Source organism: Ochotona curzoniae, unplaced genomic scaffold (assembly GCF_017591425.1).
Source record: "Ochotona curzoniae isolate NIBS_2020 unplaced genomic scaffold, NIBS_Ocur_1.0 contig_1014, whole genome shotgun sequence".
In the NCBI taxonomy this organism is placed as follows: domain Eukaryota; kingdom Metazoa; phylum Chordata; class Mammalia; order Lagomorpha; family Ochotonidae; genus Ochotona; species Ochotona curzoniae.
The window spans coordinates 1,380,658-1,505,054 of record NW_024464920.1 but is presented as its reverse complement, the minus strand read 5'-3'; the positions used below and the strand labels follow the sequence as shown (position 1 = coordinate 1,505,054).

General features: G+C 51.6%; 4 protein-coding genes across 4 annotated transcripts; 1 reads left to right on the top strand and 3 right to left on the bottom strand.

Annotated features, from left to right (window-relative positions):
- The first annotated feature begins 27,385 nt into the window (after positions 1 to 27,385).
- Positions 27,386 to 71,217, top strand: RACGAP1 (Rac GTPase activating protein 1). The gene is made up of 18 exons (XM_040978905.1): positions 27,386 to 27,460; positions 35,473 to 35,561; positions 48,825 to 49,027; positions 50,968 to 51,104; positions 52,055 to 52,124; positions 53,727 to 53,780; positions 54,404 to 54,481; positions 55,980 to 56,097; positions 57,513 to 57,643; positions 58,216 to 58,380; positions 61,887 to 61,982; positions 62,071 to 62,269; positions 64,595 to 64,700; positions 64,826 to 64,958; positions 65,049 to 65,184; positions 66,847 to 66,955; positions 67,782 to 68,066; positions 71,187 to 71,217. The coding sequence occupies exons 2-17, from the start codon at positions 35,477 to 35,479 to the stop codon at positions 67,855 to 67,857; spliced, it is 1,896 nt and encodes a 631-aa protein (XP_040834839.1). The 5' UTR covers positions 27,386 to 27,460; positions 35,473 to 35,476; the 3' UTR covers positions 67,858 to 68,066; positions 71,187 to 71,217.
- A 5,588-nt stretch (positions 71,218 to 76,805) lies between these two features.
- Positions 76,806 to 83,114, bottom strand: AQP6 (aquaporin 6). Its single transcript, XM_040977709.1, has 5 exons — positions 82,722 to 83,114; positions 82,084 to 82,242; positions 81,848 to 81,928; positions 81,250 to 81,376; positions 76,806 to 76,978 (listed from the first exon to the last, which is right to left on the bottom strand). The coding sequence occupies exons 1-5, from the start codon at positions 83,112 to 83,114 to the stop codon at positions 76,806 to 76,808; spliced, it is 933 nt and encodes a 310-aa protein (XP_040833643.1).
- A 4,746-nt stretch (positions 83,115 to 87,860) lies between these two features.
- On the bottom strand, positions 87,861 to 90,587 carry AQP5 (aquaporin 5). Its single transcript, XM_040988633.1, has 4 exons — positions 90,191 to 90,587; positions 89,047 to 89,211; positions 88,630 to 88,713; positions 87,861 to 88,408 (listed from the first exon to the last, which is right to left on the bottom strand). Exons 1-4 carry the CDS (start codon positions 90,551 to 90,553, stop codon positions 88,232 to 88,234), a joined length of 789 nt encoding a protein of 262 aa, XP_040844567.1. The 5' UTR covers positions 90,554 to 90,587; the 3' UTR covers positions 87,861 to 88,231.
- A 5,364-nt stretch (positions 90,588 to 95,951) lies between these two features.
- Positions 95,952 to 99,649, bottom strand: AQP2 (aquaporin 2). The gene is made up of 4 exons (XM_040988617.1): positions 99,289 to 99,649; positions 96,945 to 97,109; positions 96,627 to 96,707; positions 95,952 to 96,162 (listed from the first exon to the last, which is right to left on the bottom strand). Exons 1-4 carry the CDS (start codon positions 99,646 to 99,648, stop codon positions 95,953 to 95,955), a joined length of 816 nt encoding a protein of 271 aa, XP_040844551.1. The 5' UTR covers position 99,649; the 3' UTR covers position 95,952.
- Between the last annotated feature and the right edge of the window lie 24,748 nt (positions 99,650 to 124,397).

The following is a 124,397-nucleotide window of genomic DNA, read 5'->3' as shown; positions in this document are numbered from 1 at the left end:
GCAGCATCTTCTGGGTCTCCCACATGGGTGCAGGGTCCCAAGGCTTTGGGCCGTCCTCGACTGCTTTCCCAGGCCCCAAGTAGGGAGCTGGATGGGAAGTGGAGTAGCCGGGACACGATCCAGCACCCATATGGAGTCCCAGCTCATGCAAGCCGAGGACTTTAGCCACTAGCTCTCATGTTGGGCCCTCAAATGACTTTTTGAGGATTATACAGGCTAATGCATGACAATGCTCAGTACATTGGCTTGTATTTAGTAAAGTCCCTGTGAGTAAATAACTTAGTATTAACTTTGGTGTTTGTATGCAGCAGCACGACCGCTCAGGGCAGGTTCTGAGACAGGGATCTTCACACTGGTTTGAAACACCTGCAGAGGTTTTCAAAATACTGAGGCTAGGGTTGAGTGCTTGAGTCCTCTATCCACATGGGACAAGCAGATGAAGCTTTTAACTTTCAGAAGCTACAGATCTGACTCAAGGGTACCACAGACCCACCTTAAGAAGCTGGTTTTTTTTTCCCCCAAGCTTTTTAAAAAATTATTTTGGGGGGGGGGGCCTAGCATGGTAGGCTAGTGGGTAAAGTCCTCGCCTTGCACGTACCAGGCTACCATATGGGCACCAGTTCGTATTCTGGTGGCCCTGCTTCCCATCCAGCTCCCTGCTTGCGACCTGGGAAAGCAGTAAAGAATGGCCCAAAGCCTTGGGACCCTGCACCCACGTGGGAAACCTGGAAGAAGCTCCTGGCTCCTGGCTTCAGATTGGCTCAGCTCCAGCTGTTGTGGCTACTTGGGGAGTGAAACCACAGACGGAAGATCTTCCTGTCTGTCTGTGTTCTCTGTATGTCTAACTTTCCAATAAAAATAAATACATCTCTTTTTTTTAAGATGTGTTTATTTTTATTACAAAGTCAGACATACAGAGAGAAGAAGAGACAGAGAGAAAGATCTTTCATCCGATGATTCACTCCCCAAGTGAGCGCATCGGCCGGTACTGCACTGGTCCAAAGCCGGGAACCAGGAACTTCTGGGTATCCCACATGGGTGCAGGGTCCCAAAGCCTTGGGCCATTCTTTACTGCTTTCCCAGGTCGCAAGCAGGGAGCTGGATGGGAAGTGGGGCTGCCGGGATTAGAACCAGTGCCCATATGGGATCCTGGGCTTTCAAGGCGAGGACCTTAACCACTAGGCCACGCTGCCGGGCCCAAAATAAATAAATCTTTTAAAAATGTTTTCTATTTTATTGAAAGGCAGAAAGACACACACACGCAGAGAGAATAATCTTCCATCTGTTGGTTCTCTCTCCAAATGGCCGCTTCGGGATGGGCCAGGCAGCATCCCACATCCGGTTCCATCCAGACCTCTTACCTGGGAGGCTGGGACCGTCTGCCTTCGAGGCTGCGCAGTAATGGGGCCCTAGAACCGGAAGCAGAGCCAGGACTACAATCCAGGCATTGGGTTGACTTGAAGTCAAACCCCAGCTCTTGTACTGATGCTGTGTGTTGCTTGGACGGTTAACACAGCCTGCCCGAGGAACTCCCTCTTTTTCCACAAGCCGTAAAATCCATCCAAGGCCCACGCAGGGAGGGGGACGCCTGCTAATAAAACAGTAGGTGTCCTGGCAAGAACGGTCAGGAATGGGGGGGAGCAGGTCCCCCATGCTTGCTTCCCTGGCAGATGGCCCCATCTGCTCTAGGTGCAGAAGCTCTCTCCAGCTTCTTAAACAGCAGGGGTGGGGAGGGCGGGCAGAGGGAGGACAAAGCCCCCCGGGACTCCTCGCAGCTCCTCTTCGCTCCCCATGCGTGAAATCGCAGGCGCCCCAATCTGTCGGCATCCACTCTGTCTGCCGGCTCAGCAAATACAGAGACAATTAAGGAGTTAATTAGCAGGCAGCTGGGGAGGGGCTCCCACGTCTTCCCTGTACTCCCCACCCACTCTCCTCCTATCCTCTTGCTATTCTCTCTTTCTTGGCCTGGGTGCCCCTCTCCAGCCACCACCACTCCACACCTTCACCTGCCACCCCTGTCCCTGGTCCTTCTACCTAGCTGTCCCCTCCCTTCTTTCCCATTCCTCCCAGCAATTTCCTCTCTCATCTACTCAGATTCTTGCCCCTTCCCCACCCAGTTCACATCTTCTGCCGGGCTGCCCTTCAGGAACTCCTTCCTCTCACAGCCACCCCACACTCCCTTCTCTACCCCTTTCCGTTCACTCCTCCTTATCCTTCCATCTCCAGCTTGAATGTGGCTCTCAGGAGATGCACCTTGTGGGGTGCCTTATCTGCCACAGGAGCTGGGTTCAAGGCTGCCTGCCAGCTCTTGGCCGGCCAGCCTCTGTGGTCCTGAAGATGCCTTGGGACCTGTCCCATTGCTGTTCACGGTTAGGGCTTCTCTGACTCTCTCTGGGTCTCAGCAGTTTGTCTCTGCATCCAGGACCATGCTGGATCCTTCTCCTCCCTCTGCCTCTCTGGGGGCGGAGGGCTGGCAGATGGCCACCTGCCTTCCAGCACATATCCTGATTTGTGTGTCAACATGTCGCTTTCCAGCATCACAGCTTCAGGGATCACTAGAGACTGTGTGTGTGTGTGTGTGTGTGTGAGAGAGAGAGAGAGAGAGAGAGAGAGAGAGAGATCAGGTCCAAAACAGAGATTATAAGGGTAGGTGGATGTGTGATTCAGAAAGGGAGGGATGGAGTGTGGAGGGCTGAGATTTAGACGAGAGGAAGGGGCATAGGTGAGGAGTGAAGGCAAACAGGGACACGGAGAAAGGGCAGGCAGTGCTAAGGTCCTTTCTGGCTGCACAGCCTCAGGCCTCTGAGAGGGTAGATATCAATGTTTCCTCCACACAAAACACCTGTCAGTCCCTCATGGCTTTCCCTCTTAACATTTCCCAGGTTAAGTCTGCTCCCACACTACCTGCCCTGGGAACTGGTCTGTCCTGTGTCTTCCTCCTGTATCTTTCAGGGTCCCTCCTTGTACCTTCCCCCCCCCGGACTGCTGCTCACTCCCACAGGAGGGCAGGGAGGACCATGCGGGAGGCAGGCAGGGAGGAGGGCAGTGTTCAGACCCAGACATTCAGCAGGTGCATGCTGTTGAGGGCATCCCAGTCAGGGTCTAGGTCTCTGGCGTGGGAATGCCAGGGCTTGGCCTCAGACAGGTAGACACAGTCCAAGGAGCTGTATAATCAGGGGGCATCCCTGGGGGCTCTGGCTGAATGTGGAGGTTCCCCATGCCTGGCACACCTTTCTCCCAGGACATCAGTTGGGCCTGCATGGCATTTGTGCCTCTGAGCTGTCCCTCAGCTAAACATGTTCCTCCTCTGTTTCCCGCCTATCCGCCCCCCTCCCCATCTGAGACTGCTGCCTTCCTCCATGGACCCCTCCCACCCTATCCCAGTCCCTTCTGGAAGGTGCAATCTCAGCGCCCAGGGCGGCCGACAAGCCATGGAGGCAGTGCCGGTGAATAATTCATGGGACTGGGAGGCCCTTATCTCCCTGGCCGGCCCCACCCGGGGCCCCTGCACCGGCCGCCGGCCCTCGGCTCCCAGCTTTATCTCGACGCCCAGCTTGTAACACAGCCCGCCATATCACAAGCAGAAGGGGAGATTAATTTTCTGGTTTTGCATGGGCGGGGAGGAGGAGGGGGCGTGGGGAGGCGCTGGGGAGCAGAAGCTGGGATCTTTCCGATTTCAGACTCCAGCGGCTTAATCCTCTCCCAGGCCCGCAGGAAGGCGAGGAAGAGGGTGTTGCAAGCCAAATTTCATCATCGGCGGCAGCCCCAACAGAGGGAGGAGGCGGCGAGGGGGCAAACAGGCGGGAGAAGCAGCAGCGCTGGCGCAGAAAGGGGATCTGTCGGGAGACAGGGCGGGAGACAGGCCCTTCACCTGGCCCGTGGCCGGCTAGGCTCGCCAGCAAGCTGGAGCTGGGGTGTGGGCATACCCCGGCAGGAGTCCCTGGGCATGGGACATGCCCTCTGGTTGCTGAATCCAGCTTGGCATCTGCTGCACCTGGCACAGCTCCTAGAGTGGAACGGTCTCCAGAGAATGCTGTGTGAGCGAGGGGCCGAGTGTCTGGAGGAATGATGAGAGCTGCCCCACCTGCTCCTGAGCGCTGGCTCTGAGGGCTTCTTGCCATCTGTCCCCGGGTGGTCCCGGCACATGCACGCTGCGGGCTTCCTTAATTTCCTAAGCTCCCCATGATCTACAGAGGTCAGAGGGGGTGGCCCAAGGAGGCTGCAGATCCCCACAACTTCTGCTGGGATGACCCACTTACCCAGAGGCAGAGGAGCATACCACCTGTGAGCTGCGCACCAGTTTCGTGTGCCGCAGATGTGCAGTAGGGCAGCCCTGGGGCCCCAGGATCCGTCAGAAATGAGTCCTGCCTTTAAGGAAGTACACATGGGGTGACCGGGCAAGGGCCTTGATAACAGGCTCAGAAGAGGGACACGGCACCCACCGGGAATGCGTCTGGATGGAAGCAGCATTTGAGATGGTCTTTGAAATTTGGATAAGGGAGCTAGGTGCAGTAGCCTAGTGGCTGAAATCTTCACCTTGCACACGTTGGGATCCCATATGGGCGCTAGTTCGTATCCCTGCAGCCCTGTTTCCCGTCCAGCTCCCTGCTTGTGGCCTGGGAAAGCAGTAGAGGATGACCCAAGGCCTTGGGACCCTGCACCTGTGTGGGAGACCTAGAAGAGGCTCCTGGCTCCTGGCTTTGGATCGGTGCAGCTCCAGACGTTGTGGGCACTTAGGGAGTGGATCAATGGACGGAAGCTCTTCCTCTCTGTCTCTCCTCCTCTCTGTATATCTGAGTTTCCAATAAAAGTAAAATAAGTCTTAAAAATAAAAAAAAGAAATTTTGGAAAGGATTTGAATGGGCTGCAATGGGAAGGGTACAAGGCTTCTTAGGAGCAGGAAGAAGCTGAAAAACATGATAAAATAGTGGGCAAACCTGGGTGAAACCAAAAGGTAGCAGTTTCCTCTCCAGCTGATGCGAGGGAGTGGGGAGCATCAAGGTTGGGACACAGGTGGAGCCGGGGCATCCAAGGAAGAGTGAACCTGTTCTGGGGTCCCTGGGGAGCACGAGAGAGTTTTGAGTAGGAAAAGTCGGTATGAGCAGAACAGTATGGGGGAAATTCAGGATAATAAAATTTCCTTTTTTCCTCTTAAGGTTTTTTTACTTGAAAGGCAGTCACACGGTGGGGTGGGCAAAGGCGGAGACGGATTGATCTTTTACCTGTTGGCTCACTTCTCAAAAGACAGTAGTACCAGCCAGGAGCCAGGGGCTTCTTCCAGGTCTCCCTTGTGGGTACAGGGGTCCAAGCCCTTGAGCCATCTTCCGCTGCTTTCCCACGCTAGTAGCAAGGCATGGGATCTGAAGTGGAGCAGCTGAGACACGAACCAGCACTTGGATGAAATGCTTAACTTGCCATGGACCATAACGCTGCCCCTCCCCCCCCGGATGATAAATTACTTAATGTCTCAGGCACTTTTGGGTGTTGAGAAGAATATGCGTTCTTTTTTATGCTTTTGATGTCCAATTTATTCATCTTTATTCAATTATTAATGCTTCCTTAAATATTCTATTACTTACGCAACCAATAAATCAAAAACTTATGAATCTAGCAAATTACATTCCTCCAAATATTTAAACATTCATAGCAAATGGACTAAAACTTCGTAAATCTATTAGCATTTTAAAAAGCTCTAATACCTTTAAAAGCAGTCTCACTCTTTTTCTCTGTGATTCTATACATTCCTCTCTCCCTCAATAAAATGAAATAAATAAATAGATTAGAAAAATTTGGTTGGGCCTGCCTCACTAGCCTAGTGGCTAAAGTCTTCGCCTTGCCTGCACCAGGATCCCATACGGGCGCCAGTTCGCACCCTGGCTGCTGCACTTTCCTTCCAGCTCTCTGGTTGTGTCCTGGGATGTGTAGGGGATGGTCCAAAGACTTGCTTGGGACCCTGCAACTGTGTGGAAGACCCAGAAGAAGCTCCAGGCTACTGGCTTTGGATTGGCTCAGCTCTGGCCATTGTGGCCACTTGGGGAGTGAACCAGCAGATGGAAAATCTTTCTCTCTGTCTCTCCTTTTCTCTGTAAATCTTTTTTTTTTAAAAGATTTATTTTTATTATTTTTTTTATTGGAAAGGCGGATATACAGAGAAGAGAGACAGAGAGGAAGATCTCCCGTCAGATGATTCACTCCCCAAGTGAGTGCAACGGGCCGATGCTAAGCCGGTCAGAAGCCAGGAGCCTCTTCCGGGTCTCCCACGCGGGTGCAGGGTCCCAAAGCCTTGGGCCATCTTCGACTGCTTTCCCGGACCACAGGCAGGGAGCTAGAAGGGAAGTGGGGCTGCCGGGATAGAACCGGCACCCATATGGGATCCCGGGTGTGCAAGGCGAGGACCTAACCACTTGCGCCACTGCGCCGGGCCCCTCTGTAAATCTTTGTAGTAAAGTACGTATGTCTTAAAGAATTTTTTTGTTTTCTTTTTAATATTCGTTCACGTAATTGAGAGAGATGCATGCCCATGTTGGTCTCTGATTAAGGTATAGAGGGTCAGGTATAGAGGAAGGTGGGTGGGACGATTGTTTAATTATTTTTCTTCTCCTGTGTCCACAGGGGAGGAAGCCGAAGAGGCTGCTCCTTGCTGCCAAACTACATCAGCACTGGGGATAGGGAATGGTCATTTGATGACACCTTAGAGACCCCGATGTGGCAAAGAATGTTCCAAGGATGTTACTTGAGTCATCTTAATAGTATTGAGAAGTTATTGGTTTGGTTGCTACAGCGTTGAGGAAATCTTTCCAAGGTCTATTGGTTGACAAAGTCCACCTTTAGTGCATCCACAGATCCAGACACTTACTGCGAAGCTTGGCCAGGAGGGTTGTCCAACCTGCTCTGCTTTCCATCCTCTAGCGAGGCAGTCGATGTCCCCTACTGGCCTAGATGAGCTGGCTGCCATGTCCCCTGTGTGCATCTGGGCATGCTGTCCACTGCACAGGCTTCAGCAACTGAGGAGGCCCAGTCCTGATAACAAGCACTCCAAGGTTGGACAGCATCCTGTGATTCTCCCTGTAGGTGGGGTCTGAGTCTGGTGGTCCAGGTTGGGGGGTTCCCCAAGAAATCTTGTCTAGACTGACCTTAGGCTTTTCTTTTTAAAAGGAACTATTTAATATTATTGGAAAGACAAATTTAGACAGAGAGCATGACCTTCCCTCCACTGGTTCACACCCTAAATGGCCTCAGCAGTCAGAGCTGAGTCAATCCGAAGTCAGGAGCTTCTTCCAGGTACCCCATACGGATGCAGGGTCCCAACTTTTGGGCCATCCTCTGCTGCTTTCCCAGGCTACAAACAGGGAACTGGATGCTGGTGCTTGCAGACAGAGGATCAAACAGTTGAGCTACTGCGCTGGCCCACACTTGACTCTCGTGTGCACCAGCCAGGGCAGGGTCTGGATCTGTCCATCACCTGAACTGGCCAACACACATGTCAGTAGATGTAGCTGCCTGGTCAGTTCTGCTCCAGCCCCATATCTCACATGTGCTGAAAGGTACTACAGTCTAGCCCAGCCATCCCACCACTGACCTGGTCCTTACACATAACAGCATGTGTCTAGTTGAGACAACCCCAACAACTCCCACCATCCTTTCCCCAGCCACAGTTTTTGCATGTGCCAGCCTCTGCTGTGGCCTAGTCCAGCCCGGCCCACATCCTATCCAGCTGTTCTTGCAGATAGCTTGCCCTGTCTCCAGATCCAGCCCTCAGGTAAAACTGACAGGTGTCTTCGCCTTTTCCAGCTTGGTCTGCCCCCAGCCCTGGTTCTTAAGTTTCACCAACAATAGGTACAGAGCAGCAGGGGATTGCCCACAGTTTCCCTGACAGGCATGCTTCCAGCCTCAGAATTTACGCCTGCCAGAAGGTACTGTGGTTGTTTTATGTGACTCGCACCCTGTCCTGGTGCCTTCCAGTGGGTGTTTGTAGCCCAGCCCAGCCTGGCCTACCCTCAGTCCCAGTTCTCATGTACCAATGGAAGCAGCAGCCCAGCATCAAAGTGCCAGAGGTGCCCTACCAGCCCTGCTCACAGCCCTGCGTATTGTGTGTGCCAGCGGGTACTGTGGCCCAGGCGCAGATGATCCACCCCTAGTCTCAGCAGATGCTACAGCTTGATTCAGCTGCCCCCAGTCCCAGGTCTCACCAGCAGGTGCATCAGCCCAGCTCAGCCCAGTCCAGTCCAGTCCCAGCATCAGCACTCATGTGAACTGGCAGGTTTTGCCATCATAGTCAGCCTGGCTTGCATGCCATCCTAGCTCCTACTCACATTAGTATGTGCCGTGGACTGGTCCAGCCAGCCCAACCCACCACTTGACCCAACCCACACATTTGCCAGTGGGTGTTTCTGTCCAGACTGACATGGCTGGTCCTCGGTCCTGGCTCTCACACTCACCAGTGGGAGCTGCAGCCCAGCAAGAGAGTGCTCAGAGTTCTTCTACCAGGTCCATTTCCAGGCTGGGTCTTACGCGGGCTGGCAGATGCTTTGATCCAGCCTGGCATGGTCCCCTTGCAGTCTTAGCTCTCCTTGGTGGTTGTTGCAGTCTAGCTCAGCAAGGTGCAGCACACACCCTGTCCTGGCTCTCACGCATGCCAGTGGGTGGTAAGGCCTGGTCCAGTCCGACCTGGCCCCAGACACAGCCCTCACTAGTGTGAGGAGTGCTGTAGACTTGCCTGGCCTGGCCCACCCTCATTCCCAACTCAGGGTCCTCAATGGGAACTGTGGTTATCAGGAGAGTTCCCTACATTCTCCTACTAGCCCTGCTCCTAGCCGTGGATCCCATATATGCCAGTGAGTGCAGTGGCCCTGGTTGGCATGGTCTGCCCTCAATCTTGGCCCAGCCCCAGCTCCTGCTACTGTCAGATGGGTTCCTGTCAGGTGAGTTCTGTGGTCCAGCTGACTCACCCCATCACCACCCCCAGCTCTGCTCATACGTTAGCAGGTGCTGCAGTCTCGCAGAGGTGGGTCCATAAGCCTCCTACAGAATCTGCCCCAGACCTGGTTCTCTCATGTTCTGGTGGATGCTGTGACCCAGCCTGATGTGACCCACCCTCTGCTTTGATGCTTATGGGGGAGCACTGTGGCCTAGTCCCATCAGACGTGTCTGCCAGTTCCAGCTTCTGCATGCAAGAACAGGTGGTGTGGGCAATACTACTTAGCCCAGACCAGGTCACCTATGTGAGTGGGTGCCTTGGCCTGAGCCAGACATGCTCTCTGGCTTCCCCCCTCAAAACCACCCATCTCAGGCCTGGTGCGGTGGCCTAGTGGCTAAAGTCCTCACCTTGAACACGCCAGGATCCCATATCAGTGCCAGTTCATGTTCCTGCAGTCCCGTTTCCCATCTAACTCCCTGCCTGTGGCCTAGGAAGGCAGTAGAAGACAGCCCAAGGCCTTGGGACCCTGCGCCCGCATGGGAGACCTGGAAGATGCTGCTGGCTCCTGGCTTCAGATCGGCTCAGCCTGATTGTTGCAGTCACCTGGGGAGTGAATCATTGGATAGAACATCTTCTATCTGACTTTGTACTAAAAATAAATAAATCTTAAAAAATAAAACAAAACAAAAAACACCCATCTTAACTGCCTCGCCTACCTGTGAGTGCAGTGGTCTGGCCTGTGGAAGAGCCCAGAAATGATTTCTCCCCTGTCAAACATGCCCTCAGCTGCTCCCACTCCAACACATCCCTAGACCCTTTCCCCGACAACCTATAGCCCCACCTGGGGACCAGAACAGCATGTCCCAGACTGGTGTTCCCCATCTTCTCCACATACCTTAAAAGAAAAAAGGAAAGAAAGAAGAAAGGAAGGAAGGAAGGAAGGAAGGAAGGAAGGAAGGAAGGAAGGAAGGAAGGAAGGAAGGAAGAAAAAGGGAAAAAAGAGAGAGAAAGGAAGAAAGAAAGAGAAAAAGAAGTAACTACGCTGTTGTTTCGGTGTAGTTAACACCAAGTTGGCACTAACCAAATTAGAACACCTGCCAGCTACTGGCTGCTTTTCTCCCAGCAGTGTAACACTTGCCTAAATACAAGGCAGCCTAAGCAGTTGCTTACAGCTGGGGGTAAAAATAAATAGATTTTTTAAATTAATTTTTTAATACAATTTAATTGGCACTGGGCTCTACCTTCCACCTCCCCCAATTTCCCTCCCCTCCCCTCGGTTTTTCCCTCCAGGTTCACAATGTATGTCTTTCGTGACTTTTCCCAAGTCCATCATGCTGCCACCGGAGTGTCTCCCAACCGCATAGGAGACTGTCAATCATTTCATTGTGGGTTCATTCTTGTATCCCAGATCCCTAATGAAGGTACAATGAGGATTGGATCTTCATTATTTATAGGCAGTACCAACAACAGTGATAAAGGGGCCATTGACCATCTCGGGTGGTTGTAAACAATCAGCCTCTTATGGATGGTTGATTAATGAATTACATCACAAGATCTTGTTACAGAAGGTACAGATAAGTATGAAGTGACATAGAGTAAGATTCACATATAGTATCTCTAGAGTTGACATTATATTATCTTATATTAGAGCAAACATATAATATCTGACCTTTTCGGATTGGCTAATTTCCCTTAGCATAATGGTCTCTAATTTGGCCCATTTGGCCACAAAGTAATGTATTTCACTTTTTTTAATAGCCGAGTAGTATTCCATAGTGTAGATGAACCAAGTTTCCTTACCCAGTCCTCTGTTGATGGGCATTTAGGTTGCTTCCATGTTCTTGCGATTGCTGATTGTGCTGCAGTGAACATTGGGGTGCATGTTGCTTTGTTGTGTAATACGTCTTTTGGATATATTCCTAGAAGTCGCATTGCTGGGTCATATGGTAGGTGGTTTTGTAATTGCCTAAGTGTTCTCCATACTGACTTCCACAGTGGCTACCCTAGCCTGCATTCCCACCAGCAGTGGAGTAGGATTCCCTTTTCTCCCCAACCTAGCTAGCAGGTGTTGTTGGCAGTTTTCTGACTATGGGCAATTCTTTCTGGTGTTAAGTGGAACCTCAGTGTTGTTTTTATTTGAATTTCCCTTATTGCCAGAGAGCTTGAGCATTTTTTCATGTGTCTATTAGCCATTTGAATTTGTTCCTTTGTAACGTGTCTGCCCATTTCCCGTGCCCATTTCTTGACTGGTTTGTTTGTTTTGATGTAATTGTAGTTCTGGCGTTCTTTGTATACTCTGGAAATTAGCCCTTTTTCCCCCGTGTAGTATGCAACAATCTTCTCCCATTCTGTCGGTTGCTTTACTTTGTTGATTGTTTCCTTTGCTGTGCAGAAACTGCTTAGCCTAATGTAGTCATACTTGCTTATTTTGGTCTTCTTTTACTTTTGGTGTTTTGTCTTTTCTTTTTTCTAGGAAGTTTTTGCCCATGCCTATATCTTGCAGAGTATTTCCAACTTTTTCTTCCAAAAGTTTGATGGTTTCTGGGTGTAGGTTTAGATCCTATATCCATTTAGATTCAGTCTTTGCGTATGGTGAAAGGTGTGGGTCTGGTTTCTTATTTCTACATGCTATTAGCCAGTTGTCCCAAGCATCTGTTGAAGAGACCTTCCTTTTGCCCCGGATTGTTTTCTGTTTGCTTGCCAAAGATTAGATAGTTGTACATGTGTGGGTTCCCTTCTGGATTTTGTATTCTACTGCACTGATCTACCTCCCTGTTTCTGTACCAGTACCAGGCTGTTTTGATCACCACTGCCCTATAATATGTCTGGATCTCTGGGATTGCGATCCCTTCTGCTGGGTTCTCATTCTTCAGCATAGCATCGGCTATTCGTGTTTTTTTTGGTGTGTGTGTTTCCAGGTATACTTTTGCATCATTTTTTCTATCTCTGTGAAGTATGTTCCTGGTGTTTTAATTGGAATCACGTTGAATGTATATATTGCTTTTGGTAGAATGGTCATTTTGATGATGTTTACTCTTGCCCATCCAGGAACAAGGTGTTTTTCTCCACTTTCTGAAGTTTTCTATTTCTTGTCTTAATGTTTTGTAGTTTTCCTCATATAGGTCTTCCACATCCTTTGTTAGACTTATTCCTAGGTATTTTATAGTCTGCTCTATTATAATACATAGATTTTTTAAAGGACTGGTGTGGTATGTTAAACATCCATGCTAGCGCATGGGTTTGAGTCCCAGGTGCTCCACTTCCTATCCAGCTCTCTATTAATGCACATGGGAAGGCAACAGAAGACAGCCCAAATAATTGGATCCCTGCCACCTATGGTGGGACACCCAGATAGAATTCCTGGCTCCTGGCTTGGCCTGGCCCAGCCCCACACATTGCAGGCATCTGGGGAGTAAAGCATGGAAGGTGGCTTTGTGTGCCTTCCTGTCCCTCTGACTTTCAAATTAAACGAAACATAAAGCAGACGAAGCACACAGTATTACACTAATGGCACAAAAGAAAACTCTACCCCCAGAAAAACAGCATCAGAAATTTAAGCTCGGGTCTCGCATGATGGCTCAGTGGCTAAATCCTCACCTTGCGCACATCGGGGGCCTATATGCGAGCCGGTTCATGTCCCAGCTACCCCACTTCCCATCCAGCTCCCTGCTTGTGGCCTGAGAAAGCAGTCGAGGATGGCCCAAAGCCTTGGGACCCTGCACCCGTGTGGGAGATCTAGGAGAACCTCCTGCCTGGCTCTTGGCTCCAGATCGGCTCAGCTCCAACCGTTTTAAACCAGCACATGGACGATTTTTCTGCCTCTCCTTCTCTCTATAAAAATCTGCCTTTCAAATAAAAATAGATAAATTTTTTTTAAAACTTTCCCCCACATCTTTAAAACAACAACAACAACAAAAGAAATTTAAGCTCTTTGCTCAGTATTTCCGATATTGCTTTCTACTCTTCTTGTTGCGTCTGGCATGGAGTTTGTTCTGCTACCTGTAGGCTCTCCGTCCCCTGCAGGCGGTGCCAGCCAAGCAGGGTGGCCCTCCAGGGAGACTCTCCAGAGCTTGTTCCGCAGCCCTTCGCCTGCTAAATAGGGAATGGTCCTCTCCTCACTCTGACTAATCTTGGTTCTGGTTTTGTGTGTGTGACCTAATCTCCTCCTTGAATGATTCTAGGGCTGAGTGCCTTATCTTTTCAGGACAGCCCACCTTGTAACCAGTGTTTTGAGTGGGGGGGCCTGGAGTGGGCAAGTGGCAAGTCCTTGGTTATTGGTTAACTGGAACTATATCCTTTCCTGCCCAGCATCTGCTAAAACCCACACTATTGTCAGCCAGGGCTCTGGGGCAAGCTTCTGAGACAAGGTATTAAGGGCTTGAATTAAGGCAGTGGCATTGAAAAAAAAAAAAAGAAGGAAGGAAGGAAGAAAAACAGAAAGACAGTTTTCAGAAACTCCATGGATCAAAATTGACTTCTCTCACATAATAGTGAATAATAGTAGTTACCTCCTGGAATCAAATGAAGACCTTTCTATCTGATAACACCATTCAGTCTTGGTTGTTTTGGCTTTTGTTGTTAGGTTTCAATTAAGAGTTGACTAAGGACAAGACCTCCAAGGCTCACCTAAATTTAGGTGGCGGGTGGAGTACAGGGCAGGCAGAGGAACGGAGGAGAGCAAGGAGGTGGGAGGTCAGAGAACATCGGAACGCTGCAGAGAAAAGTGTAGAAGGTCTGAGCTGGGGGGACACCACCATGTGTCAAGAGACAGCAAGAAACAAGAGGAGTGAGTAAGATTTTAGTGGGAACTGGTAGATGGTGAGCAACCAGATGCACTGATGAGGGGCTGGGCAGCCTGGGGATTCCAAGGTCAAGCATGAGGGTGGGAATGGGGGACTGAGCAGACCAGAAAATGGAGGGAACCTGGGTTTCTCCCATACCCTGACCAACATCTCCCTACTGCCCTTATCTCTCTCCAGTTGGTGACTATTTGGCCATGACTCGCCTAATGGACAGCAGTAGCCAAGGGTGGGAATGAAGGGCAGAGGGAGTGAGGGGTAGGGAAGATTTCAGGGAAGTGGATGTGGACTTGGGCCCATCAGGGACTGCAGTGCGGTGGAGGAAAGAGATGGGTCCTATATTTCTGGCCCGAGCCAACTGGATACTGGCAGAGGTGAGGTGATGTCACTTTGAGAACGGGCTACACAAAGACCGTGGCTTCCTTCTTGGGTCTTCTCCCGCTGGACTGGGGAAAGCCAGTGGACATACTGTCAGCTATCCCCTGCAGAAGCCCACATAGCAAGCAATTGAGAGGGCCTCGGGCCAACAACCAAGCAAGGTCCAAGAGTATGAAATGAACTGAATCCCGCCAACCATCCTGTGAGTGAGTGAGCAGGAAACATCATCCCTCATCGAGATGACAGATGGAAATGAAACTCCTGCCGGCACTGTGTGAGCAGTCTGATGAGCCAGAGGGGCCTCGCTAGCCGTATGCAGGGTCCTGACCCACCAGAACCAGGAGTACTGAAAGCATGTTGCTGTGAGCTGTGAGCCACTCAGTCTGGAGGGTGGCAATTTGGTACACAGTGTTAGATGATTCATATTGTGACCATTACCACGACCATTTGCAAACTCACACGCATGCTTTCCATCTTCCTTTTTTAAAAAGATTCATTTATTTCTGTTTGAAAGGCAGATTTTACAGAGAGAGAAGAGACAAAAGAGAGAGAGGTCTTCCATCTGCTGGCTCACTCCCCAAATGGCCAGAGCTAAGCTAATCCAAAACTGGGAGCCAGGGGCTTCTTCCTGGCTTCCCATGTGGTGCATGGGCCCACAGCCTTAGGCCAGTCTCCTCTGCTTTCTCAGGCTATAGTAGAGAGTTGGATCAAAGGTGGAGCAGCCTGAACCAAGTGTGGTGGCCTAGCCGCTAAAGTCCTCGCCTTGAATACACCAGGATCCCATATTGGTACCAGTTCATGTCCTGGAGGTCCTGCTTCCCATCCAGCTCCCTGCTTGTGGCCTGGGAAAGCAGTCTAGGATGGCCCAAAGCCTTGGGACCATGCACCCATGTGGGAGACCTGGAAGAGCTCCTGGCTCCTGGCTTCGGATTGGCTCAGCTCCAGTCATTGTGGCCACTTGAGGAGCAAATCATCGGATGGAAGATCTTCCTCTTAGTCTCTCCTCCTCTCTGCATATCTGCCTTTTCAATAAAAATAAAAAATAATAATAATAAAACAAAGTCTGACAGGGGGCTTGGCCCATGGCAGCCTGCAGGCATATGTGAATTTTGTCCTTTGGCCTCTTTCCAACACAATGTCTGGTCAGATGCTCTCACCCTGTATCCAGGCAGGCCCACCCCTCCACACACAGCTACAGGGAACACCCTTCCCAGTGGACTTGGGGTTAGGAAGAGTTAGGAAGGAGACACTATTCCAGGGCAGGCATTTGGCATGGGGAGCCTGCGTTCACACCCTGATTCTTGCTCCCTGCTAATGTGCAGCCTGGGAGGCAGTAAGCAGCAGTAAGGACCTGGCTCTTTGCTACCCACAGGGGAGACCTAGGTGGAGTTGTGGGCTCCCAGCTTTGGGCCCCGGGTGTGAAGGGCATATGAGGAAGTGAACCAGGGGAAGGATGGGAGATCTCCCTGGCTGATGAAATGAAAATGAAGAAATAAAAATGTTTTTAAAATCAGGCCAATACAGTTTTTTAAAGAAAAAAATTATAAAAACAAATACATGAGCAAGTCCTGCCCTTCCAGAATGTCCTTCAAGATTGGTTCAGAGGGCCCGGCGTGATGATGCAGTGGTTAAGGTCCTTGCCTTGCACACCCGGGATCCCATATGGGCGCCGGTTCTAATCCTGGCAGCCCCGCTTCCCATCCAGCTCCCTGCTTGTGGCCCGGGAGAGCAGTCGAGGACGGCCCAAAGCTTTGGGACCCTGCACCCACGTGGGAGACCTGGAAGAGGCTCCTGGCTTCGGATCGGCATAGTATCGGCCGTTGTGCTCACTTGGGGAGTAAATCATCTGACGGAAGATCTTCCTCTTTGTCTCTCTTCTCTATATATCTGCCTTTCCAATAAAAATTTAAAAAGAAAAAAAAAAAAGATTGGTTCAGAGATGTCATGGTTACTCCTCTGACTGCAGTGTGTTTGATCATGAACTTGCCCGGTCAACGCTCAGGCCCTCTGAAGCCCAGGCCCAGCAGTCAGCAGGGGGCAGACAATGAACTCCCAGGTCTTGGAGGCAGTGCCCTCATCATTGTTGGCAACTTGATCCTCTTCTGCTCTGTTGGCACGCACCACCACCCTGGCACACAGCTCTTGTGCTCTGTTCCATCCCATTTTACAGAGCTCCAAAAGGGTGAGCAGTGTTGCCCGCAGCCACCGAGGCAGTGAGCATCCACGCGCTGCGTGCCCTTCCACCTACCCCGCCCGTGCCTCAGGGAGGCCCCGTGTGACTTGTTTGGGGTCAGAGCACAGGCCTCCTTTGCAGCCTCCTCTGGAATAGTGTTCTTTCTGCCCCATCACCCTGCACCAGGTAGAGAAACTGCTCGTGGAAACCAGGCTGGCGGTGAGGGGGGGCTGAGGCTGCGTGCGTGAGTGTGCAGGACAGGGCAGGGTCGATAAGGAGGTAGGAGGGCTGGGACACCAGGGTCCCTCGCTGCTGGACTGGCTTTATTAGGCCTGGGGCTGTAGGCTGCCAGGGCTCCTCCATCAAGACCCCTGGAGAGCTGGAAATCAAACCTCCCTCCTCCCCTGCTCAGGCAGCCTTATTGCCATTGACAGCAAATGTATTGCTCAAATCTTTTCTCACTCTGCAGGGATGGGCTCCGTGGTGACCTCCCTCCTCCCAGCCTGGAGGCAAGAGCGACCAAGGTGGAGTAAGGAGCCGGAACAGGAGGAGCAAGGTGGGAGGGAGGTGTAGGGCTGTAAATGGGACATGGCTGGTATGGCCTCATCTTCAGAGGCTGGAAGACACTCAGGATTGGGAGGTCCCCGGAGAGGGAGGAAGCAGGTCCTAAGGCACACAGGCCACGTGTGTGTGCACGGCTGAAATTCCAAGCTTGGGCGACAGTGCGATGATGCAGCTGTTGACAGTCAACAGGGACCATCTCTGGAGCCTGTGGCTCCAACCTCCTCATAGCAGCTGACCTGAACTCGTGTTGCGCCATCCTCTGCTGCATGAGGAATCCTTGCCCACTCGAGTGCCTCTCACTTTCTGGGCCCTTCTGCTTAGGGTCACTGCTTTGGCTGACTCCAGACAGGCTCTGGAAGTGGCTAGGGCGTGGTGGGAGGAACAGCCTTGGGAGGGGCACGTGCTGCGGCACAATTGTGGGCAGAAAATCACAGCTCAGAGCTTGGAAGGGAGCACTGAGCAGGTGCTGCCAGGGAGGGGAGGGGCAGGGGCAGGAGCAGGGTGAGGCCAGCAGTGTCAGACCTCTGGCCTGATAACCAGGGGGATTGGAAGCCATTGGCCCCTTCTCTTATTCCATCTGTCTGTCTGTCCATCCCATGGTAAGATGAAGTTCCATCATTGTGAGCACAGGCCCGCCCAGAGAGTTTTCTGGATGCCAAGTCTCTGGGCAGGAGAGGACCTTGGGCTGTGTGAGTGTGTATGTGTGTGAGTGTGTGTGTGTGGGGGGGTGGACTTCTCTTTTAGGGGTTCTGGCCTTCCCCCAGGGAGAAGCCCCTGTTTGCAGTGGCCCAAGCTGGGTTCCAGCTAAGAGCTCTGCCCAGGGTTCTGTGGGGGCGGGGAGGTACCACAGGGGGCACGCTGGTATCTCCTGTGCTTCACCCCCTGGCCATCAGCAATTGCCTCTTCTTACAGTGGGGAGTCGGGGTGGTCACCCAGGAGTTAGCTAAGGTCTTGAGGCAGCCCTCCCACCACCTCCCAACGCCGCCTGCCCCCCACTCTGGGAGCTTCAGATAAGCTCCCATGTCTCCACTCTGGAGACAGCCACCCCTGCCTTGCCAGATCCTTTCTTTCCCGTGGGGCCTTCTTGTGTAAGGACAGAAAGAAGACGTTAGTGAGGCCACAGGTAGGAAGTCTGAGCCACCTACCCCAGGCTCTTGCAGCGTGCCAGGCACTAGGGGGCGCTTGCCAGGCACTGCGCAGACTCAGCCTCGTCCTCCCCCATTGCAGTCACAAGCCTTGAAGATGGACGCGAGAGGGCTGCAAAAGGCGAAGATTTCCTCAAACAGGCTGTAGTGGTGGAAACCACCCCTGGACCAGGACCGCGGCACTTCAGAGCCCATGCTTCTAACCACTGCGCCTGCCCACCCTCTCCAAAGAAAAGTCTTCGGACGCTCGCTAGAACCCCAGGAATTATGTTCAAGTTATTTGGCCTGGTATACGCAGTCCCTCATACTGTCTTCCCAGCAGTCCTTTCAGTTTGAGTGGGCTTGTAGCCTAGTGGTTTAAAAACATGGCTGTGGGTTCCCCTGTTGCATAATGGATATCTGTTATGTCTGGCTGGGATTCCTGCTTCCGACACCAGCCTCCTGCTAATGTTTAAGTGACTGGGACCCTGCCCCCCACAGGAGAGACCTGCATTGAGTTCCTGGCTCCATTGAGGTGTGACCAGCAGATGCAAGCAAGCGCTCTCTCTCTTAAGTAAAGATTTAAAATAATTTTTCTTTCCTTTCAAGCTATCCCCCCCACCCCCGCCCCCACGCCTCAGCCAAGATCCTTGGCTCTAGTTACAACAGGTTGACACCCCCATTTCTTGACACAACAGATCAACACCCCCATTTCTTGACACTTACTGCTTCTTTCGGTTCCCAAGCTGGTCTCCTTTTCCTCTCCTGAGGTGGGGGGCCCCACCCATTTTTCAAAGTTTGCTCAAACATCTCTGTTTGCAGTGTGGTCTCTGCACTTTGGGTTGTTCAAGTCTGGTCTCCCCCCATAGACAGGGCAGCAGTGGGGAAGAAACTAGAGGCAGAAATTCCACAGAGCACAGGAGAAAGGCAGGTGCAGGGTGGCAGCCGGGGCGCCAGGACAGAGTTCTGGTTCCAAGGTGATGGTTAGCGGTTCCCATGCAGCACAGGTGCGGGGAGCCGCCAGAGGGGAGCATCCGCGAGGAAGTCAGAATTCCTGGGACAGCCTCGACCTTCCTGGCACTCCCATTAGACTGAACACCCAGCCCCAGCGCCCCCCTTGGCAAGTGACAGCCCGAGTAGTGAACTCAGGCTCCCTGGCACCAGATCTCATGCTTTTGGAGGCTCAAATACCACTCCACGCCAAGTCAGATCTGGGGGGAAGGTGTTTGCTGTGCTCAGCGATGGAGTTGGTACGTGGAGCCAATAATAACACGCGTGGACTACCAACTGATGGTCAATAGCTGAAATTCATTAATGGGATCAGGCTTTTACAGAGGATACGGGAGGAGGTGTTGAGGAGCTTGCATAGTTCCCTAAGGCTGTCTATGGAATCTGTCAGTTTCCACACCCTTGTATGAAAGTATCTCTTTTTGTTTTGTATAGCTAATCAAGTCTCCTCATTCAAATGATATCCAATCAATTGTCCTCCTACAGGAAGGGAGTTGACAGTTTCCTTAAACACACACATGCAGCACACACACAAGAACACCACACCACTCCATACCCATAAACTATAGCATATCACACAACATAACACATTACATCCTATCAAAGCACACACACTAGGCAATATATTACATATATACCATACCAGCCAACACATCACACGTTATTTTTTATTTTTATGTATTTTTAAAATATATTTTTATTTTGAGTTTTGAATTACATGGTACAATTTTGTATAGGCTGGGATTCCCCCCCACCCCATACTCCCACCCCATGACAGATTTTCCCCATTATACTATGCAGGCTTGTGGCCTGGGAAGGCAGTAGAGGACGACCCAAAGCCTTGGGGTCCTGCACTTGCATGGAAAACACGGAAGAGCCTCCCGGCTTCAGATCAGCTCAGCTCTGGTCATTGCAGTCACTTGGGGAGTGAACCAGTGGATCGAAAATCTTTCTTTTTGTCACTCCTTCACTCTGTAAATCTGCCTTTCCAATAAATAAAGAAATCTTTAATATATGCACACACACACACACGTCCCACTAAATAGCTGTTATTATTACTATTATTGCCCTTTACAACAAGCCAACCAAGGCACACTGACCTTCGGAAGGCACACAACAGTATCAGGAAAGGCTGAGAAGACAAGGCAAGTGAGGTGACTGGTGGCATGGGGGTGAGCAGCAGACTGGAAGAGGTTCTGGCGAGGAGACGGAGACAGAGTTTGTACTCAGAGAGGCCCTGAGTATGGCAGTGGAGGTCAGGCAGGGGTGAGGAAGGGTGTTTGGGCAGGTGCGGCTGCTGGCACACTTGGGGATCAGCAGGCACCTGAGGGGCAGGAGCAAGGAAGGGGGCCCGAGAGCCTGCTGAGGACCCTGCTCTTACTATGGAGGCAAGTTGAAGTCATCCATGGCTTTTAAGCAAGCAAGAGGCATGTTAAGAGTGATGTTTAAATTTTTCTTTCAAGATCTGTTTATTTTTTATTTGAAAGGCAGCAAGGGAGAAAGAGAGAGAGGAGTTCTTTCATCTGCTGGTTTATTCCCTAAATGTCTGCAATTGCCAGAGCTGAGCCAATGCAAAGCCAGCAGCTGAGTTTCTTGCAGGTCTGCCATGTGGGTGCAGGGTGCCAAGGCTCTGGGCTGGCATCTGCTGCATTCAACAGGGAGCTGGATCACAAAGTGGAGCAGTCAGGACTCCAGCCAGTGCCTGCATGAGATGGCAGAACTAGCAAGCGAAGGACTATTCTGTACCAGCCCCATATTTTTTACCCACCCTCCCACCCATCAGGGTCCTTGATGTGGGGCATGCTCCGAGGGCACTGCTCAAGTGGTTTTGATAGTTCAACTGTTCTGAATTGCTGCTAATCTCGTCATTCCAGGAACCATGAAATCTCTTCAGAATCCACTGGCTGACATAGTTCACCTTAGGGTCTCCACTTGCCTAGATTTTCACTGGTTGGGCTAGTTGATCAACTTGTTCTGTCCTCCATCCTCTATTATGGTACCAGATGTCCTCTGCAGGCTCCAATGTACTGCCATATCCTCCACGTGCACCTGGATATGCTGTCCACTGCTCCGTCTGAGCCACTGAGGCGGCCCAGCTCTGACACATGCACTTCATGGTCAGACCTTGGAACCTGCAATTCTCTTCATGGTTGGGATTATGAGTCCAACAGTTTGATTTGGGGATCCCCAAAGAAACTTCACCTGAAGTGATCCCAGATCTGATTCTTGTGTGTGCTTGCTAGTACAGGATCCGGCATGGACCGTCGCCCCATTCTATGCATATGCTGGTGGTTGCAATCGCCTCCAGCCCAACTTCTACAGAAACCAATGGGTGTTGGCGTCCAACCCGATCAAGCCCAGCACATAGTTGGCATTCACGCAAACCAGTGAGAGCTGCAGCCTAGTTGGAGCAACCTGCAATCACCCCCATGAGTCCTACCCCCTTCCCTGGTTCCTGTGCTTGACAGTATTCACGGCAGACTGGTCCCATCTGTCCCACATCCCATTCAGCTCTCATACATGTCAATGCAGCACCACATTTTAAAAAAAATTTATTTATTTTTATTGGAAAATCAGATATACAGAGAGGAGGACAGAGAAGAAGATCTTCTGTCCAATGATCCACTCCCCAAATGGCCACAATGGCTGGAACTGAGCTAACCCAAAGTCAGGATCCAGGAGCTTCTTCTGGGTCTCTCAAGCAGGAGCAAGGTTCCAAGGCCTTAGGCTGCCTTTATAAAAACAAAACAAAACAAAACAAAAAAAACACACTTCTTTTTATTAGTAGCACTTTATGATACAGTTCCACAGATCATGGGATTTCCCTTATCCCCTCCCCATTTCCCTAACCCATCACTGAGTTCCCCTATATCATTTCTTTAGTATAGTTCTTCATACACAGTCATATGTCCGTCCATCGTTGAGGGCACGGATAATGGCAGAGAGTCCAGCATCCTATTGTCAAGACATGGTAAACAGTTTCATGGAGTCCATCTTTGTCTGGAAGTAGAGATGCATACTGCATTGCATCCTCACATCTGGATAGGATAGTCTCCATTACACAGTTACTATACATCCCCTTACATGAAAAGCCACAAAACAAAATCAACAACAGGAAGAAAAAAAAAAAGAAATGAACAACACCATGAAGTTAAATAACATGCTACTGAATGACTGTGTCGCTGAAGAAATGAAAATCAAGAACCTTCTTGAAGAAAGCGATGATGCTGTATGACCTATGAGTCATTGAAGAATTTAATCAGAAGAAAGTGTTTTGAAGAGAAGAGTAAAAATAGCAACAACAACAAAGTCAGAACCCATGAGATACAGTTTCCGCTCATCTTTGTTGGTGAAATGTGTCTCCTGTAGGCAACAAATAGATGGGTTTTGTTTTTTAATTCAATCTACTAATCTATAACATTTGATTGATGAGTTTAAGCCATTTACATTCAAGGTTGATGCAAATAGGTGGTAATTTAGTCCTGTCATTTCAGCAATGGGTTGTTCATTGATTTAGTCTTCTGTTGTTATTTTACTGGGATGTTCTTCGCATTTGCCTTTGGTTTTGGTGGGCACTATTTCTTTTCTCTGTCAAGGGAACTTGTTTAAGTATCCTTTGTAGGACAGGTATGGAAGAGGCATATTCTTTTAAGTTTTCTTTACGGCCATACCACCCTGAACGCACCCGATCTCATTCTTACTGTGGAAGAATTTTATTTCATTGTCAAAGACAAAGGAAAGTTTTGCTGGGCATGTTAATCTGGGCTGACAATTTTTTTGTTTTTGTAACCTGGAATATGTTGCTCCATTCTCTTCTGGTTAGGCCGTCTTTGACTGCTTTCCCTGGCCACAGGCAGGAAGCTAGATGGGAAGCAGGGCTACCAGGATTAGAACCGACGCTCAAATGGAATCTTGGGCCATGTAAGGCGAGAACTTTAGCCACTAATCTACAGCACCGGGCCCACCAGCCCCACATTTAACACTTTTCTGTATTAAAGATTATTTATTGGAGAGGAGAAAGACAGAGAAAGAAATAAGAGAGAGAAGAAAGAGAATTCCCACTTACTGGTTCAGTATCCTTCAATGGTAGGACTGGGACCAGGAACTCAACCAGGTCTCTCACGTGGCTGGCAAGAACCCAAGTACTTGCCCCTCGGGCGGGAGTGACCACTGGCAGGAAGCTGGAACTGAGACTGAGCTGGGAATGAAACCCAGACACCCCAAATTCATGTATCTAACTGGTGGGTCAAATGACCACTCCCAGGATCTAGAATTGGACTTTCTTTTTAAATATTTATTTATTTTTATTTGAAAGACAAATTTATAGAGAGAAAGGGAGACTCAGACAGATTTTCCATCTGATGGTTCACTCTCCAAATGGTTGCAATGGCCGGAGCTGTGTCTGTCCAAAGCTATGAGCCAGGAGCTTCTTTCAGGTCTCGCATGTGGGTTCAGTGACCCAAGAACTTGAGCCATCCTCTACTGCTTTCTCAGACCATAAGCAGAGAGCTGGATGGGAAGTAGAATAGCCAGGACACGAACCAGCGCCCGTGTAGGATGCTGGTGCATTCAAGATGAGTACTGAGCCAATTGAGCCAACTGAATTTTTAAGAGTCCCCTGAAAGGGTCGACAGTATCTCCAGTTACCAGACTACTGAATTTGGACTAGGGTGCGGAAGGCAGGGAGAGCGAAAGCCACATTCTTGGGAATTGCACTCCGGGATTGGAAGGGGAAAGCTGTGGCTGTGTGTTCTCTTTTCTCCCTCATCCTGGAGGTCCAATCACGTCACACATCTATTTCACTCATTGAATACTATCTGTTCTGCTCATTGTAGATCTTCCCCACTTGTCCTGTCTGTGTCATTCCTGCTATCAACTGAGAGTCTCCCTGTTTCAGGCTTTCCCCTCATCAGTGCACCCTCAGGCCATCTTAACATATTCTATCCAAAATATAAGTTAATGAAATCAGCTGCAAACGTTGTCGTTTCTGGGCAAGGTCTAATCCTAACTTACTTTGTCTGTTTCTCTTTTTCCTTCCTGAAGCTGCGCAAGGTGCCTCAACCCGTTGAAATATCTCTTGAAAATCGAGGGTAGGGCCCGGTGAGATGGTGCAGTGGTTAAGGTCCTCGCCTTGCACGCCTGGGATCCCATATGGACGCCGGTTCTAATCCCAGCAGCCCTGCTTCCCATCCAGCTACCTGCTTGGAGCCTGGGAAAGCAGTTGAGGAGGATGGCCCAAGGCTTTGGGACCCTGCACCTGCATGGGAGACCAGGAAGAGGCTCCTGGCTTCCAGCTGTTCCGGCCACCTGGGGAGTGAATCATTGGAGGGAAGATCTTCCTCTCTGTCTCTCTCCTCTCTGTATATCTGCCTTTCAATAAAAATAAAAATAGATCTTAAAAAATAAATAAATAAAAAAGAAAGAAAATCGAGGGTAGTGTTCCCGCACAACCCCAACCCTTCATGATCTTCCCCTGGTCGGGAATCTGCCACCTTCCCTTTCTGGTAAATTCCTATCCACACTTCAGATATCAAGTTTCTTAAGCCTTTCCCACACTCCCACTCACCAGATTGGATTAATTGCTTTCTCGTCTGTGGTCTTTCGGGCGAATAAGGAGCTGGAACTAACGCAGTCAGTGAGTGAGTGCTCCTAACCGTGCAAGGCTGTTGGGGGATTAAATATGATAATACATGTACACTTAATATTTCTTTTTTTTTAAATCCCTTTCCTAATAATATTGATAGCATCCTATACAACTGCTGCAAGTACAAACTTTGACCATGTACCACATACCATCTCAGATTTAAGAATAAGCAGATGAGATTGAGACGGTCGTATTTTTGTCTCACAGTGGGAAGAGGTAGGAGAGGTGGAATGTGATAATATTGCAGGGCATGCATTGTCTGCCGCCCGGACGCGCTGCACTGCTGCCTGTATCAGTCCATCCGGTTTTCCATCTATAAAGTCTGGTTGATTGACTGCTATTTTTAAAAGATTGATTGCTTGCTTGATTGATTTAGAGCTACAGAGAAAGGAGGGACAGAGAGCGATTGCCTATCTCTCCATTCACTCTGCAATGACCAGGGCTGGGCTGGGCCAAGCTAGTAGTCAAGCGTTTGATTTGGGTCTTCTATAGCGGTGCAGGGACCCAAAAAAGTGGACTGTCTTCCACTGCTTTTCCTAGGCCATTAGCAAGGAGCTGGATCTGAAGTGGAGTAGCAAGGACACAAATCAGCATCCGTATGGGATGCACGTATCACAGGCTGAGTTCTAAAATTTGCTTATTAATGAAATTACAGGGCCCAGTACGGTAGCCTAGTGGTTGAAGTCCTCGCCTTGAATATATTGGGATCCCATATGGGCTCCGGTACTAATCCCTGAGGCCCCGCTCCCTGCTTGTGGCTTGGGAAAGCAGTCAAGGACTGCTCAGAGCCTTGGGATCCTGCACCTGCTTTGGAGACCCATAAGAGGCTCTTGCCTTCTGAATTCAGATCAACACAGCTCTGGCTGTTGCAGCTGCTTGGAGAATGAATCAACGGACAGAAGACCTTCCTGTCTCTCCTCCTCTATGCATGTCTGACTTTCTAATAAAAATAAAATAAATGTTTACATTGAATTACAGCACTTTATTTTGTATCTATTTTTATTTCCTTAAGTTTCTCCTCCATTTGTGACTATGGCAAAGTAGAGGTCATTGGGGCCCGATGCAATAGCATAGTGGTTAAAGTCCTTGCCTTGCACGCTGAGATCCCATATGGGCGTCGGTTCTAATCCCGGCAGCCCTGTTTCCCATCCATCTCCTTGCTTGTGGCCTCGGAAAGCAGTCGAGGACGGCCCAAAGTCTTGGGACCCTGCTCCCATGTGGGAGATCCAGAAGAGCTTCTGGCTCCTAGCTTCAGATTGGCTCAGCTCTGACTGTTGCAGCCACTTGGGGAGTAAACCAGCGGATGGAAGATCTTCTCTGTCTCTCCTCCTCTTTGTATATCTGCCTTTCCAATAAAAATAAATAAATCTTTTTTTTTTTTTTAAGTAGAGGCCATGATCACCTTACATTTTCTGATCCTTAGCAGAGGATTGTTATATGATGTTGGTGCACTCATTGTGTGTCAGATGGAAGCCTGAATGAACACGTCACTGAGTGAAGGAATGAGGCAGTGAATATTATTTGCTTAATCAATGCATGTATGCCAGGATGGGGTGCCTCACAAGATTTCTTTTTTTTTTCATTTTTAAATTATATTTTTGACAATATTTACATAGTTAATAAGGTAAAAAGGTTCAAGGGCTACAGGAAAGTGGCTGAGACTATTATTACCATATTGTTTCCTTCATGTATCTGAGGTAAAGGGGGATATTGAGGGAGAAGCCCCACCCAGCCTCCCACCCATCCCAGGTCCCCGATGTGGGGCATGCTCCAAGGGTCTTGCTCAAGTGGTTTTGATAGTTCACCAGTTATGAATTGCTGCCAATCTCGCCATTCCAAGCACGATGAGGTCGTTGAAGAAAAACACTGATTGACACGGTCCATCTTAGAGTCTCCATTTGCCCAATGTCTCACTGCCAACATATAGCTGAGGTGGTTGATTGACTTATTCTGTCTTCTGTCTTTTCATGGATAGGGTTCTGAGTCCAGCATTTGGATTGGGGAGATCCCAAAGAAACTTTGTCTGAGGTGTTCCCAGACCAGATTCTTGTGTGTGTTAGCAAGTACAGGGCCCGGCACAGTCCATCGCCCAGGCAATCAGCTGGTGGTTGCAGTTGCTGAGTTGGTTCTGTTTTCAGGCCTGACTTCCACTGGAACCAATGGGTGTTGCAGTTCAGCCTGGCTCTGCCCAGCACATACTCGGCCTTCACATAAACCAGTGGGAGAGCCTCACAATACTTCAACACATGCATACAGCCAGGGTGTCAGTCTTTCCACTTCCCCATCCAGTGTTTAGAAACTCCTGCCCCTCTATTTCTTAGTATAAAGGGTACGATTGCTCTATGCCATCTGTGTTTTGGTACTGGTTGTCAAACATCTTCTGTCACCCTTCCCCACCCCTCCACAGTGGAAAATGACTGTTCTACCAGCTTCTGGAATTGTTCCTATTGTAGGCCCGGCATTGTTCAATTACTAGTATCCAGCAGCCCTATTTCCCTGCCTGGTCAAAGACATGAAGGCCAAGATTAATATACATTCAAAAGATACACTTGCCCTTAGTCAACATGGCAACCTGAATGACTTCAGGAAAGGGCGCCGGCAGAAAAAAACCGTTGACCTTACTAAAGATGGCGACCACGGGCGTCTGTATAGAAAACGCCTGCGCATTCCTATTCCCGCCCTCTCTGCGTAGCCCCGACGCACGCGACGGAACGCCGAGGGGCGGCGTGGGAGGAATAAATGTCTCTGTGATTGGCCGATGCTGGAATTCAAACTGAGCCGGCGGCGCGGCGCGGTTGGGTGAGGCGCGGGGGCCGGAGCGAGGCGTCCCCGAGGCCCGGAGTGCGCGGCCAGGTGAGCCCCGGGAGCTTGCGGCGTGTGGGGTGTGGTGGGCGTTAGAGCCGGGCCGGCCCCGCGTCGGAGTGGGAGGCGGGCCTCACGGGGGGCCGTCTGTGGGAGGGGAGAGCCGGTGCGTGCCTGTGGGGGCGTCGTGGGTCCCTGTGGCTGTGGGGGCGTCGTGGGCCCCGGCTCCCCGACCCCGGCTCCCCGACCCCGGCGTCCCGGCCTCGCCTCCCCGACCCCGGCTCCCCAACCCCGGCTCCCCAACCGCGGCGTCTCGGCCCCGGCTCCCCGGCCCCGGCGTCCCGGCCTCGCCTTCCCGACCCCGGCTCCCCGGCTCCCCAGCCTCGCCCTCAGCCTCTGCCGGGAACGGGCGAGACGCGTTCGTGGGACGCTCCTCTCCGCGGCAGGAGACCCTTGGGCAAGGGGAGAAAAGTTTTTTTTTTTTTAAGTCTTTCTCTAGAGCTTGAAAATCAAGTTTAAGTTAGTGAAGGTGTCAGACAACACACCTTTCCTGTAATCCAACAGGTGTGTTTTCTAAGTGCAAGGTGTCAAGTAGGAGAGGAATTTACTTTGGCCTTTAGGAAGCCTGCGGTTTATTGGGGGCTGATGGATAGGGGGTGGGGCTGGTAGGGCTGTGCACCTGTTGGGAGTACCGTATGGTAGCACACCAATTTTGGAAAATGTCCTGGTAATTGTAAAGATCCGTCCGCGATTTTAACACGCCGATGCAGTAATCCCAGCTTGGAAATCTATTCTAAGGCACACAGGCCCTTGAAAGAAGAAGAAGAAAAAAATACGGCCCAAAGGGATGTTCCTTGCAATGTCAGTCATTTTGCCAAGTGTCAGGCCATGGTGTCGGGTGCCAGGGGCTCCGCAGGGAGCCGGGTAGAACTTCAGCTGTGGAGACAGTAAGCTAATGAGGTATCTGTTAGTGCGCTAAAGCAACCGAAAGCCGGAGTGTGTGCAGTGTGAGGGTGCTGGGACAAGGCCCCTCTGTGTGACATTGAGGAAACGCTGGGAGAACAGGGAGTGACCTCATGCGAGATTCAGGGCTGAACTATGTGGGAGTTACCTACAGGCCGGGAGAAGAGAAATGCTGAAGCCAAGAGCTGTTTTTTTTTTTTTTTTAATTTGAGGATTCAATTAACTTTATTTATTTTTTATTAATTGTATTGCATTATGTAATGCAGTGTTATGGGCACTGGGATTCCCCCCACTCCTCCCCGAACCCTCTCCCCATGGTGGATTTCTCCACCTTGCTGCATTACCACGGTTCAAATTCAGTTGAGGTTCTTTCGTTGGAAGTATTTACCAGGCACAAAGTCCAGCATCTTATTGTCCTAGTGAGTTCAACGATTCCAAGAGCTGTTCTTTGGGCCGTGATGGTACAACGCAAAGTTGTGTGTAACCTATGGCTGCAGCTCTGTGAAATGTGAAAGTGTAGTGGGCGAGGATCGGAGAGGGAGGCTCCTGTAGTTGTTGAGGACAGTGAGGTTTTTGTTTCACTATTTAGAGAGAGAGAGAAAAAAAAAAAATATATATATATATATATAGTTTGGACATAGAAAATCAGTATGAGATTTTTTTTTTTAGGATGCTTGCAATCTTTTTTTTTTTATATTTATTTTTATTGGAAAGTCAGATATACCGAGAGGTGGAGAGACAGAGAGGAAGCTTTTCAGTTGGATGAGTCACTCCCCAAGTGGCCGCAACGGCCAGAGCTGAGCTGATCTAAAGCCAGGAGCCAGGATCCTTTTCCGGGTCTTGCACGCAGGTGCAGAGTTCCAAGGCTTTGGGCTGCCCTCAACTGCTTTCCCAGGCCACAAGCAGGGAGCTGGATGGGAAACGGAGCAGCCAGGATTAGAACTGGCACCCATATGGGATCTCGGCGTGTACCAGGCAAGGACTTGAGCCACTTCGGGCCCGTCTTTATTGTTTTAGATTTTAGTATATGTGCTGCTGAAGCGAGCACTACTGTTTTAGATTTTAATATTGATCTTGTAGTTGAGAGGGATGCATATCCTTAGGGTGCAGAGGAGGCATGGAGGAAGGTAGATGAGCTAAATGTTTCCATTCTTTTTTTTTTTTTTTTTCCCTTTTTGTGCAGCAGGAGGGAGGGAATTGCTCTTGTCAAACTACATCTGCACCCAGGAATGGAGGACATTTGATGACTTACAGACCCGGATGTGGGGAAGAGTGTTCCAAGGGCGTTTCTTGAATGGTTTTGATAATTCTGAGACATTGTTGCACCAGGGTTGAGAGAAGAATCTTCCCTGGATCTCTTGGTGGGTCAGGAGAGTTCCCGTTCTGTTTAAGGGACTGCTTTTCTGTCTGCCGAATTCATGTTGCAGATTAAGAAACCATTTTGTACTTTAGGGTTAGGAAAAGCTTCAGTGAGTTGGTGTATGATTTGTGCTACGCGTTAAAGAATGGAAGATTCAGAAAAGGAAGACTGCTCTCTCCCCAGGAGTGGGAGAGTGTGGGGGTGGGGGAAGGTGGAGAGAAGAGCTTGGTGATAATTTTCTGGAAAAAAAAAATCATAATTCACCTCTTATGTTGTTGTTCGTGATTTGAGGACGTTCTGTTCCCGCTTCCTGCAGTTGATTGCTCGTAAGCGCATTTGGTTGCAGTGTAGTATTCCTCTGGCTGGCGGTGTTGTGGGCCTGGAGGTGGTGACGCAGAAGCCAGACGTCGTGAAGGGCTCTCACGGGGAAGAGTCCAGGTCGTCTTCGGGAATGGCTTTCGGTGGCAGCAGCGAACCTGTGGTGTTGATTTCTTGGGAATCTCCGTAGTTAGCAATGTTTGTGAGAATGTTTCTCATTGAAACTCTTCTTATAAAACACAAAGCAACCTCCACTGCTCTGTTTTATAATACTTAACACCCTTGATGCAGCTGTAAGCCCCAATGTTAGATAATTGTTTAGATCATGTTGGTTTTCTTTGGGAGGGGAAGATGGGGAGGAAGAGACGAGGATAAACTTCCCAGGATGCCCTGCAGTCAAGTCTGTGGTAGTCTGTTATTCTGAAGGATGGTGTCTGTCTCTTGGCTGGGTGATTGAAATTAAATTGGGGACTCAGAGCAATCACATCCAGCTGAGACTCTTTCATGGCGGTGCCAAATTGCTCCCTCAGGGATGCCGGCAGACTGGGGCTCCAAACGGGGTGACTTCCCCACCTCGGGGGCTCCATCAATAACAGCTGAGCTGCTCCAGCACCTTTCCGCTTAAAGTGCTCTGCAGGATGATTTCCTTGCTCCACGCAGGGATCATTTCAGATTCCCAAAAGGCAGTAACCTCCGTTGTGGAAAAATGACAGCTGTTTTACAGCTGCTGCAATACGACTGTTTTTGTTGCCTTTCCCATTAGCGTTGTCTCCTAGCTGTGGACTAAATAATACAGGGGGAGAAGGGAGCAAGTATCCACAAGGGGAGAATGTGACCCAGCAGGAAGATGAAGACCCGTATCCAGGGAGAGCGAATGGCTGAGGAAGTTTCAGCTTTTTGAGTTACAGTTTGGCAGAGAGGAGTTAGTATTACTGCAGATTGGTATTTTCGTTGTCTGTAAATAATTCCCGAGTCATTTCTGTAGCATGGTAATAAAAAATGCACGGCCCTCCAGCATGTATTTGCTAGCACTGTTTGCGGATTACCTTAAGTAAACCTATGTGAGAAGAAGAAAACTGAGAAGCAACAAGCCTCACTAGAACAGCTTGCCGAACGGCCTCCTAGGTCCCTCCTCGGTCCCTCCTCGGTCCCTCCTGGGTCCCTCCTGAGTCCCTCCTGGGTCCCTCCTGCATCCCTCCTGGGTCCCTCCTGCGTCCCTTCTGGGTCCCTCCTGGTTCCCTCCTGGGTCTCTCCTCGGTCTCTCCTGGTCTCTCCTCGGTCCCTCCTGGATCCCTCCTCCAGAATCCCTCCTGGATCCCTCCTTGGTTCTTCCTGCGTCCCTCCTGGCCTGGGTGCTAGCTGGGAACTGTGTTTTACTATAGGGTGCTCTTTGTCTGGCATGCCAAGCTTCTACAGGGGTGCCTGTGAGTGTCTCCAGCTGGCACTGTCTAACTTATGTTTTTAAAATATTTTCTCAGTGTGTTATGGAAAAGATGTGGACTTTGGATTCAGATCTGGGTTTTAATGTGAGCTCTGCATTTATTAGTCATTTAAGGTCTCTGAGTCTTAATTGTCCATTTTCTGGAACATGTAGATAATTATGTTAGTCAAATTCATTTAAAGATAGAGTGTGTCTGATGTTTAATATAGTACCTGAATCACTTCAGAGGCACCCAGTGAATACCGGATTCCTTTCTTTTAACTATTTGGTACTATTTTTAAAATGGTCTCATGTTCTGAATTTAGTGATAACCATATGTGGAGATAGCTTAGACAATTTATGGAAAAATTGGATTTGGAAATCACTGTGCTAGGATGCAAATAACAGCTATCAGGACAAACAACATACCTTATATTTTGATAGGTTCCATTTCTTAATTTATTATTAAGTTTTTACCTATGTTAATTTTTTTAAAGGTTTGTTTATTTTTATTTTAAAGTCAGATTTACAAAGAGAAACTGAGACAGACAGAAAGATCTTCCATCCACTGGTTCACTCCCCAAGTGGCCGCAACAGCCAGAGCTGAGCTGCTCCCTAGCCAGGAGCCAGGAGGCTCTTCTGGGTCTCCTACATGGATGCAGGGTCCCAAGGCTTTGGCCCTTCCTTGATCGCCTTCCCAGGCCACAAGCAGGGAGCTGGATGAGAAGCGGGGCATTTGCGATATGAACACATGCAACGCGAGGACTGTAGCCACTAGACTACTGCACCGGACCTATCCTACGTTAAATTGTAAAATTTCTTGAGGTAAATAGGGCAGAGGTTGTTCCTGTTGTGCAGGAGGGTCTCAGGGCTGAAGGGACTTGGGAAGTGTTCTATTACTTGCAGTCAGGAGCAGAAACCTGATGTCGGACTTGTGCCGCTAGCCCCTTAGTGGTTCCTTCTGTTTGAGTCTGACTTATGCATCCATGATGAAGGAGAATGGACATTTATTTTGACAGCATCATAGGTATATGCATATGTGCATGCTCATGTTTTCTGATTTCTAAATATCAAATGTTTTATGTGTAAGCATCATATTAAATGCTGCGTGTGTGTAACACAGCAGTCCCGGATGTAAAGTTCCTCTCCATAAATGTGCAGTCCCCTTGGCCACAGGGCATACAAGTAGGGCAGAGTTAAAGTGTGCCTGAGAGGAAAGACTGGGGGCAGTCGCTTGACGTGAGCAGTGACAGCCTGCAGGCGACAGGGAGGAGGGTGTCCTATGGGCATGGAAGAAGTGTCCACGCTTTGGTTATTATGGGTAAGGGAGTTACTGAGGGTCGGGACAGGGGCCACGGTAGCTCATTAGGTAGGGTAGACGTTTAGGAAGGAGAAAGGGAGGACAGCATCTTAAAATTCAGTTCAAAATGTAGGATATTCGAAGCAGGTTGAAAGCTGTTGGACTGAAGTTAGCAGAGAAGCTCAGTCTGAAAGGACAGTGGTAGGTACTTTGAGGTCAGAAGTTTGAACTTGAGGGAATGTTTGTTGAGAGGAAAGAATAAAGAAAATCAATAATCAGACTGTATATAAACTGAATGTGGAGGCTGTGAGGGTCCGCTCTTCGTTGCTGTGTAATAGAGCATTGGTTTAGTTGGACAGCTGTCTCCTTAGGTATTGGGCATCATTGAAGGAGTACCACGTGGATTGCACAAGTTGCACTGTACCGGTGATTGTGGCAGGGTGGTCCCCCCCCACTACCCTGGACCCTCTGTTCCTTTGTTGTTCCAATACTGAAGTTGTGATTTCAGAAGAGTGGCTCCAACCTTCACTGGAGGGAGTGGTAGATAAAGAACCCAGGGGAAGGGCCTGGCATGGTAGTCTAGTGGCTAAAGTTCTTGCTTTGCATGTACCAGGATCCCATATGGGTGCCGGTTCTTGCCTCGGTGGCTCCACTTCCTGTTCAGTTCCCTGCTTGTGGCCTGGGAAAGCGGTTGAGTATGGCCCAAATCTAGGCTATCTCCACATGGTCCCCAGTTTAAAAAAATTATTATTTTTAAAAAGATTTATTTTTATTGGAAAGTCAGATACACAGAAAGGAGTAAAGACAGAGAGGAAGATGTTCTGTCTGATGGTTCCCTCCCCAAGTGGCCACAACGGCCAGAGCTAAGCTGATCTGAAGCCAGGAGCCCAGAGTCCCCTCCAAGTCTCCCATGCAGGTGCAGGATCCCAAGGCTTTGGGCCATCCTCGATTGCTTTCCCAGGCCACAAGTAGGGAGCTGGGTGGGTAGTGGGGCAGCCAGGATTAGAACAGGCGCCTGTATGGGATTCCGACACATGCAAGGCAAGGACTTTAGCTGCTAGGCTACCGTGCCGGGCCCAACTAATAGTTTTCTTATGATTCCAAGCTCACTGTCTCAGAATCTGCAAATGAAATGTGGAAGTGATAGAATCAATACCGCTTACTGGAACTACTCATTAGTGTCTTCGGTTTTACTGGGAGCCAAAGGAAATGATGCTTTGACTCGACTACGGAGTGTCCTGCCTTTGCTTGTCCTGATGCGCTTGGGGGTGCTGACCTGTTTTGTTAGACCCAGGGCATCTCCATGACTTCCAGATCTTTCTGCCAGTTTTAATGCTATTCTTTTAGCTTTGTTCTTAGTTTATAGAATGATCTTTGTAATACATTTGTTGGTCTGGTTGCTTAGCAGCTTGCTGTGATTGTGTAGCTTGGCAGAGAAAATCTTGGTTTCCAGCCCTGATTCAGGTATGTTACATCCAAATCTGGAATTAGAAGCTTTTTTGGGCTATTAAAACAATCATCACACGTGTACAAATGAATTACTCTGTAGTATTTAGTAAGTAGTAGTATTTTATTGAAATACTCTGGTGTCTTCTGTGGTTTTCCGTTTTCCGTTTCTCTCATAGCTCGTGGTACAACCTTATAAACATTCCAAAATCACAGAGCCTTCACAAAAGAATTCTTAAAATTCTATTTAGATGCATGAATAAGGGTCTGCATTATGTTGGAAGAGCGGCCAGTAGGAAGATGTAAAAGGAATCCTTTCATAGCGTTTCAGAGGACATTCATTTTTCAAGTGAAATTTGACTTTTTATTTCTTGATAATTTTGAGACCACTCGGGTAATGTCTTTCTTGACAATTAAATGAAGTGTTTTTCTCCAAATGTTTCTTGGGAGGGTGTATTCACGACAGAATGGGAGGACGCTGTTTTTCACGCAGCTCCGTAGGCCCCGGGCAGAGGGGTGCGGGAAGCCTGGAACTGCTGTAGAACTCGGTGGTTTTCCTTTGCCCTTGCTGTGAAGGTGCTGTATTGTCTATGAGGCCACAATGTGGAACAACATAATCCTTTGCTTCTACTTAGCACAAATTTATTAGATGTGGTCCCTCGTGCCGTCCGCAGAGAAGCCTGCATTACGGAACTAATGCTTGTGCTGCTGAGCTGGCAGTTTCCCCACTTAATCACTCCCGTGACATCATCGGTGCTGTTGGTAGGAAATGTGCTGACCAAGTCCTGCCTTTCAAAGGCATTGTGACAGGGGCATTAGCTCAAAATGAAATTTAAAAAAAAATCTTTTCAGTTACATTGTTAAGTCTTCAAAGTCCAGATTAAAATGGCAGAAGTGTTCCATTAATCAGTGGGCTTGACTGAAAGAACCACAGTTTGTAGCTGGTCGCACAGTAATCAACCTGCTTATCCCCGCTTGCTTCTTTCCCAGTCTGGGAAGGATTGCACAGCAGGCAGAGGCTGAAGCAGTTGACTAATTATTATTATTATTGTTGTTGTTATTATTATTATAGTTTTTGATTTACTAATTTTTAAAGGAGTCTTCGCTTTGACATGCGGCATCAGTTACTGGTTTCAGATCTTGTAATGGCAGCGACTAACCACAGTCCAGATGTTTGCCACTGATGGCTGACCTGGATTGTATGTGAGAAGGGGAGCGAGAGCAGGACCCCTAATGTATGTTTGATTTCTTGGCAGGAACATGGATACTATGATGCTGAATCTGCGGAATCTCTTTGAGCAGCTTGTGCGCCGGGTGGAGATTCTCAGTGAAGGAAATGAACTCCGTAAGTCATTCTCACTTGGCCTGAGCAAAAAGAAACAAAACAAAACAGATTTCAGATTTGCGTTCCCTGTACAACTGAAGGGTACTCTGTCTTAAAGTTGTTTTTCAGTCGAGTTACCTGTAAAGTATGACCACTTACTGTGGTCAAAGCTGACTAGATACTCAGTCTAAGTGGTCATTACAGTTTCTTCTGCAGTGATTGGTGCTGTGGCGTAATGGGTTATGCTGTATCCTGCAGTGCTGGCATCTTTTATGGGCCCCAGTTTAAGTCTCAGCTGTTCCACTTCTAGACCGACTCCCCACTAGTATGCCTGGAAAAGCAGCAAAAGATAGGCCAAGTGCTTGAGTCCCTGTAACCACATGGGAGACCCAGACAAAGCCCCTGACTTCGTGTGGCCCAGCTCCGGCCATTGCGGCCATTTGGGGAACAAATCAGCTGTTGGAAGATCTCATTTTGTCCTTTTCTTCCTCCTTGCTCTAATGTTGCCTTTCAAGTAAATAAATGTTTACAAAAAAAATTTTCTGTAGTTTGTATTTTTTTCTTAAGATTTATTTATTTTTATTGGAAAATCAGACATACAGAAAGGAGAAACTGAGACAGAGAGGAAGATCTCTCATCCGCTGATTCACTCCCCAAGTGGCCACAACAGCCAGAGCTGAGCCAATCCGAAGCCAGGAACCAGGAGCTTCTTCCGGGGCTCCCACGCGGGTGCAGGGTCCCAAGGCTTTGGGCTGTGCTCGACTGCTTTCCCAGGCCTCAAGCAGGGAGCTGGATGGGAAGCAGGGCACCCAGGATACGAATCCATGTCCTTATGGGATCCAAGTGCATGCAAGGCGAGAACTTCAACCACTGAGCTACTGCACCAGGCCCCTGCACTTGTCTTTTCACCTATATTTTCTCCTCAAGGTTCTCTTTTCATTGAAGAGTTGACATTACTTAGCAGTTTCGTTTTTGTACCATAAACCAGGAAAAATTTGGATTTCCAAGAATGTTGATTTTTCCTTTATGAGTAGTAGCTTATATATATTTTTTCATTATATAAATTGTATTTTTGATAAATTTTGGTTAAGGTGCAAAGAGTTAAGAACTAGAGGAAAGTGGGTGAGACCATTGTTTTCATATTCTCTTTTATCTTTCCTGTGTCTGGAGGGAGGGGAGAGGTAAGGGGAGGAGCCACACGCAGCCTCCCAAGGATGCCAGGGTCTTTGATGTGGGTCATGCTCTGTGAGTCCTGCACATGTGTTTTGTTTTTTTGAGATTTATTTGTTTTTATTACAAAGTCAAATATATAGAGAGGGGAGGAACGACAGAGAGGAAAACCTTCCATCTGATGATTCGCTCCACAAGTGACTGCAATGGCCAGAGCTGTGCCGATCAGGAGCCAGGAGCCAGGAGCTCTTCCGGGTCTCCCATGTGGGTGCAGGGTCCCAAGGCTTTGGGCAGTCCTTCGACTGCTTTCCCAGGCCACAAGCAGGGAGCTGGATGGGAGATGGGGCTGCTGGGGTTAGAACTGGTGCCCATATGGGATCCCGGGCATTCAGGGTGAGGGCTTTAGCCACTAGGCCACAGTGCTGGGCCCCTGCTCAAGTGGTTTTGATAGTTCAGCAGTTCTGTATTGCTGCCGATCTTGCCACTGCAGTCATGATGTAATCTCTTCAGACTCCACTGGCTGACAGTCCACCTTAGAGTCTTCATTTGCCCAGGTATTCACTGCCAACTCTTGGCTGGGGTAGTTGATCCATTTGTTCTGTGCTCTGTTGTGGTATCAGGTGTCCTCTGCAGGTTCCAATGTACTGCCATCTTCTTCATGTGCATCTGAATATGCTGTCCACTGCTCCGTCTGAGCCACTGAGGCGGCCCAGCTCTGAAACATGCATTCTGCAGTCAGACCATGGAACCTACGATTTTTAATTTATTTATTGAACTTGCAATTTTCTCCATGGTTGGAATTCTGAGTCCAGTGGTTCAGTTGGGGAGATTCCCAAAGAAGCTTCATCTCAGGTGATCCCAGACCTGATTCTTATGTGTGCTTGCTGATACAGGGTTGGGCACAGCACATCACCCCAATCAGTTTATACGCATATGCTGGTGGTTGCAATTGCTGAGGCAGTTCTGTCTCCAACCCAGTCTTCTACACAAACTAATGGGTGTTTCAGCCCAGGCAAATCCTGCCCACTGCACACCTGACCCCCATGCAAACCTGTGGGAATTGTAGCCTACTCAGAGTGACTCGCAATAATGCCCACCAGGTCCACCCACTGCCCTGTTGCCAGTATGTATGGCAGACTGGTCCAGTCTATCACACATCCCATTCAGCTCTCATACATGTCATTTGGCATTGAGGTCTAGTTCACCCTAACCAGTCCCCCTGTCTAGCCCCTGGATGTGCTGGTGGATGCGACTCTCTATCTAGCCATGACCGCCCCAGTCCTGGTTCTCATGCTCGTCAGTCAGAATGGCAACCCAAGATGGAGGTGCCCACTGTTTCCCTGCTGGGCTCACTCCCACTCCTGGATCTTGCACTCTCCAGGGGGTACTGCAGTTGAGCTTGACAGAGTTTTCCCCCATGCCAGCATTTGCTAGCTGATGCTGTGGCAAAGCCAATCAATCCCTCACCCCCTCTGGCTTATGCATGTGCCAGTAGGAACAGTCTGCCCAGCCTGGCTTGTCCCCGATCCAGCTTACATGGCGGACCAACACGTGTTATACCCCTACTGGCCTGGTCTGTCCCTAAACCCAGCTCTCATGCTGACCAGTGGGAATAGTGGTCCAGCAGGGATGCTCCCTGCAGCCCTCACACTGGGTTCGCCCACTCTCCTCCGAGTGTTATATGCTGGTTGGGCACTGTCTGGCATGTCTGGCATGGCTTGCCTCACCTCATCATTTGCCAGTGGCTGCTGTAGCCTGGCCTGGACTGGCCCGCCCCCGTTCCAGCTCACACTGGTAGGGACTACATCCCAGGCAGCTTCCAGTCCCAGCCCTAATGTGAATTAGTTGGTACTGTGGCCCAACCTGGCAAGACCCACACACCATTTTGGCTCTCGGATTTGCCACTGTGTGATAATGAACTGGCCCCGACAGACTCGCCCCAGACCTGAGCCAAAGGTAAGCTTCTGGGTACCATAACTTGGCCTGGTCTGGGCTGCTCCCTTTCTTGGTTCTTGTGCTCACCTGCAACAACTGTGTCCCGACAGAGGAGTTCCCCAAGCTCCTCCATCAGAGCCTCTCTAAATGCCAGATCTCCCGCCCTTTGGTGGGTCCATTGGCCAGCCCTACATAGTCCACCTCCTGTCCTAGCAGTGACCTTTCTTGACTGGCTGTCACCCATTCCAGTTCTTGCTGTTGGGTACTATAGCCCAGCCAAGCCTGGTCTACATCCTGACACAGCCTACACATAGCTCAACAGGGACAGACATCTAGCCTAGCCAGTCCTGTACCCACCCTGGTTCTCACGATCACCAGTGGGTGCTGGAGTCAAGCCCAGTCTGGAGCACCTTAGACCCAGTTCACACACATGTGTAGGAGACTGCTGCAAGCCCGGACTAGACAGCAGCCCCCACTCCAGCCCCAGTATTCTCCAGTGGGAACCACAACCCAGCCAAAGCATCCCCTTAGCTCTCCAACCAGGCCTGATCTCAGCCACAGATTTCGCGCATGCCAGTGATTGCTGACCTAGCTTGGCATAGTCCCTCCCCTGTCTTGGCCTTTGACTTTAGATGCTGTAGCCTGGCCTTCCCCAGCCGGTCCCCAGTCCTAACTCTTGCTGGCAGGTGCTGCAACCTGGCCTGCTCAGTCTGCTCTCATCCTTGAATCATGCAAACCGTAGATATGGCAGCCTAACCTGGCATGACCTGCACTCCGTCCTGGTTTCTGTACTTGCCAGTGGGCTGTGGTTTGTTCTGCCCTGCCTGGTCCAGACACCAGACACCGATGCCACTGCTCAGACTTACCTGAACTCCTCCCACCAACATGGTAGTGGTGGGCGGAGCCATGGTCCTGTGCATGGCGAGAGCCCTCCTAGATCCATCCACAGTGTGGTCGCTGTGGACGTAGAAAATTCTCAGACCTCGGGCTTGAATAAGTCCAGGACTTTCCCCTCGCTCAGCAGCAGTGGATGGGTAGCCAGGATCCCTAGCAGGAAGACTGGCCTGGTTCCCCCAAACACAGCTACGTGGCTGGGGGATCCAGACACCCGTGCTGCTGCTCAGACTTACCTGAACTCCACCCCAGTTTGTATTTTTTTATCTTGTATTTACTAGGCAAATATAGACAGCCAGAGTGAAGGGGTGCGTGCTTCTATCTGCTGGTTCTCAGAGGAGACAGGATTGGACCAGTCTGAAGCTAGGAGTCTTGAACTCCGTCCAGGTCTTCCACATGGGTGCCGGCGATGAGCTGGGTCAGATGTGGAACAGTCAGGAATGGAACCCGTTCCCTTTATAGATGATGGCATTGCAAGTGGTGGCTTTCTTTGTGTTCTATAAAGCGTTTTTAGTTGAAGGAGGGAAAACAGTAATATCTTTTTGAAGGAGGGAGTAGGCATCTGCTTTCACCTTTTTCATTTGCTGCTTAATAATAGATGATTGGGGAGTGAGCTGGGGGGAATAAGATGCTGATGGAACAATCTGGAAAGTGAGCAAAAAGGAAGTAGAGTTGATAACACTGATGCGGGTGTTCTAAGGGAATTGTTCTATGCCAGCTTCTCTTTGTATAACTAGTTCTTGTGCTTCAGATTTTCACTACTACCCTAATTTAGTAGGTGTTGCTGTCAAGCTAGGCTCACTGCTGTAAATGTAATGCGAGAGCTATATCTTGAACTTTTCTTAAATCCCCCCAGAACTGAGTATAGCATCTTGCTTATGCCATTCAATATTTTCTTTAAATTGATTGATGTTTTTAATAGCTCTTATCCACTTACAAGCCTTTGAAAACAATATTCTATTTTCTGTCTCTAAGAGCTGCTACATGACCCTGTCTTCTGGTACCAGCTCAGTGACCACAATGGCATACTAATTAGGCTTCTCTTGAGGTCACTTCATCTCGGAAGATGGATTGCTTTGGAGTCGTGAGTTCGGGACAGGGGGAATAATATGAAAAAAGAGCTCTTTCTTTGTGTGTCAAAGAAATTTTTTAACTTAAAAAATTTAAATTTTGAACCTGTGCACTAATTGTGAAGGTTGTGTATCTATGTGGAACTCTGTTTAGGGTGGGGAGAGTCAAGGTAGGGAGAGAGATGGGTGGATAAATATTTCAGTTCCTTATTCTGTGTCTGCTGCAGGGGGACGGGAGAGGACCGCTCCTCGTTGTCAAACCTGCTCTTTGTTGTCAACACCTGGGGAAGAAGGACAGAGACCCCGATGTGGGGAAGAAGGGTGTCACTTGAGTGATCTTGATAGTTCTGAGACATTGTTGGCTTTGTTGCACCAAGGTGACAAAATCTGTTCAAGGTCTGTTGGCTGACCAGGTCCGGTCCACCTTAGTGCATCCACAGACCCAGACCCTTACTGCAAAGCTTGGCCAGGAGAGTTGTTCAGTCTGTTCTGCTTTTCATCCTCGAAGGAGGCATTCAGTATCTTCTGTTGGTCTAGATGAACTGGCTGTCATGTCCCCCGTGTGCATCTGGGCATGCCTGTCCACTGCACAGGCATCAGCAACTGAGGCCTCCCTGCCAGTCCTGATAGGAGCACTCCAAGGTTGGACAGCATGTCCTGTGCTTTTCCCTGTGGCTTGGGCCTAAATCCAGTGGTGCAGTTAGGAGGGTTCCCAAGACGTTTCCTGTGGTTCAGTTTGTCACTTGCTGTAGCCAGTGTACATACCTGTGGATACAGCACTGACCTGTGGTCAGTTCTACTCCCAGCCCCATCTGTCATGTAAACTGATGGATGCTGTGGCCTAGCCTAGTCTGTCACAGGCCCAGCCCTCACACACTCTAGTAGGTGCTGTGGTCTAGTCAAGGGAACCGCCCCCCGCCCCGAGTAACCTCCACCAGGCCTACCCCCAGCCCTGGATTTTACACATTCTGACATGTGCTGAAGCGTAGCCTGGCCCTTCCCACATCCCATCTGGCTCTTGTGCATACCTGTGTGCTGACGGGTACTGCTGTGTTGTCCGGCATGACCTATCCCTAGCCTTGGCTCTTGTATTCACCAGTGATTGGTATGGCTTAGCAGGGCAGTGCCCACAGTTTCTCTGCCAAGCATTTCCCTAGCCCTGGATCTTTCACCTGCTAGGCATACTTCGGTCCAACCTGACATAATTCACACTAAATCCTGACACTTGCCAGCAAATGCTGCAGCCTGGTTCAGCACAGCCTGCCCCAGTCCTCCCTCTCACTGGCAGGTGCTATAGCCTGCCCTGTCCCCAGCCCCGTTCATCATGTGAACCAGCAGATATTTCAGCCTAACCTGACCTTGCCTGGTTCCAGCCCTGACTTTTGTGCTTACCAGCTGGAGCTGTGGCCTAGTAGGGGAGTTCCCCAGATTTCCCTGCCAGGCTTGCTCCCAGCCACTGATCTCATGTGTGTTTGTGCGTGCTGCCTCCCAGCCTGACATAACCTGTCCCCATTCCAGCACTCACCAGCACTGCAGCCTAGCCTGAGTGGTTCACACCCATTCTGGCTCTCACCAGTGGTTATCACACCTTAGCACAACATTGCCCACCCCCAGGCCTTACTGTCATGTGAATCAGCTGATGCTACAGCCTGGTCCTACTTTATTTATATATATATTTTTTGTTTGTTTGTTTGCTTATTTTGTTTTGAATTATGTGGTATACAGTTTCATATAGACTGAGATTTCCCCCAAACTCTCACCCCCCAACAGATTTTCCCCATTTTACCACAGTGGTGTAGTCCTTCATAAGGAATTATAATTCCATCAATCTCTTATTTTAGTGTACCCCGATGTTGGTACAGACAATGTCAAGACAGTCCAGTATCCCATGTCCGGCAGTTTCATTGGGAATCATCTTTCGTCTGGAAGGCAGGGATACATGTTACATTATACCCCCACATCTGGATATGGTGGGCCCCAGTACTCCATCATTATACATTTCCATAATTGAGAAGCCATGAAACAAGGTCAACATAAGTTGGTATAAGTTAGAACAACAGCCACAACCACATCAACAACAAATCACAGCACCATGAAAAAATGCACCACTGAGTAACCAACACTTGGGTGACTAAAAGGAAACACACAAGTCTCTTAGGGAAGATGTTGCCACTGTGTAATCCACAAAGCCTGGCCCTACCTGTCCACCCATTCTGATTCTCATGAGCACCAGCAGATGCTAGGGCCTAACCCAGTCCAATCCGCCCCAGACCCAGCCTATGTGCATGCCTAAGAATGTTGCAGCCTTCCCCAGCCTGACCCACCCCCATCCCTGGCTCTTGCAATCACCAGTGGGGGATTCAGAAGAAGCTCCTGGCTTCGCATTACCTCATCTCTGGCTGTTGCGGCTATTCAGGGAGTGAGCCAGTGGATGGAAGATCTTCTGTCTCTCCTTCACTCTGTAAATCTCACTTTTCAAAAAAAATAAGCAGCATTGTTTTTGGAAGGAATTTTGATCCCTCCTCCCTTAAAAAAAAAAGAGAGAAACACATGCAGGAAATTTTTTTTTAAGATTATTTTTATTAGAAAGGCAGATGTACAGAGAGGAGGAGAGACAGAGAGGAAGATCTTCCGTCCAATGGTTCACTCCCCAAGTGACCGCAATGGCTGGAGCTGAGCCAATCCGAAGCCTGGAGAGCCTCCTCTGGGTCTCCCACACAGGTATAGGGTCCCAAGGCCTTGGGCCATCCTTGACTGCTTTCCCAGGCCACAAGCAGGGAGCTGGAAGGGAAGTAGAGCTGCCAGGATTAGAATCTGCAACTATATGGAATCCCGGCACATTCAAGGCAAGGACTTTAGCTGCTATGCTATCATTCTGGGCCCCCAGAAAATTTATTTCTAGATATCCTTCTTTTATAAGTAGATTTCTATCTTCCTGTTGGTTTTTATTATAAAATAGAAGAACACTTTACTACTTTCTTTATACCTGTAACTTGGGATATTGGCCTTTGAGAAAGTCAAGTAGCTTAATCTTCAGACTATAATTTATCTTTTGTGCAGCCACTTCAGTACCTGTCCTCTTAGGTCGCAGGATCCTTCCACACTCCAAATCCTCTAACTCCTTAGACTGTTCATTGTAATTTTATTCTCTTCTCCTCCTCCTTCTGTTTATTAATATTAATATTAGTTAACAAAAGATCATAAAACAAGTTGACTAAAAATCAGGATACATTGCTTTGATACAAATATTTTGCTTTTCTTAGGGAAGATCAGAACAAGGGACTGTTGTATCACAGGTTAAGCTGCAGCCTGTAGTGCCAGTAGCTCATATGAACACCAGTTTGAGTCCTAGCTGCTTTGCTTGCAATGCAACTCCTGCTGATGTACTCTGAGAAAGCAGGGAGGATGGCCCTCGTGCTTGGGGGTCTCACTGCCCATATGGATGACCTAGATGAAGTTTTTGGTTCTTGGTTTTGACCTGGCCTAGCCCTGACTGTGGATCATTTGAGGGAGTGAACCAGTGGATGGAAGATCTCTCTGTGTGTCTTTTTCTCTCCTCCTGTAACTCTGCCTTTTCAAATAAACAACTTTTTAAAGACTTATTTTATTTTTATTAGAAAGTTAGATATACAGAGAAGAGGACAGAGAAGAAATCTTCCATCTGCTGATTCACACCCCAGGCGGCTGCAACAGCTAGAGCTCAGCCAATCTGAAGCTAGGAGCCAGGATCCTCTTCCAGGTCTTCCACACGGGTGCAGGGTCCCAAGGCTTTGGGCCGTCCTCCACTGCTTTCCCAGGCCCCAAGCAGGGAGCTGGATGGGAAGCGGGGCCTCCGACAGTAGAATCGGTGCCCATAGGGGATCCTAGCGCATGCAAGGCTTTCACTGCTAGGTTACCGTGCCAGGGCCATAAATATTTTTTAAAAGATTTACTTATTTTTATTAGGAAGGCAGATCAGATATACGAAGAAAAGGAAAGACAGAGAGAAAGGTCGTCTGTCTGCAATGGCCAGAGCTGAGCCGATCCAAAGCCAGGAGCCACGAGCTTCTTCTGGGTTTCTCATGAGGGTGCAGGGTCCCAAGGTGTTGGGCCGTCCTAGAATGCTTTCCCAGGCCACAAACGGAGCTGGAAGGGACATGGAGCAGCGGGGACACGAACTGATACCCACTGGAGCCATCATGCCAGGCCCACATAATTTTTAAAAGAAAGAAGAGATGAAAGTTAATTGCAAATAAAGTTATTTTGATAATTTGGACATTTTGTTTTCCCATTGTGTTTTTTTAATCTTGTACTTAAGCTGCAACATTAATGTAATGATTTGTACTGTTAAACTAAAAGTTTCTTCCTTGAAATGAATTGATGTTCAGTTTGAGTTCTGTGTCAACCAATTCAGTTAGACTTGTGAAACATATGCAGTTAGCAATCAGTAGAATAAAGACTCAAATTTAATCAGGCTTATCAAGAAGGAATATCCTGAAGAAAAAACAGTTCAACAAAATTAGGTCAAATGGAAATCTTTTTGTTCTTTCAATTCAGAAAATGTTTGAGTACATGTAGCACTCTGTTTACAGTATTCTCAATTGACCACGATGTAAAGCTACAAGGTTTTTGAGACCATGGTTTTTTTTTTTTCTTTTTAAAAATTTATTTATTTTTATTAAGGCAGATTTACAGAGAGAAGGAGGTACAGAGACAGAGAAAGATCTTCCATGCATTGCTTCTATCTCCAAATGGCTGCTGTGACTGGAGCTGAGCTGATCTGAAGTCAGGAGCCTGGAGCTTATCCCGGGTCTCCCATGCAGTTAATGGGGTCCAAGGACCTGGGCCACCCTCTGCTGCTTTTGTAGGCCCTGAAGAGGGAGTTGGATTGAAAGTAGAGCAGCGAGGAGACGGATTTGTGTCCTTGTGGGATGCCAGTACTAGCAGGCAGAGGATTAGCCTGTTGAGCCACATAACGCTGGCCAGAAGACTGTAGTTTCTAATGTCACAAATATGTGTGAGGGTGGGTGTTTAGTGCAGGCTTTGTTAAAGCCCCTGCTTGGTACACCATATCACAGCACTTACAGCTCTGGCTCCACTTCTGATTGAGGCTTCCTGCTAATGCACATGGGTTGCTCACGTAACGTTCAAGCAGTTGGATCCCTGTCGCCTACGTGTGAGGTCCAGATGAAGTTCCTGGCCGCAGCTGTTGAGGACATTTGACAGCGAGCTGTGGATAGAACAGCTCTCTGCTTCTGTGTATCTCTTTCAAATGTAAATAAACTGACACACTCACAACACAAGTTGGGAGTGTTTAGTTTAAGTGGTTAAGCTGCGTATCTCATGTTAGAATTCCTGTGTTCAGTTTCCAGCTCTGGCTCTCGCCTCTAGCTTCCTACCAGTGCACACTGTGGGAGTCTGTGGTGATGACTCAGGCAGCGGGACTCCTGCACCCAAATGGGCCACTTCAAGTGAGATCCCAGCTCCTTGCTCGGAGTGTGGCCCATCTGTGCTCATTGCAGGCATGTGAGGCCTGATCCAGAAGATAGCAGCTCTGTTACTGGCTCTCTGCTTTTATAAATTGTTAGAGTGAACCCAATCAAACAATCAGCTTTTGTTTGTAATTGTTGTTGTTGTTGTGAGTCTGTAAAGTTGAAAAAGTTACGTTTACTGAAGCAGTTACATTTGCAGAACCTTATAGGCTAATCTTCCACCTGCAGCGCTAGGATCCCATATGGGCACCAGTCTTAGTACCTGCTGCTCCACTTCCCATCCAGCTCCCTCTTATAGCCTGGAAAAGCAGCAGAGGACAGCGCAAAGCCTTGGGATGCTGCACCTGCATGGGAGACCTGAAAGAGGTTCTTGGATTCTGGCTTCAGATGATCTGTTCCACTCCAGCTGTTATAGCCAGTTGGAGTGAACCAGTGGATGGAGGATTGTTTCGTCGCTCCTCTATAACTCTGACTTTTGAGTTAAAAGTTAATAAATCTCTCTTTTTAAAAAATAATTAAGTTTACAAATGAATATAGACAGGTACTTAAAATATTGTTCCTGGAAAATGAAATTGAAATAATGCATATTTTCTATGACAATTTTATAGTTTCAATTTTCTTAGACAATCGCATGAATTTAAACATATATGTGTGTGTATATATTTTATGTAAATATCTTCCATTTGGTTCATTCCCCAAATGACTGCAATAGACAGGGCCTTGCCAGACTGGAGGCAGGAGCCAGGAGCTCCCTTTTGGTGTCATGTGGGTACAGGAACTGAGCCGTGTTCCACCACCTTTCTAGCTACATTAGCAGCCGGGGCTGCATTGGAAGTGGAGCTGTCAGGATTAGAACTGGCACCCATAGGGCATGCCTGCATTATAGATGGTGGCCTAGCCTCAGTACTTTTTTTTTTTGATTCTTAGTATTTGCGTTGTCTCTATCTTGTTTTACTGAAATTTGTTGTCTACTTAAAACTGAATTTTTAACTTTGTTTCCCTAGAATGAGTTAGCTATCCTAATTTATAAGTTTGAAACTTAGTCAAATTATGAAAGTCGCTGAAAAAAAAAGTTGCTTGAAAAGGATACTGCATTATTCTATACTGCGAGGTTAAAATCAAATAGAAAAAGTGCCCTTCATACTTAAGAATCTGCTAGCCTAGTATGAGTTCGGCCTAGTTTCATTTATAAACTGGGTTAGTTTGACCAGCAGCAGATGCACACCTTGGAACTTTTCTTTCCTGATGGTGACAGAGAGTGATGCTCAGAGATAGATTGAGGTTAACTAGAAAATGGTAAGATTACTTTGTGCAAATACACTGTAGAGGAATAGTCTTTGCCAATAACAGGTGATAAGAATGGATGCCACCAGGGTTATCTTGCTCTGAGGCGCTGCCTTGGATCGGTCGATGCTCTCTTTGCAATCCTCTGGAGAGTCCACATTCTGCTATCGGTGACTTTCCAAAAGCTAGTTTGGTCTTCTCTTCTTGTGCTTTTTATTTTTCTTTAGGAGACTTATTTATTTTTATTGGAAAGGCAGATTTACAGAGAGAAACAGATACAGAGAGAAAGATCTTTCATCTGTTGGTTCATTCCCCAAGTGCCTGGAATGGCCAGAGTTGAGCTAATCTGAAGCCAGAAACCAGGAGATTTTTCCCGAGTCTCCTGTGTGGGTGCAGCATTCAAGGGCTTTGGGGCGTTCTCCACTTCTTTCCCAGACCACAAGCAGGGAGCTGGTTGGAAATGGATTAACTGGGTTATGAACCAGTACCCAGATGGGATCCCAGTGATTCCAAGGCAAGGGTTTAGCCACTGAACCATCACACCAGGTCCTCTTTTTGAGCTTTTTGAAGTGGGATGTTTACATACCCTTCAGGGCAGTGTTAAACAGCAAAAGCAAATTGGCTCTTTTCTTTTAAGATTTATTTATTTTTATTGCAAAGTCATATATATTCAGAGAGGAGGAGAGAAAGAGAGAAATATCTTGTCTGCAAGTGACCGCAGCAGCCGGTGCTGTGCCAATCCAAAGCCTGGAGCCCACGTCCTCTTCCAGGTCTCCTACACAGATGCAGGGTCCCAAGGCCTTGGGCCATCCTCGACTGCTTTCTCAGGCCACAAGCAGGGAGCTGGATTTGAAGTGGGGCTGCTGGGATTCGAACCAGTGCCCATATGGGATCCCAACATGTTCAAAGTGAGGACTTTAGCCACTAGGCCGCCGTGCCAGGCCGGGCTCTTTACTTTTAAATCAATATTCATATAATTATATTGTTGAATGGAAATGCATGCCTAGGCATGCACAAGATTAATCTATGTCTCCTAGAGTGTACTATGGCAGTTACATTTGAGTTGGCTGTGTGCTATCTCTCAGGCACAGCAATGTGTAATTGTAAAGGAGGCTGTTTTTGCTTTGTAGCTGTAAATGTCCTAATGTGTGACAGCTGCCCCAGAGGTGCCCCCTTTGATTGCCTTCTGTTCAGAAGTTTTCAGTGTTGGTGTTTCATCTGGAGCCAGGTGACTAATGAGTCACATGTTCCGTGGCAGATGCCACAGGCTAAGTCAAAGAGTAAGTAGACTGTTGAAATGGGAGCTGCTGGCTTCTGGAGTTCAGCTAGATTTGGCCATAGTTCAGTTGGTGCCTTAGTAATGTATTTGAGCAAAGCTAATGGTAGGACTTATTAGAGCAATTATACCCTCTTTGGTGCTTGAATTATTAATATTTTTCAGAATTATTAATATTTTTCAGAATTCATTCAGCTGGCAAAGGACTTTGAGGATTTTCGTAAAAAGTGGCAGAGAACAGACCATGAGCTGGGCAAATACAAGGATCTTTTGATGAAAGCGGAGACTGAACGAAGCGCCCTGGATGTTAAACTGAAGCATGCACGCAATCAGGTGGATGTGGAGATCCGACGGAGACAGCGAGCCGAGGCTGACTGCGAAAAGCTGGTGTGTGCACCATTCTCTGTGCTAGAACAGGAGTGACCAGAGTGGGGAGCCTGGTCTGACCATGTTTCCACTTGTTACGTGTCCCCAGTTTCTTCTGCATGGAGAACTAGAAGTGACCTAGTGTTTGACATCTTGCCTATGGGTTGAAGCTGAAATTGCAGCCTAGGAATCCTGTTGTTTTTTTGTTTTAAAGATTGATTTACTTTTATTGGAAAGGTAGATTTATAGAGAGAAGAAGAGACAGAAAGATCCTCTATCTGCTGGTTTATTCCTCAAGTGACCTCAATGGCTGGAGCTGAGCCGATCCAGAGCCGGAGCCAGCAGCTTCTCTGAGCGTTTGGGCCATCCTCTCTTGCTTTCCCAGGCCACAAACAGGGAGGTGGATGGGAAGCAGAGCAACTGAGACATGAAATGGCACTCATATAGGATCCCAGTGCATACAAGGCAAGGATTTAGCCAGTTGGCATTTTACCAGGTCCATTTTATTTATTTATTTAATTATTTTTTTAAATAGTAATTTATTTTTACTGCAAATACAGATATACAGAGAGAAGGCAAGAGAGAAAGACCATTCACTGGTTTACTCCCCAAATGGCCGCAGCAGCTGGAGCTGAGGTGATCCGAAACCAGGAGCTCCTTCAGGATCTCCCACATGAGTGCCAGGTCCCAAGGCTTTGGGCTGTCCTCTATTGCTTTCCCAGGCTACAAGCAGGGAGCTGGATGGGAAGTGTTGCAGTCCAGACAGGAACTAGCACCCCTATTGGATGCTAGCATTTGCATACAGAGGATTAGCCAGTTGAGCCATTGCACCAGCCCCAGAACAATTACTTTAAAGGACAGATTTAAAATGAGAATTTAAGACATTTAAATTGGGGATTGAGTGCTTGGTGCAGTGGCTTAGGTTTCTGCTTGCAAAAGCCACTCCCATGTAGGAGTGCCTGGTTTGAGCCCTGGCTCGTTTGCTTCCGATCCAGCTTCTATCCAGCACATGGTGGCTGTAGTTCTTGGGTGTGACACCCATATGAGAGATTAGGATGGAGTTCTAGGATCCTGGCTTTAAGCTGCTGTCTGTTGTGGCCATTTGGGAAATGAACCAGCAGATGAAGGATGTCTGTGTTTCTCCCTTTCAAATAAAATGAAAATCAATAAACATTTACAAAACAGTAAGATATTAGAATTAGGGTTAAAGGCAGGGAAGTCCCAGTATACTTGATGTGTCACAAGTTATTGATCACCCCTCACTGTTTATTATAGCACTATGGAGGATATCTTCATCCCTATACAAATTGCTGGTACTTTGTCATTGAGACAGGCAAAGCAGCTATAACTCTTCATCACTACTTTCCTTCAGGTCAAGAGCTAGATGTATTCAGCCAGTTGAGCAATGTGGCTGACAAACTGCTATCATTTCCATGTGCCAGGGTGGGTCATGGTGGAGAGGAAAACCTTTATGATGAGAGACTAATCCACCTGGGTATAGAGTTCGATGCCTCAGTAAGCTCAAATTATCTGGTTCCAGTGTGTTACGGCTTTGTATCCATTTTAATGCATTTGCTCCACCAGTTAGAAAGGTGGGTGGCTGCTCTGATGTGTAGAAGCCAACAATTGCCCTGACAGAATGACACAGGAGTGTTTTTTGTGATGTGAGATCTATTTTGGGATTCTGATTTTGCATTGCTCTCCTCTTAGATTAGCTGTTTGATCCAAAAGTATTAGAAGAGAAACCACGCTATTCTAGGTAGAGTTTTTTTTTAACTGGACAGAAATCAGAGGCTCCATCTGGGCTTGACAGGAATTAATATGCTGCTGGTGTAGCAGCCTTCCTGAGGACCTATTTGCATAATGCCATATTTTAGTGTCTTGTGGTCTGCCTGTCCCATCAATCTCAGGTGGATTTTCTCCCCTGCCTGGAACGATGTTTCACTTTGCTTGGTTTGTAGGAACGACAGATCCAGCTGATTCGTGAGATGCTCATGTGTGACACGTCTGGCAGCATTCAACTAAGTGAGGAGCAAAAATCCGCTCTGGCTTTCCTCAACAGAGGCCAGCCATCCGGTGGCAATGCTGGGAACAAAAGGTGGGGGACTGGGGACTGCATCTGCTCTTAGCGGATCATGAGCAGCACAGCTGTCAGAAGTTCTTGTTATCTGAACTCTCCAAGTAGACTGTGCAGTGTGTGCTGAATAAAGCAGACTTGAGGGTTGGCACATAAAGGCACAGATTCCATATCATTCCTTAGGATATTGTTTCACCAGGGATAAAAAGTTGATGTTGGTGCTAAATCGCACATCAATAGCTAATCCTGCACACTGCTAAGAAACCTAAGGGTGTCAGTGGCGGCTCAGCAGTGCTGTCCGTGTTCACTCATCTCCTGAGAGCTCTTCTAGCTCTTCGGGCTTAGAAAGGTTTCTGCGAGCCAAGACCAGACAATAATCTTGGTTCCATTACATCACCATTTAAAATATTCTCAACCAAGCTTTGAATTTAACACCCCCTGTGCAATAAGTAGGGAAAGGTCGACATTCTTAGAGCCATTTAATATTGTTGCTTGGTCGTTTTATGGAGAATCTTTATAATGAAGATGTATAGGCTTAATTTCTTTAAAAAAAAAAAAACTATTTCAAGATAACATTCTACTATAGAAAGCAGCCACAATTGGGATCAAATTACGCTTCAACCATCAGTCTTCCTTGTCAGTTTTTAGCAGCGAGTATATACAAGCTCATCTGGGAATACCACCCGTAGCCTTGACGTCACCTTAGACAGCTGTTGTAAGGCTTTTTGTTGTGAGACTTCTGCTGAAACAGCACCTGGGGTTTACCTGTGCTCTGATGCTGCGCGTGCTCTCCTATGACCACCGTCAGAAGCAGCCGTCCTCTGTGAGGGCGAGGGTTTGTAGTTGTCTCCATTAGAGACAGTATTGCACTGAACTTGCTGATGTGACTGGCCAGGGTGCTTTTTCTGAGTGTTGATAGGTTTTACTTCCTGCACTCTTGTGTGTCTAACGGCATTGTTTCACTTATCCAGGCTGTCAACCATTGATGAATCTGGTTCCATTTTGTCAGATATCAGCTATGACAAGACTGATGAATCACTGGTAATAACATTTGATCCCTGAGCTTATCTACCTTTCTTATCCCTATTCCCTCAGGCGTTTTTCCTGTCTTCTCTTCTGCACAGTCTTGATTACCCTTTTATTAGTTGACGTGTTATAGATTCTGAGCTAGCAATTTAAAGTATAAATCAACACAGACTCTAAGTGACTGGCTTGTGTATTTGTTTAGTTTCTATAAGTGAGAATATAAAAGGATTTGCTGTAAAGTTGAGTTTATTTAATGGATCTCTGTGAGCAGCATGTCCTAATTGATTATATCTTGACTTATTTATTTAAGCTGTAGCTGGCAATAAAAATTTTAGCACAATTGTTTCTGGGTAGGGCTTATTTTTTGCTCCTAGGGTAAATGGATCTGTGACTTATTTCTGAATTCGTCTGGTTTTGGAGGACAGTTTAGCCAGTGCTGTGGCCCTTGAGCCTGAGGGCTGAGCCGAGCACTGGTCAGGAGCGGGCTGCTTGTCTGTGCTCTGTCACGCGGCAGCAGCCTTCTGTTAATGGATGGAAACATTTCTGCATGAAAGGTCGTCTTCTGGTTTTGTCTTGAGATACTTGCTCAGGAGACTGATAATTCATTGGTTTGTGTATCTTTCCTGTTGCTCACTGAAAGCAGGCAAGCAACGTAATGAAACGCAAGAAATTACTGGTTTTTTTTTGTTTGTTTGTTTTGTTTTGTTACAGCGAAACAAGTGAGCTGCTTTTGCATGACTAGGAGATTTCCACCCAAATGTAATGTTTGACAGGGAGGGAAATGGCATTTTGCAGGTGGAAATATTAGGTATCACCTGCTGGAAAAAAAGGGTAACAAGGGTAGGAATGGAATGTATAATAGAACCAGAGCACATTAGCATTTGATTTTGGTAGATAAATGTTGTAACCAAAGCTGAATCATACAACCCCGTAGTTAAATTACTTGACCATGAATTAGAAAAGTTAAATTTACTTAGCTGTAGTGCCATTTGCTCTATGTAACTGTGTCTAAATACTTGTTTTCAGGGCACACCAAGAGTAAGGAAATGAAAGCCAGATACCTACTCAAAATGAATGTAAATAATTAATTGAAACTAGACCATTGCAAAAGACAATTCTTTAGTGGTGACAATCTCTTTAAGATCCAAGGAAGAGAGATGACTGAGATATAAAACTTGGAACTGGAACATTTTAAGTTGGCAGTGTTCTACCAAACATCTGATTAGATAGTAACAATCCTTTGAGGGCAAGAATCACATCTGACATGGTCAGAATAGTGCCCAACATTCTGTAAGTTCTAGAACAAATTAGAAAATAATCAGAAATAAAGGGAAAGAAGGGAAGTAATCAGGCAGAAGTTGATTCTTTAACCTTTTCTTGCCTCTTTGGTATTGATTCCTGATTCTTCTATAATAGCTTCAATTTTTAAAAGAAAGTAAGTATATTAACTTCCTGTAACTCTACAGCTGCAATACTGAGACCTGTGCCTGCTCTCCCCAGATCATAAGTTAGGTGGTGTGACTTGAAGTCTTTAAAGTTCATTGTAAATGTATTTGAACTGGGTATAGGTGAGGCCCAACCAAAGGAAGAAATTAATGCAGTGTGTTTTGTCAACAGGATTGGGATTCTTCTATGGTGAAGACTTTCAAACTGAAAAAAAGAGAAAAGAGGGTATGCATGGTTTGTTTAATTTTTTCCCTAAAGAAATAAGAAAAGGATTTCCTTTGACAGTTTTGCCATGGAATTTCGTTATGACACATATTGTGGGTGTGAATTCCTTCTGTGGTGGGGGTGGGATTGATAGTGTTTGAGGCAGTTAGGGTAGGATGCTGCTACTTGACTGGTCTGGGCTGTGCCTCACTGCCGTCAGAGAGGAGCAGTATGTGCTCCAGTTGTTTAAAGTTGTCATGTGAATTTTTATGCAGTACTTTTGTGCTCTAATGTAAACTTGAGAGGAGAAGTATGCATAATGGGATACAGAGGCCTATCTGTGTGTGTGTGTTTAGGGCATGCAGTGTGTTTCCAAAGACTTGATATCCTTAGATGGGATTACAGCTGTCCTTTTCTGGTACTGTCATTTGAATTTCTCCAAAAGCTTGCTAATTTTTTCCTAGGGCATTGAGGGTACTGTTTGGTACAACTTATTCTGTGTGTGGAAATGGGTGTGAGAGAGATCACGTTGTTCATCTGGTCCTCAGGACTTGCTGGCCTGTTGTCTGATAGAATGATTTTATCTTATGTACTTGGATATCTTCTTGGCTCTAAAGTTACTGGTCTCTTTGCTCTCTCTCCAGCGCTCTAGTCGACAATTTGTTGATGGTCCCCCTGGACCTGTAAAGAAAACTCGTTCCATTGGGTCCACAGTAGACCAGGTAAGGATTTTAAGGCCCAGAGACCTATGGCCTTGAATACATTGGCATTTAGTGGTCCTAAGCATTAAGAACTCCTTGAAGTCAACGTGATAACATTATCTTAAGATGTTTAGTGGTAATCTTTAGCATTCATATAAATGGAGATAGTCTTACTAAGTAACCAACTCTCTCAGTTCTGATTCTTAGCTGCTTGTTCATATACTCCTGTGATCTATAGTTACATTATGAAGTATAACATTTCAACTTAAGCATGTATTGGGCTGTAGCCTCAAGCCTTTTTAAACATTTTAAGTTTATTTAAAAGACGAAGCGATGACAAGTACTCGTGGACCATGTTTGCGGGTAGAGTGAGTTGGGAGAGAGGGACCTGTGTCTGTGGGAAGAGATTGCCCTTTCTCATTGCCAAGCTTCATATCATCTGGTAAAGGGGAGTGGTTTGATGACACCACCCCAGTTCTCTGGTGACAAGTACATCCTGGAGGAGGGGATTATTGATTGATAAAAACTTGTGAGGGATTTACAAAGACCAGGAGGAGTGTGGCTTCCAGCTTATGGCCCTAAGCTAGCTACCTACCTGTCCTATTTCATTCCCTCCTCAGAAATTTCCAGCTCAGTCTAAGGGTTGCTGAAGAGTACAGATTCAGCAGATTTTCTGTAGTTTTGTGTGCTGCTGATTAGGGGCTTAGAGCTTGTCTGTCCCAGAGAACTCCCATTCAGTGCCTATGGTATCCCCCACGTCCTCATCATCACTCTGAGATGCTGTGGGCTTCTGTGCACAGGAATCAACAGTGTAGGTTGTCTTATCAGGCCTGTGTCCATGTGTCCAGGGTCACTCCACGCATGCATGGATTCTGATTCCTGAGACCAGAGAACCTAATGTGTCTGGGGCCAGCATAAGATGAAACGACAGGCTGCCTGCCAAAGCCAAAAGCCATACAGCCTGGTCCAGTGAACCATGGCATACCGGCTGTAGACCCATGGCCTGGGTCATTCCCAGCTCTGGTTCTTTCCTGAGCTGGCAGGTGAGGCTCTCTAGGCCCCTGCGTGGCCTACCTCCAGCCCTGGCTCATATGTGCCAGTGGACAGCAGCCTTGCCTGGGGATGCCCCGGGCACTGGATTTGTAGGTTCCTCTGCCTGTCCAACCACTAATCTAGTCCTTTGCATGCATCAGTGGGTGCAGCGGCCTGGCTCAGAGAAGCTTGTGGCAGCAGCTCTGCGCATGTCAAAAACCTTCAATGGCCTCTACCCTGGCACAAGGACATTGGCCTTTGCCCTTCCCTCTTGAAGTTTTTACATGGAAGAATAGACAACTGTATTGGCACACTGTTATAATTAACACAGAGTTGACATAAACCATTCCAGACTGCCAGCCAGTCTAGGCAGTTACCTGCAGGTGGGAATCAGATCTTTACCAAGAGCTATTCCAAACTATCCTGTAGTGAAAGGAATGTTAGATGGTTTATGTTCATCCTTTACTTACTGCTACTGTTGTTGCAGGGAAACGAATCCCTTGTTGCAAAGACCACAGTGACTGTTCCTAATGATGGTGGGCCCATCGAAGCTGTGTCCACTATTGAAACTGTGCCTTATTGGACAAGGAGCCGAAGGAAAATAGGTCTGTGGATTCTGTCATTAAATTGTCTGTGTAAAACAAGAGGAACAGTTTACTTTATTTGAATGGCAGAATAATCAGAGATTTTTCATCTGCTGGTTTTCTTCCCAAATGACCACAATAATCAGAGCTGGGTCAGGCTAAAGCCAGCAGCTTCTTCTTTTTTTTTTTTAAAGATTTATTTTTATTATTTTTTTATTGGAAAGGCAGATATACAGAGAGGAGAGACAGAGAGGAAAATCTTTCGTCCGATGATTCACTCCCCAGGTGAGCGCAACGGCCAATACTATGCCTGTCAGAAGCCAGGAGCCTCTTCCGGGTCTCCCACATGGGTGCAGGGTCCCAAAGCTTTGGGCCGTCCTCGACTGCTTTCCCGGGCCACAGGCAGGGAGCTGGAAGGGAAGCGGGGCTGCCGGGATAGAACCAGCGCCCATATGGGATCCTGGGCGTGCAAGGCGAGGACCTTAACCACTGCGCCACCGCGCCGGGCCCAGCCAGCAGCTTCTATCCAGGTCTCCCACAAGGATGCATAGGCCCAAACACTTAGGCCATCCATTGCCACTTTGCTAAGCACATTAGCATGGGGCTGGATCAGAAGTAGAACTACTGGAATTGGTGCCCATATGGTATGTGAGTCTTGCAAATGGTAGGCTTGCCTGTCACACCATGACACCAACCCCGGTGTTTGCTTCTGGTTATGATGGCAGCTTGCTGTTTATCCACCAGTTATATTAATATTATGGATAATACAGAATGATCAAATTTTTAAGCCATCAAGTTTGGGTTTATCATTGTGGTAGAATAAGTTAAGCCTCTTCCTGTGACCCCATATGGGCGCCACTTTGAGTCCCACTGCTCTGCTTTCAATCAGTCTCCCTGCTGCTGTACCTAGGAAGGCAGTGAAAGATGACCCAAGCATCTGGGTCCCTACCACCCATGTAGGAGACCTGGACGGAGCTCCTGGCTCCTGGCTTTAGCTTGTCCTAGCCATTGTATCCTTCTGGAGAGTGAACCAGCTGATGGAAATTTGTTTCTCCCTCTCTCTAACTCTCTCTGCCTGCCTTTCTTTCTTCCTTTCTTTTCTTTCTTTTTAATTTTTTTTTTTTAAATTCAGAGCTTTAGAGACAAAGGCTTTTCAAATGCTTAGATAACTGCACCCGCCACGTTGGGCTAGGCTGAAACCAGGAGCTTCATCTGGACCTCCCGTGTGAGTGATAGAGGCCCTAACATAACACTTGACGCATTGTTAGCAGAGCACCTGGGACGTGAGCTGTCACCCGTGTGGGTTACTGGCATCTCAGAAAGCTGATTATCCTGTTAACACCATGTGCTTGCCCCTGAAACTCTGCCATTTAAATAAACAAATCTTTAACATAATTTTCAAAAAGACACAAAGCTTAGATTTGCTTGTTTTCTAGGTACTTTACAACCTTGGAACAGTGACTCTACCCTGAACAGCAGACAACTGGAAGCAAGAACTGAGACAGACAATTCAGGCACACCACAGAATAATGGAGGGATGCGCCTGCACGACTTTGTCTCTAAGACGGTAAATCTGTGGTTGCTCCTTTTAATTGTGAAGCTAACATATGCTGGGAAGAAGTTGCAATGAAACTTCTCTGTCTAGTCCGACTCTCAAGGCCTGCCTACTAGTTATAGGGGGATTCTGTGAATAGTGAAAAATTGAAGCAGCTTTTCAGAAGCAGTTGTTTGTACCATTTAGCGGTACATGTTTATAAATATTGTGCCTGAATATAGTGCCTCAGAATGTCAACACATTGTAACAGCATACCATGTGATCCCACTAACTGGGTCTCAGGGAGTAATTGGCTTATTTGTGCTGGATAATAGTAGGAGGCAGGTTTAGCATCTGGGCCTTCTGACCTTTCCTCAGCCATATCCTTTCCACTGTTGACTTGTAGCTGAATGACCTTACTCAAGTTACTCAAGCTCTTTTTGAATGAAATGAGAAACTAAAGCATTACAGGGTTTTGTGAGAGTCACACAATATGGATAGTCTGGGGAAGTTGTTTGGAGCGTATCAAGTGTTCATTGAATGTTGGTTGATCATTATTTCTAAATTGTGCCACTCTGCCTCCTCCTCCCATGTTTTATCCCTAGGTTATTAAGCCTGAATCCTGCGTTCCATGTGGGAAGCGGATAAAATTTGGCAAACTGTCTCTGAAGTGTCGCGACTGCCGCGTGGTTTCTCACCCAGAATGCCGGGAGCGTTGTCCTCTGCCTTGCATTCCTACCCTCATGGGCACACCTGTCAAGATAGGAGAGGTACAACTGATGGGCCTGTCTGCTAGCTTCAACCTTCTAATTTCCCTCCCCATCCTATGTGTACAGTTACATGTGTGGAGAGGTTAGTGTAACCAACTTCTGGCTCTAAAACTTGTGCAGTTACTGCTCATGTCACTTCTTGATTGACCAGAACCCTCATCTCTCGGTGAGGCGTTTCTTGGCTGCTGGCTGTTTGTTTCATTTGGAAGGCGGTTACAAAGAGATGAATCTTTCGTTATTTTAACTCCCTCAGTGGTTGCCATGGCCAGAGCTGGGCTGATCTGAAGCCAGGAATCGGGAGCTTCTGTGAGATCTCCTGTGTGGGTATAGGATACCAGCCACTTGGGCCATCCTCCAATGCTTTCCCAGGCGCACTATTAGGGAGCTGGATTGGAAGTGGAACCACCAGGACTCTAAATGGTGCCTATATGGTATGTGAGCACCATGGGTGGCGGCTTTATCTACAATGCCACTGCCCTGCCTGCCCCACAATGAATTATTTTGTGGCTGACTACAGTCATGTAATTTCTTTGTTTTTCCATTTTTTAAATTTTTTATTTTAACATTTCTTAGGAGAGAGGGGTTGAAGGCTTCTGTGGGCCTCTGATTAGGATGGAGAGGGTTGGGTGGGGAGAGAAGGTGCGTGAGGTGTTTCAGTGTGGGAAGGGGAGAGAGCGCTGCTCCCTGCTCCCCTGCTACACCACTGCCTGGGAGTGGAGATGGTCATTTGATATCACCTTCGCAGCCCTGATGGAGGCAAGAATGTCCCAGAGTGTAATTTGAGTGGTCTTGATTGTTCTGAGAAGTTGTCAGCTTTGTTACACTCCAGTTGAATATTCTTTCTAAGACCTTTTCAGCTGTCCTTGTGTACCTCAGTGTGCCTGCAGACCTAGGAACTTGTTGTAGATTCTGGCCTAGAGTGTAGTTCAGCCTGTCTTGCTTTCTGTCTTTTAATGAGGTGCTTGAAAGTCTTCTGTTGGCTTAGATGAGCTGACCGTCTTGTCTTTTCACGATCATCTGAGTATGCTCTCCATTTTTATACAAGAATTAGCAACTGAGGTGGCTCAGTCCTGCAACATATGCTCCAGGATCAGACCAGTGTATATGTGATTTTCCCTGAGGTCAGGGATCCAACACAGTGGTCTATTTAGGGATCCCCTTGTCCTAGGGGGCCCAGTGTCGTGGCCTAGTGGCTTAAGTCCTCACTTTGAACGGGCTGGGATCCCATATTGGTGCAGGTTCTAATCCCAGCGGCCTGCTTCCCATCTAGCTCCCTGCTTGTGGGCTGGGAAAGCACTCGAGGACGGCCCAAAGCCTTGGGATCCTATACCCTCTTGGGAGACACGGAAGAAGCTCCAGGCTCCTGGCTTCAGATTGGTTCAGCTCCGGCTATTGCTACTACTTGGGGAGTGAATCGTTGGATGCAAGATCTTCCTCTCTGTCTCTCCTCCTCTCTGTATATCTGACTTTGCACTAAAAAAACATAAATCTTAAAAAAAAAATCTGGCCTGGGGGTTCCTCAGCCTTTACTCTTGTGTGTACCAGCTGGTGCCAGAGCCAGACTCAGCCCAGCTCCCTGCAGCAGCCAGTGCATGTACCAGTGGGTGCAGTTGCCTGGTCATTGCCCCAGCCCTGGTTCTCATGTGAACTGGTGGGTGCTACAGCCTGGGTGCCCAGCCTGTCCCTTGGCACAGCTCTCGCATGCACTGGCCAGTGCTGTAGCCTAGTGAAGGGCAACCCTCAAGAACCCCTATTTGGCCTACCCCCAACCTATGTTTTTGTCCCTGCTGGCAGATACTGCAGGCTAGTCAGAACAACCGCTCTGAACCTCCTACTGTGTGTGCTCCAAGCTCCGGGTCTTACATATGCTGACGGATGCTGCAGCCTAGCCCAGCTCTTGCTGGCAGATGCTATGGCCTAACCCAGCCCAACCTGCCCCAAGCCCTTTGTCTTGTGTGCTCTGGCTGCAGCCTAGTTGAGATGTCCCCACCCCAAACACAGCTCTAGCAAGCACCAGCTATTGCTGTAACCCAGCCTTAATCTGCTCCATCCCCAGCTCTACCTCTTGTGCATATGGGCTGGTGCTTTGGCCTGACCCAGGGAGGCACTCCAAATCCCCCCTTCTTTACCATTTCCCAAATCAGTTACCTGAGGGCCCGGGGCCCCGATCTATGGAAACCCTCAGAAATAATTTTCTGTGTGTCAAACAAGCTCTCAGTGGCCCTCGTTTCAATCCATTTCCAGTACTCTAGCCCTTCACAATGCATGGTCCCGCCATGCACTCACTCATGGTGGCAGTGACGATGGTGGGGTGGCTCTAGCTGGCGTGCATCTGTGGTGTTGTGTTGGGCACTTCATTCCTTATCCCCTCAATCTTTAGAAGAAAGAAAGAAAATAGGCGGCTATTCTGGCACCCTGGTACAGTAAACACAGAATTGGCATTAACCAGGCTAAGAACGTCAGCCAGCTACTGGCTGCTTTTCTCCCAGCAGTGTAACAATTCTCTAGGTACAAGATAGCTTAGGCAGTCCTACAGCTGGGGACCATTGTGTACGTTCTTCTGGGAGTGTCTTTCTCTCAGAGATATTACATACCAGGCTGTCAAGACTAGGTTACTCACTGCTAACAGTTTATTTATTTACAATAAATGTCTAAGAAACTTATTATATAAGCAGGATTAGCAAGGATCAAAGCAAAATGACTGTGCTGCTACCACCCCTTCACAAATCAAACGTTACACTTTTCCACATTTTCTGTGATATAAAACTGATAGAGGAGCATGAAGTTTTCCCCTGCAGGCAGGTTGCATCTTGATCAACTGTTAGGTATGTTAAAGCACAAGAATGGGTTTCCTTCCTTTCTTTCTCTGTTTCATTCTCTCTCCTCTCTATTTTCTTTCTTTTTGATTTCTTTCTTTCTGGTTTCTTTATTTGAAAGGCACAGAGAGGAAGAGAGAGCGGGATATTTTCCATCTGCTGGTTCACTCCCCAAATGGCTGTATCCTTGGGGGCTAAGCCAGGCCAAAGCCAGGAGCCTGGCACTCCATCTGGGTTTCTCCCGTGGGTGGCAGGATCCCAGAGTAGACTTTTTCTTTCCCAGGCTCACAGAACTGGATTAGAAGTGGAGCAACCAGAGTCACACCAGCACCGATGTGGATGCTGTCAGCGCATGCGATGACTTAACATACTGTACCATGTGGCCAAACCCATGGGTTTTCTTTTTAGCAATTTGGTTAATGTTAAAACCATATCTTTGATTCTATTGTGGTACCTCTGAGTAGAAAAGGAGGAGGTAATAGTTGCGGCTGATGGTCCTGTTTGCATGAGTGTGGTTTTACGATCATGAGTCATTCTTGGTTTGGAGATAGGAGGCATAATTGAGGATCTCCGTTTGGTATGTGCTTTGGCAATAGGGATTTAAGAGTGGGCACGTGGCCCCAACTCGCGAGTCTGGGGGAGCTGTTCACATGCATGTTTCTCTGTGGTAACTGGATGCTCCTTTTGCAGGGTATGCTGGCTGATTTCGTGTCCCAGACGTCTCCGATGATCCCCTCCATCATTGTCCACTGCGTAAATGAGATTGAGCAGAGAGGGCTGACTGAGGTAAGAGTCATCCCAGGCAGAAAACGGGTGTGCTATTTGTGCCAAGTCATGAGTCAGTTCTTGAGCGAAAGTGTCTTCTTGACCCCAGACAGGCCTGTACCGGGTCTCGGGCTGTGACCGCACAGTCAAAGAGCTGAAGGAGAAGTTCCTCAGAGTGAAGACGGTGCCCCTCCTCAGCAAAGTGGACGACATCCACGCCATCTGCAGCCTGTTGAAAGACTTCCTCCGAAACCTCAAGGAGCCCCTTCTCACCTTCCGGCTGAACAGAGCCTTCATGGAGGCCGCAGGTCCGCGCAGCTCTTCAATTCCAGCAGGCCGACATTTCCGTTCTTAAAAGGGTGCTCCCACGTGTGATAGGTGTATGGCTGCACAGATGTGCCCCCATGCCTGTCCACTTCCTTTCTACACCGTGTAGGATCACAGCTTGTGTTTTGGTCAAGGTTCAGATTCGTTCTCTTGATGTAGATTCTGTCCCTTTGTTCCTTTTCTGCATATTCCACATGTAACCTGTTGTCGCGTCTTGTCTGCTTGGGAGGCTCAAGTATTTGGGTTCCTGCTGTCTTCAGGGGAGACTGGGTTTGCATCCCAGGTTTTCAGCTGTGCCTCTGGTTTGTCCCCAGACTTTGTGGGCGTTTGGGGAGTAATTCAGCAGGTGAAAGCTCTCGCTCGCTCTTTTGTATTTCTCTCTCTTGTTTTGTCTCTGTCTTAAATAGTTTTTAAAAAATTGTCAACAGTGTTCATAAAAATCTGTGTGAAATTTGACGTTTGTCCAGCGTGGTGTAGCAGCACTCCTCGCGCTCCTGCCATGCTCTCCCTGCAGTGCTGTAGGAACGGCTCGCTGGACCATGTGTCATCAGCACGCAGGAAGGTCCTTCTTAGATTTATTACTCCTCATCACTCTCAGAATAAAGTCCACAGTCTTTTTTTTTTTCCCCCCCTTAGTGTTGGAAACTTCCTAGATCTTTAGTTCAGGGTTTATTTATTTATTTGAAAGGTAAAATGACGAGAGAGGGAGAGACATAGATGAAGATACTCTGTGCATTTTTCACTCAAGGACTGACGTGGAGGGCTGGCATGTGGTGCAGCAGCCATGTTAAGAGCCCTGCTCCCAATGTGGCTCCCTGCTGGTGCACCTGGCAGGGCAGTGGAGCATGGCCCAAGAACTTGGGTCTCGGGTCTCTGCCATCCATGTAGGAGACATGGATGGAGCTCTGGATTCCTGGCTTTGGCCTGGACCAGCCATTGTGGCCATTTTAGGGCTAAATCGGGGGATGAAAGATCTGTGTGTCTGTCTGTCTCAAATATGCATATATTTGTATATTTGTCTGTCTTTCAAATAAATAAATATATGTATTAAAGATTTTATTTATTTTTTTTGGAAAGGCAGATATACAAAGAGAAGGAGAGATAGAAACATCTTGTGACCGCTGGTTTCCCTTCCCAAGTGGCCTCAATGGCAGGATCCAGGGCTTCTACTGGTTCTCCCATGCTGGTGCAGGATCCTAAGGCTTTGGGCTGTCCTCCACTGCTTTCCCAGGCCACAGGCAGGGAGCTGGAAGGGAAGTGGAGCAGCTGGGACAAAAATCAGCACCTGTTTGGGATCCCAGTACATATAGGATCCAGAAATTTTTTTAAAAACCGTATATGATTTGGCTTCTGGTGTGTCTTCAGGCATCATTTTGTTCCTCGTAACCTTTGCTTCTTTCCTTCTTCTGTGGTGGGAATCTTGCATTTCTGAGAACATAATCCTCCTGTCCACCTGGAGGCCTTCACATTTGTTGTTTTCCAGCCTGGATGTCTGCATGAAAATCCCTTCATTTATTTGAGGTTTCTCTTAAGATATCCTGACCTCAGAAACATCCTGACTGAGCTGTTACTTTTTAGCTTTCGCCTGCTCCATTTTCTTTTATGATATGCATCACCACTTGATATATATTTGCTTTTTGAATATTTATTTTATTTGAAAGGCAGAGAGAGAACACTGCAGTGCCTACAGTGTGTGACAGTGGGCCAGGCTCACTGAAAGCCAGGATTGGGGCCTGGGAGCTGGGGACACAATCCAGCTCTCCCCTGTGGATGCCCAGGACAGACAACTCCGGGGAGTTCACTGTCAACAAGTTGAAATCTGAGCAGAACTGGGACTCAAGCCTAGGCACTTTGAGAGGGAATTCAGGCATTCCAAGTGGCTGCTTCACCTATTGTTCTGCTTTCCACCAAGGCCTTTAATAGGATGAACATTCTTTGAGGCAAGGCCTTCATCTACTTTATTACGAACCCCTTGAAAAGTGCCTGGCCCACAGTAGACCCTTACATGTTTCATGAAGGAACACTTCTTGATAATTGTAGCTCTGATGTGTGTCCCCCAAGCACATGGGTTGCCAGCTGCTTTCCCTAACTGCAAGGGCCTATTTTTTAAAAAGTTCTGACTCCTCCTATTGAGCTGTTGGCCAGTATCCTGCTTGTTAATGAAAGTCGAGTGTGATGCAGTCATGAACCTCATCAGAAGTTTCAGAGGCGTAGTGGATCGAGGGGAGGTTGTGGTCAATAACCTTGGAAGCCTGCTGTCAAGGGAAAGAGGTCTAGGCCTCTTGGTGCTTTCTGTTCATTTACAGAAATCACGGACGAGGACAACAGCATTGCCGCCATGTACCAAGCTGTTGGTGAGCTGCCCCAGGCCAACAGGGACACATTAGCTTTCCTCATGATCCACTTGCAGAGGTGAGCACAGCAGAAACTTGTTCCAGGAGGCAGGGAGTTTTCCAAGGGGAAGATAGTGTGAGTTGGGTCTTTGGTCTGCATTTAAATATAAGAGAAAGTCTTCTAATTTAAACTCTTTTGCTTAGAGTGGCTCAGAGTCCAAACACTAAAATGGATGTTGCCAATCTGGCTAAAGTCTTTGGCCCTACAATTGTTGCCCATGCTGTGCCCAATCCGGACCCAGTAACAATGTTACAAGACATCAAGCGGCAGCCCAAGGTAAGAGTTCCTACATGCCCATGCATGAGAAAATGATGAGAAGTAAGCTCTGAACTTTAGAAGTTGGCTGATCTGTGTGGTGGCTTCTAGGTAGTAGAGCGCCTGCTTTCCCTGCCCGTGGAGTATTGGAGTCAGTTCATGATGGTGGAACAGGAGAATATTGACCCCCTTCACATCATCGAAAACTCCAATGCCTTTTCAACACCACAGACGCCAGATGTGAAAGGTGAGGGCCAAGCTGTGCTTCTCCGAACACCTGACTCCCTCTGAGTGGTCATGTGCCTCTTTCCTGCCACTGTCAGAGCTGTTTCAAATTTATATTCTTCAACAAGAATTAGATTTACTTTGAAAATTTTAGCAGTAAAGGTAAAATTTGTACAATTTTGCCATTCTAACATATGTATATATACATATATATCTTTTCACTTTTCCATGTATTCTTCTGTGTATGAAGGTATGTATGTCTATACTCATGGACATACTAGTTTATATGTAATTTGTTCTAATTTAATATATTGAAAATTTTTGTTTTCTCTGTAATCTTATTTTATGGTTGTAACCTTTGTTTAAGTATTCAATTAGGTATTAACATTTTTTGTGAAGAATCCTGTATGATATTGTGTGTACATGAGAATATGTAAATAGTTGTCCTTCGGGATCTACTGGGGGTTTGTTCTCAGCCCCCGCTGCCACCACAGCAGACACCCATCTCCGAGGATGCTCATATTCCTGGAAAGTGCAAAATGGCATGGCCTTTGCATATAACTTGCCCATATCCTCGCATGTACTTTAAGTTATCCATTGCTCATGATGCTTAGTGCAGTGTAAATGCTATGTAAGTGTTTGCTACACTATATTATCTAGGAAAAATAGTACACATGGTAAGACCCAGAAGAAGCTCCTGGTTACTGGCTTTGGATCAGTTCAGCTTTGGCCACTGCAGCAAGATGGGGTGTGAGACCAGCGGATGGAAGATCTTTGTCTCTCTGTAAATCTGCCTTTCCAATAAAAGTAAATTTAAAAAATGATTTATTTATTTGAATGCCAGCATGACAAGGAGAGACAGAGATCTTCCATCTACTTACTGACTGGTTCACTTTCCAGGGGCTGCAACAGCCAGGGCTGGGCCATGCCAAAGCCAGGATCCTGCGAGCGCCACACTGGAGTGGCAGGCGTCCCAGCACACGGGCCATCCTCTGCTGACCTCCAGGTGCGTCAGCATGGAGCTGCCAGAACTTGGACTGGCATTGCAGGCAGTGGCTAAACTCACTGCATCCCAGGACTGGCACCCCTGAATAGTGATTTTATAATATAGATGAACTTTCTAAAGCTTCCACATATGCATAGAGTTCAGGTTTTTTTATGCACCAAGATCAACTTGCAGTTCTACTTTTCATGAGATTTTTGAAGTGTCCTAATAATAAATTCTCAAAAGCACAAAACACTAACCTAAAGGACCTAAATATTTTATTGTTTCTCAATCTTTCGCCAGTTTGATTTTTTAAAGGCTTCTGTTAATTTATATCGCCACCAATAATCTTGTATGAATAGGGTGGTTTTATTCTGACCTTACTAACATTGGATACCTGTTCTTTCATCATTGCAAATTCTTTTTTAAGTGAGCATTTTGTTTCTTCTGTTATAGGTAATTGAATGTTCAGATGGCTAGGTTTATGAAGTTTGGAGTTTGAAAATGGCCTAAATCAGCAAGTGAATGTCATATTGAGTGGTTGCCTGCGTAGTTTAAAAGCCGTACTAGCAAGTTAGAAAGTAATAACAGAAATGATCTCTGGAGTTTTGCACTTGAGTGCTTCAAAGGATCATCACTGGCCGTTCGGGACCGCTGTGCTGCAGTGGTTGTTTGCTCATGTCTGCCCTCTGGTTTTAGTGAGTCTGCTGGGCCCTATGACCACTCCTGAACACCAGCTTCTCAAGACCCCCTCGTCCAGCTCCCTGTCACAGAGGGTGCGCTCCACCATCTCCAGGAACACCCCAAGGTAGGCCTGCTCAGGGCACAAGCAGTGACTGCTTCCTGTCAGACTGAGGCGTCTTGAAACAAACATTGACTTTGATCTCAGCTGGCAGCTAGGCTGTAAAAGGAAACGTGAAGTTGTAAGAAATCCTTCTTCTTGAAAACTGTTAGGCAAGAGATGGAGAGAGTCCCAAGCAGAGACAACTCCCACCCACGCCTGCAGGGACCTGAGCTGGAGCTGGGGACTCAGGGCAGGTCTTCCGGGTGGGTGTAACGAACCCACTTCTCTGAACTGTCGCTGCTGCTTCCAGAGCTCAGAGCGTATCAGGAAGTAGAGTCAGGAGCCAGGGCTGGGAGTTGAACCCTGCTCCTCTGAGCTGTATGCCTGCTCTATGCTGCTTGCTTTAGAAAGGCTGTCAAGGCCTCTACTCTCTACTCTTACTGGCAGCAGGCATACCTCACAAAAGAGCTGTCTAGGCTTTCACTTTTGTTTTTATTGAAAAGAGATTTACAGAGAGGAGAGGCAGAAAGATTTTTAATCCACTGGTTCAATCCCCAGATGACTGCAGCAGCTGGAGCCGAGATAATCCAAAGCCAGGGGCTGGAGCTTTCTCCAGGTCTCCCGCACAGGTGCAGGGTCCCAAGGCTTTGGGCCGCCCTTGACTGCTTTCCCAGGCCACAAGCAGGGAGCTGGATGGGAAGCAAGCCGCCGGCTACAAACCAGCACCCATGTGGATGCCAGTGCATGCAGATGGAGGATTAGCCAGTTAGAGTGCTGCACCCACCCCCAATATGACTGTTTAATCACTGTATTTTATATAAATATTTTCTTTCTTTCTTTTTGTTTTTAGATTTGGTAGCAAAAGCAAATCTGCCACCAACCTAGGACAACAGGGGAACTTTTTTGCTTCACCAATGCTCAAGTGAAGTCAGGTCGGCTGCCACTTACCAGCATCTACTGACTGCGAGAGAAGGCACACCTGTACTCTCCGTGCTGCAGCCTCTTGTACTCATTACTACTTTTAGCATTCTCCAGGCTTTTAATCAAGTTTAATTGTGCATAAGGGTTTTATTGAAACTATATATATCTCTCTCCTCCTCAAGTAACGTAATATCAGCACCTTGTGCTAGCTGGGGTAGTGTGGAATTCACTGTCATTCTTTTTGGGATGGAAGACATCCTTTTGGCTCAGAGTCAAATGTTGCTCGTGGAATGACCTTTCTCTTCTGTCACGTAGGACTTACTTCCCTGAGTCAGTGACAAACCCCTTCATCTTTGATAGAGCTAACTCGTCTCGGGTGGGGAAAAAGTCCAGGATTTAGCATGGCTGCTCTGTGTTATGAATTGAACTAGACAGTGGAACTTTCCTAAAAGGGGGATAGGTTGAGGAAGGAACTTGAGTTGGGAGGAAGCTTAGCTTTAAATTGGATTAGGTTCTAATAAGCATGAAGTGGCACAGCCTTTTAAATGTTATATTACAGCCTGTATTTATCTCTCATGATAGGGTCCTCTTCTGGCCTTGGGTTCAGCTGGGGTCAGAGGCAGTTCTAAGGTTAAACCCATTCTGATGTTGGCCCGCCCCCCCTTCTCTTCCCACCCTGCCCTTCCCCCTGCTCTTCCCCGCCCTGCCCTGCAGTGTGAAGGCACCTTCTTCTGTTGAACCCTAGTTCTAACATTTGGTATATTGTCTGTTTGGCATCCTAGCTAACAATTAAGGGTAGGCTGTGGGGGGAAATTGTCAATAATTCACGTGGCAAGAAGAGCCACAGTTTTTTTGTGTTTGCACTTTAGATACTAAAACTTTCCCATAAAACTTAGCCCCGGCTAGATAAATGTGAGCTTTTTCTTCTATTAGAGTAATTTCTCAATGTCTGTAAAAATGGGTTTCTTCTATAGAATGAATCTGGATCATATTCTGCCTTGTCTGTAAAACGTGTATTTGGAAAAAAAGTAAATAGCTTTTTCAAAGTGAACATGAGTCTGGTTGTAGTCTTTTAGAAAATATTTTCCCTTAAAGCATCTTGTCTGTTCTCATCTCCGTTTCCCTCTGTGGACACAGTCCAGCACTCCCATCCCTGGTTGGTTTCTTCCTTATTTCAGTCTCTTTCTTTGTCCAGAGCAGAGTCCTAGATTTGTCCTGTGACTATTTTCCCCTTGTTTGAAGAAAATACTTTAAACAAAAAGCAAAACTTTAAAGCAAGTCTTTAGGGACCAGAGTGGTGCAGATTAAAAAGAAAAACTGCCCCTGGCTGGCTGCCTGCCTGGAACATCCCTCACTGCTGGAAGTGACTCTGGAGTGAGCTGGGATGATTAACTCAGGGTACCTGCACTCGCAGCTCTGAAGCTGGTGAACAGAATGTATCTGAGATTGAAGGTAAACAGTTGCAGGCTTAATATGGAACTGTGGAGAGAGGAGGCAACCTACTGGCTTTTTTCCCAGGAGGGGACAGCTCTCACAGCGGGGCCATTGGCCTCAGCCAATTGACAGGGGGTGGGTTCCGTTTCCTGTGTCCCCCCACCCCCGTGCCTGCTAGGCTGCTGCTTTTTCTTATGTTTTTGCAAGCCTGGTGTTGGCCCAGCTCCATACTTGCTGTTCCGTAGTATCCCCCTAAGGTCCATTTGAAGTCACTAATGTAGAAGAAGTAAATGGATTGTGTAGCGTTCGTGAAGGCGAGGCAACGCTGTGTGGGAACTGATGGCCCATTAGCGCAAAAGGAGATGTTCCTGTGTGTCAAATGTTGGCAGCTAGTTGCTCAGTTCTGGGGCTAGGTCAAGAGACGTTGACTGTGAAAATAGTTCTGATATTATCAAAGGAAAACATGTACCCACCTTCAACTAAGAGTCCTTCACATGGAACAGCCCAACTTTTAAAAATAATAAATTCATTTTATTTTTGATGATTTTTATGTAGTTGAGAGGGATGCATGCCCATGTGAAATACTGGTTTGGGTGGGGAAGATCAAGAAATTGGGGGAAGTAGATGAAATAACCTACTCCAGTCTAGGGAGAGAAGAGGAGAGAACTGCTCCCAGCAGGCCAGCCACATCAGTACCCAGGAATGGGGTTCAGCCACCCAGTGTCATCCAGGGTCCCTGATGTGGAGCACGTTCTGAAGATACAGCTCTAAGTGATTTTGATAGTTCTGAGATGCTGTGGATTTCATTGCTCCAAGGTTGAGGAAATCCTTCCAAGGTCCACTGGGTGACATAGTCCATCTTAGAGTCTCCATTTGCCCAGATACTCGCTGTCAAAGCTTGACCAGGAGAACTGTCCAATTTGTTCCATTGTATTAGACGTCCTCTGCAGGTCTCAATGAACTGGCCTTCATGAGCAGCTGGGCATACCATCCGCTGCACAGGTCTCAGTAACTGAGGAGACCCAATTATGACACACTCCACAATCCTGTGATTTTCACAGTGGTTGGGGTTCTGAGTCCAACGATCCAGTTGAGGGGTCCCCAAAGAAACCTTGCCAGAGGTGACCCCAACCTGACTCCTGAGCCAATTTGGGTTCTGTCTCAGTCCTTCATCCATGTCAGCCCACACACACACTGGTGGTTGCAGTTGTTGGGTTAGTTCTGTCCCCAGCCCCATCTTGTACGCAAGCCAATGGATGCTGTGGCCCAGCCTAACCACACACTTGGCCCTCACGCACATCAGTGGGAACTGCAGCCTAATTGGGGGTCCATCAGGCCTGCCCCAGCCCTGGTTACTGCGCATTCCACCATGTGCAGCAGCTGGTCCCATTCAGCTCGTACACATCACTGTGTGCTATAGCCTAGCTTAGCCCAACCAACCCCATTATCTAGCCCACACTCGTACCGGTGGGTGTCACCACCTGTCTAGCCAGACCTGTCCCTAGTCCTGGTTCTCATGCTCACTAGTGAAAGCTGTAGTCCATCAGAGATATGCCTGCAATTTTTCTGCTAGGCCTACATTTAGCCCTGGATCTTACTTTCCAAGTGGTTCTATGGTCTAGCCTGATAGGACTTACCCCCTAGTCCCAGCACCTGCTAGCTGATGCTGTGTGTGGCACAGACCAAGCATCCCACATTTATTGTGGCTCATGCATGCACCAAGTGGGTATAATCACCTAGTCCAGCCTGGCTGCCCCCAACCCAGCTCGTATGCAGGCAGTGGGCTCTGTAGCCCTGGCCAAGCTGGTCTGCCCCCAGTCCCAGCTCTCAGGCTCACCAGCAAGAGCAGTGGCCCAGCAGGGGAGCCACCTGTCCCAGATCTGATGTGTGAATAGCCCAGCATTTTTAGAGCTTGCTTTGATGTGACATCTGTGGAAAAGGGCCCAGTACTTTTGGGGGCTGCTGTCACCCACTTTTTTATTCTTTTTTAAGATTTTATTTATTTTTATTGGAAAGTCAAATATACAGAGAGGAGGAAAGAAAGAGAGGAAGATGATTCACTCCCCAAGTGACTGCAACGGCCGGTGCTGCGCCAATCCAAAGCCAGAAGCCAGGAACTTCTTCCATGTCTCCCGCACGGGTGCAGGAACCCAAGGCTTTGGGCCATCCTCGACTGCTTTCTTAGGCCACAGGCAGGGAGCTGGATAGGAAGTGGGGCCACCGGGATTAGAACCAGTGCCCATATGGGATCCTGGTGTAGGCAAGGTGAGGACGTTAGCCACTAGGCCACCATGCTGGGTCCGACACTGCCTCATATAATGCAGTTAAACTTTACTATCTCACTGACTAATTAGGGAAATAAAGATTTGTTTATTTCAAAGATTTTAGAGAAAGAGATAAATTTCCATTTAAGGTTTATTTATTTTATTCGAATCTTAGAATTAGAGAGGGAGAGAAACAGACACATCTTCCATGTGTGGGTTCACTCCTCGAGTGGGCACTGTGGAGCCAGGAGCTTCTTCCAAAGTTGGGAGCTAGTTTTTAGTTTTTAATATTTTTTTATTAGAGAAAGATGGAGAGAGTTTACTCCAAGTTGTTCACACAGCTGGGGCTAGGTGAGAAAAAAACCTGGAGCCAGGAGCACAACTGGGGACTCCTGCATAGGTGGCTGGAAGCCAGCTACTCTGATCCATCACTGCTGCCTCGCAGGTTCTCCATCTGCAGGAAGCTGTAGGATGGAGCTGGGGCAGAAATGCAGCCCAGGCTTTCCGATACAGGCTGCAGATAAGTTAACCAATGTCTGTCTGTTGGTTCGTTCATTCTTTATTTTAAAGAATTTCCCTCCAGGGAGGACTGCAGAGTAGCCAAGTTAAATCGGTGTCCATTGCACTTTTATTTTTTGGATTGAGTGAGTGAGTGATATGAAAGGCAAAGAGAAAAGAGAGCTTGGATTCTCTGATTCACTCTGCAAGTTGGTGCAGTGACAGGGGCTGGGCCACATCAAAGCCAGGAACTTCCTCTGGATCTTCTCCGTGGGTGGCAGGGGCCCAAGCCCTTGGGCCGTCTTCCCCACTGGATCAGACGTGGAGCAGCTGAGACCTGAACAAGCACCCACATGGGATGCAAAGCTTGCAGGTGGCAGATTAACCCAGTTTGCCACAAAGCATTCCTCTGTTGTACTTATATGAACCTAAGTCCTGTTGGGTATCCTACAGAGGAGCAGAGTTTTGCCACAGTTGAACCACTGCTGTAGATGGTGTCCTTTCTCTGGCCAGCTTCTTGGGCTGCCAGAAACAGGACAACAGCTCCTTGGTTGGAGGACACAGTGTTCTATCCCTGACTGCCTCGGCATCGTTTACTTGCAGGCAGCAGTGGGTGTCACGGTGTCACATGTCAGGATGGCCTTTGCTGAAGGCTCACAGCTTTCCGGTACAGCATGTTGCTATAAAATTGGAACATAGTTTCTGTTCATGTTTTACCCACAAATGCGATGCCTTTTTTCATCGTAACTCTGCATTCATCACTCACTATGGCCTTAACTTTTGCACGTGGAGGTGTGACAATAAAACTAAGCACACATTTCTCTTCCCTTCACAGTTTCTGGATAGACTTGTTATTGGAGATCTTAGCAACCTCAGCTTACGATTTCTATTCATTGAGAACTTCTCACATTTTCTCATAAGAAAAGCACTCCGCAGCTTTTGTTTTGTTTTTGTAGATCTGAATTGCCAGCACCACTATTCTTGCTTTTGGGCATCATTATTAAGTAAAAGAATTACTTGAAGAGCCTTGTGATAATGAAACAGTTGATTTGAAGTGAAGGGCAAGGGACTAACGGGGCAGGTACCACATACAGTGTGGACACACAACAAAAGCAGATTCCCATTCTAGGTGGCAGAGAGTGGAATGATACAAGATATCTGGGGGGTACACTGTTCTGCAGGTTTGTTTTTTGTTTGGTTTTTAGGATTTATTCATTTGTTTGAAAAGCAGGGTGACGGAGACAGTGCCATCTTCTAGCAGTTGTTGGTTTACTCTCCAAATGCTAGGCCAGGCTGAATCCAAAAGGCAGGAACTCCGTCTGGGTCTCCATGTAGGTGGCAGGATCCCAAGTACTTGAGCCAAGAATCTGCTACCTCCCGGCTGCGTTGGCAGGAAGCTGGACCACAAGTATGGAGTGGCTAGGACGCAAATCAGCACCCTAATACAAAGTGTGGGCATCGAGCAGCAGCTCAACCTCCCTGTCACAATGTTCGCCTCCAGAAGAGTGAGCTCGCGTCCATTGGCTAACGCCCCAGCGTGTGCATGAGCCAGGCCCAGGCCGGTACAAATCTCCGCAGCAGGGGCAGTCCAGGTCTCCCAGGTTACAGGAAGCTGCAGCTGGGAGATGGCTAGGGATTGAACCCCAGCACGCCCAGTGTGGGACACCACATGGCATGTGGCCATCCTGATAGTGAGGGCGGATGCGGCCTCCTGACTGGCCTTCTCAGTAATGCGTCCCCTCCCTTCCAGTCCTCAGCAGGAGGAGGGAGGGCTGTCGTGCAAGGCCAGCTTTCACAAGCGAGAGGCGCAGCGTCCTGAAGGTTTTCCATCGTGTGCCTTCATGAATCTTGCTTTTGACTGATTTCGGAGTTGGGCCATGTGATCCATTGTGCTTTAAGTGCAAACAGCGTTTAGAGAATGACCACTTAACCCAAGAACTTAATGATTTTTTTTTTTTTTTGCATTCTCTCTGTAGCAAGTATATTTTGTAAATAAGTGAAGGCTCCGGGCGAGAGGTCCCCTGACCTGTGTAATGTATTACTGGCTCTCTATTTGTTGTTAGTTTCTATTCACAAGATCAGGCAGGAACCAGTTTGACATTGCCAGGGATCACCTTGTAGTGTGTGTCTGCTTTGTTCTCTGTAGTTATGGGCTTGGAGAAAGAACCCACTTTTCACGGACTCTTGGAAGGATTTTTCCATTTGTCTACCTTTTCCCTCTGTCACTTAAAAAAAAACATTTATTTTTTATTGGAAAGGCAGATTAATAGAAAGAAAAATCTTCCATCCGATGGTTTACTTCCCAAATGACCACAACTGCTGGAGCTGAACTGATCTGAAGTCAGGAGCTAAGAGCTTCTTCTGGGTCTCCCACATGGGCACCGGTCCCAAGGCTTTGGCCCGTCCTCTGCTGCTTTCCCAGGCCACAAGCAAGGAGCTGGAAGGGAAGTGGAGCAGCCGGGGCACGAACTGGCATTCATATGGGATTCCAGCACTTGCCAGGTAGAGGATTAGCCATTCGAGCCATCGCCCAGGCCCTCTATCTATATAAGCAGGCTTCATTTAGCCGTGTTGTTTTCCGTGCAGTGTTAGCTTTCATATCACACAGTCGGGCCACCATCTGCGTGCTCAGCTGTTGAGATGTCTAACAAAGCACCTGCCAGTCAGTGTCTTCCCTGGTCATCACTGAAGATGGAATTAGGAACAGGTTCTCCGTAAAGCCTCCAGCAGAGTTAATGGGATGATTTACTGTGCCAAGTGCTTTCATTTTTATTGTGATCACCACACCTGTGTGAGGTATGCGTAACGTGTTGCAGACCCAGAGAACTGGACCCAGACTCCCGCCAGCTGATGTGTAGTCTACACACGCTTCTGCCTAGGAATTCCGACACGTAGACTGGAGGTCAGCCGTGGTGCTTGCTATTCCAGTCTTCTTTCTTCAGCATTGTGGAGACTGTACGTTGTCAGGCATTTAAGTGCTAGTAAAAGGCCTTTGTTCAGAATCAGTGTATTTGTATCTGATGCCAAGAAGGATCTTGTTCTATAAAACTAGCACTGGGGCTTGTATGGCATGGCAGGTAAAGCCATGGCTGTGACGCCAGCATCCCATGTGGGCACCACTTCAAGGTCTGGCTGCTCTACTTCCAGTCCAGCTCCCTGCCAACTTGCCTGGGGACGACCCAAGTGCTTGGGCCTCTGTGCCCAAGCGGGACACTGAAAAGAAGCTCCTGGCTTCAATCGAGCCCAGCTTTGGCCATGGTAGTAGCCATTTGGGGAGTGAACCAACAGATGCTAGATCTCTCTCTCTATAGATAGATAGATAGATAGATAGATAGATAGATAGATAGATAGATAGATAGATTGATTGATTGATTTATATATAACTCTGCCTTTTAAATAAAAGTAGATCTTTTGGATATTAAAAAGCTTAAATAAGCAGAACCATGGAGCAGGATGATGGTGTATGCTTTCCAGAAGTCTGTTTTACAATGCCTTTGTGGTTTGTTTATTTTTTTTTAAGATTTACTTATTTGTATTTGAAAGTCAGATATGTAGAGATGAGGAGATATAGAGAGGAACATATTCCGTCTGATGATTCATGCCCCCAGTGGCTGTAGCAGCCAGAACTGAGCCTAACCCAGGAGCCAGAAACTCTTCCCGGTCTCCCACATAGGTGCAGGGTCTCAAGGTTTTAGGCCATCCTCAACTGCTTTCCCAGGCCACAAACAGGGATTAGAACTAGTGCCTATATGGGATCCCGGGACATTTAAGGCGAGGACTTGAGCCGCGAGGCCCCTACACCGGACCCTTTACAGTGCCTTTGTAAGGCTCTCCCACCCTGCAGCCATAGGTCCTACTGAGTACTCGCAACAGCAGTGAGGTGGCCTGGAAAACCAGCGCGGCCCAATGCTAGGAAAAGCATTGGCAATGGGACTTGCAAGTGTTGGGGTGATTGGCAGGATGGAAGAGCTGGACCTGCAGTCCAGAAGGGGGGTGAGCTGGTGTGGGCACGCGAGGTTGTTCTTGGTAGTTCCATGTTGTTGGCATCCTGTGTGCCCTGAAGCTCTGAGCTAGAAGCAGGCAAGTGTGAGCCAAAGGCAGCAGCCTGCTTCTCGGAACGTGTCAGTGGCTCAGCTCGCTAACGTCCCCCCGGAGTGGCATCAGCTTTCACCCCATCTCACGGTCCCCATCTGGCTTTGAGGGATGCCTCCCCGGAGCAGCCTGCTCTATGCCAGGGCTGTCCATGAAGCAGCGGTATGTCTGTTGTGTCCAGGCCTGTGCAACCCCGGGGATCAGAGAAAAAGCCTGTTGAGAGGCGAATGAGTCTGGGTGGGCAGTGCTCTGCAGTCTTTGGTTGCCGGGGTTCACAAGTGGATCTGTCCTTCAGTGAGTATTAAAGATGGACTTGCTCCTATCACAAAGAAAGCTCTCTCTTCCCGTGAGATGACACAGTTTGTTCAGCTTTCAGTAGAGAGGGAAAGATAAGGGGCCGGGGGTTTCCTTTCTTACTGGAGGGTGGGGGTGCTTAGCTCAGCCACCTTCTCCCGTCCCAGGGAGCTGGCCGCTCTCCTCCTAGGTTAATATACACTGACTGGAGCTAAATGCCTGATGCTTCTGGACAGAGTCCAGCCTCTCAGCCAAGCAGCCGTACTGTGGAGCTGCAGCTGCTGGCATTAAAGGGCTAAGCCCTTTCCAGCCGCTTTGCTTTAATGGGAACTGCCTGCAGCCGCCAGCTGAGCAGAGCTGTCTTAGTCCGATTAGGAGGCGATGACGAATCTGCATCTTTCGCTCAGGAGGCCCGGGAGGACGCCCCGGTGGGCCGAGGAGTGCTGGGCGATCATCTCAGTGCCACACTCCTGCCTTGGCACGGTTTGTGTCTTGTTGGCCACTGTGTAGAAAAGCAGGGTGCTCTTGAGCCGCCTCGCAGGCCCTGAGGGGGGAAGCCCAGTGCTGGGAGCTGGAGCTGCTGGCTACAGATGTGTGCGGCTGAGGACCCGCGGCTGATGGCGTCCGTCCCCCAAGAGGCAAGAGGTGACCAGAAACTCTGGCCTTCTGCTCGACTTTCCATTAAAACCTAAGCTAAAGAGCCAAGCTCTGAAGGAGAAATCATTTCATTGATTGTAAGGTGTGCTTTAAAAATATATTGTTAACATCTCTGAGAGCCAGGGTATCTTAAAATCGATGGCACCTTACAAATATAATGCATGTTTCTCCTTTCGTGGTGTCTAATACAAATAATGGTGCATCTTGCAATCAATAGCATTTGGGCTGAAAATGTTTGCCGGTCACATGAGCCAGGCCATTGGCCGCACCAGCAGTGCCCAACCTGCCACTTGGCCGTGATATGAGCAGTACTGAGACAGGGGCTGCCCCAAGCCTGAGGGAGGCCGAGCCTGGCCCAGCTGTGACCCCGAGTCAGGGAAAAGGCATCGTGCCATCAGGGACACAGTGACACAAGGACAGCCCGTTCTGCCAGCGCAGACATCACAGGTTGGGGTGGGGATGGGCAGTGTTTATTGCAAGCCTTGGACAGTTTTCTAACCAAGCCCAGACTACCACAAGAGGGTCTTGGCTCCCTGCTGGTTCCTTGGACCACCAACAAAAATAAGCCAGTCTCATGGGACAGAATAAAACCGAGGAAACCAATGCCATGAAATGAGTAGATTGAAACAGGGATTTTGTTGAAGATCTTCCTGTTGGGGCAGACAGGTCACCTGATCAAGGAGGGAGATGTTCAGAGCCAGGCTGGAGGGAACACAGTATTGGGGGAGGGACACTCAGCTAAGCATGGCTCAGAGGGCATGAGAGGGTAGCTGGAGCTCGGGGTGCCCTGGAAGCCTCTGCCTGAGCCCAGGAAGCCATCCCCCATCTGGGCTCCACATCAGCCCTGTCCTGCCGGCCCTTATTCCTCGCTCCAGCCCCCTGCCTTTCTGAAATCTTGTCCCCCTTTCCTGATAGTCACTGCCCGTTCCCAGAAACCCCTTCCCTGACCTGCCTGACCTCCGCAGCCTTGGCAGGATGCAGGGGCCTCTCCTGCCACTGTCTCAGGCGTCTCTCGGCTTGCGCTGCCCTCTGCCACAGCTGCCGGAGTGGCACATTTTGGCTGCCTCATCTCACTTTTTTCCTCCTGTCTTCTTTTCTGATATTTCAAGTTAGCGTCCTGGCTAACACCGTGTTGCTCCCTGCCCTCCATCTGTTAGGGATCAAGGTGCTGTCACAAGCCCCATCGATTACTTCCAGGTCACTCGCTCTCATTCCAGGACGCACTGGCCTGGTCCACACTTCCCCTTACGCTCTGGTGGCGGCTCGCTCGTCTACCTGCTTACAACTGCACTCCATTCCCTAGAAGCCTTGCTTCTTTTGACACTTTTGAAGCCCTGAACGACCCTCAGCCTGGTTCTCCCAGCCGTGGTCCCTCCAAGTGCTGCATTCAGGGCCCCCCTGAGGTCTCTTTCTTGTTTGATTCTCTCTGCCTGCAGCACACACACACGTCCAGTCCAGGCTGGGTCTGCAGGTGTAGCAGGGCTTCTAGCTGAGGAAATGGAATCTACTGTGTCAATAACCGACAGACTCGCCACTGTGGGCGGATCTGTACCGGGTGATGGGTGGTGCGGAATACACACGGCATCCCTGTAAAAAGCCCATTTTCCAGATGGGAAGGGCAGGTGTGAAACCCCAAGTCAGTGAGTGTGTTTTTCAACCTCTGCTCTGCCTTAGGTCAGAGTGACCTTCTTAGGCAAGGGAGAGTTGGGATTGTGTTGAAGACTTCTTCCCTCAGCCCAGAGCCGTGGCAGTGTGGTCCCAGAGTCGGTCCCTCCCTCTCACACCTGGAGGTAGCTGGTCAGAGACCAGCAGTGGGGGTGGGAGCCGGGGAGAGGGGGCTTCCTGCCAGCTTAGGGGGGGAGCTGCCGCCTGGGCACCAGTTCCACATCATCTGCTCCTGCTAAGACAATCAGCAACATAAAAGGCTAATTGTATTAATCACCAAGGCACCCGGCCTGGCCCCCTCCCTGTCCGGAGAATTATGAATTGCAATTGCAGATGGCTCCTCTGATTGAAGGCAGTGCTCAGCAGGGAGAAGGGCCAGATCAGATTACACACCATTAATTAAAAACTTCCCCTGGCAAGCCGGAGGAAGGGAGTGCACACCCACAGCCTGCCCGGCTGGGTCCCTGTCCTTCCCCGGGCCCCACCCCCCCGATGGTGATGGCACAGGACTGCGTCCCCGGCCGCATCCATTGAGGTGCCATGTCCCCAAGGGCCAACCCGTCCCTGGCCAGATGGCTGTTGTCCCAGGAAGGGGCTCTGGGCAAGGAGAAGCTGACCTTCGCTTGCTTACTTGGGTTGCAGCCTTCGCTGTTCTACAACATCTAACCCAATTCCTCGTTCTCAGAAAGCTTATCTCGCCCCTCTCCTTCCGAGGGAAAATGGTCCCCCTTCTAGGTGAAGGGGCTGCTCCAGAGAAGTGGGCACACACTCAAATGACTGCCTGGAAGCATGGGCTTCCAGAATTTTCCTCCTGATCAATCACTGCCTCTCCTCCCTCCCCAACCACCCAGCCTCAGTCATTCATCAGACTTTTATTGAGCACCCAGTGTGTGCTTGGTTCTGGGGGTGCAGACAATTTGTCAAGGAGCATAAATGCCGCTGCAGGAGCTCCCCTGGCTCCAGCAGTCTGACTCTGCCTCCTTCCATGGCTGCTGCTTGTCCGGGCCTCCCTGCAAAACTGGGGTGGGGGGGTTGTAAGCTGGGAACTGGGGAAACCTTAAAAGTCTCTGCAGCTGAGCTCGGTGACCTTTAGCAAGTAGTCCATCTCTGTACACACACACACACACGTGCGCATGTGCGCGCACACACACACACACAGACGCCTTGCCACCCCAGCTCACAAAGGGCACAGATAGCTCTGGGCTCTGGGAGGTTGTGAAGACAGATGCTGAGGCCCAGCATGGAGGAGATGTAGGGTGTTGGGTGCTGGCGATATGGCAGAACACCCAGCACAGCTGCTGGGATCCCAGCTCCCCACCCCACCCCACCCTGGCTCAGCTCCTGCACCCGCCACACATTGGGCCTGCTACCTGCACTAAGCCTGGAAGCTCCTTGGAAGCTCGGCAGCTCCTTCCAGCCCAGCCCCTTGGGAGACATGATGGAAAAGGACCTATCTCCTTTATGGAGTTGGCTGCTGCATCTCAGGGTGCCATGGTGATGGGCACCATAGAGATGAGCAGACCTGACTTTTATTGGCTTGGCTCTGCACTTCCTCCCCACCACCCCCGCCCAAACACCCAGGTCAGCCGACCCAGGAAAGGAGGAAGCAAGGTGCTTGAGAAGTAGAGCCCTCCCTCACAGTCATTTATTTCTCCCATCCTCCCTCGTATCCCCACCCCGTAACACTTGTATCAGACCCAGTAATTACAAGAAAATCATCGTCATCATTTATTGGGGTTGTTTTTCTAGCATTTCAGCTTCCACAAGCATTTTTCCTGATCTCTTATTGGTTTCCACAGCAATTCCTAGGAGAGGATGGTGCCCATTTGGCAGCAGAGGAGGCAAGATCCAGATTGGGAGCCCCACCTTGGTGGGCAGGCAGGGGATTAGTTCTGCAGTGTAGTGGCCTTTAAACCTTGGCAGTCCACGTCGGGACTGTCCCTCGGCTCAGGCACCGTGTCTTGGTCTCAGCTTCTGAGTCGTTTCCTCCCCCACCATGTCCCCGTCATCCCGGGGGAAGAGGCAGCAGCCCCACGGTGTCCTGGTCCTGACAACACGGCCGCAAACAGCTCCTCTGTGGCCTGGCTCCCGATGCTCCCCTGTCCAGATGGATTGTAGGAGAGACTCTGGGGCAAGGCCCCCTTCCTGGGACTGAAGCCCTGAGCAGGATGGGGTGCAGGGCGGTGGGGTGGGAGCTTGGGGGAGGGGAACAGATCTTGTAGGGAGCCTGCCTTCTCCCCCAGGGGTTCCTGGGGTGGCTGAGAAGCTGCCCTCCGCCCAGGCCTTCTGATCAGACTCCCAGGCACAGAGGCTGTCCCCCTGCTCTGGCATGAGGGGTAGGGCTGGTGCTGCCTCATTCCACCCGTGCTCCCTTGCAGCCCCCTTCACCCCCAGAGAGAGCTGCAGCCATCCAAGACTGCTGCCCACCTGCCCAGTGCCGACAGGCCCACATTCATGCTGTCTCACACGGCCTCATCTCTGTGTCCCTCGAACCAGCCGGGGCCTCTCTGCCCATGAAGATGGTCAGCCGCTCGGCCAGGGTCTTGGTGTCGGGGAACAGGATGAAGTTGTAGATGAGGGAAGCCAGGAGCGCCCCTGCCAAGGGTCCGACCCAGAAGATCTGAGGAGACACAAGCAAGCACCTCCATCCCCCCGTCCCTGTGAGCTGGCAGGAACACGAGGGCTTCTGGGTCCTGCCCGTTCCTTGGGTGCGGACACCATCTCCCCCAGGAGCTCCCAAATTGTGCACGAAGTGGGACTGTGCCAGCCTCCCCCGCCTGGGCTTTAGCCCTGAGTCGTGGCTATTGCTGTCCCTGCTGCAACGTGTGGCTATTTCTGTGCCTCTTCCTCCATTCAAGCTCAAAAACTGGCCCAGCTGCAGAGAGAGAAGCAGAGAGCAGCCAGGACCAGGTCTGGCCAGACCCTGGGTGGCAGCGAGGCAGCACCAGCTCAGATGCTCCCTCAGGGGGGAACCTCTGCTACGTTCAGGATGCTGTATGGGGTGCTGCTTGTTCCCCCAGCCTCCAAGGGTCCCATCTTTGCTGCTCCTTTTCAGGCCTCGCCTGGCCCCAGGCTGCCAGCGAGCACTCACCCAGTGGACGGAGAACTTCCCCAGGATGATGGCAGGACCAAAGGAGCGAGCTGGGTTCATGGAGCAGCCAGTGAAGTAGAGCTGCAGGGCAGCAGGTGGGGTCAGAGCGAGGGGTGGCAGGCAGGCCAGCCAGGGCACAGCTCTGTCCAGCTCTGAGCCTGTCTCCCGTCTCCCTTCTAGAGGACAGGACACTGCCCCAGCCCTGCCAGTCTCGGAGAGGGTGCATGATATCTCACCCCGATGAGGTGGCCTGCTGCCACTGAGGCTCCGATCACAGCAGCAGGGGACCCCGACGCCTGGCGACTGTCGGTCGAGGCAAACACGCAGAGCACCAGCTGCAGGGTCAGGACCAGCTCCACGGCCACCGCCTGGCCCGTGGAGACGCCGCTGCGCACCTGCAGGGGCGGGGCGTGCACGAGTGGACACGGGCTCGGCCGGGCCTTGTGCGGGGCCGAACCACTCCCTACATCCACCCAGCAGACACCGGCACTGGTGGGAGTGGGCAGAGGAGCCGGGAGGAGGGTTTGAAGCGTTAGCTGAACCTGGGGCGGTGCAGGGAATGGGTGGGGATAATGAAGCCTGCGTGTTGGTGAGGAGCAGACGCTGTGCTTACCGCAAAACCCCAGGGGAAAATGAAGTGTGCACAGGGGTTACAGGAGGTCTGCCTCCACCCGTACCCCAGCCCTCCCTTGGCTATGCTTGCCATTGGCTGCCTGGGCCTGCTCCCTCTGCTCCCATCCCTCACACCACATCCTCATTGCCATCCAACTGCTCTGGGCTGGCTCCCAGCAGGGATGAAGCCTGTGGCTGAATTGTATGGGTCATTCTGGCTCCCTGCACCCCTGCAGTCCCCCAGTCCTGGGCAGGCACCTACCACGTTGATGGACAGAGTCTCCCGGACGTCTCCCGGAGTGACCCTGTAAAGCAGCGCAGCCCCTGCAGTGGCCCCTGCCAGCTGAGCCACCACATAAGCCATGGCACGGGGCAGGGAGATGTGCGAGCCCACCAGGAAGGCCAGTGTCACGGCGGGGTTGGCGTGGGCACCGCTGGTCTTCCACGTGACCTGCACCACCATGGCTGTGGCCAGGTTGAAGGTGATGGCAATCTGTAGCACGGAGGGCAGCGCAGAGGGCCAGCGCATGGCTGCACCCACGCCAAAGAACACATACAGCCCCGTGGCCAGGAACTCAGCAAACAGCGCCCGGCTGGCGGCTGTGCGGAACACGCTGGCCAGCCTCAGGGCCGGTCCACATGCCCCCAGCTCCATGCCTCAGCCGTGGCACTCCCACTTCCTCTCCTCACGGGTCCCCTCTGACTCTGCCTGCCTCTAGTTTTGCTCACTGCCTGCTTGCCGCTCCCCAGCACCTGCCACTGTTCTCTGGAAGGTCCTGGACCCATGGGGGCACAGGTTATGTATGCCTGGGTGGGTGGTGTCAGGTGTCTGCTCCTCCCTGGGCTCCGCTTGGAGGGATGGGGGCCAGGGTGGGGGGTGGAATGAAGGGCACACCGCTGGGCGCCCAGCTGGAACCATCCAGGAAGTTTTTCAGGCCTGGCTGAGCCCGGCTCGTGCCACAGGTCGACGGCCTGCCTGAGACCTGCAGGCCAGTGCAGGGGCGCTCAACTGATTCCTCCCCCTGGTCCCAAGGGCTCGTGTCCGAGCCCCCACCTGACCTCCAGGCTGTGCCTGCCTCACCCCAGCTGTGGAGGCTTTGGGCCGTGGGCCTGGGCAGCATGCAGGCAGAACCTCCAGGGGCCTTTGTTTCTGCCCCTTTCTGCCCTTTCTGTGGGGGACTGGGAGTGGCTTGCCCGCCTGCGCAGCCGTGCGTGGCTCAGCCACGTGCCCAGCGCCCTCCTCTACCCCAGCAGAGAGAAGACCGCAGGGCTGTAGGAACAGCCACCTCTGGGGGCTGACCTCGCCTCACCCATGCCCGCCCGCCCATGGCTGTGCCCGGCTTTGTCCTGAGGTTCCACACAGTCTCAAATGGGGTGCTTCTCTCTGCCCTCACCCTCTGCACTCCTGTCCTGCCCTCCCACCCAGCAGGTGGCATGGGAAGCTTTCGGGACCCTGTGCACCCTCTTCTCATCACCCCTGCCACCCTGCAGCCTTGTACCAGCCTCTCCTCTCCCTTGCTCCGCTCCAATCAATTCTCCACGCTGCAGCCCAAGTAATCTGTCTAAAATGCAAATCTGATCCTGCTGCTCCCTGGCTAAAATCCCTTCAAAGCCTCCATCCCTCTGGAAGCGCAGGCCGGGCTTACAAGGCCTTCTGGGGGATCCTTCGCCCCCCCCCCCCCGCTCTCCCTTCCCTTCTGGTCTTCCCAGTGAACACCAGCAGGGGTCTCCCCTCTTCTTGGACCTCGTCTACTCCAGCCTAGGGCTCTGCTTTCCTGACAAAGGACTCCCATTTGGGGCACTGCAGCCACCATGGAGGATTGCCCCCGTGATCATGTGTCCCTGGCATCTCTGTGCAGCCTCACACAGGGCCTGGCCACAATGAACGCTCGGCAAGCGTGAGCTGAATGAAGTGGTGTGACTCCGGAAGGAGAGTGTTGGCTTCTTAAGTGTGATCCTCTTATTTTCTTCAATTCTTTGCTAGAGATGCAGAGAGCGCTTACTCAAATACCCACACCTGCTGGGGCTCAACTGGCCAAGCCAGGAGCCAGGAGCCAGGAGCTCCATCCGGGTCTCCCATGGAGCCATCACTGGCCACCTTGCAGGTTCTGCGTTATCAGGAAGCTGTAGTCAGGGGCCAGTGTGGCCATCAGGCCTGGGGGGGGGGTCTGCCATGGGATGCCAGCATCTTGTTTGGATTCGGAATACCTGGCCCTCACCCTGACTCTGCCATGCTCCCGCCGGGGCCCGAGCCCTCTGAGCCCTTCAAAGGAGACACCCAACAGGTGCTCTGTTTGTGCCCTATCCAGGGTGAGGCCAGCCTTTTGCCCACCCTCCTGAGTTCCTCCGGCTGTCCTGGCTCCACTGCACCTTGCTCAGAGACCCCATGGGCTTCCCCTGGCAAGTGTGCCCGACAGAATCACACCTCCCCGGCCAGCCTGGATCTGCATGGCCTCATCAGGGGAGCAGCTCTGCTCAGCGACCCTTGCACCATCCCCAGCTGGTTCCCTATCCTTTTTCCCTCCTTCCCACCCCTCAAGGGTGCTGTTTGCTTTAGTAACCGAGAGGTCCTTGGGCTCCCCTGACCACATGGATAGCTTGGCAACCAGGCCTTCCTTCCCAGCCACAAACCCATCCACAGTCCAGGGTCTGAGCCACTGTGCTGAGGTCTGGCCCTTCCTCCTGCTCTGCCCTCTGGGCCCCGTCTCATCATGGCACCTGTGGCAGGCATGGCCATCTCCTGCCCCTTCCATCTCCCTGACCTCTGCCACTGCTCCGCCACTCGCTGTAACCTGGACAAGTGCTTGCACACTTCCCTTGAGTGTGTGTGTGGCAGCCTGTCCCGTGCCTGTGACCACCTCTGGTGGCTTTGCACAAACAGTGGGCACTCGGCACTACCTCTGACCGGTTAACCACGCCTCTGTGCAACAACCGTCAGCGGCTCCCTGCTGGTTGGGGGACAAGCCTGGATTTACCCCCCTACCCAGCCAGTCCCTTTGGCTCCAGGCAGGCCAGCCAATGGACAGTGCCCTGCAAAAGTGCTTTAGGCCTCTGCATGCTGAGTTTTGAATGTCTTAAGATGTCTCAATTGCAACACCTCTGTGAAGCCCCTCCATACCGGGCTGTGGGCCTAGGCTGGCAGAGGCAGGGAAATTCCTGATCTACATGCTCCAGGCCCTGAGTGTCCAGTACACCGGCAGCCCTGGTCCCCAACTCACCTGCTCGGGCCCCACCTGGCCTGGGACAAGGTCCTTCAAGCCCTCGGGCCGGGCTCCAACCCTGGCTCACCCACCCTGGTCAACCCCAGGCTCTGGCACTGGGAGTGGAATTCACAGAGCTTTTCCAGGCCCCACACACGCTGCCCTCGACCCACTGACCACCTTGGGCCCTGGGAGCGGAACTTGGCAGGAGGTCCACAGGTGACTGGAAGGTGGCATTAATCTCAAAGCAGGCAAAGACGGGAAGGTCAGCCGTGCCCACCCGCACTGGTTACTGAGTGCAGCCCTGACAGATCTGCCCCCCAGCGCCCCTGCCTGTGCCTCCTCCCTCTCTCCATTACTGCTCCACTTCTGCTGTCTGCCGGGTAGAAGTTAACACCCTTGGGAACAGGTGGACAGAAAGGTGGGGGGGCGCCTGTAGGGCTCTGCCTTTAGATGCAGCCGAGGGTCAGCCAAGGGGGCTGTCCTGCGTGCTTCTGAGCACCGCAGGTGGGCATCCCTGAAGGTTGTTGCATGGCTCCGAGCCCCGCACACGAGCAGGATCGACACGCGCCGCTGTGCACGCGTCTCCGCACTCGGAGCCCAGACACGAAGGCCGCGGTGCCTCCTGCTGGCCACCCAGCGCAGCGGCGTGTCCGCCCGCATCCCAGGCAGCGCCGTGAGCTAAGAGGTCACCTGCGGGAGGCAGGATGTGTCCCCCGGCAGCCCACTGCTCGCCCCGGTGCATTCCCTGGGTCCTGACAGAGGCAGGGACAGGCTCCCCACGTCGCAGACCTTACTGTACCTGGGTCTCACTCAGGCTGAGAGGGAAGGGCTCGCCCACCTCCACCCCCAGGGGCGCGCTGTCCACTGCCGGCCCCAGGCACCCGAACCCGAGGTGCTGCGTGTGTCGGCGCGCACCCGGAGCCGCCGCGGTGTGCATTCGGTGGACGAGGGCCCCCTCTGCTGGCCAGTGCTGGCCCTGGCAGCCGGCGCCCCATCGGTGGGCACCGCGGGGCAGGCTCTCCCATCACTCAGGGTAAAGAGGGAACTTGGAGGAAGGCTGACTCTCTGCCCCTGGCACCCGCGGCTCTGCCCCTGACCCTGCCACCACTCAAGTGCGGACCGGCGGCGGCAAGAGCCAGGAGCTCAGCTTCGAGCGCTGGAAAGGTCTCTCGGCAGGTGCCTGTGCGCGCACCAGCTCTCAGCTCCTACCCCTGCCATCCTTATCTTCTCTCCAAAACCCATGACGGGAGTGAAAGTCCTTTCATTAGACAGGGAGGTCATGAAAGCTCAGCGCTCCTGTTGCTCAAAGCTGCACGGAAAGCTTTCAATTTGGGTGGATAGAGAGCCAGATCAGTGCGGTTAAGCGTCGGATGGCCACGTGGGAAGCCTGGCCTAGCTAGGCCATTGCAGTCATCTGAAGAGTGAACCAACAGATGGAAGATCTGTTACTCAGCTACCTTTCAAAAAAAAAAATTAGTCTTCAGAAACCAAGACTTGAACGTGGGCTGTGGACTCCACGGGGCCTCCTTAACCAGGCCGCGGGGGCTGTGTGCTGAGCGACACAGGAGTGACACTTCTGCCCTTTGTCTTGCTGGCAGGTGGCCATGCTCTCATGTCCCCCGCTGCTCCAAGGGTCATCCTGGAAGGGCATTCTCTACCTCCACCTTGCAGACCAGGAGGTGCACGCAGGGTAAGAACAAGGGCAGGCAGGACAGGGGGGCCCAGTATAGGCTGCGAGGGGGCTGGGGGCCACGCTCTGTGCAGGAAGCTCACAGCTGGGGCCACTGCCTCCTGGAGGTGCAGACAGGTGAGCCCAGGACTTGGCCATTGCTCCGTTGCTAAGTGACAGCAACTGGCCGGTCACCCCCTTGGCATCTCGAGGGGCTCCTCCACCCTGCTGGCACACCCTGGTCTTGACAGAACTGAGTGGGTGTGTGACTCAGGGAAGCCCCCTCCTGCTCCCTGCTCACTCGGGGTGCCAGTTCCACTTCTGTATTTGGTCTTCTCTGGCCTTTCTCTCCCCTCCCCTCTTTCTGCCTCAGCTTCCCCTTCTTTCTGCACCAGAGTTTGTCTGGGGGGGGGGGGTGGTCTCTTGTGTCCTGGGAGAAACCATGGTTGGAGAGGCCCTAGTGGAGGCACAGCATGAAGTCAGTGGTTTATTGGGAAGCCCCCAACCCAAACCCCAACACCCCCTCCCCTCGCACCCCTGACCAGAAATAAATAAGGTGGCACCAGTCCTCCCAGGCATCTCCAGGAGGGAGGGTCTGCCCTGGCCATTTGGGGGCTGCCTCTGGCTCCAGGTGGGGGCTGGGTGGGGGGAACGCAGCCTGCAGCCCATTGCTTCCAGGCCTGGCCTCTGTGAGCTTGGCACCTCGTGTCAGCACAGTGCGCCCTGTCCCCGAGAGACCCCGTCCCTCTAAGCTCCCAGCCCCCAGCCCCAGCCCCTAGAGCCCTGTCCACAGGTTCCTGTTGCGCAGCCCGGAGGACCAGCAGTGGGAGACGGAGACCTCTGCTCTGCCGTTTCCCCCATGTGCCTGGGGAGGAGGGGCCGCCCCCTGCCCGATGCCGGTCAGCGGCTGGTCAGCTCCAAGGTTTTCTCCCGATGGTCCTCCCAGTCCTCCTCGGGCTCGTACGTGCCCTTGACCACGGCCACACGCTCGCTGAGGCTCAAGGAGGTGGGGAACAGCAGGTAGAAGTAGAGGATGGCGGCCAGGACGGCCCCCACAATGGGGCCCACCCAGAAGACCTGTGGAGATGCGGGGTGACGGTGAGGGGCCACGGCATGGCAAGCTGCTGGCCACTCCCCACCAGGCCCTCAGAGAGGACAGACACGTCCCTCGGGAGATATCAGTGAGCACACAGAGGGCATGGATGACACACAGGTGCTCAGAGAGACAGAACACTGGACAGAGAGGGGGTGGCCAGAGTGCTCACGGAGGGACGGACCACAGGGCCCGCTGCACTCACCCAGTGAGAGGGGCTGAAGCGCTTCATGACCACGGCAGGCCCGAAGGAGCGGGCTGGGTTCATGGAGCAGCCGGTGAAGTAGATCTGGATGGGGGAGGTGGCGGTGAGTGGGTGCCAACGCCCTCCCTCCCAGCAGACCCCCCCGCTTCTCGCAGGGTCCCCGGGGGTCAGCTCCGTACCAAACCCAAGTTTCTGAGTCACAGCCTAGCCACCAACTTCTCCTTCCCCCGCCCTCAAGCTGTCCTCCCCTCTCTGTCCTCAGCTGTGGCTTGACCCTTGGCCCACTCCACCTCCCATTTAGTCCCCCTGTTGGTGCAGGCAAGGACTTGGGGGGTGCAGCTGGCAGAATCCAGTCACCCCAGATTTAGACCCTCAGCTGTGGGCCCACTGCCTACGGATCTGCCCGAAGCCACTCACCCCCACCAGGTGGCCCAGTGTGACAGACAGGCCGATGGACAGGGCCGGGGAGCCCACCGGGCTGGTGCGGCGAGAGTCGGTGGAGGCGAAGACGCAGAGCGCCAGCTGGAATGTCAGGATGAGCTCCACCACCACTGCCTGGCCGGGGGTCGTATTGTTGTTGAGCTGCAGGCAGAGAGCCAGTTAGGGCCTCATCTCCCCGGGGCGCCCCGTGCCTCAGGGCCACGGCTTGGCAAGCGGGGTGATTGGCTTCTAGGGGCACCTGGAGAGAGCCAAGTCCTGCGCATGGCACCTGGGAAGGCCACTGCTGGAGACAGGAGGTGCTTCGCAGTTTGCACAAGCCCCAAGCTCCTGGATACAGTCCCATCAGCGAGCTCTGCCCAGGCCCCAACCCCCACAAGCTGGCATTCACCCTCCCTCCTGTGGGCAGCTGCCCAGTTTGTCTGCTGCAAACTGCCCCCGGCCTCCTGCCTGTGCCTGACCCGCTGCCGGTGCCAACCTCAAACCCGTCTCTCCAGTGCGGCTGACTCACGGCTTGACAATGGTCACCGAAGTCCTCCTCTGTGTTTGATTAGTGAACCCAGTTTGCATGGGATGGTGGGGGGGTTGGCAGGGAGGGTGATGGAATCCAGGACTGTGGGGTGAGGGGGCCGGGGAAGGGGGAGCCACAGAGGCCGCAGCAGGGGCTCCCAGCGGATTCCCCACGATGCCTGCTGTGGCAGCTGGGTGACCATCCCCAGGCAAGGAACAAGGCACAAAGTTGCCAGGGTGCAAATTGCATCCCAGTGCTTGGGATATCTGATTAGATGGCAGCAGGAGGGAGTGGGCAGGACTGGGGGCCCGAGGGGCAGCAGAACGCCAGGGTGGGGCAGGAACAAAGACCGAGATGGAGAGGGGAGTTACGGCAGGCAGCTGGAGAGACCCCAGGACTGGGTGGGCAAGAAGGGCTGAGGCAGCAGGGGTGGACCCTGGCACATCTGAAAGGTGCCTTGCCAGCCTTACTCAGGGGGTCCTGCTGGCAGGACTGAGCGCCCACAGGGGGATCTCCCTGTTCCAACTGTTGTTCCATTTTCCAAATGGGGGATGTGGAGGCTTGGTCCCGAGCTGCCCCCCCCCCCCGCCCCCGGGGACCCCGTGCACTCACCGCATTGACGGCAAGGTTGCCCCTGGCGTTGAGCGGTGCCAGTCCATAGAGGATGCCCGCACCCGCGATGGCGCCCACCAGCTGCGCCGCCACGTAAAAGACGGCCCGTAGCAGCGAGATCTGGTTGCCCACGAGCAGGGCCAGGGTGATGGCCGGGTTGATGTGGCCACCGCTCACCGGTCCCAGGGCCTGAGCCAAGGTGCCAATGGCCAGGCCGAAGGCCATGGCGATCTGTAGGATGGAGGGCAGCGCCGACGGCCACTTGAGCGCAGAGCCCAGCCCAAAGAAGACAAAGATGAGGGTGGCCAGGAACTCGGCGAACACGGCCTTGAGGAAGGCCACGGAGCACACCTCTTTCTTCATGGTGGCCGCGGGCGGCCGGCGGCAGCGGCGGAGGCGGCGGCGGCGCGGGGTGGTGGCCGTCGGGGCGGCGGGGGGCTGCGGCGGGCGCTCTGCGGCGCCCTCTCCGCGGCTGGCGGCCTGGCGCGGGCCGGCCGGGGGCGCGATATATACGGGGCGGGCGGCCAGCAGCGCGGCCGCGGGGGGGCAGGAGGCGGCCCCGGCGCCCGGGGGCCAGCGCGGCGCACAGGGACGCGGCGCACACGGACGCGCCGCCGCGGGCTGGCCGCCGCCCCCTGCCCCGCGCGCACCCCCGCCGGGGCCGCGGGCCACCCCCCCGGGCCACGTGACCCAGGCGGCGGTGTAGACGGGCCCCGCGGCCGGGGTCCCGCGCATGGCGCGCCAGGGGACACCTGCCGTGCCGTCTTCCGCGGGGCACCGGGCGCCGTCTAGAGCGCTGTGGCCGGAGTCCTCCGGGCGGCTACCTCGGTTGCGCCTGTTCCTCGGCTCGTGGTCTTCGCCTTTTCTTCTCTTGGCGCTCGCGCTCCAGCTCCTCCTTTTCCTCCTGCGACCCGAGCATCCTGACCTGGCCTCACCCGCCTCCCCGGCTGGGTGATGCGGCTCCCGCAGGCCCCGCGCCACTTAGCTCACCGGCGGCCGGCGGCGGGGGCGGCGGGGCGGACCAGTCGTCGTGGGCCCGGCCCCGCGCGGCGCGGCGCGCAGGGCGCGGAGACGCGCCTGGCTGGGCGCTGAGCAATGCTCGACGCCCCGGGAGGTGGCCGGGCGAGGCGACGTTCTCGAAGGAACGGGCTCGGGACCAGCCTCGGCTGCTGCGGGCATCCCGGGGCCATCTGGCCCCAACAGGGAGCTCCCTGCGGGCGGTTGCTGGGAGCTGGTGACCAAGAGTCTCCGGTGTCCACAGGACTGGCAGGGGTGGGGGGAGGGACAGGCCGGGGCCGGGAACAGACGGGGGACCCTGGAGTGGCAGCGAGGTGCGAGGTGCGGGGAGGGCGGAAGCCCCGGCCTTGGTCTGTGCGGGGGGGGGGGGGCCCTGACACCCCCTACTCTGAATCTCAGGTTTCTTTGGCCTCACTGAGGCCTGGATTTCCTCCCTGCCTCTGGGCCCAGCCTCTTCTCCTTCCCTCCTGTGTTCGTCTTCCTCATCGCTCATGGCACCTGTGTGTCTCTGTGGAATCCCTCTGCCTCCTTGGTCCTCTTATCTCCCTTGCTCCCCCTTCCTTAGCTGCTGCAGTTTGTCCCCCTGGCTTCTCTCCCCCTCCTCGCTGTTTGTCTGTATCTCATCTTACACACTTGACTCCCTTGCATGGGGTCTTTTCCAGGCCCCCAGCCCATGGGCAGACACTGTCTCCCAGGTCCCAAGCCCTGACCCCCCCTGACCTCCTCCCTCAGGGCTCCCAGCAGCTCCAGGCCTGGCATGTGGGGAATGGGGCTGGAGGGCCCTCCAGGGCTTGCTCGCTGGAAGGGGCTGAATTCTGGGAGAGCCACTGCAGCCACCCTTGCCCCAGTGATGCTCAGACGGTGCTTGGCCCTGAAGAACTCAGCCAGGTCGCGTTCTGGTGCCTGTGGAGACCATGACTTGAGAAAGCCCCAGAGGGTGCAACACAAGCTCCTGCCCTGTTCAGGCAGAGGCCGAGGGGAGGCGCCTGAAGGAAAGCCGGCTCAGGGCTCAACTCCGTGGCAGCCAAGTGGCCAAAGAAAACAGGAGCCAAAGAAACCCCACCATTGTTCCCCGCTTTGCTCTGGTATTCCCTGCCTGCTGGCTACTCCCCCATGTCTCTCTACCTAAGGCAAGCAGTGGGCTGGCCTTTCTTCCTGCTTGTCCAGGGCCCTAGTCCCAGCAGAAAACTGGCTGGACAAAGGATTTTCTCCTGTGGCGCTTGTGGCCCAAGCTGAATGATGACATTGATGGGCCTTGGGGACAGGCTTCCACGCAGAAGAAATTGCCTTTGGTCTGCCTTCTTGCACTGTCTTTCTTCATCCTCTTGCCCCATCATTTAGAGTAGCAAGGATCCAGGGGTACTCACAGTGGGCAGGGCCACTGGGGCAGCTCCTGCCTGCCAGTGTGTTCTTTGCAGCTTGCCATTTTGTAATTCAGAATATGCTCTCCAAAACCATCACATGCAATGAGCCTCCACTGTGTGACTTCATCATGGCAAGGTCCCTTCCAAGAGGCAGCCTCAGCACTTGCTTGCCCAGAGAACCACGTGCTGCTACTCCAACTAGGGCGCTGGGAGGGAGTCTGGGAAGACCAGAGAATAAACCCCCATGGATCAAGATTACCGCAAGGGGTAGCTGAGTCTGCTCCCCAGATTGCACTCTTGCAGCTCTCCAACCACAGCGGGCAGCGCTGGAGCTCGTGTCCTGGGACTGTGTGTGCCTGGCAGCAGCAGGGGAATGCGCACCTGCAGCTGTCTTCCCTTCCTCCCTGGGTCCTGGAATTTGCCGGGAGAAGTTGAGTACTGAGGGGTAGATGTGGCAGGAAACTCAGCTGGCTTCCTGGGTCGTACTGACCATTTCCAGGCGGGGGGTGGGGGGCGGGGGAAGAAATGACATGTGCTAGCAAAGGAGCATTTATTGAGTGCTTGCTACACAGAGCACTGGTAGGAAAGACCCAGGAGGTTAGGTCACCCGAGAACCGGACGTTGCCCTGCTCCCAAAGGGCTTACAGTCTAGCTGGGGGCATAGCATATGTATATACACAACATCACAGTTTAAATTCACGAAGCAACATCTGCAGGTGCAAAGTCTTGTAGTTCAAAGTGGGCCCGTGGAGGTGGGTGCTGCTGGGACCCTGGGGTCAGCCGCCTCCTTCTCTCAGCTCAGCGCCTCCTGTGTCCCTGGCTTGGGGACCTGACACCCTGTCCACCTGCCTCCGCCCTGCCCTGCCCTGCCCCTGCCTGCTCTGGGGTGTGTCTGGCCTCCACCTTCCTCCATACTGAGTGCCCTTCAAGAGCTGAAACCAGCTCTGGGTTTTGATTTATTTATTTTGGTCGTGTTCTCGCTACTCTGCCACCACCCTCTCCAAGGTCCCGTGTCCCCCACAAGACATGGGCTGGGCTGAACAAGCCCAGCTTGTGTTCTGTTTCTGCCTGGGGCTCCCAGGAAGTGCCTAGGTCTTACCTCAGCTGATTTAGTGCACGAGACTACACTAGGCTTTAGTGTAAGGAGACCTGAGTTACAGCCTTGGCCGCATTCTGCACCTGCTGCCTTCAGACCTGTGTCTCGGTCTGCTTTCTGACCGTCAAATATGAAGAACAATATTTGTTTTGCCTTCCTTCCTTTCAAAAGGAGGAAAAGTTATCACAGGGTATGATAAGGGAGCCTTGGAAATACTCAAACCCTTGTGTGCAGTTTTCCCAGAATTATATGACGTAACGCAGGTAGCCTTGGAAATACTCAAACCCTTGTGCGCAGTTTTCCCAGAATTATATGACCTGATGCAGGTAAGGCACCTGGTGAGGTTTACTGCTCCCCTCCCCGCACCCCCGTTTCCCTCCATTCCCAGCATTTGGAATTCTCCTTTGACCTCAACCTGGGCCAAGGTTGGAAGTGGTGAGGAGGTACAGCCCGGGAGTAGAGCAGAAGTAGAAACAAATTCTTGGTGCGTTTCAGAGAGTTTGGTGAGGGCAAGGGGTGGCCATGAGGGGCTGGGCTCACGTGGGAGGACAGTCCCAGAGGTCACACCTGTCCTGCAGAGGTGAGGCCGGGTGGCCGTCGCTAGCTATCGGGGTGGGAGGTTGGGAGAGGCCTCTGTATGGCGCATGCCAGACCCCCGAGAAAACTTGTTAAGGAAAACAGGAGAAAGCGTGGGCGAGGGGATGTGCTACTGGACCTGGCCCTTCCGCATGGGCTGGAGGGGAGGAAGGGGCCAGAGGTGGGAGCCTGGTGCATGATGGGACAGAGGCAGCAGAAGCCTTGCAAACCTAGAGAATTTCGAGACGCAGGCTCAGGGAGTGCCCGTCAGGCTGGCTCTGTGGCGGGCTGTCCCAGGGAGGTGCCTGGGCCCAGGTGGGTGGTGGCAGGCAGGGAGGGGGTGGGTGGAAGGGCCGTCGATGCGTGGCCTGGTCAAGGAGAGGTGAGGAGGCAAGGTCTGCCTAGACCTTGGGACTCCCCTTGGCTTTGACCTCCATGGCGAGTTAGGGGAGCCTGAGGGTCAGGCTCCTTCTGTGTCCTCCCCCCAGGAAGCAGAAATAATGAAAATGAGCCTAATAACGCGTGATAATGGCATTAGGAATTACAGCTCACACAGCCTCTTACATGCATCATCTCACCTAATCCCACATAATCGCATTTGAGAACCACTGCACTGGCCCGGAAACTCAGAGGCCCCGGGTTCTCGGCCCCAGCCCTGCCTCTGCCTGTCCACAGTGGCCGTACAGGGCCGGGAGCCGCAGCCGGGTGGGAAGAGAGGCCCCTACGAGGAGAATCTGCGGGGATGGAGGGGGGGAAAGTGGTCGGGTGGTGAACAGGTGGTGCCTGGTGCCCGTGGCTACATGCCTTGCCCAGTCAACCAGAGGTGTGTGCTGGGCAAGAGGGCTCACTTGCGAAACTGCGTGTCTCCTTTCAAGAAGTGTCTAGTTGCAAACCTCCCCTTTCCTAGGACAAAGCCAGGGGCCAGGGAAGGGCGTTCCCTTTCTCTGCTAAAATGGCAGCTAATCTCTGGGTCTGGGGCCCCGGGTTGAGCTGGGCCTTGCGTGCCCGCGCATAGGCCTGCTTCTTCTCCCTTTGGCGAAAGGTGGCAGCTGGGAAATCCTTGGCCACCAAGGCCTTCTCCAGGGAGCTGTCCTCTGCTGGACACTTCTTTGTCTGCAGCCCAGCAAGTCTCGGGTGCAGCTGGGATACTCTATCAGGAAGGGCAGGGTGGAGGCCCGAATCAGACCCCACCCCTCTTTTCCTTCTCTGAAGGCCGACTGGCAGGGCGGCCCCACCTTCTGCAGAAGAGGAGGATTTGCTGCAGGGGTGTGTGTGTGTGTGTGTGTGTGTGTGTTGGGGGGTAGGGTAGCAGTGAGGCTAAGGAGGGAGTGGGGAGTCTGCAGTGGCACAGGCTTGAGCCGGAGGTGCAGGGTTGAGCGTGCACCGTCACGCGGGGCAAGCCCTGAAGACATTCCCGGGCGCCCTCCTGGAGGTTTCTGTGTATTTCTGGTGTTTGCGTGTATGCGTACCTGGGTGCAGGCTTCTCGCCCACCCCTCTCCGTCCGTTGCTCCCTAACTCAGTCCCCTGAACCCCACTCCAGGGGGCCGAGGCTTGCACCGTGAACTGCAAACGACTGTCTGCCTTCCGCACTGGGGTGGACTGGAGAGCAGGGCCTACGCGGAGACAGGCACCGGGAGCCGGAGTGGGTGCTCCCTGCGGCCCCCCGATGCGCAACGCGGCGCCGGGCCGGGCGTGCAGGCGCTGTGGCTCAGGCCTTGCTGCTCCGCGGCGGGCTCTGCGGCGAGTGCAGCTCCACCGACTGCCGCCGCCGCACCTCGCGCTCCTCCCAGTCGGTGTCCGGCTCCAGCCCCTTGAGCACGGCCAGGCGCTCCGACAGGCTCTTGGCCGACGGGAAGAGCACGTAGTTGTAGAGCAGGGAGCCCAGGATGGCGCCCACCAGGGGTCCGACCCAGAAGACCTGCGGGCGAGAGGAGAGCGCTGCTGGCAGCGAGTGGATGGCAAAGGGCCCCCTCCTCCACCCTGCCATGCTTGTCCAGGAGCTGAGGGTGGGAGATTCGAGTTCCTGGGCACGAAACGCGTACCATTCCCTTCCTCTTTGTGCCTTGGTTTGCTTTCATTAAGATGGTGCCAGTACCCAGCCCTGGCTAAGGGCTGCACGGTGCCTGCCGTGTGCTCATGGACACCAGTGTAGCACGTACTGAGGTCCACGTGCTGCCCAGGGACTCTCACTTCATTTCCCCAAGAGCTGGTGAGCTAGGCCAGCTGTCACTCTCACAGGCAGGCACAGGGCAAGAAGGGGGTACCGCCAAGGAGAAGGAATGTGGAGGGCGGGGCACAGCCACCCTCCTTGCCCTGCCCTTGATCTCCCTCTGGAATGGGTGTCTAGAAAAGGGAAGGAGGCGGCGTGACTTCTGCCATTACCCAGTGGTCATCGAACTTGCCGGTGACGACGGCCGGGGCCAGGGAGCGGGCAGGGTTCATGGAACAGCCGGTGTAGTAGCACTGCAAGGACAAGAACGGTCCAAAGGAGAGGAGGGAGGTGAGACAGAGGTCAGGGAGAGCTGGGCCCTTCCTGGGCTGGACCTGCACCTGCACTGGGGGCATCTTTGCAGGGAGGGGGCTCTGTGTTCATCTGCTGCTGGAGTGAGAGCTGTGCCTATTAAGGTCCTGGGAGTCTGTGCTTCTGGGGTTCTGTGTGTGTCTCTCCAGGGAGGCTGGCCCACCAGAGCTGTGACCTACCCCCAGGAGGTGGCCCAGGGTCACGGAGAAGCCGATGGAGAGGGCAGGGGTGCCCAGGTTGTCCTCCCGGCGGTTGTCGGTGGAGGCAAAGATACAGAGCACCAGTTGCAGAGTCAGGAAGAGCTCCACGGTCACGGCCTGCCCGGCTGTCGCGTTGTTGTTGAGCTGCAGACAGAGGGGGCTGCTGGCTGAGCCTGTGCCCCTCCCACCTCCCTGCCCATCTCTGTGGAGGCCTCCCTCTGGGCTGGGAGCCAGAACCCCCAAGCTGCTCAGACACCTTAGCCCCACGAATGCCTCCCTCCTGGGCTCTGGGCCCAGGCTGAAAGGAGGAAAGCTGACTCCATGGCCCCTTAGATGCCAAAGGCATGCAGGGAGCTTGCAGTTTGCGTCTGCAGTCATGGGAACAAAAGGGAAGCTGTTTCCACGGCAGCAGGAAACTTCAGACAGGGGACAGTGGGGTGTCTTATGCTCCCTGCTCTTGAGACACTGGGGCAGCCAGAGAGAGACCTGGGGTCTCCTAGGCACAGGTCCAGGGTCTTGGGTCTGGGGCTCAGCCCCGTGTGCCCCCTCCACAGTGAGTCTTGTGGGCAGTACCATCTCCTGACCTTCACCTGCTGTGCCCTGGGGACTTGGGCCCGGCCTGCGTCAGGACACTGGAGCTGTCCACCATGATGCCCAAGGTTCCTGTGCAGTGTCCACAGTCCCAGCAGGCACCAGGAGGACTGGGGGCTGAGCAAAGAGGCAGTTTCACAAGCAGGCGGCACCCTACCTACATGGGATCTCTCCCTAGGTGCTGGTCCTGTACTTGGCCCAGCTGTGCCCTGGGTAAGGCAGAGCTGTCTGACTCTCGGCTCCCTCGCTCCTGCTCTGTCCCTGGCCTCCCACTCCAGGTCCTCAGGGGCAGGCTGGTTCTGTGGGGCGCAGGGAACAGGGCAGAGCTTTGGAAGCTGCTGACTCGTCTGATTCTTTGGGCCTCAGTGTTTCTCCTTCTGTAAAGTGGGAGCAGTGAGATGGGTTTGTGGGGACTGGCAGACAGCGGCCCTGCAGGAGAGGGTGTGCATGTGGCTTTGGTGTCAGATGGCTCTTGGCCTATTCCTGAGTGCTGTCACTTAGTGATTCTGTGATGTGGGCCTTCAGTTCATCACGTGAGGAGCTGGGAAGACCACAGCAATTGCCTCCCAGCTATGCACAAGGATGAGATGGAGTGTGGGCCGGCACGAGGCAGGTGCCTATCAACGGCGATTTCCTGGTGACCAGGCTGGCTCTCCCAGAGGACACTGGGTCAGCCTCCAGGCAGGTCCAGCCACAGGTCAGCCAGTGTCCCCAGAGACGGACCCTGAGGAGTTGACAGGAGACTTCCAGACCCTTTCGTGTTGCACTGTGCCATCCCCACACTCAGCTGCAGAACAATGGAGGAGCAAGGCAGGGGTCCCCATGGAGGAGGAAGGCTTGGCAGTGCTTTCAGGAAGTTCCTCCTCCTGTCTAACTAGGCCTCTCCCTGCTGTGGACTGAGCTGTTCTCTGCGGAAACAGGTACCTTCTGTCAGCCTGTTGCCCTGGCTGCCCTGGCCTTAGCCTCCCCCCAGCATCACCATACTTCTCACCTCTTCCTGCAGCCCCTTCTCCCCTCCATGCCCCAGATGTGCGGAAGGTCCCTCTGTGTGGAGGAGGGTGGGCGTGGAGAGGTGGTGCTCCTAGGCAGTGGCCTGGGAATGAGGCAGGCCAGGAACGGTGGAGGACACTGAGGCACGAACGGGGTCCGGCTGGAGGTGGAGGTGCTGACTGAGCCTTGTGCTGAGCGAGGGATGCTCTCAGTCCTACCCCCTCCACACCTGTCAGACAAGGGGGAGCTCCTGTGTGCATACCTTGGCTCTGCTGCTGCGCCGTGTAGGACCTGGCAAGTCTTACCCCTGGAGGGTTGATAGTTTTCTCTTGGACATAGACCAACCCTGGGGCCTTCGGCTGGCACCTCCCTTTCCCTGATCCTCAAACTGCTCAGGTGTTTTGTATGTGGGCATGGGTTCAAGGGCTGACTTGCTGTGTCCCCACTGGCCTGGCTGAAGGTGTGCTTCCTCCTGGGCTGTGTGTTCAGAAGGCACCACTGTCCCAGGAACCTGTGCCCTGCAGAGTTGCAGCTTGCTCCTGCTGGAGCAGGGCCAGCAGAGGCCAGCGGAGACCAGTGGAAGCCAACCCAACACACCACTCCTCCTCCTGGTCGTCAGGGCACAGGGCAGCCCCTCTGCGTCCTGCCATTGCTCCCTCCCTTGCTTCTCCTAGGGCTGCCTCACTCTGTCTCTCTCTACCAGTCCTCTGCCCACCCCATCCACCCCCTCTGCGCTACTCACCGCGTTGACAGCCAGGTCCCCGCGGATATTGGGCGGCGTGATCTCGTGGAGCAGAGCGGCCCCCGCCACAGCCCCCAGCAGCTGGGCCGCCACGTAGAAGACTGCACGCAGAAAGGAGACGTGGCAGCCCACCAGGCAGGCCACAGTCACGGCAGGGTTGATGTGGGCCCCGCTGATGTGGCCCAGAGCCTGCACCAGCGTGCCGATGCCCAGGCCGAAGGCCACGGCGATCTGCAGCACGGAGGGCAGCATCGATGGCCAGTTGAGGGCCGAGCCGAGGCCGAAGAAGACAAAGAGGAGGGTGGCCAGGAACTCGGCGAACACGGCCCTGGAGAAAGCCACGGACCGGAGCTCCCACATGCTGCGGGCCTCCGGCTCACTCGCTCGCTCCCCAGCTTGCTTGCTCCCTCGCTCCCTCGTTCTCAGGGCCTCCGTGGAAGCCGGGCCTTGGGCTTATGTAGAATCCATCCGTCCGGGTGCGGGCACGTGCCTCTGCCCCCTCCCCGCTGCTGCTGCCCACTGCAGGCCTATCACCCCATCTCGGCCTTCACAGCTGACTAATGTTCCCCATTACCCAGCTCGAGATAAGGGCTGACGTCCTCCAGTTTTCCGTGTTTGTTCCCTCGGTCACCCCAGGCCCGTTGCCCCCAGGGGCTTCCCCACCCCCATGGCAAGCTGTGCATGGGGACCCCTCAAGGAGGTTGTAACGGATAGGGGGACTCTTTTCCACTCAAGCTGGCGGGGGGGGGCATATGTAGCAATAGCAGTGAGAGATGTTGGGGTATAGGGAGGGGCTCCTCCTGCTGCCCACCCACCTCCCCTTCTCCCAAGGGATGGAAAACAGCTGCTTGGCTTGTGACACATTTCCACAGCAGAAAGGCCTGCGTCTGCCCTGTGCCTGCTTTCTTGCAGTTAATTACCCATGAGCCATTAAGCCTTGCCTCCTCCTGGAAGCCCCTTCAGCCCGCAGCCTGGAGCCAGCAGTGGCTTGGGTGGCATGGGGACACCTGGCTCTGGGTGATCATGGGGTTAGATGAGGATGTCTGTTTTAGCTCCCCTCCATCTCCCACTGGCTCCATCTCCATGTAGAATGGGGTTGGAACCCACCTCGTAGGCGGGTGATACGCAGGCACCTGGCTAGTCAGAGGCCCCATCCTCACAGCAGTTGCTCAATATTGCTTGTGCCTTTATGTGCTGAGTCCCCCGACACTCATATGAGGATGGCACTGTGAACCCTGTGGGTACTGGGGGGTGGGTGGGGGAAGAGACGCATTTCCCTGGGGCAGTGAGCTGTGTAGGCCCAGGGAGGCCAGGCTGCCCACCCCTCCCAGTGCCACCGCCTCCTGTTGGCAACTGTGGCCGATGGGTTCTGGCATTCCCTCAGGGCCTAGGAGCCCCCTAAGCTCCCCACCCCGATCACTGGGTCTCCCCAAAGCAGAGGAGGGCTGGCCCTCCGCTGGGTCCTTCTGGGCCCTGCCCCAGTCCTCGTTCGGGATCAAGGGGGGCAGCAAGGCCCAGGCAGTGTGGGCACCTGTTGGAGGTGATCCAGGAGGCGGTGGTTATGCTGGGACTAGGGCCACACCCTCGGTGACTGAGTCACATGCCAAGCCTCAGTTTCCTCACATGGATGATGGAGCAAAAACGCCTCTCCCACGAGGTTGTTCTGAGGCTGCAGCAGGATGGTGAACAGAAATTGTTTTGTGCCAGAGTACATGTAGGCACACGTGGACGTGTGACTTCTTCCCAGGAGGAAAAGGGGAGGAGCAAGGCCTGGGTAAGAAGGGAGACTCCGACAGAACAAACTCTCTGCTGTGTTTGCAGGGCCTGGAACAGTGTCGTGTGCGTGGGGACCTGGCCCTCATCCCAAAGGCTCAGGACAAGCAAACATGGGGTGTCAGGAGCCACTCCAGACCAGAGCAAGGGCCTGGAGCGATGCGGCTTGACCAGGGCTCTGCTCCCATCACTCCTTCTCTCTCAGTGCCTTCATGGGTCACTGCTTCCTAGGACCCTGGTCTGTTGTCCACTCCAGCTGGCTATAGTCAGGCGGGAGCCTTAGGGGGTCCAGGAGGAGCTGGTGTTGCAAGAATGCTACTGTGTGCCTTCAAATGAGGCACTTGCCCTTTCTGGCCTGCTCACAGTCCTGGGAGAACCTCCTCTCCCAGCCTGCTGGTAATGCTGGATGTGTGTGCCACGGCCTCTCTTGGCAGCCCTGAAGCCCACCTCCATTCTCCATGTTTGGAGGGCTCATGTGCAGTGGGTCACATGGAACACCCCCAGTAATTCAGACCCTGAGGGGTTTGTAAGAACCATCCAGCTTGCGATCCATTTCTCAGACTGGCATGTGGAATCCCCAGGACCAGGCAGCAGCAGGCAGCAGTCCAGGTCTGGCCCCTAGCCTGGTACGGCCAGCCTGGACTGCATCTCCAACTGTGTCTCGTGGTGTATCAGCTTCTGGAAATCCCTGAGCCTGTGGCCTCAGCACTCCCCTAGGGACCACTATCAGCGTCAGCAAGCAGGCCTTAGGGGACCTGGGGGCACCTGTGCAGGCCCTTGGCACCCCCATGGCTGAGGACAAAAATGCTTTCCTGAGATGGAAGCCATGAACTCTGCTTAACCGTGTGGATCTAGGGGAGGGGAGAGCTGTTGCCACCTGTGTCAGGAGTCCTGGCTGCTCTGCTTCCAATCCAACTTCCTGCCAACAGGCCAGAAAAAGCAGCAGAGGATGGCTCGTGTGTTCGAGCCCCTCCCGCTTTCACTATGCCTTGCAAAGACACCATCTTAAAACTATCATTGCCACGTGGGTGCATAACCTAGCAGAAAAGACACCGATGGCTGTGTCCATTGGAGAAGTCCTTGTTCCCCAGCCCCGGCTCCTGCCTCTGGCTTCCTGCTAACAAGGAGGCAGTGGTAAAGGCTTCAGCAGTGGGTTCCTGACAACTGGGGAGACCCGGATGGAGTTCCTGGCTCCTGGCATCAACCCCAGCCCAGTTCTGGCCCCATCTGGGGATTAAGTCAGCCGCTAGGAGCCCTCTGTCTTCGTGTCTCTCTGTCTCTCGAGTGAATACATTTTTTGTTATTGTTGTTGTTGTTTTTTCAATTAAAGTGGTTAAGATAAAATGTTTTGTGGTATGTGTATTTTTGCCATAATGAAAAAGACATAGTATTTTGAAAATTAGGAAAAAGACGGACGGCCTTCTGGCAAACTGGGTGGTCCTGGCATCCCATATGGCCAGCAGTTTGTATCCCAGCTGTACTGGTGATCCAGCTCTTTGCTCTAATGATCTGGGAAAGCAGTGCAGGATGGCCCAAGTGCTGGCCCCAACCCCTATGGGAGACCAGGATGAAGCTCCTGGCCCTGCCCTGCCCCAGCCCTGCCCCAGCCCTGGCTGCCGTGACCATCTGGGGAGTGGAACCAGCAAATAGGAAATCCATAGGAAATCCTTTCTCTCTCTCTCTCCCTCTCTAACTCTTTGAAATAAGTAAATAAATCTTAAAAAAAAAAAAAAAGAGGACCAAAAAATATACTTTTTTAAAGGTTTTATTTTCTTACACATCTAATTATTTTCATTGGAAAGGCAGATTTACAGAGAGAAGGAGAGATAGAAGAGAGATCTTCCCACAGCTAGTTCACTCCCCAAGTATCTGCAATGACCATAACTGTGTCCATCTGAAGCCAGGAACCAGGAGCTTCTTCCAGTGGCCTTGGGACATCTCCTGCTATCTTTTTTTTTTTTTAAAGACTTATTCATTTTTATTACAAAGTCAGATATACAGAGAGGAGAGACAGAGAGGAAGATCTTCCGTCCGATGATTCACTCCCCAAGTGAGCGCAACGGCTGATGCTATGCCGATCCGAAGCCAGGAGCCTCTTCCGGGTCTCCCACGCGGGTGCAGGGTCCCAAAGCTTTGGGCCGTCCTCAATTGCTTTCCCAGGCCACAAGCAGGGAGCTGGATGGGAAGTGGAGCTGCTGGGATTAGAACCGGCGCCCATATGGGATCCTGGCACGTTCGAGGCAAGGACTTTAGCCGCTAGGCCACGCTGCTGGGCCCTGAAACACTTTTTTAAAAAAATGTAACTTTAGCAGCTTTCATTTTCCTTACTGAAAGAAGTCTTTCAGATATGTTTGGAGTCAACTTTTTAATTTTAATTTGTTAAAACATATTTATTTATTTATTTATTGGAAAGATATACAGGGAGGAGAGACAGAGAGGAAGATCTTCTGTCTGATGAGTCACTCCCTGAAGCCAGGAGCCAGGAACATCCTCCAGGTCTCCCACATGGGTACAGGGTCCTAAGACCCCCGGCTGTTCTCGATTGCTTTCCCAAGCCAGAAGCAGGGAGCTGGATGGGAAGTGGAGCTGCTGGGATTAGAACTGGGGCTCATATGGGATCCCGGGCACGGTCAAGGCGAGAACTTTAGCCGCTACACCATCGTACTGGGCCCTGGAGTCAACTTTTAAAGTGTGCCTTCACAGGCAAATCACAGGCGTGACATGCTGGCTAAGCCCTAATCATGTCGCACCTGGAGCCCAGCTCTCGCAAGCCCTTCATGATTGGTGGGGTGAGGTGTGTATCCCCGCAGCCCCCCTCTGTGCCCGGCACCAGGGCTGGTGTCGCCTCCCCGCTTGGTGAGACCGCTGGTGGTTTGCCTCAGAGGCCCGCTGGGTGAACTTTCTGGCAGGTGTTCCGTAGCTTCAGTCATAAAACTGAGCGGGGCAATTTTCCCAGGTCCCATAAAACTCCAGGCAGCTGTTTTGCAAGAAAATGCGAGTAGCCACTGCTCCCAGCCAGCTGCCTGCCTCCTCGGGGGCTGGCCTGGCTCTGTGCTCCAGCTCCACACTTCTGCAGGCAGGCTGCTCTGTGCAAACACCAGACCGAACAGCCGAGCCCCTGGGAGGCCATCTTCAACAGCAGTTAAGCAGCTTACACATCCAGGAAAGAGAGGGCAGGGAACTCCTTCAGCAAAGTTTGGGTGGGCACAGCCTGGTGGAGCCTCCTCCAGAGACCAAAGGACACCTTAGAATGGCTAAAGCACAGCGGTTGCAGCCCCCAACTCGTGACCAGTGTCTGTGTGGTAATGGTGTGATGTGTCGCTGAGCTTGCATCCGTCGATGCATGCTCACATCCCCAAGGTGCTCCTGGGAGCTCAGTGTGGCGTCCTGGGCTTTAGAGATCAGGAGTGGAACACAGAAAGGGTGCAGAGCTACCCATAGGCCACCAGCTGGAAGCAGCAGGGCACAGCAAGGGTGTTGGGTGGACAGCTTCCAGAGGGCCACACATGCCATGGTCATAGCTGGACACTGATAGAGGGCCCCTGCCTCACCCGAGGTAACACAGCTGGCAAAGGGGTGAGAGAGGGAGCTGGGGCTCTTGGAAGAATAAATCAGTGGAGGTATGGTTTGCAGGGGCTTGAGGTGGGGGTGGACCAGTGTGGGGATATGCGCAAGGGGTTCCTACATGGGCCCTTTGTGGTCAGCCACCCTCCACTGCCACTGGAAGATGAGGGAGCTAGGACAGGGCTTACCCATAAGGTCAGGCAAAGCAGGCTGGAGTGGAGCCCAGGCTGGCTGGAACAGGACAGAGGTGGCCAGGTCCCTTGGGAGCCTCCAGGAAAGCAGCAGAGAATGGCCCAAAGCCTTGCGACCCTGCAACCACTTGGGAGACCTGGAAGAAGCTTCTGACTCTGGACCTGCCTAGCTCTAGCCATTGTGACTATTTGGAGAGTGAACCAGCAGATACAAGATTCGCTCTCTTCGATCTGTAACTCTACCTTTCAAATAAATAAAAAATTTTTGTAAGTGCCTGCAACAGCAGGTGCTGAGCCGAACCAAAGCCAAGAGTCTGAGACTCTATCTGGATCTCTCACCAGTGGGACAGGGGCCCGTCTGCTGCTTGCCAAGATGCACATTAACAGGGAGCTGGCCTCGGAAGCAGAGCCGGGATGCAGATCCAGCCTCAGGAGTGAGGGCTGTGGGTACCTCCACAGAGCCAAATACCCACCGCCGCACTTTATCATTATTATTTATTTTTATTGCAAAGGCAGATTTACACAGAGAAAGAACCTCTGGCTGCTGGTTCACTCCCCACGTGACTGCAACAAGTTGATCCAAAGCGAGGAACCTGGAACTTCTTCCAGGTCTTCCCTGCAGGTGCAGGGTCCCAAGGCCTTGGGCTGTCCTCAACATGCAGGGAGCTGGAAGGGAAAAGGAGCATTCAAGATACAAACCAGCACCCATATGGGATCCCAGTGCGTGCAAGGCGAGGACTTTAGCCACCAGGCTACCGTGCTGGGCCCATGCCACATTTTTAAAGCATGAGTATATTCCAAGCAATATTTGGGATAAACATTTGTTTGTTTTTTTACTGAAGGCTATGGATGTCCACAGTAATGGCAAGGACTTTTGCAGACAGCGCCTATCAGCCCCACGTGATTCAGGATTGAGCTGTGGCACAGAGAGCAGACATTGCCCAAGGTCACAGGGCAGGCACAGGAGCAAGGAACGTGACATCTTGGCTTCCTCCACCGCAAGGCCCAGTGACCCCCACAGTAGGACTCCAGGTGGCGCAGGGCCCTCCCCCTCCCTGGGGAGGGGCTCAGGGATGGCAAAGATGCCCACTGGAGGGCCTTGGCATAGTCCTCTCGCCTCTGATCCTGCTGTGTTTCCTGTGCCAGGACATGCAACGTCACTCACTCCTCACGCCTAACTTGCTCAGCTACTAGCAGTGGCTTGCAAACCTTTGCGATCGACACCTGCAATAGGAAACACACCTAAGTGGTTGGTGCTGTGGGATAGCAGGTGTAGCTGCTACCTATGACGCTGGCATCCCATGTGGGTACCAGTGCAGGTCCCATCTGGTCCACTTTCCTTCCGGCTCCCTGCTAGTGCCTTGGGAAGCAACAGCGGATGGCCCAAGTCTCTGGGCCTCTGCCACCCATGAGGGAGATCCAGAGGTAGCTTCTGGCCTTGACTTTGAACTGGCCCAGTCCTGATCATTGCAACCACCTAGGAAGTGCTCAGGCACGTGGAAAATCTCCCTCTGTCTTCTCCTGTCCCTCTGTCTGTGTAACTCCCTTTCAAATGAATATTTTAGAAAGAACAAGCACATTGAATATCTTAACCCATAGCATTATCTTTTAGATAGGAGACAGCCAGCAGGCGAATAGACAGACAGCAGAAACTAACATTTACAACCCGATGTTTCCCTGGTGTGGTGTTGTGAATTACACTCTATTTCAAGGGAAAGCAATTCAAACCACAACTACTAAATGGATTTCATGACCCACGAATGGGCTGCCATTTACAGTTGAAACACCACCACAGCTAAAACAAAATCACTGCATTGGGAACCAGGTCTTCCACGCAGGTGGCAGGGGCCCAAGCAACCGAGCCCCCACCTGCTGCCTCTCTGAGGGTACAACGGCAGGAAGCTGTTCCTGGGGGCTGGAGCCATGGCTAGGGCCTCGGTGCTCTGAGGGGCCCGTGGATGTCTTCGCCCTGCACTGACTGCCCTTCCGAGCTGTGTGGAGCCTTAAACTCCCAGATGGCAGGGCAGCACCCCAAGCATGCCTCCTTGTACCCTACCACCCACCATGGTGCCAGCCCACAACTGAGCAAGCCACAGACCTCGTGCCCCCTCGTGCCCCCTCGTGCACCCTCGTGCACCTTGGCCCTGGCCTGTGTGCCCCGCGTCATGGCCACGTGGTGATGGTCCTCGGGCACCTACTGAGGGGAGAAGCCGATTCCTGGAGCCCTGGAGGGCGTGGAGTTGTCACCTGGGCTTCAGCAGGTCCAGGAGGGGCAGGAGCAAGTCTGCCCACACCTGGCATGGACTGGGTGTGAGTGAGCAACAGGGGGGTGCAGAGACCTTTCTAGCACCCCTGCCTTGTAAGGTAGTGAGCTACTATTTGGACCAGGAGGGGCAGGGGAAGCCGTGGCAAGAGTGTAGGCTCCAGGGCAGAGGGCCAGGCAAGAGGGCAGGGTCCTGTACAGCCCTGCAGTGTGAAGGCACTCAGACTGCTAGCATGCTGAGCCTCCGCACAGGGCGGCAGCGGGAGAGAACTCCGGGCTGGAACCGGTGGGGCAGGGGCGCACCTGCTGCGGTCCCTCCCTTTCCTGTTCTGAACGCCTGGTTCCGGCTTCCTTCTCTATCACTCCCGGGGGTGGGGGTGGTCAGCCAGGCCCAGGGTCTCAGGGAGTCAGGGCCTCAGCGGCTCTTGGATCCTGACCTGGTACACACCCAGGGGGTGCTTACCCCTTTGCGAGGGTGGGAGGGAAGGGTTTACCAGTCGGCTTGGGAGAGCTGGGGATGTGGAGGTCAGAGCTAGGCCATTAGCTGGGGTCATTAGCTGAGAAGGGGTGGTGACGGGAACACCCCATGACCTTGCACACAGGGGTCACCACAGACTGTTTAGCTCCTTACAAGGAGCAGGCAGGCCCATCAGATCCTCTCCAGGACACTTCCCCTCGCAGTCCTCTCAGCTGGGTGCTCCCATGGGTACAGTGCTCCCTGGGTAGGTTTGCGGAGGGGAAGTGGAAGCAGGTCCTGCCCCCCTTGGGGTCTTCACTCTGCCTCTGAGGCTGCCAGGATCAGGCTGACTGATGGTTTGTTTGACCTCTGACGACGCGAGCCGTATCTAATTCAGCTTTGTTCTCCTAATGTGTCACATGTGATCGGTGTGGAGCAGGTGTTTGTAGAATGAACTAGATGTTTGCCCAGTGTCAAACAGCTAGGAACCAGCCTAGCTGAACTTCAAACGCAGGCCTTCTGGGAAGACAGCCTGGCCCCACACTCCTTGCCCTCCTCCAGGAAGCCTTCCTTGACTTACTCGCCAAAGCAGCTCCTAAGAATTCTGGGCATGTGGGTATGTTCCCGTCCCCTGCCCCATGGACTCCTTCAGCTTCCTGTAACCCTTCCCTAGCCCCGTGCACTGCGGGGAAGGCCGTGGAGGGCCAGGAAGAGACCTCAATCCAGCTGATGGCAGCCTCCTGCCCCTTGGGCCCTCACACCCTGCCCCTGATGCTCCAGCCATGGCACCAGGGCCCACTGATGCCATGATGTTCTCTCATGGTTTGTCCAGGTGGGGCACCTGCTCTGCTGCCTGTGCTGCTGCAGTACATGATCAGCCAGCACACTTTGGTGCGGGGAGTGGAAGCTCTCTTGTAACCCTCCCAGGCCTGGGCAGTGGTCTGGGGAGGAGAGACCTCTGCCTTGCCAAGGGGGCACAGCCTGGATGTCCAGGTACGGACAGTGGGTCCAGTTTCACTCCCCCATGCTCCTGACACTTTGCATCCTGACATATAGGAAGTAGCTGCATATGGCTGGCATGAAAAAAATGGCTTCCCCAGGGACTGGGTGTCCCTGGGGTGCAGGTCCACACCTACATGGCCTGCTGCCTGGCTGCAGTGCTGGTCTTCATTCACTCTGGTTCTGCTTTCTAGGGGTGAATGGTTGGTGGTGGTTGTTGATCCATGCCGCTTCCCAGTGCTAGCGTGTGCCAAGCACTGCCTGAGACTTCTAGGATCTGCAGGGCAATCAGTAGACCTGGGGCTTCCTGACCTGGGGCAGCTCACAGGTGGACGGTTTGGTCAGCGTGTGAGCCTCATTCTGAACCATTCCTGTGAAGAGAGATGAAGAGGAATTGCCATGCTTGGAAAACATTCTGGCTCACCCTTACCCACAGCCCGCCTTTCCACCACGGCTTGACTCGGAGGAAGCAGGTTAAAGTGTGTGCTCCGCCTCCAGATGTTAAGCTCAGACGGAACACGTGACCCCCACAAGTCCGCTTCTTGGCCCACGTCCAAGAGAATCAAAGGCAGATGTGCAAACAAGGCCTAGTACACAAAGCATCTGGCCTGGCGAATGGGTGAACGTGGCAGGTTACTGCAGTGCCCTGCAGAGTTTGACTCAAGACATCCGGGCAGCGTGGGATGGATCCCGGTGGACACGCAGAGAGGCTGGGCAGAGACATGCAGGTGCAGTCAGGCCTGAGAGACCACGGGCGATCCATTTGAATGAGACACTGCAAACAGGCAGATCCGTACAGATAGAAGAGCAATGGGTGGATTCAAGGGACTGGCAGAGAGGGGAACAGGGAGCGAAGCTTGGGGGAGCCCTGGGCTTCCTTAGGGTTGATACACAACTTGCAAATTTCCTAAATCCCACTGAGCTGCGCACTTTGAAGTTTGAAATGATGGGTTTAGTTTTAGCAGGTTTGGGAAGTGTGTGTTATGCCATTTTTTCCACAGTGAATTCCTGGTCCTGCCTCGGCTTCTCCTGGGTGGTCCCTGCACAGGCCAGTTGCCTCCCTGGGCTGCTCTTTGCTTATCTGTAGCCCCCACCCTGAGCTGGACCACCACGCCATCGGGGAGGCTCTGTTCTTCTCTCCACTGCTCAGAGCCCCTGTGCCACCCAGGGAGCCCAGGTCTTCCTGCTCATGCTTCCGGCTCCCCGGAGGATCCCCAGGGTCTAGCTCAGTGCTGGGCACACGGCAGGAGCTCCCTGAACACTGAAACTCTCTGAGCACACAAGTCAGTGACCATGCCTAAAGGAATTCCCTTTCTGTAACATTTTTTAAAAAGTTATTTATTTGTATTGGAAAGACGGATATACAGAGAGGAGAGACAGAAAAATCTTCCATCTGTTGGTTCACTCCCCAAGTGGCCGCAATGGCTGGAGTTGAGCTGATCTGAAGCCAGGAGCCAGGAGCTTCTTCTGGGTCTCCCACGCAGGTGCAGACTCCCAAGGCTTTGGGCTGTCCTTGACAGCTTTCCCAGGTCACAAGCAGGAAGCTGGCTGGGAAATGGAGCAGGTGGAACATGAACTGATGCCCATATGGGATCCTGGTGAATACAAGGTGAGGATTTAGCCACGAGGCGATCACACCAGGCCCAAGAATTCCCTTTCTGAAAAAATTATTTGAAGCTCAGAATTAAGGAGTTGGAGAGGGAGAGAAAGAGAGAGAGAGAAAGAGAGAGAGAGAGAGAGAGAGAGAGAGAGAGAGAGAGAGAATCTTCCATCCATGGGTTCACTACACAGATATCTGCAAAAGTTGGGAGTGGGCCAGACTGAAGCCAGGAGCCTGGAACTCCATCTGGGTTTCCTGTGGATTCAGGAGCCCAAGCACTTGGGCCATCTTCCAGTGCTTTCCCAGGTGCATCAGCCAGGGAGCTGGATCAGAAGTGGAGCCACTGGGACTCAAGTGGCACCCATATGGGATGCTGGCAGTGCAGGCAGGCGGCTCAGCCCTCTGCGTTACAATGCTGGTCCCCACTAACAGAGCCCCCGCCCCCACAGCCTCATCTCAAATAACATCTGCCCCCTTAGCCCTCATTGTGACTACACAGCCAGAGCTCACTGACAGGCAGGGCAGGAGCCGGCACGGTGTGGGGGCATGAGGGTGAGGGAGGACCAAGTGGGCAATGCCTGCACCAGCCCTGTGGATGTGGCAGTGCATGCCGCACAGGGCAGACTTGTCTAGACATGGCCATCAAGTGAACACATAGCACACCAAGACGTCCTGGACGGCAGTGCAGAAATGGGTCCTGCAGCCATTGAAGGGGCACCTGGTGGAGACCCAGAGCAGGGCTGGGGAGAGAGAGGACGACATGTCCTGGGGTACACGCCTGAGTTGGGGGACTGAGACGGGTGATGACCTGAGCTGTGCATATACTAAGCTTTTTTTTTTTTTTTTAAAAAGATTTATTTATTTTTATTGCCAAGTCAGATATACAGAGAGGAGGAGAGAAGAAAGGAAGATTTTCCGTCTGATGATTCACTTCCCAAATGACCCCTGGCCTCTGGGGCTCTTCTCCCAGCCAGCCCTTCAAAAGCTGGTGCTTCCTACAAGCCCGAGCTCACCCTTGCCTCCAGGCTGTGCACCCACGGCTGCTTCTTCCCGGATAGCCTTCCCCACCCTCCTGGCTGGTCCCTGACTCCTGCCTACTCTTCCTCTAGGAAGCCTTCCTTGGTGTGCCAAGACTGCCCCTCCTGGGTGTTCCTTGGCCACTCTCGGCTTCCTTACACTCTCTGACTGCCTCGCATGGACTGACCCATGTCTCCTAGGAGACACAGGCCTGGGCCTCCAAAGCCTGGACCCTCAGCACTGGCCTGCTGTTGTAGGGTGTGTGCTGGGGGGCAGTTGGACTGAAATGAGGCTGGCCTGTAGACTTCTGAGGAACCACAACTTGCTCCTTTTTCTCAACCACCGCCTGGTCAGTTCTTCTACTGGGGAGAAAGAGAAAGTGCATGAGAGAGCGTGCATGAGAGAGAACCACATCCAGTGGTTTGCTCCACAAACAGCAGTGTTGGCAAGGGTTGGGCTCTGGCCAAAGAGCTGGGCATGCCATCCAGGCCTCTTGTGTGGACAGCAGGGACCCACTCCCAGGGTGCACAGGACAGGAAGTTGGGACTGTAACCAGGTGCTCTGACACAGCATGCTGGTGTCGTAATAGCTAGGCCCAGGGCCCACCCTGGAGGGCTTGTACCGGTGCAGGGTTGCTACCCATGGGAGCCACTTTGCAGTAGGGAGATGAGGGTAGCCCATATGAGTTGAGGCAGCTCCTTGGGTGAGGCTGTCCTGGGTCCCCCAGGAAGCACTCTTTCTGAAGACCTGCTCTGCCCACTGTGCCGCCTGTCCGCTGCCATGCCTCCCGCCACTGCCAGTTGCAGTCACAACTCGCCACCACTGCCTGGAGGGTCCCTCACATTCTCAGCCTGGCTTCATCGTGGGGACCCTGTGCCTGCTGAACGGCTCCCCAAAAGCAGAACTTTCACACTGCCACCCCAGCCAGGGCCTGTCCTCGCTGATCTCAAGAATCTCCTTGGCCTTTGGGGGAGTGGGGCGTCAAGGCCTGTGGTCCCAGCAGGGCTCCAGGTGCTCCCAAGGCCTTGTCTGGAGGTCCCACCCAAAGGCCCCTGGTGTGTGTTTCTGTAGGGTCCACAGCTAAGAGCACACCCCCACTCCAGCCTTTGGGGACTCTGTTAAATCACATTGCAGGGCAGCACTTGGCTCAGCAGTTAAGACTGGTTGTGAATGCTGCATCCCACATGAGGGTGCCTGACTCCATCTCGAGGCTCCTGACTCCAGTTAAGGCAGACCCTGGGAAGAAGCAGGTACTTGGGCCCCTGTCACCCAGGTGGGACATCTGGCTGGCACTCCTGGCTGTGACCTGGCCCAGCCTTGACTTTTTCTGACATCTGGGGAGCCAACCAGCAGGTGGGAGCCCTCACCTCTTCTGCCGCACACGTCCCGTTCTTTCTCAGGCTCCACAGCTCTGATGCGGTGACTTTTTCGCTGTCCGTGTCCTGCCACAGAAGGGCAGGCATCACAGTGAGTGACCTTGCTTTTGGGAGTGGCCCAGCCAGCTGCAGGCTCAAGAAACTGAGTCTTGGACCCAGAGCACCTGCCAGGTTGTTTCAGAAGCTGATCCTTGTGCACGAAGCCTGTCCTGGGCCCAGCGCTGTGGTCTAGCAACTAAAGCCCTCATTTTGCACCTGCCAGGATCCCATATGAGTGCCAGTTTATATCCTGACAGCTTCACTTCCTGTGCAGCTCCCTGCCTGTGGCCTGGGAAAGCAGTCAAGGACGGCCCAAAGCCTTGGGACCCTGCACCTGCATGGGAGACCCAGAAGAGGTTCCCGGCTCTTGGCTTCAGCTCTGGCAGATGAGGCCACTTGGGGAGTGACTCAGCAGATGGAAGAGCTTCCTCTCTGTCTCTTTCTCTCTGTGTATCTGACTTTCCAATTAAAAAATGAAGTTAAAGAATTCTTTTTTAGAAGAAGCCTATCGAGGTGGGCCAGGAGCCCTCCATTCAAGGCCATCCTGTCTTATCTCACTCCTTTTCACCGTTGTGGGGCGGAGGTTGTAGAGATGCATCCTGTGCTGGACAGGTGGGCCCAGGGCCCAGGGCTCTGGCTATTCCTGTCCACCCTAGGGGACTCCTGGGTCCCCAGAACACCCAGGCACACTCTGCCCTTGCACTGTCCCCTCCTGCTCTCTCTCTCCCCGTTCCCTAGCTCCCATCATATTCTGGTTGATTGAGATGCTGACTCCCCATCAGAGGACACAATTCTTGTCCTCAAGCAGTTGTCACTCCAAATGAGGGATGAAGACAAAAATGGGGACAGTGACAGAAAGCCAGCAGAGAGCCTTAGATGAGGTGTGGGGAAAGGGAAGGCAGGCCGAGAGGAAACTGAGCCTAGAGCCCTCCCTGGACTGCTGGGAGCTGCCCGGCACTGGACGGGGCAATTATCCAGGTGCTCTGGGAAGGAAAGCTCCACCTGCAGTTCCCAAATTTGTACTCCAGCACCCTGAGGATTCTTCTTCTTCTTTTTTTTTTTTTTTTTAAGATTTATTTTATTTTTATTGGAAAGGCGGATATACAGAGAGGAGAGACAGAGAGGAAGATCTTCCATCTGATGATTCACTCCCCAAGCGGCCGCAACAGCTGAAGCTGAGCCAATCCGAAGCCAGGAACCTCTTCTGGGTCTCCCACGCGGGTGCAAGGTCCTAAAGCTTTGGGCTGTCCTTTCCCAGGCTACAGGCTGGATGGGAAGCGGGGCTGCTGGGATTAGAACCAGCGTCCATATGGAATCCCGGGCGTGCAAGGTGAGGACCTTAACCTGGGCCCCCTGTTGATTCTTCTAAAAGGGAGCCATGCCATGGGGTTGAGGCTGAGGGCAGGGGGGTCTGTACCACCCACCTCTGCACCAGTTGCAGGCAGGAGAGAAGGGCAATCCTAGACTCAGAGCTCAGGGTTCCCAGGCCCAGGGCTGCGTGAGGGCTGGGATGCAGTTCCTCAAGCTGCTCACGGCAGGTCACAGTGGACCCCTGCCGCAGTCAAGCCACCCGGCTCTTTCTGCAGCCTGTCCTCTTGAGTGGAATTCCATCTGCCCAGTAGCTCCGTGTGCTCTCTGCCGCACACCCGAGCCTGTGCCATCCATCCTGCTGTTAACAAGAATTGGGGAGGCAAATGAATCATTGCTGCGGGCGGCCACTCAATGGGCTGCATTTCTCCAGACCTGGCATCCGCGGTGGTGCGGGGAGGTGCAGGTAACAGACACCGATGTAGGGAAGTGTTAGAGAGATTGGCCTGAGGTGGCACAGAGAACCGTGCATGAGTAGCACATTTGATCACAAGCCCTTGAACCCTGCGCCCTGCTTCTCCCAGGGACCCTGGTGACCTCCACCGGCTCCACTGCTCAGTTGAGGGTCCTAGCCTCAGAAGAGCCTCTTGAGAATCAGGCAGTTAGCTTAGCGTTTATGGCTCTGGCTAACACACCACATCCCAGGCCTGGCACGGTGGCAAACCAAGCTAATCCTCACTGTGGTGCCAGTCTCCCGTATGGGTGCTGGTTTGTGACCTAACTGCACCCACTTCCCATCCAGCTCCCTGCCTGTGGCCTGGGAAAACAGCAGAGGACAGCGCAAGGCCTTGCGGGGCCAGAAAGAAGCTCCTGGCTTCCACGTACAAACGAACCTAACTCTGGCTGCTGCAGCCATTTGGGGAGAAAACCAGAGGTTGGAAGATCTCTCTCTCTCTCTCTCTCTCTCTGACTTTCAAGTAAAAAATAAATACATTTTTATTTTTAAATAAAGACAACACATGCCATCTCAGAGTGCCCAGGTTTGAATCCTGACTCCACCCCTGACTCCAGCTCCCTGCTGAAGCACACCCAGAGAGGCAGTGAGGGTGTTCACCTGCTGAGTCAGGTCCCTGCCACCCATATGGGACACCTGGACTGTGTCTCTGGATCCTGGCTCTTGACCAGCCTGGCTACTGTGGACAACTGTGGGGAGAGCCAGCAGATGGGAAGTATTCTCTCTGTGTCTTTTCTTATCTGTCTCTGAAAAGGAGAAATAAAAATCCAACACTCAGCATCTGTTTGCTTAAGTGCCAAGCTAGTCCGTACTCTGTGATGCCTTCATACAGAATACGGAAGCAGGTGAAATCGATCGTGTTTCAAGCAGGGATGGATGCCACTACCCCTGGGGGAGGTGCTGAGGGCAAGGCTGAGGGGGAGGGCAAGAGGCTGAGTGTTGCTGGCCATGTTCTCTTGCTCCATCCGGGTTCCAGTTACACAGGTGTGTTCAGGTGGTGAAAACGCATCAGGTTGCATACCGACACCATGCGCCTTCTGATGTACGTGTGACTGCTTGAGCTGAAAGTTCTCACACATTCAGCCCAAGTGATCGGGCAGACGGGAGCCAGCAAGCACACCAGGGCCGTTTCAAACAAAACCTGCAATCTTGCACAGTCATACCACCTCTCCACAGGTGCAGGGCTGGGGAGGCCCGCCCTGCCCCACAGCTCGGCCACCCAGCCAAAGGGCCCGGCAGGGGCAGATGGAAAATTCTGCATTTTGCAACAGCCAAGCTGCACTGGGACCAGTAGGTTTCGGCTCAGTTCCCCGGGGGCCTCCTGCTACTTGAGCTGTGGTTTGCCGTGCATGAAGATCCTACGGGGAAGCTCAGCCTGGTGTTGGAAGGCATGTACCTGTGGAGGAAAGGGCATTCCAGGGCCTGGTGGGCCTGTGACCCGTGGGAGGACTCACGACGGGGACACATCACACCTCTCAGATAGTTTCAGAGCCGCCCTGTTCTTGGAAGAAGAATGTTCCTGAACCCTTGAGCATAAATGGATACAAGCATGTGCCTGTGGGGACCAATCTGGTGGCCCAGCCAGTTAGGCTGCTGCGTGAGATACCAGCATCCCATATGGGAGCTGTTGGAATTACAGGTGCTCCACTTCCCATCTAAAACCCTGCTTATACGCCTGGGAAGCAGAAGGCACAAACAAGTTCTAGTCCCTTGCCGCCCATGTGGGAGACCTGGGTGGAGTTCCAGGTTCCTGGTTCCAGTTGGGCCCAGACACACCTGTAGCAACCGTTTGGAGAGTGAACCAGTGAATGGAAGACCTCCCTTTCTGTGATTCTGTCTTTCAAACAAATGCATCTATTTGTATTTGCTCTTCTGCCTGGAACACCTTGCCTACTTGATGAAATGTCTAGTCCATTGCAAAGTCTTGGGTTGGACTCTATCCAAACAGGTGATGGAGGCCGACATTGCCCTGCCAAGCAGACCCCTTGTGGGTCCCCCAGGGGACGTGGCAGCAGTCCCGTCACTGAAGAGCACCGTGGTGGCTGCACTGGGCAGAGGCTGTGGCCACCAGTTTCCCGCTGGGGGTTGCTTAAGGAACACATCTGCGCCCACGGCTCTGGGAGCATGTGTCAGGATCGATTTGAACTAATCTCTCCAAACAAAGGAAATCATTAGCAGATTAATTGAGAGTCCTGTTTCGGAGCGCTAATTTGAAGGCAAATAATCTTTCCATTGAAGCAAGATCCGATGCTTTGATAAAACTGCCACTGCGCACGCCATTGGTGGAGGCTGTGCCTGGCTGCCGGGTGTCTGCGTATGCAGTTCAGGCCTAATTCCTCAAGTAATGTGGGCACATTTTTCTCTTATTGACAAGCATCCTAATGACTGTAATGAAGCGACATGTGATGACACTTGTCAATAGAGGTGTAACCGTGCACTTAATGAACGCGTTTCCTAAGCCTTTCTTTGTCAAGGGTGTTTGCCCAGGTTCTGATCCCAATATGACCCCTGTGGATGACTCAGTGGCACTCATTCATTCATTCAACACAGCCTCAGCCTCGCCAGGTCCTAGGCTCAGTGCCAGGGTTCATGGAAAATACCTTCCAGTGAGTAGGAGACAATCCTTTCCCTCAGCAGGTTCACCTACCCGTGACTGCAGCAATCCTAGCAAGCTCATTCGGATCCACGACACTAGGAGACTCTATTGCCAGGATGCCCCCAAGGAAGACAAACGCATGTTGGGTCTGGGCAAAGTCCCCAGGAGAGACCAGGGGTACATGATTTGAAAGGAATGGAGTATGTGGGACTGGTGTCAATGGCAGCAGAGAAAGACGGGTATTTGGCCTAGCAGTTCAGTGTCATGTGGGACACACGCATCCTACATGCAAAGTGCCTGGGCTGTGCTCCTACACCCAGCTGACAGGCACCCTGGGAGGCATCAGGTCCCAGTGTTTGGGTCCCTTCACCTACACGGGACACCTGGATGGAGTTGTAGGTTCCTGTCCTGTCTGGCCCAGCCCTGGCTATTGCAGGTACTTGGAGAGTGAACCAGCAGGTAGGAGCTCCATGTTGCCTGTCTGTCACTTTTAAAAAATGAAATGCTTCTTGGGGCCCCAATGTGATGACCCAGTGGCTAAATTCACATGTTACAAGTGCCAGGATCCCATATGGGCACCAGTTCGTGTCCAAGCTGCTCCACTTCCCATCCAGCTCCCTACTTGTGGCCTGGGAAAATAGTAGAGGATGGCCCAAAGCTTGGGACCCTGCTCCCCCATTATGGGGGACCTAGAAGAAGCTCCTGACTCCTGGCCTCAGATCTGCTTAGCTCCGGGCATTACAGCCATTGGAGGATCTTTCTGTAAATCTGACTTTCCAATAAAAATAAATCTTTTTTTTTTTTTTTAAAGTGTAAAACGTGGGCCCAGCACGATGGCCTAGCAGCTAAAGTCCTCGCCTTGAACGCGCCGGGATCTCATATGGGCACCGGTTCTAATCCCGGCAGCTTCACTTCCCATCCAGCTCCCTGCCTGTGGCCTAGGAAAGCAGTCAAGGACGGCCCAAAGCCTTGGGACCCTGTACTCGCTTGGGAGATCTGGAGGACGTTCCTGGCTCCTGGCTTGGAACTGGCACAGCACTGGCAGTTGCGCTCACTTGGGGAGTGAACCATCGGATGGAAGATCTTCCTGTCTCTTCTCTCTGCATATCTGACTTTGCAATAAAAATTTTTTAAAATTGTAAAATGTTTTAAAACAGCAACATCTATTTTTCCTTCCACAAAAGTAATTTCTGCTTCAGAACAGCTAAAAGTGATCTTGGAAAAGAAGCATTGAGCTATCAAAACCACACTTTCTGGTTCTCAAACTCCCTGCCAGCCACAGCAGTGCTCTCGCCCAAGTTCATGGACCCCATCTACAAGGGGAGCCGGGACGGCAGCCCGAAGAACACTCTTACGCACTTTTTCACCACCAGAGATGTGGGCGTCTTTTTGACAAATGATGCTGATAGAACCAGACTATCTACCTGTGAAAGAATGAACCCGACCATCAGCTAAAAAATTATCCAAGAGCTGAGCAAAAGAGGTACAATGGCCAAACTCTCAGAAGAAAACATGGAGGTGGGTCTCTTCACACTTAGATCAGGCAAATTGTGCAATTTAGACATAACTCAGAAGCAGAGATTAGAGACTTCACCAGAATTTAGATCTTTGTGTTTTCAACACCAGCGCCAGGAAAAGGAAAAAAAGCAACATTGTGGTATAAAGGTGCCACCTTCGATGCTGGCATTCCATCCGGGCACCAGTTCAACTTCCGCCCGCTGCGTTCTGATACAGCTCTGTTTAATGCACGTGAGAAAAGTGGTAGAGACAGCCCACGTGCCTGGGTTCCCACTACTCGCGTGGAGACCTAAAGCCAAGCTCTGGCTCCTGGCTGTGGACTGGCCCGGCCCTGGCTGTTGTGTCCTTCCAGGGAGTGAACTAGCTGTCAGCAGATCTCACTCTCCCCCTGTCTCTCGGTCACTCTGACTTTCCAATACACAAATAAGCCTTAAAAAAAAAAAAAAGCACAAAATACAAATGAAGGAGGGAGGGTATGGTGGGAAGTACCATGATACACTTAGAACTGAATATAAGCAATACATGAAATGTGTTCTAAAAGGGAACACGTAAATAAAAAAGATTTTAAAAGAAAATGAAAAGCAGCTAGCAACGAGGAACAGTATTTGCAAATCAGAAACCAGATAAGGGGCTGGTATCCCCAAAATGAAAAGAGCTCTCAGAACTCAATGATAAGAAGACTAACAACCTGATTTTAAAAAAATGAGCGAAGGGTTTGGACAGACATTTCCCTAAAGCAGATACACAAATGCCCCATAGTTCACGAAAAGATACTCAAGCTTGCAGTGGCTAGGGGCGTGTAGACACCAATCCCGGTGCAAACCTATATACCCACCATGATGGACAAGTGCGAATGAGCTCGTGGGAGAAACGCAACCCTCGTGTGCCGTTGGTGGGAATTTAAAGTGGAGGAAGTGTGTGCTTTGATGATCCGGCACCGCCACCTCCAGGGATCCACCCACAGAACCCAAAACAGAAGCCGAGGCTTGCATGCCATTGTTCACAGCAGCATTAGTCACAATGGCCACAGGTAGAAACAGCCCTTAGCAGAGAGTGGATAAACCCAGCACGGTCTAGCCATACCCTGGAATAATCAAGTCATACTGCTTCAATGCTATTCCTTCTAGCAAAGGACTGGCGTGATGGTGCTACGGGCAAAGTGGCTGTTTACCACACCGGCATTCCATAGGGGTGCCCGTTCAAGTCCCAGCTGCTTCACTTCCCATCCAGCTCCCTGCTAATATATCTGGGAAAAGCAAGTGTGACCGGCCCCAAGTGTTTGGGCCCTGTTCCCGTGTGGGACATTCGCATGGAGTTTCTATTTCTCAGGTTTGACCTGTCTCAGACCTGGCAATTGTGGCCATGTGGGGGAGTGAATTGGTGGATGGAAGGTTCCTCTTTTTCTGTCACTCTGCCTTCCCAATAAATAAATAAATCCTTAAAAAAAAAAAAAAGAAGAAGAAGTTCTAGCTCATGATATACTGCAGATAAACCTTGAAGACAATGTTACACAAAATAAGCTGATCATAAAAGGACCCTCCCCCCCAAGGTCATGATTCCATTTGTATGGAATACCTGGAGTGGGCAAATCCACAGTGAGTGAGTCAATGAGTGGAGGTCAGGAGGAGGAGTGACCTACCACTGGGGCTGGGGTCTCCTGGCAATGATGAAGACGCCCTGGGGCAGGAAGGTGCTGGAAGCTATGAAACCTGAGGCTGGGCTTCTAAGCGAATTTTGTAAACTCATTTATTTTATTTTTTAAAATTTATTTATTTATTTAAGATTTATTTATGTATTGGAAAGTCAGATATGCAGAGAGGAGGAGAGACAGAGAGAAAGATCTTCCATCCGATGCTTCACTCCCCAAGTGAGCACAACCGCCAGTGCTATGCCAATCCCAAGCCAGGATCCAGAAAATTCTTCCGGGTCTCCCACGCAGGTGCAGGATCCCAAGGCTTTGGGCCGTCCTCGACTGCTTTCCCAGACCACAAGCAGGGAGCTGGAAAGGAAATGGAGCTGCCGGGATTAGAACCGGTGCCCATATGGGATCCCAGCATGTTCAAGGCGAGGACTTTAGCTGCTAGGCCATCGTGCTGGGCCCGAAGAGTTATTTTCATGTATTCGAAAGGCAGAGTGATCGAGAGATCTTCTATCCATCGGTTCACTTCCCATGTTGTACCCAAATGAACCAATACAGAGGAGCACCACACTCTGAAAAGATTTGGAAATCCTTTATTGCTGGTGATCCAGGGTGGACTTGTGCCCCTAAAGGTCTCTAGATCCCAGATTACACAACAGCAGAATTTATTAAGGTAAAGTTCACACACTGAGAGGGACCCGGGGGACCAAGCTAACGCGGAACTACTTTTGGTGGCTGAAAAATTACTAATCACTAACTTTGCAAACTTTTGTAGCTGTGCCAGGTGAGGCTCATTTTTCTCCCTGTCATGCTTGAACAGCCTAGCCAGGGGTTCGAGCATTCTTGCCAAGCAGGATGCAGTTTTCTCAGCCAAGTCACAGTATCACGGGTTACCTCATCTGAGATGGAGCCCACCTTAGCACCTCATGTCAGGCCTGTTCTTTCATCCAAATGGATGCAACAGCTGGGGATGAATCAGGTGGAAGCCGGACACCTGGGACTCCATCCACGTCTCCCACGTGGTGCAGGGGCCCAGGCACGTGGGCCATCCTCTCTGCTTCCTAAGTGTGTTACCCGGAGGCTGGATCAGAAGAGGGGCAGCTGCTTCTCAAACCCATGTTCTGGAGTGAGATGCTGATATCCTGACCAGCGATTAACCCCTGTGCTGCAATGCACACAGGTTGAACAAATTATATCTTTAAAATAGGTAATACACACTTGCTGCATTATTGCGGCAGATATGTATTTGTTTTATTTTACCTTTTTTATTGGAGAGCCTCTTGCTGACCCCTGAAGGGTGTCAGGTTGAGGGGAATGCCACAGACAAAGGAGAAGGTACAGTAAGCACAGCCAGGATCAGTTCCAGGGGACTGCAGGGCTAGGGCGAGTCTAATGTCAGCACAGAGTCATGCGGAGTTTGGGGGTGACTGAGTGGGGGTACACAGTGCCCATGGAGGCAGGGCCTCAGCCGTGCAGTCCCTGCGCACCTGCAAGCTTGGCTACCTGCATGACAGGTCCAGGCAGAGAGCTGTGGACACCAGAATAGAAACTAGGCATGGTTAGGGTCTGTCTCTTTCCCTCCTGGTCACAGACAGTTGCAGCAGCCCCAGACAGGCAGTCCCTCACGGGTCTTCCTTCCCGTTTATTCTTTGTTAAGTTGGTTCTTTGGTTCTGCAAGGTGGAGAGGCCGCAAGTCATGCAGGGCCTTGTGCTGCTGCGGCCTTGGCTGTCTCGAGGCAATGCAGGGACAGCACTTGGAGAGATGAATGTGGAACATTGGTGGGAGCAGCTCAGGTGTCAGAGGCCCTGCTCTCTGAAACAGTGGCTTTCAGAGGGTGCAGGGTGCCAGAGTTCCTAGGGCCTCACCAGCTCTTGCTGGAGATCCTTGCCCTCATCATGCTAAGATATCCCCGGCCCTTTTCACCCAAATCCTCTTAAGGGTATGAAATGGAGTTTTCCAGAAACTCTTGGGTGTGTGATAATAGAACATGTGCGCATTGTATGCGTGTTTTTTGTTTTTAAGATTTATTTAGGGCCCAGCATGATAGTGTAACAGCTAAAGTCCTTGCCTTGAACGTTCCTGGATCCCATATGGGCACCGGTTTTAATCCTGGCAGCCCCGCTTCCCATCCAGCTCCCTGCTTGTGGCCTAGGAAAGCAGTCAAGGACGGCCCAGATCTCTGGTATCCTGCACTTGTATAGGGACCCAGAAGAAGCTCCTGGCTCCTGGCTTCAGGTTGGCTCAGCTGCAGCCAATGCAGCTGCTTAGGGAATGAATCATCGGACAGAAGATCTTCCTCTCTGTCCTCCTCTCTGTATATCTGAATTTCCAATAAAAATTAAAATTAATCTTAAAAAAGAAGTGGAGCAGCCAGGACTTGAACTGGCACCCATGTGGGATGCTGTTGTCACTGGCAGTGACTTAACCATCTGTTTCACAACATTGGGGCCTAGAACTGAATTCTGACCTCCGAACAGCCTCCATCTTGATGCTGTTTCAGGAAAATTCCATGATGTAAAAGACGGCAGTCCACACAAGGAAATAAAAATGTTTTTGAGGTTTTTTTTTTTCCTTTTTGGTGACAGCAACAATTATCATACGCTCTGTTTGTGTGTGACACTCAGACTATGGTTCTCCATCAAGTGTCACTCCACGAGTCACACTGGTGTCCCAGGCTTGGTGTACTGAAGCCTCTCCAAGTTCAAGTTAGTAAGAAACTAAGAGGTATCAAAATGCACGAGAGATTGTTGAATTTGGCATGCTTGTCAACAAAATACAAATTTATATAAAGGTTTTTGCTATAAACACATAATTAGCAGGGCAAGTGCCATGGCATAGTAAGCTAAGCCTTTGTGTGTGGTGCTGGCATCCCCTATGGGTGCCAGTTCCCATCCACTTCCAACCCAGCTCCCTGCTTATGGTCTGAAAAGCAGTGGAGGATGGCCAAAGTGCTTGGGACCCTGAACTCATGCGGGAGACCGAGAAGAAGCACCTGACTCCTGGTTTGGATCCACCCAGCTTCAGGCATTTGGGGAGTGGAGTGAACTAGGGGATGGGAGATCTCTCTCTCTCTCATTCTCCTTTTCTCTGTAACCTTTCCTTTTTTCCTTCTTTCCTTTTTTTCTTTCTCTCTTTTTCTCTTTTTCAAGATTTATTTATTTATAATGGAAAGACAGATCTACAGAGAGGAGGAGAGACAGAGAGGAAGACTTTCTGTCTGCTGATTCACTCCCTAAGTGACCTCAATAGCCAGAGCTGCGCCGATCCCAAGCCGTCCTCCACTGCTTTCCCAAGCTACAAGCAGGGAGCTGGATGGGAAGTGGAGCAGCCAGGATTAGAACTGATGCCCATATGGGATACCAGTGCTTGCAAGGTGAGGATGTAGCTTTTGAGCTATATTGCTGGGCCCATGTAATTTTGTCTTTCAAATAAGAACAAAATGTAGCTTTAAATATATGTATAGGGCCCAGCACAGTGGTCTAGTGTCTAAAGTCCTCAACTTGAGCACGCCAGGATCCCATATGGGTGCCTGTTCTAATCCCGGTGGCCCCGCTTCCCTTCCAGCTCCCTGTTTGTGGCCTGAGAAGGTGGTTGGGGTGGCCCAAAGCCTTGGGACCCTGTACCCACGTGGGAGACCTGGAAGAAGCTCCTGGTTCCTGGTTTCATTGGCTCAGCTCCAGCTATGGCGCTCACTTGAGGAGTGAACAAGCAGTCCGAAGATCTTCTTCTCTGTCTCTCCTCTCTGTATATCTGCCTTTCCAATAAAAATAAATACATCTTAAGAGAGAGAACGAGAGACTGACTGACTATGGGGGCTCTGTGTGAGGTGGGAGGGCAGTCATCATGTAAGGCAGACCAGCTTCTCGCAGGAGGCGAGGGTCCCAAGTTCAAGGAGAGCTCAGGGCCTGACGTTCCCTGTGGCAGGGCAGGTGTGGTAAAGATGCTCATCTCGCCCAGGCAGTTTCTCAACCCAGGTTGTCCATCAGGCCTGGCAATCTGGGTCAGACGGCCTTGCCCAGGCCTCAGCTCTCCTTCTAGAGGCTGCCGTGGGGCTCAACGGGGAGGAGAGCTGGGGGCCGAGAGGGCAGGGGTGACAGCCACAGGAAGCCAGCTTTGCAGAGGGAGTCAGGGCCGAGAAGTCTTCTCCCTTGGGCCTCAACCCTCCCAGCACAGGCAGAAGAGGGTTAGGTGGGAAAGGGGGCTCCTGTTGGTTTCTGCTGGCTGCTGTGCCCAAGCAGAAGCCTGGGACACGTG

Coding starts and splice junctions, on each gene's coding strand:
- AQP5 (XM_040988633.1), bottom strand. CDS start 90,553: ATGAAGAAAGAGGTGTGCTCCGTGGCCTTCCTCAAGGCCGTGTTCGCC. Junction 89,212..90,190: donor GCAACCTTGCCGTCAATGCG/GTGAGTGCACGG, acceptor CTCTGCCTGCAG/CTCAACAACAATACGACCCC. Junction 88,409..88,629: donor GCTTCAGCCCCTCTCACTGG/GTGAGTGCAGCG, acceptor GCATCTCCACAG/GTCTTCTGGGTGGGCCCCAT.
- AQP6 (XM_040977709.1), bottom strand. CDS start 83,114: ATGGAGCTGGGGGCATGTGGACCGGCCCTGAGGCTGGCCAGCGTGTTC. Junction 81,377..81,847: donor GGAAGTTCTCCGTCCACTGG/GTGAGTGCTCGC, acceptor GTGTCTCCTCAG/ATCTTCTGGGTCGGACCCTT. Junction 76,979..81,249: donor GGGCAGAGAGGCCCCGGCTG/GTTCGAGGGACA, acceptor TTCCCCCCTCAG/GGCCTGCGAGGCGGCTCAAG.
- RACGAP1 (XM_040978905.1), top strand. CDS start 35,477: ATGGATACTATGATGCTGAATCTGCGGAATCTCTTTGAGCAGCTTGTG. Junction 56,098..57,512: donor AAGGAGCCGAAGGAAAATAG/GTCTGTGGATTC, acceptor CTTGTTTTCTAG/GTACTTTACAACCTTGGAAC. Junction 64,701..64,825: donor CTCATGATCCACTTGCAGAG/GTGAGCACAGCA, acceptor TCTTTTGCTTAG/AGTGGCTCAGAGTCCAAACA.
- AQP2 (XM_040988617.1), bottom strand. CDS start 99,648: ATGTGGGAGCTCCGGTCCGTGGCTTTCTCCAGGGCCGTGTTCGCCGAG. Junction 97,110..99,288: donor GGGACCTGGCTGTCAACGCG/GTGAGTAGCGCA, acceptor CTCTGTCTGCAG/CTCAACAACAACGCGACAGC. Junction 96,708..96,944: donor CCCTGGGCCACCTCCTGGGG/GTAGGTCACAGC, acceptor TTGTCCTTGCAG/TGCTACTACACCGGCTGTTC.